We start from the raw sequence: 144,179 nt of genomic DNA, 5'->3' as shown, positions 1-144,179 counted from the left end.
AATAATATTTTATATATAATATTTTAACTAATATTTAATATTTATATTTTATTTAAAAAAATATAAGTATGTATTTTTAGTTATAATATTAAAATTATATATATATATATATATAGATATTGGGTCGGGTTCGGGTCTAGTTAGGTTCGATAACTTTGGGTCCAGTTGGGTTCAAGTAGAGTATCCAGGGTGTCCTGTCCTTACATGCGCACCATCTTACAACATTTAGTAGCTACCCTTCAAACAAAAACTTGATTTTGGCTAGGGGTAGCAATGGACCCAGACCCGACCCAGGGCCCACCAGGTATACCCAACATGTATCCGGGTATGAGTCCAATATTCGAACCCGATGGGTAGGGTCTGGGTTCAAAACCTAGACCCGTACACTATACGGATCTGGATCCAGTTGGACCCGACTTGTACCTTTAAATTGTTGGAGATAAAATACTTTTAAGTCCTATTCGTTTGGATGTATTAAAGATATTATACAATAAGAACTCATGGTAATCTTTAGTTATTAATGGTCGGTGATTGTGACTTTGGTGCCATATATGGGTATATGATGGCAGAAAAAGGGCAAAAAAGAAAAAAAAAGATCACATTGATGGTGGTAGTGGATCCGACCAAACCCGGGACCCAACATGATAGACTCCAGACCCAATAGGTCGGGTCCGGCTCCAAAACTTGGACCCAAGTACTATTCGAGCATGGATCGGGATCCAACCGGAACCCAACCCATTGCCACCCCTAATTTTGACAGAGGCCTCGCAAAAGGACTTTCAGCTCAATCTCATTTGCAATACTCTCACCACAAGGACTAAGAATGTATGCAAAATAATTCCATTGTGGTTTGAAATTTGAATTAAACCAATTATTCCTATAGGCCCAAGATTCCCCAGAGAACACTAATCAAAATTTAGATTTTTTTGGAGTTTCGTGGTGGTTTGACTAGCCCCCTTTTCTAGGCTTTTTCAGGCATAACCAGAGAACATTTTCAAGGTTACATGATATATCATACGTTAGTATCCTACTACACAATCTCACCACCTTAGCCCATTCTGCAACATCAGTCAATGTTTTCTTTGAGAGCTTGCTTGTAGTTAATTGCACCTTTAAGTATTCTCCTATTTCTTTCTTTCTACTTCTACCATAAAACAGATGCTAGTAGTAACCACCACATGTTAATACCAGCCTTTCTAATGGGCAGTGGGAACCATCGTTCTAACACTTGAATAAGTAACTTGGGGGTTCTCATTGAAATTCAACCAACTGAAATGGCCAATATCTAAAATTTTCCATAATCTTAAAGAAATTAGACCACCCAGGGTTCTTATACCCATTTGGAGTAAATAACCTGTCTCAAAAGATGACCCTAACATTGTGATTATCCCCACCTCCATCTTGTCAATAAGACTTGATGCATAGCACTTCCTTTTCCAATACTGAGACTAATAGAAACAAAATTCAAACGAGATAGGAAAGTGCATTGCTCTTTACTTTTGAGAGAAGAAGGTAACCAGATAGAAAAGTGTATATTGAATTTGTTTCCATTAGAGACCCCCTCTATTCTTCTTGTAAAGTTGAGCAGCGGAATATACACACTGTTAACAAGCATAATCTGAGTGAAAATAAAAATTGTATTCCCAAATAAGTTAAAAATACAAACACACATCTTTCAATACTACAACTGACTCTGTTGTTTGATTGGACCTGGTCTAGACCATCCCTTCTTTGCTCCGATCTCTCAATATATTCAATACATGTAATGACATCATTGATTTTCTCTTGGATAGAGCCTACTTCATTTTTCTTCCAATCTGTTATCTTGAATTTTAGATTTTGTAATTTCTTCCATATCAGAGAAGGATTTTTCGTGTAACCATCCATGTTCAAAAAAGAAGGATAATAAAAAAAGTGTTAAGTATCCAAAATATTAGACACAGATGTTGTGCCGTAGTTTGTCGATATGTCGAGAAAAAACCAATGAATGCATTTATAATGCTACTCAGCTTACAACCCACAGTTTTTATTGGGTTTATGTGGCCTTCATCATGCTTTATCATAAAATCCTTTTCAGTTTCCATCAAAAACATAAAGAACATTGCATAGGAAACTACTTTCACCCAGTCAAATATTAAGCGACATTTAAGAAGGGCACCTTATGTTTGTGTGTAAAACTTCTTGGCCTTTTCCACAGGCTTTGCATGAGATGGGGGCTGAGAAAATATTGGTGATTGGACTTCCACCAGTGGGATGCTTGCCAGAGCAAATTACTCTCAATTTTGCAGATGGTTGTGTGGACTATCTGAATGGCGTGGCAGTAGACTACAATTTGAAGCTAGTGAATACACTGAGTAATCTCCAAGCAACATTACTAAGAGGCTCCAAAATCAACTATGGGAACATATATCAGCCCTTACTTGACATGATTGGAAAGCCTGAACAATTTGGTACGTATACGCTTTATTTGTACTTATTTGGCATTCTAGCAACATTCATTTGCAGAATTTAATTTTGGCCCTTTTGCAAGAAAATATAAATGAAGTAAATAACTGATGCCGATAAATCAGACTTCTTTTGTCCAATTGGAGTGATCGCCTGCTTTTTATTTTTCCACTCGAAAAAATAATACCCTTGAAATACTTCATTGTTTATGAGGGCTATGTGGACCGTTTTCTGCGTAGCGCATATGGCTTCTATTGGGGCATACTGTATATTTTCACCCTTAGAGAAATTTTTTGATCAAAGGATCCAACCGAGAATCATCCGATGATTATTTTCGAAAAGAAAACAAATAGAAATTTTGAGTCTTTAAGTACTTATGTTTCTAATAGGAATAGTCAATTACTACACATTCTTTCGCTAAACAAAGAGAAGAGCAGTGTGGCACAAGGACTTCAATCGAAGTCATCCATCGTAGTGTTAATCTTGTACTAACTTTAAATTTATGATAGTATTCGATGCATTAGTGCTAGTATGACCAGGAATCGTGTCTAACATATGTCAAAAAGTGTTAGATTTGACAACCAGAAAGTCAAACAGTGCCAAAAACAAAAGTCACAAAAGTAGTTTCATAAAACCATAGTTATATAGAATATATAAAACTTTTAAAATATAATAAATTAGAAATTTATGAAAACATACATTTATGTTCTTGCCCACTTTTGAAAATTTATTATTTATTACAAGTAGAAGGCAGAGAAATGAGTTTTTGTTGGGCAGGCACCAAAATGGGACAAGACCTCCGACCTACCCTAGTGCTCGGAAAGCGATCAGACATGATGAGTTTAGGTTGGCAACCCCCTCTTAAGACTAGCCATTTGCTGGAAATTAAGTGTTATATTGAACTTCAATCACGACCTCAGCTCTATCCCATTTAAAGCCCACGACAAACGAGGCCGAGAACTTCTTGGTTTGGATTTGAAACTTGAATTTTGGATCCTATTCAGATCTAGGTATGAATCCAAGATTTGCGTCGAACAAGTTGGATCCGGATCTGAAATTTGAATCCAAATAAAGATACGGATTGGATCTAGACACAAGGGGATCCAATCCGGATCCAACCCAATTATTCATACATTATATATTATTTTATATACATGCATATATTATATACTATATAGTATGATATTATATATTATTTTATAAATACAAAATAATATATAAAATAATTGTTTTGGATCCGATCGGGTATAAATCCAGATCCAAATCCTATGTATACTTTTTTAATTTAGATTCGGATCCGAATATTATGGATATGATCGGATCTGGATTTGAATCTAGATCCTATGTATACTTTTCGGATCCAAATTTGGATCCTGGTGGATTAAGATCCAATCCACCCACCCTTCATAACCTTAACAAAAAAGCATCAGTATGTCTCTCGACTCCCATCTTTATGAGTTTAAACCTGCACTAGCAGCCAGGCGTAGTGCAACCCCCAAGTATATGGCCCATGCTCCATACTATCTAGGAAAGTTGACTTCCTATCACTTAGAGGTGTTTTAGGAATTCGAGTATGAGCAAATATAGGGAAAAGGGCAGGAGACGTAGTGGTAGTACCCCTACATCTTAGTCACCAAATTGTGATTTTGATTCCTACTCACATTACCCCACAAACACCTCCAAAAAAGCAAGAAGATTCACATCTATGCCTCATGCCTGTGATTAACCGATCAAAGAGGTCACAACCAAGGATCACGATAAGGAAAGCCCATGGGCTTCTCAATGATTTTGTCAAGGAGACGACTTCCGTGCCAGGGATGTGGGCTCGGTTTACGCCCACCTCTGGCCCTAACCTCTCCAAATGTATACCTCCGTCTCATATTCAACAACAAAAAAGAAAAGAGTATGCCTAGGTGCAAGTCACTGAGAGCCTCAAACTGGATCACTGAGGTTTGGATAAACTTGATACGGGGTGTGTTACGGTTTGATGGAATGGAGAACCATGAACTAAATTGAGAGAGAGAGAGTTACAATTAAGATGAAGTGAAGGCTAAGGCAAAGCTTAAAAACAAATTTTGGCAGCATAGAATTGGTTTTTGAGAATGTACCCAATAACCCTACTTATAGACTTGGATTAGGGTTTAGTAATTGACCTGTTATGGGCTATTGATCATGGAGATTTATGGAGTAAAGACACGCTTAAGTCAATCCATTCAACTTATCTGTCATCAATCAAGGTCTGAGATTTACGATTTATCCTCGATGCATCAAAACCAAATTTCCCTTTAGTTTTAACTTATATGCATACTATAACTTGGTTCAATTTCCAGCTAATCCTTAAAAATATCCCTTCAATTCAAACTGCACGTGTGAGTGAGAAAAGATAAAAGAGAGAATGAGAAAGAGAGAGAGGGGCTTGCCCCTTTTGGCTTTCCCTTGGCCTTAATCTTCACTCTCTCTCCTTTCACATTCTAGAGAGAGGAATCTTCTTCATCTCTTCTCTGTTTTACTTTAAAGAGTGATTTACGTACGAAGTATGAAATTTAGGTAAAATACGAAATGTTCTACTTATTGACAGAAATTAAAAAGAATGTCGATCAACTCGTTTTTTTTATTTTCCAAAATTGTCACTCAGGCAACCCTAATTTTGATTTTTTTTAACTTTTTTTTTAGCTTTTTCGTTAGTAGGGCAGTGCCTTAAAGCTTGGAGCGCTGCCCTACTAACGAAAAAACCAAAAAAAAAAAAAAAAAAATCAAAATTGGGTTGACCGAGAGGCAATTTTAAAAAAAACTAGAAATAAATGGGTTGACTGACCTTCTTTGTAATTTCTCCTTATAAATGAAGCGTTTTGTATTTTACCAAACATTTTAAGGTCCTTACGTAAATCAATCGACTTTAAATAATCATGGTGTGCCCCCTCTCTACTCACCACGCCAACCAAAAAAAAAAGATGATATATTTGGGCAATTGGACAGTCGAACTTTTGAACCGCCCAAAAACTTTCGAATTACCAAAAATATAAAGGACATTATGTGTTTTGGTGGTTCAAAAAATCCAATTTCAAACTACCTCAACTACAAAAAAAGCATAAGAAAAACAAAAACTAAGTGTTGCACAATTCAAATGTTAGACATTCTAAATGTCCAAATATACTAGGGAACATCATAGAAGTTCTATCCTTCCCTTACCATCCCGCCGTCCAATTTTGATCAAGAGAGCCACTCATCATTTGATCTTAGATCCGACATCTCAACGTATTTTATTTTTAGTTTTTTTTTTATACAAATTGTATGAATATGAATTTGGTACGTGTCATCTTCTCATTGGGGCGCATCTATAAAAAAATATTAAAAATAATTTTTTGGTAAAATATAATGACCAAATTACCTCTTGAAACTTTCAGGGATATTTTGGTCATTTTATTTTATTAAAAATATTTTTTTATATTTTTCGCTAGTACGAGTTTAATAGAAGAATGGATATCCAAAATTTGGTCTCAAAATAGTTTATAAAAAAAATTTAAAAATAAAATAGTGTAGTGACATGACATTGTGATTGGGGCAATCTTAGCCCTCCATTCAGAATGGACGGTTGGATAAAAAGGGGGATAAAACTTTTACGTTGTAGAGGAAGCATAGAAAGCTTGCCCAATATACTAAATCCTTTTGCGTTTCGACCGTTCGAAAGACGGACTCTCGAACTTAGGGAAAATCTAAAAGAAAGCTTTCTATTCACCACGGGATATAGGGAATTTATATATACCACTCTCCCAACCATTCAATGGGAATCGATGGCTACGATATCTTTAGTAATAACATCACAAGTGAGACACTTACCGTTTGATCTAGATCTGAGATCTCATAATATTTTAGTTTTAATATTTTTAAAAAATAATATGAACATAGCATTTGATGTGTGTCATCATTTCAATGTGGTGCACTTAAAAAAATATAAAAAATATTTTCTAAAGATAAAATGACCAAACTACCTTTGAATCTTTTAGGGAAACTTGGATCATCTAATTTTATCAGGAATAATTTTTTAAGAAAATTGCAGGTTCAAGTTTATGAGAGGATTGGTCGCTCCAAATTTGCTGTAAATATCATTTCTAAAAAAATTAAAAATTAAATAGTATTTAGAGATAACACTATGATTGGAGTCATCTCAACCATCTATTCAGATTAGATGGTTGGGAAATGAGGGACGCAAGTAAAATACATAAGGATGGGGGCGTATAGTAAGCTTTTCCAAAAATAAAATGCAAAACAAAACAAAAAAAAAAGTGGGAAAAAAATGACCTCAGTGTAATCTGTCCTAAAATATATGGATCATATGATAATATCATATCTTTTTTTCGATCTACACGTAAATATTTCTAATAAGAGACGTCCTTATATCGATACATTTTGAAACAATACCTTCATCATTATTTTGTTCTAATAATACAAAGGAGATTTCTCGTTCAGCACTGTTCAATTAGAAGGTGGAAGTTCGTTGTTCTTTCTATGGAAAATTATAGGTATCTCTCTTGGCCACACTTTCTCAGCATGCCCCTCCCTAACTAAAGAAAAGATTTTTTTAAGGGTTTGTTTGGATAGGAGGAAATTAGGAATTTTAGATATTTGAAATCTAAAAAAATCTATAGACTTTCAATATCAAAGATTTTTGTTATGGATTCTTCAAATCTCTTGTTTGGATAAACTATACAAAATTTATAGATTCCTTGCAATCATTTCCATATCCATTGTTTGGTAACAAAACTTGATACAATTTCTATCTAAAACTCTTAGATATTTGAAATCTAAAAAAATCTATAAACTTTCAATATCAAGGATTTTTATTATGGATTCCTCAAATCTCTTATTTGGATAAACTATACAAAATTTATAGATTCCTTGCAATCACTTCCATATCCATTGTTTGGTAACAAAACTTGATACAATTTCTCTCTCTAAAATTTTTATATATTTTCTATCTCTAAAATTCAAATTTTGGGGTAGTGTATCTATAAAACTTTTGAGATAGTTTCTCTCTCTAAAATTTAATATATTTTCTATCCAAAATTTAAAATTTGAAATTGTCTATCTAAAAAGTTTGAGATAATTTCTCTCTAAAATTTTTAGGTGCTTTACTCTCTCTAAAATTTAATATAGTTTCTCTTTATAAAATTTTAAGATACTCTCTCTCTCTCTAAAAGTTAAAACTTGAGATAGTTCCCCTCTTCAATAATTTTGAGATGGTTTCTCTCTCTAAATGTTTTTAAGTAGTTTCACTTTCTAAAATATGATATAGTTGTTCTTTCAAATTTTAAGATACTTTCTCTTTCTAAAAGCTAAAATTTATGATAATTTCTCTCTAAATTTTTTTGCAAGAGTTTTTTTTTCTAAAAGATTTTATGTGCTTTCTCTTTCTAAAATTTGATATAGTTACTCTCTTAAATTTTAATATGCTTTCTCTCTCTAAAACTTCAAGTTTGAGATAATTTCTCTATCTAAAATTTTGAAATAGTTTCTCTCTTTAAAAGTAGATATAGTGTCTTTCTAAAATTTGATGTACTTTCTCTTTGTAAAGTTTAAAATTTGAGATACTTTCTCTCTCTAATACTTAAATTTTGAGATAGTTTCTCTCTCTAAAAAATTCATGTACTTTCACTATTTAAAATTTGATATATAGTTTATCTCTCCAAAATTTTAAAATACTTTCTGTCTCTAAAACAAAAATTTTGTGATAGTTTCTCTCTACAAAAATTTTGCGATAGTTTCTATTTCTAAAAAATTTTAGCTAGTTTCTCTCCCTAAAATTTGATATAATTTTTGTCTTTAAATTTTAATATATTTTCTCTCTCTAAAATTCCAAATTCGAGATAGTTTCTCTCTCTAAAAAAAGAGATATTTCTCTCTCTAAATTTTTTTAGCAGTTTCTCTTTCTAGAATTATAATAATTTATCTCTAAAAGTTTAATAATACTTTCTCTCTTCGCAATTTTAAGAATACTTTCTCTCTAAAACTTAATATTTGATATAGTTTCTCTCTCGAAAAATTATCATGTACTTTTTTTCTCTAAAATATGATAGCTTCTCTCTAAAACTTAAAATTTGAGATAATTTCTCTCTCTAAAATTTTGAGATAGTTTATCTCTCTAAATAAATTAATACTTTCTCTCTCTAAAATTTTAATATACTTTTTCTCTCTAAAAGTTAAATTTTGAGATAGTTTCTCTCTCTAAATATTTTAGATAAATCATCGCTCTAAAAAATTGGTACTTTTTCTCTCTAAAATTTTAACATATTTTCTCTCTCTAGAAGTTAAAATTTGATATAGGTTCTCCCTCTAAAATTTTGAGATAGTTCATCTCTCTAAAAAAAATTTGGTATTTTCTCTCTCTAAAATTTTAGCATACTTTATCTTTCTAAAATTTTAACATACTTTTTTTCATCTAAAATTTGAACATATTTTCTCTCTCTAAAAGTTAATATTTGAAATAATTTATCTCTCTAAAAATTTTGAGATAGTTTCTCCGTTTAAAAAATTTAGGTAATTTCTCTCTCTAAAATTTTCATACCTATGAATTGCTCCCTATGCTTCGGGTCATGGGAGCCAATGAGTGAAATCCATAGGCATTGAAAATGCAAAAAAACAGGTTTTGGTGGGGAAATGAAATCATGGAAAAATATGTCTTATTTCCATGATTTTGATTTTCCTGATTTTAAGTATTTTAGTCATTAAGCAATCCAAACAGTAGAATTTGGCAAAATCCAAGATATTAGGAATCCATGCCTTAAAATCCATATACCCAAATAGGCCCTAAGGGAAAATTGTTTCATACGGGCTGGACCATATTTCTACATATGCGGTCCAGAGAGTGTAAAGCATCCATCTTAAAGATGAATGCAAGTAGGTGTTCCATCTAAAAACAATGGCCCAAATGTTTTCTTACTAGAATTATTATTTCTACCTTTTAAAACTTATTTATTTTTTCATATTCATGATCTCCATCTTAGAGATTATGTCTTTAAAAATTAAGTCCTTAAATCTATCTCAAAAATATATTTATTAAGAAGCCCGCATTTCTATATATGCGGGCTTGGCTACATAGAAACCCGGGTCCTTCTATGAGAGCGTTTATCATTGAAACAAGGATGTTACAATTAGTTATAATCATCCATGTCACAAAGTTCAAAAAAAATTTCTTTTAAACTTTGAGCATAGGAAATGGAATAAATATAACCACCCAATTGGACATCCAATGGTTAATATTAATTGTGACATACTTGTATCAAAGATAAATAGTCTCATTGTATATTTTTCCTTAAAAAATAGCTCTTTCCGAACAAACATACCCTTGTATTTAAGATAGGTTCTCTCTCTTGAAATTTTGAATTCAAAATTATAGAGAGAAAAACTATGGCAAAATTTTTATTGAGTGAAACTATCACTAATTTCAAATTTTTAGAGTAGTTTCTCAAATTTTAAATTTTTAGAGAGAAAACTGTCTCAAAGTTTTTATAGAGAGAAACTATGTCAATTTTAAACTTTAAAGAGAGAAATCATATCAAATTTCAAGTTATTTATTTATCAGTGTGGTTTGTATAGAGCCTAAGCTCTAAGGAATCAAATTGGAGCTACCTTCAAATAGTAATGAGAAATGTGGTTTCAATACTAGAAATCTTTGTGATAGCCTTAAAATATATTTTCGCCTTTATTTTTAAAGTTTAAAGCTTCAAAAATAGTGTAGATCAACATATCTATGAAATCTTGAAAATTTACAGTCCAAAAATGTATTACAAAATATATCATTTCCAAAACTTGAAATCCATTTTTTTTTTCTTATGTCCACGCATCTTGATGTCAAGATGATCAATTTGAAGATATTTGGCCATCAAAACAACCTCTTCTAGTGAAATTTTTGATGTAGGCTCTAATTTGATTGTTTAGAGCCTCGGCTCTATGTAAACTTTTCTCTTTATTTATTGTCCCTTTAAATAATAGTTTCTCTCTAAAGATTTTGAGATAGTTTCCCTCACCAAAACTTGAAATTTGAGATAATTCCTCTCTCTATGAAACCGGAGATAAATTCTTTACCTAGAAATTCAAAATTTGAAATAGTTTCTCTATCTAAAAATTTTGAGATAGTTTTTCTCTCTAAAATTTCAAATTTTAGCTTTTAAGATTGAGAGAAACCATCTTAAATACATGGTGTATTTTCATCCTGAAAAGGCTATTTTTTTTATTACGGGTTGGATGCAAAAATAAAAGCCAATAGGGTTAGCAACTGGTTGACAAAGTATTGGAGTGAGACATGCCTAAAAAGTACGTTCCTGTGGGTATATCATTGATAACCTAATGGTTCTGATTTTGTCATAAACATTTTACCATGCAGATCAATGACATGTACCTTACATGTACAGATATGTTAATAAATGAAATACTACATTTTCAGGCTTTGAGGAGGTTAGAAGGGGTTGTTGTGGAACGGGGTTCATAGAAGCAAGCTTTTTGTGTAATGCTAAGTCTCCCATGTGCCCCGATGCATCCAAATACGTTTTTTGGGACGCCGTCCACCCAACACAACAGGCCTATCAAATCATTGCGGACTCTTTGGCTCCAGCAGTTTCAAGCATTTTGGATTAGGGATTGTATACGATGAGAGCATTTGTCTTTCTTGCAAGGAGATCCTAATCACCCGATTTGAAATCTCAAAGACATGAATAATTGTGACCCTCTGTGCTAAAATAAATAAAATATCTAAGAAGGCCAGAAGATGTTAGGATCTTTGTTATCTAAGAAGGCCATAAGATGTTGGGATCTTTGTTGATATTCTTCACAAATATGACTTGCATTGTTAGCATTGTGAAATATTGCCCCTATCCAGTGTAATGAAATCTCCTTGAAAGTTCCCAATGTGAACTCTATAAATAAGGAGCCTTTATTATGTTACTTTATTTATGCAAAGGAGCGTCTAAGCATATTGACATGTGACAGCAGAGATCTTCACAAAATTAATAATTTGTTGGGTTTATGTGGCCTTTAAAGGCTTTATGAGTGCTTGTAAAATAAAATGATATAATGAAACATGAACTCAGTGGATGTGTGGTCCCTCGTGGACCATACTAAACAAATGATACCGGACTGTGTTTGACGATCTAGGCCAGTCGGTTGAGAAAAACTCATGTTACCTGGGCATAAAGAACAAACCGAGAAGGGTTCTAATAGGTTAGCCCTTGATGAGGTCGGAGAATATGCCCGGATGAGTGAGCCGAGAGACTGTGTGACCCTTGTGTGTGATGATGGCCTTCAGAGACGGCGGCCAAAGCCTCATCCATGTGCCATTACATGGCATGCATATTGACAGATCGTTCGAGAAAGCCAGAAATCCACCTTTTAGGTTGAAGCGTATGCATGTGCAACAGACACCCTTATGCACCATAGGAGCTGTGGTCGCATCAAGTCTAGGTGACGTTGACTCGTCTCTAGGGGAGAACCTGAAATCCACAAACTGATATTGCGACCCCTTGGCTCATCGGTCGGACTTTAGTGATCTGCTAATGAGCCATTGCTTGGACTGTAAACATTGGTCGGTCTGAGAAAGCAAGTGTGGTCTGTAGTCCACAGTTGAAGGTGGAGTGCCCCATGATTGTTGATTCCTAAACCATATGGATCATTTTCCCATCAAATTAATTTAATTGTGTTTGTTTTATTATGAAAATTATTTTAGGATTATTATTTGAATTTTTATGAATCTCTGGATATTTTATTTATAATTTTTGGATTTATAAAATTAAAGATAGTGATTTTCCAATTGCTTAAATATTCAAATAATATTCTAAAATATTTTTATTAATTTTAAATATATAAAAATATCATGGGGGCCCATTGTGCACATGGGCCCACCATATTTCTAGAAGGTGGGGCCCATGAGTGTCTCCCTAAGGTGGCACACCCCACCCTTATTCTCTTTCTTATTTTTTGGTGATATGGCATGTGGCCATATGGTTGGAAGATATTGTCTTGATATATCTTTGAAAGATTTTGTGGAAGATTGAGTAGACTTGTGTTATTTTATGGTATGCACAACATTTGATTAGATTTAATTTATTTCATTTCTATTGATGGGAAAATGGTTTAGAAAAGGGGGATAATAGTTCATGCACCTTCCATAATATTGATGGCCCATCTATGGAATGGATGGCTCAAATCTCTCACACCACAAGTTATCCAAGATCAATGGTTCATATTCAATCTCACAAGAAGATGCAAGCCAAGGAAAACCCTAAAAAACCCTAATCTTATTTAAAGCTTATAAAAAGGGATTGTCTACCCAAAAATATATCTCTTGTACCTAATTCCCATATTTCTCTCTCTTATCCTACAAAAGAGCACACCCCACTTAGAATTTTTTTCTCTCTCTTAAGAAAAGCTTCTCTCTCTCATGAATGCCAAAAGGGACACGCACAACTCTCTCATCTTTGATCTCTCTCTCCCACATTGTGAAAGAACCAAATGGTTTAGGTTATGGAGTTCTTCTCTCTCTTATCTCTCAACTATGGATTTATGGCTAGGGGTTTTAGGGTTTAGCAAAAAGATAATTCATCTCTCTCAAACTAAGTTGCTAAGAGAATTCAAATAGGGTTTGAGTTTGCGATAAAAAGGGGTTCATGTCTTATTGGTATGGCATGGCCTAAACTTGCTTTCCAGATTGAGATTAAAGGTTAATCATTGATCCTGCGCCATCAGATGCTGGTGACTCGGTGTGAGCCCGGTTGAGGTAATCTCCGACACTTTTCCTTTTGTTTCTTACAATCTTATCTTTTATTCTCAAGCATAGTGCATAGTTGTTTCAATGGCATCAAGTTGTTAAAATTTTGGTTTTATTGTTATGTTGATTTTATTTTGAAATTTATTTTATTGTAATAAAGACCACCTGTAAGTTATCTTTTGTCAAAAGAAAAGAGTGAAGAAAAAAAAGAGAAAAAAGTATCCCCCAGTAAAAGATCCTATAGGTTTTTCTTTCAGTGGTATCAGAGTTATTGATATTTGATGTCATTAATTATCTTTTCTCTTTATTGAGTTTAGATGAAGCTTGAGAATGAGATATAAGAAAGCTAATGACCTTTGTAGTCAAGAAATACACCCATGGTTAAGAATTATTAAAATACTCCAACACCGAAAAAGCACTCTGCATAATGAGTATTCTGGGCTATTTTTGAGTAGTGATATGAATAAGATAATAAAGTATCTTTCTATTACATATTTCAGTGATATTTTGTGTCTTTAAGCGTAAGATCTACCTGAAAAATTTCATTGGGAGATCCTAAGGGAATTGAGAGTTATGGAATCATCAATGAAAGGTATCAGTTTTGACCCTGCAAAATCTAAGAACTATCCATTGAGGTCCGTGATTTTTCCCACCAATTAATGATTTTATTTCTTGCTGAAATTTTACATTAACTCACAAAATTGAGTCTACTTTCAAGCAAAAAATGTTTCATCAAGAAATTCCTTGTGGTTTGAAAGATATGATCAATTTATTGAAAGGATGATCAATTTATTGAAGGGTGGCAAGTGCTGTTTTTTGCAACGAAAACTATTTCCATGCCTTGTGATTTGATTTTGAGTCTAGTTTTCAACACTAAAGATTTCAGGAAGAAATTCTTTGAGAATTGAGAGCAACAATTTTTTATTGAGAGGTGCTCATTCTAATTTTCTACTGAAAAAATTGCATTGTGACCTAAATGTCACTGAAACGAAGACTCACTATATGGTATGATTTAGGGATGGAACTAAGCATTATTTTATATTTTTAAGTCTATTTGAATACTCAAAAGGATACGGAGATAAACTTTTTATGAGTTGACAGCTATCATATTTTTATCATGGAATGCTCATGTTCTATGCTGCAGTAAATTAAAAGATGTGGCATGTTAAGGTACATCCTTGAATTCCCAATTATAGAAACCTTTAAGACACACTTTAAAAGGTTTTATAGTATGCCATGAGTATGATTTATTATAGTACAACTTCAGAGAGATGTAATATAGAGTTGGCAAGATAAAACGCACTATGTGAAGAGTATTTGATCTGGAGAAACCAGAAAGAAGAAGAAACACAATACCTATAAAAGCATCTTGGTTTCTTCGAAATGAATGGATATATAGAGAGACTTGGTGGTAGCATAGAAACACAAAAGATTAGTTGAAGAATTGAAATTATGATATTTGATATAATGGGATGAAGAAGAGATTTTCTTCATGGTGTAAGACAAGAGAATCCAATTGCCGAAGTAATGGACACTTCGTGACATGTGAAACCGATAACCAATATATTCTCCATCAGTTGTGTACACTTTCAAGATCACAAAAGCTTGTCAAACAAGTAAAAGCGATGAATCAAGAAAGCGCAGGTAGTACACTACATGGTTTTGAGGTATGAAATCTATCCCACATTATATGGTAAGGTCATATAGGAAAAAAAGATTCAATAACTTTGTTTAATATGCTTTGGTTATATTTTGGCTAATTGTTTTATGAATATGTATGTAGTGTATGGACATTAAGTGATAAGTACTAACAAATTTGAAAGAGCCGGTTTTGAATACCTTATATTTTTGTGTCTCCTTGTGCTTGAGTATGAACTACTTAAGTTAGTGATACACATGGAGATGTAATTTGATCAAGGGCTTTGAGCCCTAAGGATGAAACACGAGAGATGGGTGTAGCTCATTCAAATATGTAAGTACAAAGGGAGTGTTCTGGTGGAACTCGGTCTTGGTGACCATCCTCTCAATAATGTCTATAATATGATGTGTTGCATGTGATGATGATCCCTTAATAAATTCTCCGTAATTGCCAAAAATAAAGTATTTTGTCAAGGCTTTAATAGACATTATTTAGTCATGCTTTATTTTGGATAAAATTATAAGTTGATATATATAATTTGTTTTTGTGGCTATGAACTTGACTTGGTAGGAAATTAACGGTGAATGCGATAAAATGATTTATGAAGGCTAAGCATGTATTTTAAATTTATATTGACTTGATATATCTTTGAAAGATTTTGTAGAAAGATTGGGTAGACTTGTGCTATTTTATGGTATGTACAATATTTTGATTAGATTTAATTTATTTAATTTCTATTTATGAGAAAATGGTTTAGAAAATGGGGATAATGAATTCATACACCTTCCATAATGTTGATGGCCCATCTATGGAATGGATGGCTCAAATCTCTCACTCCACAAGTCACCCAAGATCAAAGATTCATATTCAATCTCACAAGAAGAGGCAAGCCAAAGAAAACCCTAAGAAACTCTAATCTTATTCAAAGCTTATAAAAAGGGATAGTCTCTACCCAAAAATCTCTACACCTTATCTCTTGTACCGAATTCTCATCTTTTTCTCTCATATCCCACAAAGGGGCATGCCTTACTTAGAATTTCTTTTTCTCTTTTAAAAAAAGCTTCCCTCTCTCATGAAAGCCAAAGGGGGCACGCACCACTCTCTCATCTTTGATCTCTCTCTCCCACATTGTGAAAGAACTTAAGGATTAGGTTATGAAGTTCTTATCTCTCGACTATGGATTTATGGCTAGGGGTTTTAAGATTTAGCAAAAAGATAATTCATCTATCTCAAACTAGGTTGCTAAGATAATTCACTTAGGGTTTGAGTTTGTGATAAAAGTTATTCTATTGATATGGCTAGGCCTAAACTTGTTTTCTCGATTGAGAATGAAGGTTGATCATTGATCCCTTGCCATCGAATGGTGGTGAATTAGTGTGGGGTGTAATAAGCCCAGTTGAGGTAATCTCCGGCACTCTTTCTTTTGTTTCTTGCAATCTTATCTTTTATTCTCAAGCATAGTGCATAGTTGTTTCAATAGCATCAAGTTGTTAAAATCTTGGTTTTATTATTATGTTGATTTTATTTTGAAATTTATCTTATTGTAATAAAGATCACCTGTAAATTATTTTTTGCCAAATAAAAAGGGTGAAGAAAAAAATAAAAAATAATACTCTCCGATAAAAGATCACATAAGTATTTCTTTTATAATTTTGGGATATCCCCTTCATGAGAGACCCTTATGGCAATTTGACATAAGGAGGAGGATTTGGGAGTTATTTCCATGAAGTTATGACCCTACTATCCCAAGAAATTATGAAACAACAATTAAGTGGAACGGGTTAAACTTAACCCTAATTAAACCCATAAATATATGTTATGCCCTCAGTTGACGAGAGATTGTAGAAAAAGAGACCCGATTGTGAGAGCCGCCACATAGAGAGAAGGAAACCAATAGAGGGAAACAAGAGAGAGATGTGATCCAATAGAGAAGGAGAACCTATCGAAGATAGAAACTCTGGAGATTGAATCTCATTAGAAAAGGGTGACTTGTTCCATCAAATCCTTCTAACTTTTATGTTTGGATGAAAATTCTATAAAGCGTAGGCTTTATGAAAACAAAAAGTATTTCACTAACATAAATCCCTGTCCAAAAAGTACTTCACTATCATAAATCTCCATGACGACTCTAAAATCAATTTCTGACGTGGATAAAAAATTTTGACACTAAAAAAATATTCAAATCTTGTGGATCTATAAACTTTTATTTTTAGGGCGAAATAGACGGTATAGATAACTTGTTATAATATACGTTATTTTTTAGAGCTTGAAATCCTAATTTTTTTTCATAACTATAATGTTCAAGCCAAGATGATCGATGTAAAGGTTTTCAACGCTTGAATTACAATTTTATATGGGTTATGAGCATAGTTAGCAAGTCGGGGACTATCAATAATTCGGCTCACCATAAAATCGGAAATAAATCATTTTTATTTTAAAAAGTCTGATGAAAAAATCGAGTAAAAAATACAGATCAGGAAAAATACTTCATGTAAAGATATCGCAAATATATCAGACCAAGCTCAACAAATCGGAGTCAAAAAATCGGTTAAGTTTAAAAATATTAGAAATTTTAAAATACACCTATTTAGTAGGTATAAAAAAAAAATACCCCATATGAATACACCATGATAAATACACTATATGGATACACCATGATATATGGGAAAGGTTTCTATACTTCCACTACAGCCATCTAGCCATCCAATTTTGATCTAGAGAGCCCCTCACCTTTTGATCTTAGATCTGACATCTCAAAATATTTTATTTTTAAATTTTTTATAAAATTGTATGAATATGAAATTTGGTATGTGACATACTCTCATTAAGACGCACCTACAAAAAATATTAAAAATAATTTTTTGATAACATATAATGACCAAAATACCTCTTGAAACTTTTAGGGGTATTTTTGTTATTTTATTTATTGAAAATATTTTTTTTATATTTTTCGCTAGTGCGAGTTTAATAGAGGATTAGACATACAAAATTTGGTATCAAAATAGTTTATAGAAAAAACATTAAAAATAAAATTGTGTAGAGACATGACATTGTGATTGAGACAATCTTAGCCCTCCATTCAGAATGGATGGTTGGATAAGGGGAAGTGTATAAGTCATTTTGTAGGAGAAGCATAGAAAGTTTGCCCAAAAGGTTTCTATACCTCCCCTACAGCATAGAAGATCTATGCTTCCCTCACCATCCAGCCGTCCACTTTTGATCCAGAGAGCCACTCACCATTTGATCTTAGATCCGACGTCTCAAAGTATTTTATTTTTAATTTTTTTATAAAAATTTTATGAATATGAAATTTTTTACTGCCATATTCTCATTAGGGAGCACCTACAAAAAATATTAAAAATAATTTTTTGATAAAATATAATGACCAAAATAACCCTTGAAAATTTTAAGGGTATTTTTGTCATTTTATTTTAATAAAAATATTTTTTTATATATTTTTCGCTAGTGAAAGTTTAATAGAGGATTCGACCTACAAAATTTAGTGTCAAAATATTTATAGAAAAAACATTAAAAATAAAATGGTGTAGAGACGTGACATTGTGATTGAAATAATATTAGCCCTCCATTCAAAATGGATGGTTGGATAAGGGGAAGAAGTACATAAGTTTTGTGTTGTATGGGAAGCATAGAAAGTTTGCCCGAAAGGTTTTTATACTTCCCCTACCATATAGAAGATCTATACTTCCCCTACCATCCGGCCGTCCAATTTTGATTCAGAGACTGTTTGATCATAGATTTGATGTCTCAAAGTATTTAATTTTTAATTTTTATTTATAAAAATATGATGATAAGAAAATTGGTACGTGCCATATTCTCGTTAGGGCGCACCTACAAAAAAATATTAAAAATAAATTTTCGATAAAATATGATGACCAAACTATCGCTTGAAACTTTCAGGGGTATTTTTGTGATTTTATTTTATAGAAAATATTTTTTTTTATATTTTTTGCTAGTACGAGTTTCATAGAGGATTGGTTGTACAAATTTTGGTATTACAATAGTTCATAAAAAAACATTAAAAATAAAATGGTATAGAGACATGACATTGTGATCGGGACCATCTTAGCCTTCCATTCAGAATGGACAGTTGGATAAGGGGAAGTAAATAAGCTTTGTGTTGTAAGGAAAGTATAGAAATCTTGTCTGCTTTTAGGGAAAGGTTTCTTCCCTTACAGCATAGAAGATGTATGCTTCCCCTACCATCCAGCCATCCAATTTCGATCCAGAGAACCACTCACCGTTTGATCTTAGAACGTCTCAAAGTATTCTATTTTTAAATTTTTTTATAAATATTTTATGAATAAGAAATTTGGTGTGTACCATATTCTCATTATGGCGTACCTACAAAAAATATTAAAAATAATTTTTTGATAAAATACAATGATCAAAATACCCCTTGAAATTTTCAGGGGTATTTTTATCATTTTATTTTATTGGAAATATGTTTTTTATATTTTTTGCTAGTGTGAGTTTAATAGAGGATTGGACGTACAAAATTTGGTGTCAAAATAGTTTATAGCAAAAATAGTAAAAATAAAATGGACATTGTGATTAGGACAATCTTAGCCCTCCATTCAGAATGGATGGTTGGATAAAGGGACATGTATAAGTTTTGTGTTGTAGGGGAAGCATAAAAAGCTTGCCCATTTTTAGGGATTCCCCTACAGCATAGAAGATCTATGCTTCCCCTACCATCCAGCCAGCCGTCTAATTTTAATCTAGAGAGCCACTCACCATTTGATCTTAGATCCGACGTCTCAAAGTATTTTATTTTAACTTTATTATAAAAAATGTATGAATATGAAATTTGGTACGTGCCATATTCTCATTAAGGCACACCTACAAAAAATATTAAAAATAATTTTTGATAAAATGTAATGACCAAAATACCCCTTGAAACTTTCAGAGGTATTTTTGTTATTTTATTTTGGTCAAAATATTTTTTATATATTTTTTGCTAGTGTGAGTTTAATAGAGGATTGGACTTACAAAATTTTCAAAATAGTTTATAGAAAAAACATTAAAAATAAAATGGATTAGAGCCGTGACATTGTGATTGGGACAATCTTAACCCTCCATTCAAAATGGACGGTTGGATAAGGGGAAGTATATAAGTTTTGTATTGTAGGAGAAACATAGACCATGATTTTATTAGAATCCTTTCATTGTATCTGTGAAGCCAAATCACAAATGTGGGCTTTAGGTTTCTTTTGTTTATATTTTCTATTGACTTTTCTTCTTTTAGGCCATGGATTAGTTATTTGATCCAAGGGTTGGGGTGTGCTGAGAGAAAAAGGAAGAAGTGAAAGAGAACTCACGATGGGTTTTTCTGCCTTGTTTCTCTTCGCAGATTTTTAGTGAGAGAAAGTGATAGAAGAGGGAGTTTTGTTGGTTGGCCCTATCTCAGAGAGAGAAAGTGCATATTTGGTGTGTATTTGTACCCTATTTGTTGTCATATTTCTACAGAAGTAAAACTGTTGTAACTTGAAGCTTTGGATATCATTCTCTTATAATCTCCATTGAACTAGTAAGTAAAGCCTCACACCATTCTTTTGTAGATGTAGGACACGATTTGTAGATGAACCACATTAAATCTTTGTCTCATATGGTATTATTGTTGTTGTATTTTCAATCTATGTGATTACTTTGATGCCATATTCTTTTTATTACTTGTTTATGTAATATTGGATGCACAATAAATGTTAATGTAACACACCACTATTGTATTTTCACCACCATTGATCACAATATATTTTACCATGTACCTTACTCATTTTCAAGCTTTGAAGAGATTAGAAGAGATTGCTCTAGAACGGGATTGATAGAAACAGCGATTTTATGTAATGCTAAATCTCCCGTATGTGCCGGCGCATCCAAATATGTTTTTTGGGACTCCTTCCACCCAACACAACAGGGATATCAGCTGCTGAAACTATTTGGCACCAATAGTTTCAAGTTTATTGGGCTAGGGACTATACTATGAGACCATTTATCTTTCTTGCAAAGAGCTTGTACCCGACTTAAATTACAAAAGACAGGAGTGATCTGCGAGCCCTTGTGCTAAAGGTACATGGTTGCTTTATATACTTTTTCCTAAATAAAATCTCTAAGTAGAGCAGAAGATTGTGGGTTCTTTGTTGATATTCTTAACAAATTAGCGTGATGAAATAATAAGTGTTTGAATAGTTAGCTTGCTGAAATATTGCCCTTATCCAGTGTAATAAAATATCCTTGAGTGTGAACTCGATAAATGAGGAGCCTTTATGTTACTTTATGCAAAGGAGAATCTAAGCATATTGGCATGCGACACGAGAAATTTTCTCAATACTTAGAATGCTAGGGTATCCCATTCATGAGGAGGGACCTTAATGGCAATTTGGTAAAAGAAGGACTAGCATTATTTCATGTAGGATAAGACCCCAGAAGTTTGCATCCTTTTTCGTCCCTGATACGTCTTTATTAGACAAAAAAGTTGTACCTTTTGGGGGAATAGGCCAAGAAATTTACAAACTCATTTTCACTAACTTTATTCAACCAACCATCACTTATGAGAGTAATGTCTGTTCTTAGCCAACTCTGTTTATATTCTTCAATCTACTTTCTAACTTCCTCCACCTCTACATCCAATATTGGCCCATTGAGCTCATATGCCGTCGGGGGTTCTACCCCAGGCTCAGCTCTCTAGATTGCGTTGAACATAAGTAGAAAATATGGGCTATTGGCTGCATCAAAGGGGATCCCTTTATCGTAGAACTATTTACCAACATATCTGCCCAACATGTTTTTCGTACCTTCGACCATGCCTTTAAGGGTCATCTGTTCTGACTTAGGCTTTGAGAGAAATGGGTCTATATAACCATGACCTGCAATACTGACACTCCTAGATACGCTAGAAATAATTTCTTCAACGTCTGATTCCTCTTGATACATATTGCCACCAACCCCTCCATATATATTTGAGCTGGGCCTGCCATACATGCTCGAGCTAAACCCGCCATGCATGTTTGAGCTAGGCCCACCATGCATGCCCATGTCATAACTACCAGGCATTCTAAACCCATGTTTCCTCTGGTATGTTTTCTGTAAACTCATTCTTATGGTTATCTCGAAGTCATTATTATATTGCTCTTTTGGATCATTCTCACTTGATGGCGTATATAAACTAGCTATCTCCTCATCCATCATCTGCTTTGCAATTTTTTCACCTTTGGTAGCCTTGAGAAATATTGTCATCTGCTTTCTTACATTATTAGATATACTATTGCATGCAAAAACATCTCCCTTAACCCCTATCAAGTGTTGCTTGAAATTATGTACCCCACTACTTATCACTCTTTGGCAATAATTACAAATAATTTTGTCTTTTTTGTTGGGATCAAGTCTGACCCCATGTTATCATGCAGGATCTTCCACAGATCTTGCCATGGTTCAACTTTAATATGTAAAAAGTTAAAAATTAACCTGACAGTTCAACATGAAAAATAATCACCATGTGTAGTGATAATATGTAGGGGTAGTTCATGAAGTTATATTTGTTGTTAATGTAAAATACTTGACAAAAATATTGTAATTCCTACTGGGAAAAATAATTTATTTATGCAACATTATAGAAAAAAATAGCCTATATCAGCCACTACGTATAGAACAAAAAATTTACATTGATATAGTATCAATAAAAAATATATTTACAATGGTATAGTAATTCACAATGCCAATACATATGGATTTGTCACAAATCTTCATTTCAACAAACATGAATTAGTTCCTATTGAGAAAAAAAAAAAATTATGCAACATTATAGATAAAAAAAATCTGCATAAGTCACACTTAGAATCAAGAAATATCCATAATACCACTAAACGTATATTTGACACAAAAAACATTTACAATGATATAGTCATTCACAATGCCACAAATAAAATTTACAATGATATAGTCAAAAAATGCAAGCTCCAAACATGGCTACAACTCAATTATCAAGAACATACATTTTTTGCATTAAAAATTTAATAATAAAATTGAAAAATGCAAGATAATATAATTATCATACATGCCATGATTTTTTTACAATGATATTCACTTTAATTCCTCATGATAATACAGTTTAACAACATGTATTTTTTGCATTAAAAATTTAAAAATTAAAAATACATTTTTAATGCAAAACTGCATTAAAAATAAATTACAGTTTAACAGCATGTATTAGTTAATGTATTTTTTTGCATTAACGTCAAATTAAAAAATACAGTTTTGCATTAAAAATATAATAACATGTATTTTTTTGCATAAATAATCTATCAACATGCAATTTTTTTAACTAGAAATTTAACAATAAAAATTAAAAATATTGTTTAATTCCTCATGATAATAAAAAACTGGTCACAATTTTTCAGAAAATCACGATTTTTCAAAAAAATTGATCATGAATTTAAAAAAAAAAAAAAAAAAAACGCAGTTCTTCACAGACCCACCTGACATCAGTCATTCCAACTAAAAAATCCACCTCAAATCGAATAAATTACATCAAATTGAATACATGTTTTGATAAATAACACCATAAGGAATCAAAGCTCTATAATATTAACACATTATTATCAAAATATTAAATAAAATCGATTGAATTGAGGGGAAAAAAAAAACGCAGTTCTTCACAGACATAAGTTATTCAATCTCAAAAATCAAGCTCAAATTGAATAAATCAAATGAAATTGAATACATGTGATGATAAACAATACTACAACGAATCAAAGCCTTATAAATTTAACAAATTATTTGCAAAATATTTACTGAAATTGAGAGAATGGCAGAAAAAAAAAAAAACTCAGTCCATTTTTTTTCATAGACATAAGCCTTTTTTTCTCAAAAATCCAACTCAAATTGAATAAATATAATCAAATTGAATACATGTGATAATAAACAATATTATAACTAATCAAACGCTTATAAATTTAACATATTATTTGCAAAATATTGAGTAAATTTGATAGAATAGAGGAAACAAAAAAAAAAAATACAGTTCTTACCTGTTTTTCGTGTACCCGTGCCTTCAAATTCAAAATTGATATGTATTCCTCTAAAATAATCACAAATTATGAACAAAAACTTCTGAACAACACTCTTACAATCAATCACCCTGAAAGTTTACAAAAAATGATGCCCTCTTTCGCTTGAAATTAGTGAAATGGTGGAAACCCTAAAACTCACTTTTCGATCCAAATTTTTTTGATCAAAATCAGTGATTTTTACTACCTTTTATTGACTGAAATGACTGAAAAATTTGAATTAAAGCCTGCAAGATTCGATTATAAGGCTGAAAAGGATGAAAAATGATAAGAAAATGACAAAAAATATGAAATTCGTAAAGAACACTGTGCAACCCATGTTCTTAGGCGAGACTCGGCGATTCACTATTGGGAATCGCCCGGTTCTCTCTGGACACGGGCGATTCCCGATTTCATAGTGGAACTGGCACGGTGTCTGCCGATTCTCGAGTCAAACTGAGCGAGTCCAATTCGACTCGGCGAGTTTTCAAACCCTGATTTGATGCTCGCTAGTTTGCTTGTTTCATATTTCTTACTTGACACACATGCACGCAGGCATACCTAAGTGTTCAACCTTTGGTCCAAAAGGTACAAAGCAGAAACATATTCTGTCGCTTTTATCTGCATTATTGTGAGAGAAACTGTTGGCCTAAGCCAAACAAAGTGGTATTAGAGCCATCCAAGCGGGTATCCTCCGAAGCTCAAATTTTTTCAATGGTGGGTACGAGAAGATTATTTGGGTCACAGTATCAATTAGTTAGTGTGCACTGTTGGTGGAAAGATCTCAGACTATCAATGTTCTCCCTATATCACTGGTAGAAAATTTAACTATTGGTGAAGTAAGTTTCTGCCATTGGTGAGTTTCCACAACAGTGATATTTCATTGTCGGTGAGTTTCAACAGCCAATGAGTTGTCATCACTGGTGAGTTTCCACAGTTGCTCCCACCGCCGGTGAGTTTTCACCACATGTGAGTTTCAACAGCCGGTGAGTTTATTGTAAAGCCATACCACGTGTGAGTAGATTAGAATGGAGCATTTTTTTGGTCATGTGCATAGATAAAAAGATGGATTCTAGTACAGCGAGTAGGATGATTTTGCTCAACACTATTGGTATAATCCGAAAATGGCCGGACAATGTTGTTTTCTACCATATGTCAAGTGAGATGTCTGCCAAGTCTCTATATAACAAGCTACAAGATCTGCTCATGAGAAAAACAACTGAGAACAAGACGTTCTTGATCTAAAAGCTGGTGAATTTGAAATTCAAGTACAGAGGTTCCATTGCAGAGCATCTAAATGAGATGTAGGGCATTGTCATCAGCTCACGAATAATTGGGTGGTATTGGTGATCTCCATGAGCTACTTAACAGCAAAGTGCAAAGTGACCCCGAGTCAATCTAAAATTAGTTTATTGAATGAGGAGATGAAAAGAAAAATCATGCAATACATCCACTTCAGAAGCTCTTGTCACAAATCACATAAAGTTTAGGGGCAAATTCCAAAAAGGGATGATGTGTTTTGCACTATTGCAAGATCTTGAAGGATCTAAAGAGAACAGAAAGAGGACAATACCAGGATGGCGGTAGAGACCACCTGCAGTGGCATCGAAGATCATGTTGGTGTAGTCGAAAATTGTGGTGATGATTGCATCATTATTGGATGAATTTCATGCAACTATAATTGGGTTGTAGATACCACAGCATCATTTTCATGTTTCCCCATATAGACACCGTTTTTCGTCATACAGAAGGGGGAGATTTTGCCTCAATGAAGATGGGGAAAAGTGGTCCTTCAAAGGCTGTGGGAAGAGGTGATGTACATATCAAAAGTGAGATTGGGACAATGCTACCGCAAAAGAATGTCTGACATGTACCATATCTTTATCTAAACCTCAGTTCAAGAGGATGCTAAGAAGTGTACAATTTTAGTATTTGATAAGGGACACATGAACTAACAAAGGGATCTCTTATTGTTACTAAAGGAAATAAGTGTTGTTTCCTGAAGAAAACACAGTTGAATACTTCCAATGGTGAGGTTAATGTTGTCGCGTATAAATATTCATCGGACCTAGAGCACAAGCAACTCGGCCACATAAGTGAGAAGGGCATGTAAATCATAAAACTATTATTTTCACTTTTCAAAATTTATTTCTCTTACATATTAATGATCTTCATGTTAGAGATCCTATATTCCTAAAACCTTGGATCCAAAATCCATCGCAAAAATAGAATTTTAAGAGGGAACTGATTTCTACATATGAGTTGTGGAACTCATAAAAACTGTCCATTATATAATTACTAATGGGTGATATTTTACCCATTTTTATGCAACCCCTCCTCTCCGGATAGACCTAAAAATTTTAGGGGTTATAGTCTCGATCAAGGCAATCATGAATATGGAAAGAATCAAATTAAATTAAATTTAAAGCAGTACTTTTTAATTGTCTTTTCTTACATTCATTTTACTGTTTTTCCAAATCATGAGATCTGCAATATTATTGGAGCCCCAAAAGGATGGATATGTGGCCAAAGTGTATTTACAATTATTTAAGATGTATTTGTTATGTTCTAATTTCATCGAAAACCATGATGGACTCACAATAGACTTTTCCATAACTAGTTGGTCAGAATTGTTAGATAATGCAAAAGACTTGTTCATCCATATCTGTGTTAACAATGACAGAGGGTTGTTCCTCCTCTCAATATCGATAATACACCCAAACTGTCCTTTGTTGACATTTTTAAATTCAAATACTAGGTGCATCAGATGTGCTTCAATGGTAGATCAATCCCTTGCGACATTGAAAACCCTACTCTGTGGGCTGCAGCATTTATATGAAGGTCAAGGTATTGAAAATCCTAGTTACACTCCAAAATCATGAGATATATGGACTATAAAGAGGACACAACAATCAAACTCTTTCGTTTTTATTTAACTGGTTCTGTTTCATTGATACTGCACTAAATTTAGCTCAGTAGATCTAACAAAATTAACATAGGGTGCCTGCTTCTTGAACATAAGGTATGTATGCAAGAGATCTTGAAAATTTCAAACCAAGATCTTAACAACATCCCTCGTAACGCCGTAGCTTGCTATGAGATGATACATTCTTTCTGTGGGATGTACAGAATCCCAGAAAACATATTTGGAAGGATCCTTGCAGGTGCCCATGCCTTTGCAAGATTGGCCAAATTCGATCATCCCTGTCCCACAACAACCCTTTGAAGACTCCGTGAAACCTGATATGTTCACAAATTAAAATCCAACAAAACAGAAAGTATAGTCTCAAATTTCCAAAGCACTTACAAGGAAACAAGGAAGGTTCTCTCTTACCATATTTCATGGGATTTTTCACTGCATCTAGTAGGATGCTGTATATGTCAAAATAAACAGCTCTGGCATCAGGACCCAACATTTTTATGAACGAAGTGAGAGTGCTGTTAATCTTGCGGTTGAATGCGACGGCAACTTCATTGAGGTTCGTGACACAATCCACCTCCCCCCACAGTGTCTTAACAAGAGGCAAACATCCTAATGGAGGGACTCCAACCACAGCAAATCGTCTCCCTCCAACTCTATACATTTCCTAGAGAGAAATGTTTTAGCAATAAGTAGGACTGTAATTGGGTTGGGTCCAGGTCGATTCCGATCTGATTGGTCCCAAGTGAGACCTGGTCATGACTCCAAATCAATGGGACCCGGACCAGACCCACCCTGCTATTGTCATTGTCAAGCTAGGTATGGTAGAGACATCAAAAATACTAAAATATTATAATATCTTATAATATCATATGAAATATTCTCACGCATATGTGTGTGTACGAGATCATGTCCATGCATAAATATGGTCCAGGCTAGACCCGGATCTGGACTCAACCCATTCAGTCTAAGACGCAGATCTAAACATGGACACGAATCAACTGTCTGCAGGTTGACTTGATATGTATCCGTCCTTAATGCAAAGTATATAGGATAAAGGAGCATGAGGAAGAGCCAAACTTTACATTGATGTCTTGAAGTAGGTGGTTTGCCAGAAAATCTTGATATTGAGCCACGGTAAATTGCTTAGACCGTTGGGGCTCTATGTAGTAGTCTTGGATGAAATCATTAGTCCCCGCACTAACGATAAAAACGGCATTATTGATCGTTTCTTGTGCTCTCTTTACCCCCAGTAACTTGGCCAGTTTGGCCTTGTAATGCCTCAAATACTCTATTTGCTTCGAAAACGGCATTACATTCTGTCAAACAAATCAAGAAACAGGAAAATAAAACTTTGAAAGAGCAAATTATTATAAAAAATTAAGGGGAACAGGATTGGCTGAAACCTTCATCCATGTATACAAATGAAGTAGGAAATTGGGAGGCATTAAGTCTTTATTTTTTAATTTCAATTGTTTCATTGTTTTCCTATATAGATATGTGTCACTGGTTAAACCACACGCTTACCCTAATAATTATAGAATGAAAAATAATAATACAAATAACATTAATACTAGCAAAAACACATGAAATTAAAGGCATTTGCTTGTACTGTGATATTAGCGGTGAAGTCATCGTAACCGGAGGCGGCAGATGCAAAGCTGACACCATGTACAAGCTCTTCCATCGTCAAACCTCGCTCTAGGAAAGCTGGGACTATGCTTTTCAAACCCAAGAACTCAGCTGAAAAAGAAAAAGAACAAATATTCAATTATTTATCGTTTTGATACTGCCTTGAGAATTGAAAAGAAAACTATACCGCATTGAAACTGTCGTTAAGGTACTCCGGCCTATATGGGTGGCAACGAGCTGGGCCACCCCTGCCCTAGCAACGCCCTATTTGCCATAGTGCCCATCCAGGCCTGGCCCGATCCTAACTGGGCCTGAAAGGCCCGACCCCAACCCCTGCGCGAGTCCAGGTCAAAACAACAAATAAAAAGAGAGCCAAGCTGACCCTGGCCCTGCCCAGCCTGGTGTGCCCTGGCCCGGCCCTTGGATCGCACCCAAGTCCTAGTTTTTTTGAGGGCCAAGCCAACCAGCCCATTGCCGGCCCTATTTGCCAAGGCATCGGTCATCCTTCCCAACAAAAGACGATACGAGATTAACTTTGCTTAGGTGAGTACACATCATTGGTACTCTAACAATTTGTTGAGATTTGAGATTGGGCTTTGATGTTAAAAGCAAAACTACATCCCAATTGGCCAATTTCCAAGTACTAACCTGCCTACAAAATAAAAAAAATAAAAAATTAAAACAATAAAAAATAAAAACATTTGTGGAGATCAAAAAATAAAAAATGAAAACATTTGTGGAAATCGGATAGTGCCTTATTTTCCAAAACATCATTATTATGGTTTTCTTATTATGGTTGTAACATGTAACGGCAAAAAGTATATTCCCTTGTTTTCCACAGATGAAGAATCAACAGCCAAAAATATCTAAAGCCTACTTAACTCACAAACCAGAAGATTAATCCATTAAAAGGATTAGGTTTAGACAAGCTATTTAGTAGTAGTGGCAGTAAGAAGTCATGAAAAAATAAAAACAATTGATCATTATTATGTTTTACCAATGAAATCAGTAGGTAGTTTTCCATTTGTTAGCCTTCCGGTCGGACGATGCCCTGCAAAGTCTCTCCCATAAGGCACAAAATTGCCCTTAAAATCAGTGGAGAGGAAGTTGTTGTTCCCTGGATCCACAGTTGAATCCCCAAAGATGAGCACACAGCTCACATTGTGTCGAGCCGCTAAGGCTCGAACTTCTCGGATGTCGAGCCCCGAGGTGCACCATAGCAGGGTTTGTAAAGCTGCTGCTGCTGCTAAGAACATGTGCACTACTGTGATCTTCATGTTAATCTCATGCATGGATTGATGCAATCATATACACCATGGGCCATCACAGTCTTATATATGTAAAATGGGGTGGGGGGTCTGCTCAATATGGAGTTGTCAAATGTCAAGAATGGTAAATTACTGGTCTGGTTTTATGAGATGCATAGAATTCTCAACGACCTCACTTGGGTTTTAGGAGAAGAGAAAGAGAGAGATGGGGCCTTCAATGCATGCCCAATGAAGAGATGGGGCCTTCAATGCATGCCCAATTACTCCGTTCAATTATCCTTCGTTTTGGCAGGGGAGTTTGGCAGGGGAGATTCGGAAATTACTGCTTTTCATAGAGGTCTGATCGTTATTAAATATTTTCAATAGCTATTATAAAAGGAAAAAGTTTATATAAGAATGTAGAATTAGAGTTGCACCTCAAAAATCCATCATAAAAAATTGTTTGCATGTTGAGAAACCCTCTAATTGATCATCTCGACATCGACATGTATGAATATGAAAAGAAAATAAGATTTTGAGTTTGTAAAATAGTGTATCTTGCAACACATTATCTGGACCGTTCATTTTCAAAAAATTTAATTGTTTATTGATCTACTTGATTTGGACTATTTTTAAAATTTCAAATTTTATAATTAAAGATGAAAATAGATTCTCAAGCCATCCTAAAAATACTTTATATCAAATTTACATTTCTGATAAAATTTAGAGGTGTGGATGGATTAGGGTTGGCAAATCACACCCATTAAAAGCAATACCTTCTTAATATCTATGAAAGAAAAACATAGTGCCCTCTTGCGCTTTGATATGTCCACATTAGTCGGAATATATCTTGGTAAATGCTTGTCTCATTCTTTGGTTTTGTGCTTTAGTAGTGTAAATATGGGAATCAATTTGCTAGCCATGTAAGTTTTCAGTGTTTAAATATTCGCCGGTCAGAACTTGAACTTCGTGTGCCGTGACTCGCCCGAGGCCCACTTGGACTTGGCTGTGTAACTCGGCTATGGACAAGGCCAAGTTTCTCCAAGTTGAGTGTACAACTCGGGAGAAATAAAAAGAATTTCAAAAAAGTTCTCAAAATTTTTAAAAAAGTTGGATTGTTGTATAATTATTTGTATATGATTCGGATGTTTTGAAAAAGAATTATGAGTATTTTTTCCATAATATCTCTATTTGGGAAAATTACAAAAAAAACCCCTAAATTGGACGGTCTATGCAACTTATCCCTCCCCAATCTTTTCTCTCACTTTTTTTCCCCAAACAACCTTTCCTCTCAAATAACCCCCTAACCCAAAAGTAGCATGAGATAAGACTAAACTACCCTTGTTTGTTTTCACATGGCCTTCTCTCTCCTCTTTTCACATGCGCTCCAACAGTACAAACACAATCTCCGACATTCTGAATGTGCGCTCCGGCAATACAGGTCGGAGTTGCAGCGCTCCGACATTCCGCTCCGGCAATGAAGTCTTTGGAGCCACAGCGCTCCGGCAGTATAAACAAGCGTTCCAGCATTCTGAATGTGCACTCCGACAGTGCATATCAGAGCCACAGCGCCCCGGCATTATGAGAACATGCTCCAGTAGTGAAAAGACACCCTAAAATACAAACAACACCTTAAAATGGACTATCTATGCAACTTACCCACCGCAATTTTTTCTCTCACTTTTTTCCCCCAAACAACCTTGCCTCGCAAATAACCCCCCAACCCAAAAGTAGCATGCTAAACTACCCTTGTTTTTTTTCACACGGCCTTATCTCTCCTGTTTTTACACACGCTCCGGCAGTACAAACACGTGCTCTAGCATTCTGAATGTGCGCCTCGACAATGCAGGTCTGAGCCGCAGTGCTCCGGCATTATGAGATCGCTTCGGTAGTGCAAAGACGCATTCCGGCATTATGAGAACTCGCTTCGGTAGTGCAAAGACGCGCTCCAGCATTCTACTCCAGCAATAAAGTCTCTAGAGCCACAATGCTTAGGCAATGGAGGACCGCGCTCCAGCAGTATAAACAAGAGCTCCGGCATTCTGAATGTGCGCTCCGGCAATACAGGTCTGAGCGCCCCGGTATTATGAGAACGCGCTCCAATAGTGTAAAGACGTGCTCCGGCAGTGCAAAGACACGCTCCGGCAATACACTACCTGGGACCTACGAACTGCTTTGGTTTGTACGAGAAGGACATTTCTATCCAAAAATAACAACTTTTTACCTTGGGGGGTTTTTGCGAGAAAAGGTTGTTCTGGGGAAAAAAGTGAGAGAAAAGATTGAGGTGGGGTAAGTTACATAGATAGTCCATTTTAGGGTGTTTTTTGTAATTATCCCTATCTCTTTTATCTTTTTATCTCTTTTTTGGAATGTTTATAATATCCCAAACTCTAATAGTTTTTTCAAAATGTATTTTTTTTTTTACTTTTTTAAATAGGATTTAACTTTTTAAAGTTGTTTTAGGTTTTATAAAGTTTTTTAATATTGAATTAACATACTATTTGAAGGTGCATGGTTAGGCCTCACCATTCAATCAAAGAAAGTTGCATGGTATCTATATCAAAATATGAACCAATCCTTCCTAATTCACATCTTTGTTGAAAATCTCTTTTTTGTAATTTCTCCCTGAGGGACTAAAAAATTGCCTGATCCCAGCTTATGTAAAAAAAAATTGTTGAGAAATAAGATGGATGGATGTAGTAGCCGGAGGCGGCCGCTCAAGGATACCACGTATATTTAATAATAAAATGCGTGTTGTTGAGCTAATCAATGTCGAAAAGCTGGTCTCAATAAGCGGTTCATTAAAGTTTGAAGTAAATGCGGTCGTGCCCAGGGGAGTGAGTGTGGAAATTATCGGCAAGTTGTCTCCAGCATTTAGTGGGTGGCCTTCGCTCTGAAGCAACAACTAAGGCCTAGGTTTTATGAAAATAAAGTATGCCTCATATCAATTTTTTTTATGACCGCTCTAAAATTAATTTCCATCGCCAATTAGAAAATTTTAAGCTTAAAAAATGTATAAATATTACAAATCCGTGAACGCTTAGAGCGAAATGGATGCTCTTAATTTTTTTTTCTCAACCATAATGCTCAAGGCCGATATGTTCAGTTTGAAGGTTTTGAAGTGAGGTTTTACTTGTATTTTTTATTCAGAATTGTGCGATCATTTAACTGTCTAGATTATTATTTTGACAAGGAAAATGCATGAATGCCACAAAATTTAGTTCTCAATAGGGACCACCGTTTATTCAGCTGCTCGTATAACCTTATCAAAACATTTTCTATTTTTTATTCAAAATTTTGCATATTCATTTAACTGTCCTGATGATTATTTTGGCAAGGAAAGTGCATCAAATGCTACCAAATTTGGTGGTGAATAGGGACCACCGTTTTTTCATCTGCACTTCAGTCTTTATTGCCACGGCGCCAATTTTGAGCGCGGGGATGAAAATATTAATTTTTCAGTTGAGATTTGTAAATTCTCAAGGTCCAAGAAACACGAGATAATGCTCTCTCGGCATTAGTGTGCATACGGTGGTCGTCCGAGACGACACTAGCTCCCTTGGCTAAAAAAATCAACTTAAGATGTTATTAAAGTGAAATTTTGGGATCCATGTACAAATTAAGAGATGAGTTCCATACATAAATTTTTTTTGTATTTTCAGTTCTTAAGTATTGACATAATTGAAATTCATCGGCAACCGATACTTGACAAATACAACTGTGTTTTAGAGAGAGAAACAAAAAAATTGATAAGAAATCAGCAAGAAGAAAATATAGGTGTGGGAGTCAAGACCTCCTCGCACACCATCAAGCGTAAACAAGAGACACAACTCTCTTTTTCTCTCTACGTCAAACTATTATCTTTCTATTCAACCAAAATCCATCTATTGCAATTTATATCTTCCCTTTCAAAGGGTTCTCCATAAAAAAAAACGTACTCCTTTCTTCTAAAGATAAATCATAAAATTTCATCTCCATTTTATTTAGGGAAAATTATGTATATGTTTGTTAGAATTTTTGTTATTGCCAAAATACCAAATAGTTTATGTTATTATTGAAATGTCCATTTTTCACTTCATAACAAAAAAAATTTAAAAAGACGTTTTTACTCTTTTTAGGTTTTTGAACAACCGAAATAGGTAGAATTTCAATTGCTCAAAAACCGAAAATTTAAACATTTCGGTTTTTGAATAACTGATAATTTTCTTGTGAAAAAATTTAACACACGAACATAAAGGAGCATTTTTCTTGATATTTAGGGTTACAAAAAATGTGTGTCCCCCGATATTTTTCTTGATATTTTAGGGTCATATGCATAATATGCTCATAAGACCAGCACTGCATTATATCAAGATAGGGTAAGCAATAATTATTTTTGAAAAGTAATCTAAACTATTATACTTATGTCAGATACAAAATTATAATTTACCTGCATAAGAGTGGTTGAACCATTAAAATGTCTTCGCTTGAAAGTACAAGCTTTTCCAAAGAAACGATATAGATATGCGAGGGCTACAGCATCCCAAACATATCTGCTGGCTTCCTCAATATCCTTAAAGAATTATAAATACCTCATTGGCACTGTTGCAAGCAATGAATTTGCGAAAATAGTGACGCTGATGAGGAAGAGCACGTAGGCTAGGGTATATCTAAGAACTTGCAAAAGGGTTGGATCAGATGCAATGTGTGAAAGTCGACCTTCAACCACTAGTGCTTCATGATTGCCAAGTTGCCTCTAGTGGAAACTATACCCAAATTGTTTCTATGAACTCTAAGAGGTCACTAATTGGACGACATGTAACAGGGTCGCCATTCACAGTCAATCCTAATATCTCGTAAACTTCAAATAATGTTAGTGCCATCTCACCAATTTGAATGTTATAATGAAATGAATTAGTTTCTGAACGTCACCTCTGTTGGTATGTGTGTGTGGCCATGGGGCCTTTAAACATGCAATATTTCTCTCTCTTATAATTTAATGCTTTTCACTAAAAAAGGGAGGTTTCTTAGAGAGAGAAAGTGTCGTTATCTAACGGCTAGAAAATAACCACCCACTTCCCAGGATTACAGGGCCACGTTTTTTTAGAGATTTCAGGAGGAAGCCGAACATTGGAGAACGACCTCCTACATCCCTCTTTAAGAAGGTTTCATGGCCATGGATAGGGACACAGAAATTTACAGAGTTCTCACAGTTATGGTAAAAGCCTAATCTTTGTGATCGATGGTCTCAAGGCACTGCCCCTAATCTTATGAGTGGGTCCATCTCTTCCCGCAAATTTTTCAATATTGGTATCAGAGCAGTTGTGGAAGCGTGGTGGCCTCATAACCTACAAGTCCCAAAATTTTTTTTTGGTATTTTATATCTTATTTTTTCCTTAGTTTAATTTACAGTAACTTTGATATTGTGCTTTGTCATTCACATATATCTTGCTGTAAATTTTTTCTAACCTTAAATTTAATAGTCTTATTTTTTTTTTTATGAAATTCTCTCTCTTAATTTAATGCTCCTCATTTGCGATTCAGTGTTTGTTTTTATTCGTATTGTTGGTTATGGAATATTTTCTTTCCGTAAATTCTTTTGCCATATTTTCTCTCTCTAGATTACGTTTGGCGTACGTGATCGTACCGTTTTCGATTAAGTCATCTATTTAATCTTTTGAGGAGAAAAGTTAAAGAGATAAAGACGCTAGAAGAATCATCAAAAGAATAGGAAGAGAGAGAAAATAAGTTTAAGGTTGTTGCAGAAGAGTTATCTTGACTTAATGTACGCCTCAATATTAGGTTCTCTCTTTGTGCCTCAATATTAGGCTCTCTCTCTGAAGTAAGAACAAATTGTGTAGTTATTTTCTCTCTATATAAGATCAAGTTGATGATACAGTACATACTTGAGCCCACGCTAAAGTAACAGAAAATAAGGTATAATTCTTCTCTCTATTTTTTAATAAAATTAATAATAATAGTAATTGTAATTTGTAAAGACTGTCCAAAAATTTTCTTCTACTCTATGCACAGTAGCTGAGCATCTAAATTTGCGTATTGTTATATACTTTTTTACTGACCATAGACTGCTGAAAATAAGGCGGCTGGCATGTTCTTTCTTTTATCTTTGTGTTGCTGAAAATTAGTGCATTTTTTTCTTTATTATTATTGAATCTTATTATGCACGCGTCAATTCTATTGGAGTCAAGGCTTACATATCAATTGCATGTATTTATTTTTATTTTTATTTTTTTTGTGACCTATAATTTTGGGATTTTCAACATATTTTATTTGCATAATAATTGTCACTGCATTGCATAATTATCCTATGCTTTGGTCTCCTTAAGTTAGAAAATTTCATGATCTTGATTTTGTGAATTTTTCTTCTTTTTTTTGTGATTATGCAATGCCATATTTTTTTTTTGTTGAAAAATATCAAATATCATTGTAGACTCTCTATCTTGTCCTAAGGCATATTCACATATTTAATGAAAATTATTCTTATGCAAGATTTGACATAAAAATAGTTGTTGCTTTACTTTATTAATTTTTTGTTGCATCACAGCAGTGCGAATATAAATTGTTCGAGAAAATTTTTCTTTAAAGTTGCAGCTCACTAAGAGTCGGTAAAGTTATTGATTTAGCTAGCAGACTAACTTTTCTTAAACACAATTAAATTTGTTTTTGGACTTTTAGCTATTATCTAAAAATAAAATGGCATCTAGGCTAGTCATGTCAGAATTATCCAAACTTGAAAAACTCAATGGGACCAACTTTTTCGTATGGAAAAGAAAAATTGGATATATTCTTTTTCAAGATAGGGTAGATTATGTCCTAGAAACAGATCCATCAGTTTTAGAGCCTAATGCCAATGGTCAAGCCAGAAGGCGACTTGAAAAATGGTTAGAAGATGACAAAGTAGCTAGGACTATTATGTTGAGCTTTATGGAAGATGATTTAATTAGAGTCTTTGAGGATTACACCACATCTCAAAGTATGATAGGTGCCATATCTGAAAAGTATGGGGCCACTTCTGAGACCCATGTACAATTGTTGTTAGAAAAATACAATTTTTGCAGAATGAAAGAAACAGACTTAGTGACCGAGCATGTCAATAAAATAACAATGCTCGTAAAGGACCTTGCTGCAGTTGCGAATCCAGTCCCCGATCACATGCAAGTGTCTATTGTCCTTAACAGTCTCCCTCCATCTTGGGAGTCTGTTGTAATTGCATTGAATCATTCTGCACAAGGGATAACCATGTTAAATCTTCCCATGTATCTTACTATTGAAGTTGAGAGAAGAATGAGGAAGAAGTCAAATAAGCTCCACTTTACCCAAAGTTCATCTTCTCAGATCTTCAAGAAACCTTTCAATTATCAGAAAAATAATAGGTATAAGGGAATTAGAAGAAATTTTAAAAATCAAAATAATAAGGTTGAGAAGACCTATTTTTATTGTAAGGAAATTGGGCAGATCTAGTTTAATTGACCTAAGCTGAAAAATAAAAATAGGAACCAAAATAACAACCATGTTCGAAATAATCAAAATAAGAAAAATGACTTGATCTGCGTAGTCCTAGCATCAATAATTGCCGATCAAGACCTGAGAAATTGGTGGGTCGACTCAGCCTCCACTCGACATGTCTCGAGGATCAAGGATGAATTCACAGAATTGAAAGAGATTACAGCTGGTAACCAACAGATTTATATGGGAAATGACACCTACTCCGATGTACTAGGTGCTGGTACTTTCAAACTGTGTTTACCAAGATGAACAAATCTCTTATTGACTGATACATTGTATGCACTCAATATGAGGTGCAATTCGATTTATGTCCCAAGGCTAGACGACAAGGGCTATGAAATAAAGTTCAGGTCTGGTCGGGTTACCATTGGGAAGCATTCTAGAACTTTGGTGTATGGTACTAAAGTTGACAATTTGTACCGACTGAATATTAATGAAAGTTCATCATTTTCTGGTTATATTGATGCTTCTTTTGATGCTTTTATATGTATGGATGACCCATATTTATGGTACTTAAGATTATGACATATAAATAAAGACAAAATGAATCAAATGGTTAAAAGATGCTTGCTCCCCAATTTAGGAGAAATTGTGTTCAAAACATGCAAGCCATGTATTTTTAGTAAATTAATTAAGAAGCCTTTCCCTAAAGAAAAAAGGTCTAGTGAACTACTTAGTATTGTTCACTCTGATATATACACATAGAGGTATATAATATTTCATAACATTTATAGACGATTATTCACGTTATGGATATGTATACCTAATAAGTAATAAATCAGATGCATTAGAAACATTTAAAGAATATGAAGCTGATGTCGAAAATCAGTTAAGTAGACATATTAAAATTCTTCAAACAGATAGGGGAGGTGAATATTGCTCTACCTTATTTTCTGAATTTTGTAAGGAATATATTATAATTCACCAAACAACTATGTTATATACACCACAACAAAATGGTATAGCTGAAAGGAGAAATAGAACTCTAATGGACATGGTTAGGTCCATGATGAGCCATTCAAATTTATCACTTCATTTTTTAGGTGAGGCTCTCAACACTGCAATATATATCATTAATCGTGTTCCAACTAAATCTATAGACTTAACCACATATGAATTATGGACTGGTAGAAAACCTGACCTTATTATCTTGAAAGTTTGGGGTTCTTAGGCACATGTGCTTATACTACCACAAAATAGAGATAAATTATAAAATAAAACTATAAAATGTTCTTTTATAGGCTATTCAGAAAATTCTAAAGGATATAGATTCTATAACCGTGATACTAGATCATTAGTAGAGAGTCGTGATGCTTATTTCTTAAAAAAATATAGATGATAAAAATATTTTAAATAAGCATGTTGACTTACATGAAATTGATAAAGATAAGGGTTTGGAAGACCCTGCTTCTCAAACTCCCTCTACATTTGGTGAGAATTATTCAATTGAATCAAGTATACCAGATAGGCTTAAAAAAACTAGAGCCCCACCTACGACTTTAGAAGAATTTTATGTATTTATGAATGAAGATAATTATTATTCAATGAGTGAGGATACAATAAATGAACCTCGTAGCTACAGTGAAGCTATTAGCTCACATGACTCAGCTGAGTGGACTCAAGTCATGGATGATGGACTTAATTTTATTAACTGAAATCAAGTCTAGGAGTTGGTTGACCTCCCTAAAGATAGAAAAGCCATCGGTTGCAAATGGGTCCTAAAGAAAAAGCTTAATGCAAATGGATCCATTGATAAATATAAAGCTAGGTTGGTAGCTAAAAGATTTACCCAAAGGGAATGCATAAACTATGTAGAAACTTATTCTCCAATAACAAAATTTTCATCTATTATGATCATTCTTGTATTAGTTGCAGATTATGATCTAAAATTATTTCAGATGGATGTCAAAACAGCTTTCTTAAATGGAGAATTAAAATAAGATATATACATGAAACAACTAAAAGAATATGTAATTAAAGGCTAAAAAGACAAAGTATATAAACTTAAAAAATCTTTATATAGTCTAAAATAGCCTTCTAGGCAATGATACTTTACTTTTCATAATGCAATCACTGAAATTGGTTATATAACCAATCGGTTAGACCATTGTGTATATGTCTGGAATAGTGGGAGCAATTTTGTTATATTGTCACTATATGTGGATGACATTTTGATTGCCGGTAATGATATTGGCATGATTAACCATACTAAATCATGGCTAAATTCTCATTTTGAGATGAAAGATACGGGAGAAGCCTTATATGTATTGGGCATTAAGATAAAAAGAGATAAAAGTTCAAGACTTCTATTTTTATCTCAAGAAAATTATTTAGAAAGTGTTTTAAAGAGATTTAAGATGGAAAATCGCAAGCTCATAGATACACTTGTTTGTAAAGGCTTGAATACAAAGAAAATGTATCCATTAAATGATAGTAACGAAGCTAAAAAGAAAAGAATTTCATATGCTCAAGCTGTAGGATGCATAAATTATATCATGTTGTGTACAAAACTTGATTTGAGTCATACATATGATCTTGTAAGTAGATTTCAGAGTAATCCTGGGATAGCTCATTGGCAAATTGTAAAAAGGATACTCAGATATATTCAGAAAGCTAAAAATTACAAGTTGTGCTTCCAAGCTGACAACTTAGAGGTTACTGGGTACTCTGACGCAGATTTTGCAGGAGACCCAGATGATAGAAAATCAACCTCAGGAATTGTATTCCTCTTTGGAGGTGGATGCGTTTTTTGGTCTAGTAAGAAACAATGTTGTGTAGCTCGATATAATATGGAAGCCGAGTATATTGCTTGTAGCATTGCTATAACTTATGCCGTCTGGATTAAACGCTTCATAAATGATTTTAAGCTGGATATAGCCGACGGACCTGTTAAAAGTTTTTGTGATAATCAGGCCGTTAATTCATCAATTAGAAATGGAGCTTACAGTTCTAAGGGTAAGCACATTGAAATTGATTATCATTATATTTATGATATTATTGGAAATAATGAAATAACTATAAGTTATTTGCCATCTTCAGATATGATTGCAGACCCTTTAACAAAGGGATAGAGTGTAGAAATATTATCACAACAAGTAGCTTTGATGGCACTTAGAAATATTTAAGTCAGGAACTCCCAAATGTGATACTTTTTTATGCCTTGGTCATGAGAGGAAAAACCTCATTAGCGTGAAAAACCATGACTTGACTTTGGATATTTTTTGTTACGAGATGTATAACCGCACTTGTGTGAAAGCCTCATGACAAAAATATGCACATAATGTTAAATTCATTAAGTGGTAAAGACTTTATGATATTTCAATATATCTGGCCCTCATGGCCAAGTGGGAGATGTTGGTACGTGTGTGGTCATGGGGCATTTAAACGTGTAATATTTCTCTCCCTTATAATTTTATGCTTATCACTAAAATAGGGAGGCTTCTTAGAGAGAGAAAGTATCGTTATCTAACGATTAAAAAGTAATCACCTACTTCCCAAGATTACAGGGCCACGTTTTCTAAGAGATATCAGGAGAACGCCGAACATTGGAGAACGACCTCCTCTATCCTTCTTTAAGAGGGTTTCATGGCCATGGAGAGGGACATAGAAAATTTACAGAATTCTCACAGTTCTGGTAAAAGCCTGATCTTTGCGATCAATAGTCTCAAGACACTGCACCTAATCCAAGGAGTGGGTCCATCTCTTCCCTCATGTTTTTCAACTCTGCATTGGCTGCAACCAAAGGATGATCAATTCGACCTGGCCGGATAATAGATAAAGCACCCAACCCAGACACGTTCACTAATTGAAGTTGCTCATCGATTAGATGCCAATCGTTTAATTGAAAAGTATTTTCATCGATTCTAATTTCTTATTTTTCCTGAAATACAACAAATATACAACATATGAGTCACAATATATATACATGTACTTTTAAACAGACTACAATTTATTGAAAAATAACAAACTAATATAAAGAGCAAATGAATATATACATATAATTGTCCTTCCCATATGAAATAAGATGAATGTTCTGGATGTAGCTGCAGCAAACGAGGGTCTTGATGACCTCTTGGGTATCCCCCATCTGGATGGCCACGATTCATATTCACTGAAACCCCAAGTATTTGCAAAATGTTCAATACATGCATCATAATTCAGATACAAATCTCCATTTTTAAGCTACTCAATCTATCAACAAACAAAATCGGCTCTTTACTAAGATAACACTATATCAAAGTTAACAATAAAATGTAAGATAGTAATTTTTGCACTTCAAAGCATCAAAGCATCATACAATATTTTGCACTTTAAAGCATCATACAATATTTTTCCCTCTCGCAGATATAGATGGTAAGGCCAAATTGGCCAAAAAAAATTTTAGGATAAACCAATACACTTTTGACATTTAAAAACATCAATATAAACTTCAACAATATTCACCACTTCTAGCACATATTCAATGTAGATCTAATATTTAGTGTAGCAAATAGTCACTTATGAGTACATCAAATGAGAATAAGTGAGCAAAAATGACACAAGCTTGGTAGTTAATGACTCTTGCATGGCAAAAGAATCAGTTTTACAAATCTCTTGTGAGAACACTACACCATAAGAGCTCTCAATGGATCCAAACACTCCTCAAGGTGTTATCTATCATGTGTTCTTCATTACGAAGGGGAAAAGTTGAAATGGGCAGTCACTTTTATGCACCCATTGGTATAAACTAAAAACCCCACAACAAACTAAAAGTACCCATCACCAAAATTGGAACACAAGCAAAATCAGATTCTTATTGTCATTTTTTTACCAGAACATAGTGAGAATCACATACAAAAAAACCACATAATTTTCAACAAAAAAATGTAATTTAATCGATCCACATAATTGTTTAGTTCCAAATACTATAAAATTGGCAGCTAAAAAATAAACTTAACTCAAGAACTCATGTATAAATTTCAAGTTCTAAAAAAAAAACCCCAAATTTACAGTTCTTGTAAACCCCAAAATTTTAAACTTCTTAGAAACCCCAAATATCATTCAAACAAATTGTCATACTTACATAACTGTGAAATCCATCAAATAAACCCTAAATCGACCTTTTCTACTCAAGTGTGAAATCCCAAATCATAATCTTATACAAAGTAAACTTCTAAAATCGAACAACAAATCATTATATGCATACCTTCACTACAAATTTGAAATCTATCAAATGCTTTCAAAATCCATCAAATGCAGTTATAATCCGTCAAAAATCTTGTAACAAAATCTAAAGAATAGATTTTCTTGTGAGAGATGTAAGAGGGACAGAGACAAAATCACAGAGAAGAGAAGGTGGAGAACCAAAGTGAAGGTGGTACACCGAAGTGTTGAACCAGAAGTTTTAAACGAGCCCCACTATTTCCAGTTGTTCAAGAACCAAAATTAGCTTATTTTTTATTTTTGAACAACCGAAATTCCAGCCATTTCGATTGTTCAAAAACCGAAAAGGGTAAAAACATCTTTTTTAAAAAAATTTCATTATGAAGTGAAAAAAAATAGACATTTTAGTAATAACAGAAACTATTTGGTATTTTGGTAATAACGGAAAATATAATAGATATATACATAAGTTTTCCTTTTATTTATCCAACTTATTCCTATCCCAAAAAAGAGGACATCAACTTCTTTAAAAAACTGTAATCACCTAGTCCTGATATTTTCTGAAGATTAGGCTTCCAAAATAAAAAGCCTAACCTCCTATTTTTTGAAAAGCTTACTAAAGATTAAAAATTAAATATTGAAACAAATTCCTATCTTGCAACAAACCCTCTAAAACGGACTTTTATATAATAAATCAAATAGAATCTTCACTATAAAAAAAATAAAAAATAAAAGATGCCATAAAAAATAACAAAAGACATTTTTCCTAAAACCAAAATGTAACCCTAACTCCTAAAATAAATATAACTCTTAAAAACTAACTGCAAAAATCTACTCACATCTCTAAAAATAAAATCAACAAGAAAAAATTTAAAAGTTTGTAGCAACCAGAGTTTGATTTGCATCATTCTCCCCTGGTTGGAAAAAACTCGTCATCGTGTTTTGAAATGGGTAAGATGAATTTTTTAGTAGCCTCTCAACCTTCTTCAACTCGAACATTATAAACATGGTCATGAGACTTGTAGGTTATGGCATTAATCATAACACAATGATTTGCATTTAAAATGAGCAGCCCTTGAGGAAAAGGTCGTTGTATGCCAATAGAGTTTGTTCAGTGAAATTGCTTAGGCTTAACCTTAGGGCACACTACATATGCATCTTTGAGATGAGCACTATATTGATGCAGATCAAGATCTGGTTGCTACAAAATTTTAATTTTGTCTTTGTTGATTTTATTTTTAGAGTTGTAGGTAGATTTTTTAGGCTAGTTTTTAAGAATAATATTTATTTTAGGAATTGGGTCTACATTTTATTTTTTGGAGAAAACCATTTTGTTATTTTTTATGGTATCTTTTAATAGTGATGCAGATCAAGATTAAGTACAAAGTATTGCTGCTCTATAGGCATGTAATACGCCCCAATCGTATTTAAATCTTCGATGTGGTACTAAAAGTAGGAGCATAGGACGTTTATTTAGTTATTTGCATTAGGGGGCTTTATGAGCTCCAGAGGGAGCTTTCTTAGTGACCCCACCCACATAATATACGTGATCCCTAGTCTCAGCTGTCAGATCTGAGTAGATGGTTGAGATGGCTTGAGTCACAATGTCAGAAGTTAGCTTTTAACCGTTAGATGTTGATCTGACGGCTCATAGTTTTTTTTTTTATTATTATTCTACAAATAATTTTGAAGCAAAGTTTGGAGCATGCATAGATTTGTCAAGGGCGTACATGATAAAAATAAACAATAAAAAAAAATCCAATGATGAAGAATTATCAGAGTACCCCTAAAAATTATAAGGGCATTTTGGTCATTTATTTTTACATAAAATATATTTTTATTTTTCCTAGGTTCGCCCTAAGTTTATGATGGGACACCCAAAATTTCATCAAAAAATGTTTTGTAGAAAAAAATGAAAAATAAAACAGTATTTTGACATGACATTATGGTATAAACAATAATAACTGTTCGATTCAAATCGAAAGGCTAAGAAGTGGGGTCGCATATAAATTATATATTGTTGGGGTCACATAGAAACATTTCATTTTATAAGATGCAAATGCCATTTAATAAAGGGAAATGTTTCTATGTGACCCCAACAACATATAATTTATATTCAACCCCATTTCTTTGCCGTTCGATTTGAATCGAACCGTTAGGATTATTCAAGGGTCATATTAAACATTGTTTTATAAACATTGTTTTCTCTTTTTTTCATTTTTTTCTACATTGTTTTATTTTTCATTTTTTTTTGTACAAATCAAGGGTCATATGAAACATTGTTTTATTTTTCATTTTTTTTCTACAAAATTTTTTTGGATGAAATTTTGAGCATCCCATCATAAAATTTTGTAAAATTAAGGCAAACATGGGAAACAACATAAAATTTTGTAAAATTAAGGCAAACATGGAAAACAACATAAAATTTGGACGAAACAATACAAAACATGGGAAACAACATAAAATTTTGTAAAATTAAGGCAAACATGGGAAACATCATAAAATATGGAAAAATTTGGATACAATTTTGGGCGTCCCATTATAAAATTTGGAAGAAATTTTGGGCGTCCCATCATAAAATTAAGGCAAAAATGGGAAAAATAAATAAAATATTTTTTGTAAAATAAATAACCAAAATGCCCTTAAATTTTCAGGGGTATTCTGATAAATTTTTTCTCACATGAAATATATTTTTTATTATTTTTATCATGTGCGCCCTCACAGATCTATGCATGTCCCAAATTTTTCTTCAAAACTATTAGTAGACTAAAAATAAAAGATAAAAAACTATGAGCAGTACGGTTAAAAGCTAGTTTGTAACATAGTTACTCAAATCTGACAGTTGAGACATGGGATCACATATACTCTATATGTGGGTGGGATCACATAGAAAGCTCCCTCTCTTATAAATCATCACAATGAAATAAATGGTTTTTGTATGTTATAAAAATAGCATCATATATATTTTTTCCTAAAAGGCCGAAAGTTAATTGTAGGTACTAGATAATTGTGAAAGTTAAAGAGAAATAATGTTTATTCATTTCAAGCTAAAATTTGCGATATAATAACCTGGTATAGTTCTATCTTTATGACAATCCATAGCAATATTGCATTACCATTCCACTAAATCTTTTAGAATAACTTGGGGCATTGGTGGTAGTATTGTCGAGCCCCATGGTGAGATCTCTGACTCCATTCTTATCAAAGAGTAGGGGCCCAAATCTCCACTAACATACCACTTCTTTAAGAATGGCCTAGGGCCTTGGCGATAGTATTACCGAGCCCCATATGAGGTCTCTGACTCCATTCTTACCAAAGGGTAGGGGCCCAAATCCCCACTGACCCACCGTACTTTATTTCCCCTCTGTTATTTTATGATCTAACGCAATTGCCCTATTATAGGGTTGTAAGATAAATGTGTTACTTTTAAAATTTTATTTAATAAATAAAATGGGTAGGGGGCCTTCTCCCACACTAACTTACCCAAAAAAAATTCCACCAAATCTCGCTCAACTTTACACTTTACATCAGTATCATATATTCTATCAATATTCATAATATAGGGACAATAGCTCACATCAAGTTTCTCCCAATTTTAAAAATACAATTACAAATTAAATAAAAAAAATTATGCTCAAAATCAAGGGGACAAAAAAAGACAAAAAAAAGAAGGGAGAGGCTAGATTTTTTGCCACCATATTATTATTTCAAAATTTAAATGACATATACCCCTTTCAAAATATCAATTTTTCTCTCATCACATCACAAACAACCGGATCATAAGAACAAAGAGCTTAGACCCACCCCCAAACTAACTTTTCCTCCCTCATTATCTCTGGAGCGAGAATGAGAGAGAGAAAAGCTCAATTAAATAATGGGCAGAAACACTACCGAATTGTGATCCATGAACATTCAAACAGGAGAAGATATTTCAATATTCACTTATTTTTTAGGATTATGAAAATTTATAATGCATTACCCCTTTTGTTTTTTTGAAAATCCAAATGGTATTACTTATAATAATTTTTAATATTTTTTTGAAAATTTTTTAAGGCCGAATCTAGCCGATTCTTCTCATTTTCGGATCTAGATCACCGATCCACCATTCCAACCCGCTTTTCTGGATGGACGATCTGAGTCACCGATCCATTTTTTCAAACCTTGGCTTTACTTATTTTTAAGATGGCGCAAGCAACCAAGAGTAACTTAGGAAATTTTAAACAAATTTTTTGAAGTGGTATCGCTATGAAATAAAACTTCAAAGGTAGGCATTACAGTAATAAATGTAATCTTTTGAATCCTTTTCCGATTTTGTAAGATAATCTGAATATCTTTTTCCTAAAAGAAACTGTGGTATATTCGTCCTGCCCATTGTAAACCATGGAACATACATGTGAAGCATCCAGGGCGTAGTGTCATAGCAATCAGCCAAAAAGATACTTTACTCTTGCGTGAGTAGAGTAAATGGACATTCCACTCCACTAGGTAAAACCTCACTTAGAATTAATTTTAGGAATCAAAATTTTGGAAAAAAAGATTCTAATTGTACCCTCTATGCACTTAAAAATAATAATGTCTCGAAATTGAATAGTGACTATCTAATTCTTAGATGGCGAGATCTAACTATTAGAAACTCATATTTCAAAAAAAAAATTTAGAGTTATCGTCTAGTAATTCTGAAGTGATTATCAAAATTTTAGATTGAAAAAATCCTCTTAATAAGATCTCTTACCGAGAGAGAGGAAGAAAACTATGCTCCCGATAAAACATAAAATATGTGCTACCAACCAAAATATCTTTTTTTTATTCTATGAGGTTTTTTTTTTTTTTCTTATTCCCCATTCATTTTCGACTTACCTGTTTCTTGGCATTTTGGTTTTGTTTTTTTTTGAGAAAGATTCTTGGCATTTTGACTTTACCCATTTCTTTTCCTTCATGTTAGCATTTTTTGAACCACGAGGAGTTCATTGTTGCTGCAACAAAAGGGTGCGGTTTGTATAGAGCCTAGGCTCTAAACAATCAAATTAGACCCTACTTTCAAATAGTATCAAGAAATGTAGTTTTAATATTGGAAATCTTTGTGATAGCCTTAAAATATATATTAATATTTATTTATAAATTTTAAAGCTTCAAAAATGTATAGATCGACAAATCTATGAAAACTTAAAAATCTTGAAAATTGAGGGTCCAAAAATGTGTTACAAAACGTGAAATCCATTTTTTCCTCATGTCCATGCATATTGATGTCGAGATGATCGATTTGAAGATATTTGGGCATCAAAACAACCTCTTCTAGTGAAATTTTTGATGTAGGCTCAAATTTGATTGTTTAGAGCCTCGGCTCTATATAAACCTTTCCCTATAACTAACGGGCAACCTTTTTATGTTCACAATATAAAACTTATATGCTTCCCCTTGTCCAACCGTCAATGGAGGACTAAGATTGCCCCAATCATAATGTCACTTCTCTATACTAGTTTTTTTTAATTTTTTTATATAAAATATTTTGCCACAAAATTTTGAGTGTCCAATCCTATATTAAACTCACACTTGTAAAAAATATATATATAAAACAAATATTCTCAATAAAATAAAATAACCAAAATACTCCTAAAAGTTTCAAGGGTATTTTGGTTATTATATTTTATCAAAAAATTATTTTTAATATTTTTTATAGGTGCGTCCCAATGAGAAGATGGCACGTACCAAATTTCATACTCATAAAATTTGTATTAAAAAATTAAAAATAAAATACCATGAGGCGTTGGATATAAAATCAAATAATGAGTAGCTCACTTGATCAAAATTGAACGACTGGATGGTAAGGGAAGCATAGATCTTTTATGATGTAGAAAAAATATAGAAAACTTTCCCATAACTAAAAAGCATGGCTAAATTAGGTTTCCATTTCTAATGATTAGGACGAGAGATAAGGTCAAGAGTCCACGTAGTTAAAAGAAAAAATTAGCCGTACGTTGTAAAAGTTATGGCTCGAAAAAATTTGTTCTAAAAAATCCCGCTTAGTCTCAGCATGACTCGGTTTAAGCCGTGAGCCTGGCTCAGGCCATAAAAATTTATCCAAAAAATCCCAAAGTCCTCTGGAACTTTTTATAGATTTATGGGGTGTTCTAAGTTGGTTATTGGACACATTTTGACCAAATAAACCTTAAATATATAGATGAATTTTCTCTAGAAGATGCCTAGGACTCAAATCTATATAAATCCCTCTAATCCCCATAGAAAAATCAACTAAAAATCCTAAAAATTATATATTAAAAAAAAATCCTAAAATCCCCGTTAAGTTAGAAAAAATTCTCAAAATTTTCCAAAAATCTCAAAAGCCCTAGAAATATAAGGAAAAATACTCAAAAAAATTTTTAGGCTCCCGTTACCCTAGAAGAACCCTAGGCTAGTATCCCAGAAGAACACTAAGCCAAATTCCCATAAAAGATTCTGTACAAAATTCTTAAATCAAAATTCTCTACAAAAAGGGAACCCTTTTTCACTAGTTTGGAAAAAGGTCGACTCAGCCCCGAAAGATTGGAGATGAATCTTCTTATATATGCCATTTTCCACTGTAATGAACTTAATTCTTTTAAATTTATCGAAGGGGGCATTTCACGGGTTGCTTTTATTTCGACATGATCAAACTTAATTCCTTTATGTCTAACCATATATCCTATAAATTTTCCTCATTGGACTCCAAAGACACATTTTAGGGGTTCATCTTGAGTTAGATGTTTATGAAGACATTCGAAGACAATTTGGAGGTCAGCAATGTGATTACTTCTTTTTTTGTTAATTATTAAATCATCCACTTAACATTCAACTTGATTATGTAACATTTCATTAAGAATGCTGACCATTGCTCGTTTGTGTCACACCATCGGTTTTAATTCCAATAGGCATGGCCAATGGTTTAAAAAACGGATCGGTGACCCGGATCGGGCACCCAAAAAACCGATTCGGATCGACGAATCGGCGATCCGGATCGGGAATCGGGTGAATCGGTCAGAATAAAGCTTCAAACAAATCCGAAAAAATTATTAAAATTCATTATAAATATTGTTTTTTAGGAATTCAATAAGAAATGAGGGTACTCCATTAAGAATTTTCATGTTTTTGAATGAATATGCAAATATTGATATGTTTTTTCCCTGCATGAACCGCCATTCAGCATTTAATTTACATCACACAAAAGGATAAACATAGAATTATCATGGAATAAGTATATCAACATACATGGACTACAATAAAGCATAAAATTAGTAACATACGATCTAAAAATAAAATGATAGACGACGTTGTTGTTCTTCTTGGTCACGCTGGTGCCATTCATTGAATTCGTTTGACAATTCATTGATTCGACTTAAAAAAGAATCATCGATATTAGCAGGCATCTGACTATTCCTAAATCTCTCAGTGTTAGTGTTTTGTTGTGTTCCCAATCCAAAATCCTCGAAGCTTGTCCATCCTTCATGTTCACCTGCACTGTCGTGCTCATCCCTACACTGTTGCTGTTGGGACTCGATATGTGAATAATATGGCTGGGATAGGGTGGCCTCAGAATCATCATCTCTCTCATTTTCTCTTAGACCCCCTTCCCACTCTCCCTCATTAGGTGCAATATCACCGACATATTGTGGATATGTTGGATGACTGCTTCCTCTTTCATGCTGCTCATCACTTTCTTCAATATCTTCATCACCGATAGCCTCAAGGAACGCTCTCTTGTGCAACACTGGCTCCTCCTCTTCTACTACCCATTGGTCTGCTGTGTCTGTGACAAATATTGTGTCTAAGTCTATCGGCCCATAGTCTTCAAGCTTCTTTCTTATTTGTCGCTCTCTGATATTTAAATTATAATGAACGTAGACTAGTTTATGAAGCTTCTCAGAAGCGAGTCGATTCCTCATAGTAGTGTGCAACCATTGGAACGTACTCCAGTTACGCTCAGAGCCAGTAGCAGAACATGTCTGGGAGAGCACCTTGATTGCTATCCTCTTTAGGTGAGGTGCATCAGCACCTTGATTGCTATCAACTTGTTGCCGCAGAAACACATACACGCGCATTATCCGTAATAAACTGGACTACATGCTTATCTCCCACCTCCTCCACAATCTGATCATATAGCCGTACGTAGAAGTTTGCATCTTTCTTCGTCCTTGATACGTCTTTGTTAGACAAAAAAGCTGTACCTTTTGGGAAATAGGCCAAGAAGTTTAAAAACTCCTTTTTGCTAACTTTATTCAACCAACCATCACTCATGAGAGTAATTCCTGTCCTTGGCCAACTCTGTTTATATTTTTCAATCCACTTTTTAACTTCCTCCACCTCTTCATCTAATATTGGCCCACTGAGCTCATATGCCGTCGGGGGTTTTACCCCGGGCCCGACTCTCTAGATTGCACTGACCATAGGTGAAAAATATGGGCTATTGGCTGCATCAAAGGGAATCCTTTTATCGTAGAACCATTTACCAATATATCTCCCTAACATGTTTCGTGTACCTTTAACCATGCCTTTTAGGGTCATTTGTTGTAACTTAGGCTTTGAAAGAAATGGATCTTTACGACCATGACCTGCAATACTGGCACTCCTAGGTAACCTAGAAACAATTTCTTCAACAACTGATTCTCCTTGATACATATTGCCACCAACCCCTCCATACATATTTGAGCTGGGCTCGCCATACATGCTCGAGCTGGGCCCGCCATACATATCTGAACTAGGCCCACCATGCATATCTGAGCTAGGCCCACCATGCATGTCTGAGCTAGACCCACCGAGCATTCTAAACCCACGTTCCCTCTGATATTGTTCATGTAAACTCAATCTTGTGGCCATGTCCAGCTCATGATTATATTGCTCTTCTAGCTCATTATTATATTGCTCTTCTGTATCATTCCTGCTTGATGGTGTATATAAACTAGCTATCTCCTCATTCATCCTATGTTTGGCAATTTTTTTACCTTTGTTAGCATTAAGAATTGCCGCCATCTGTTTTTTTACATTACTAGGGACACTAGTGCATGAAGAAACTTCTCCCTTAACACCTGCCAAGTGTTGCTTGAACCTATGTACCCCACTACTTATCACTCTTTGACAGTAATTACATATAATTTTGTCTTTCTTGTTGGGATCAAGTCTGACCCCATATTGCCCTGCAGGGTCTTCTGCAGATCTTGACATGATTCAACTGTTTTAATATGTAAAAAGTATAAAATTAACCTGACAGTTCAAGCAGAAAAATAATCACCATGTGTAGTGATAATATGTTGCGGTAGTTCTTGCAGTCATATTTGTTGTTATTTGTTATTGCAAAATACCTTTATTGACAATAATATTTTCGTACATATCAATTACAAACATTCAGGATAATATAATACAAAATGCAAGCTCCAAACATGGCTACAACTCAATTATCAAGAATATACATTTTTTGTATTAAAAAATTAATAATAAAAACAATTTTTCACAGAGCCAGCTAACATCAGTCATTCCAACTAAAAAATCCATAAACAACAGATAAAAAAAATACAGTTTTGCATTAAAAATATAATAACATGCATTTTTTTGCATAAATAATCCATCAACATACAATTTTTTCAACAAAAACTTTAACAATAAAAATTTAAAATATGGTTTAATACCTCATGATAATTAAAACCTTGTCACGATTTTCACATCTTTTCGGAAAATCATCATTTTTCAAAAAATTCAAGCATGGAAAAAAAAAAAAAAAAAATTACAGCAAACTCAAACAATAAAAATTAAAAATTGGGTTTAATACATCGTGATAATCAAAACCTTATCATGATTTTCACATCTTTTCAAAAAATCATCATTTTTCAAAAAATTCGATCATGGATAAAAAGAAATAAAAAAAAAAAGTACAGCAAATTTTCAAAAAACTCGATCATGGATTACAAAAAAAAAATTCGATCATGGATTAAAAAAAAAAATTAACAAATTTTCAAAAATTTCGATCATGGATTAAAAAAAAAAAATCACAAATTTTCAAAAAATTCAATCATGGATTACAAAAAATTCGATCATGGATTACAAAAAATTCGATCATGGATCACATAAAATTCGATCATGGATTACATAAAATTCGATCATGGATTACAAAAAAAAAAAAACATAAAAAAACAAAAAATTCGATCGTGGATTACAAAAACAGAAAAAAACAATTCGATCATGGATTACAAAAAATTCAATCATGGGTTACAAAAAAAAAAAAAAAACAAAAAATTCGATCATGGATTACAAGAAAAAAAAACGAACATTTCGATCATGGATTACAAAAAAGTCGATCATGGATTACAGAAAATTCTATCATGGATTACAAAGAATTCGATCATGAATTACATAAAATTCGATCATGGATTACAAAAACAAAAAACAAAAAAAACAAAAAATTCGATCGTGGATTACAAAAAAAGAAAAAAACAGTTAGATCATGGATTACAAAAAATTCAATCATGGATTACAAAACACTCTATCATGGGTTACATAAAAAACAAAAAACAAAAAATTCGATCATGGATTACAAAAAAAAAAAACAAACATTTCGATCATGGATTACAAAAAAAAAAAACAAACATTTTGATCATGGATAACAAAACATTCGATCATGGATTACAAAAAATTCTATCATGCGTTACAAAAAAAAAAAAAAAATTCAATCATGGATTACAAGAAAAAAAAACAAACATTTCGATCATGGATTACAAAAAATTCGATCATGGATTACAAAAAATTCTATCATGGGTTAAAAAAAAAAAAAAAAACAAAAAATTCGATCATGGATTACAAAAAAAAAAAAAAAACAATTCGATCATGGATTACAAAAAAATCGATCAAGTATTACAAAACATTCGATCATGAATTCCACAAAAAAAAAAAAAAAAAAAAAAAAAAAAAATTGTTCTTCACAAAGTCATTTTACATAAGCCATTTTAACTCAAAAATCCACCTCTAAGTGAATAAATTACACCAATTGAGTACATTTTTTGATAAACAACAATATAAGGAATCAAAACCCTAAATTTTTAACACATTATTTCTAATATATCATGAAAACAAAATCAAAAGGCGGAAAAAAAAAAAAAAAAACAGCGGAATTTTGGTTCCACAGACATCTCCGTGTTCATCTCAAATTTCATGCTGTAATTGATCAAATTACGTAAAATTGAAATTTTTAAATCATACTAGACACAATAAAGATTAAAAACCCTAATTATTGAACTCATTATGTTCAAAATATGTCGTGAAATAAATCATATGGTGGAAAAAAAACAAAACCCAAACTTCTTACCTGATTTTGTGAACCGAAGCCTTCAATCTCCAAAAAAACTTTGTTTTTCTCAACGATTATCACAAATTAGTAACAAAAGGTTTTGATTCACAGCTTTACGATCAAAATGCCTACAAATTTTGAAAGATTCATGCCCTATTTGGCATGAAACTTTCAGAAAAGGCGGAAACCCTAAAAAAGCAAGTTTCGTGATCCAAAAATACCAAATTTTTCAACCATTTAGTCCTTGTAAAAGCTGAATAAAGCTGTTTACAGCCTGCAAATTAGATCACATGCCAAAAAAAATAAGAAAAATGATCAAACAATGACAAATTTCGAAGAATCCTGTGAAGAACACTGTGCAACCCGTGTTCAACAACAATAATGTTCAAGTTGAAATGATCGATGTAAAGGCCGTCCAACGCTTGAATTACACTGTCCTATGAGTTATAAGGTGAGGCTTTACTTATTTTGAGAGGGCTGCAGCCCTATCAAACCATTTTCCTTTACAAGAATGAGGACTCCTTTACAAAAATACTCTCGCTCGAGGCTTTACTTATTTCGATGGGGCTTCAACCCTATCAAACCATTTTGCTTTACGAGGACGAAGACTTCTTTACCAAAAAAAAAAAAAAAAAACTCCCGGTCTCTAAAGGAAAAAGTTTATATAAGGTCTTATATCCTGGAGTGTTAAGGTACACCTAAGAAGCCTATTAATGAAGGTTATTCCTATGCTGGAAAACCCATAAATCAATCATCTCGACCTTGTGATTTGTAGACATAACAAAAAGGGGATCTTTAGTCCTAAAAATAGTTCATCTTCTAATACTCTGGACAATCCATTTTCAAGGTTTTCAAGTGTTTGTAGAATTGCTTGATCGCCACCATTTTTGAAACTTTAAATTTTATAATTGGGAGAAACAATAGATTCTCGTATCATCGCAAAGCTTTGCGGCACCGAAAATACATTTTTGACATAGTTTTGAGGCGCACCTTAGTTCAATAGTGTAGACACCTTGTACAAACCTCACCCCTCTCTAAAATTGTATTCTAAATGGAGGTTATGACCCGCTATTACTCTCACTCTGTCTCGCACACACAGGAGATTAAGGGAGTCAGTCACTTTTGATCAAGTAAATGGCCTCCACTTTTTACTCCTTTCTAATCCTTTGAAATGATCCCCTAAATTCCCAAACCAAAAAGAGTGCCTTATCTAAGCACTCAAGCCTTGAACTCTAAAATCACCTAAAGAAATGAAATTTGTTAAAATTCCTGTTTTTCTCTCTATATCACATGCTCTATCATAATTTTCTCAAACTCTCACATATTGATGAGTGTCTAACTACCTTTTTATTTTATTTTTTGGAAAACACTATGTAACGTCTATAGGCGAAAATGAATCGTGATTTCGCCTATGCTCATCACCGTTCAAAGTTCATCACACGGTCACAGTTATCCGATAGTGTTTCATTTTCATTTTTTTTTTCTACAAATTGGAATAATATGAAATTTGGAGCTTGTCTTCATCAAAAATAGGAAAATATAATAAAAATATATAAAAAAAATTCACAAAATATAAATTGACCAAAATACCCCTAAAAATTTATGGGGGTATTTTTGTCAATTTATATTTCATGAAATATTTTTTTCATTTTTTTATTAAATGCGTCTCACTAATATGTACACACGTTCCAAATTTTAGATCATTCTGATTTATAGAAGAAAAAAAAATAAAAATTAAAACACTACAGGACAATCGTAATCGTACGATGAACTTTGGATGGTGATGAACATAGGTGAAATCACTGTTCATTTTTTCCTATTGACGTTGGAAAGACTTTTCCTTATCTTTCTAATCTAACACATAAGATAGAGAGAAAATAGGAAGAGAAAAAGTCCCTTGAGTTCCTGGTAAAATCCATCAAATTTATGTTACCATAAAATCCTGTTTTTATAAATAATTTTAGGCTTTTGTCCTTTTAACTAAGTGTGTAGTTTCTATAAGACCTTGAACAATTCAATTAAGGTGCACCTCTAAATTTTATCATAATATGTAATTTTGATATAAATTTTTGTTAGGATTATATCAAAATCTATTTTAATATTTAATTATAAAATTTTAAACTCCAAAACTAGTTAAAATCAAGCAAATCTATAAACATATGAAAATCTTGAAATTGGACAGTCTAGATAATGTGTTGCAAGATGTACTATTTCTTACACTCAAAACTTTTTTTTTTTTTTTTTTTTTCATATTTTTATATCTCAATATCGAGATGATCAATTAGAAGGTTTTTCAATATTAAAACAACTTTTTTCGATGGATTTTTTAGATGCATTTGTAATTCTACATTTGAAGGTTGCAACCTTATATAAACTTTTTGCCTCTTTTAGGGAGCCACATGGCAATCGGAGGTTAAAGTGATAATATTTTTGAAAGGCAAGATATACAAAGGGTTAATAAAATAAAAACATCTAAGATATTTGTTTTCTTCAAGGGGTGCGGTCTGTACAGAGCCTAGGCTATAAACAATAAGAGAAAACCGTATATTCAAATAATGTTGAAAAATATTGTTTCAATATTGGAAATCTCCGTCATAGCTATGTTTTCATTTTTAATTATAAAAGTTAAAGCTTCAAAAATAATGTAGATCGAACAAATCTATAAAAATTGAAAATCTTGAAATTTGAAGGTCCAAAAAATGCGTTACAATATGCACTATTTTCAAAACTTAAAATTTTTTTTGTTCCTCATAGACATCTTGATGTCGAGATGATCAATTCGAGGATATGTGGACATGAAAATTTTTTGATGTGGGCTCTAATTTGATTGTTTTGAGCCTCGGCTCTATATGTTTAGGTTTTTTTTTTTGGATGCAGCACTAGGAAAGAAAACGTGGACCTTTGGCAACTCCATTCGTGAAGAACCCTATTTTCTCGTGTGTATGCGGTGCTCTCGCGAGTAAATGTGCTCAGGTCGGCGTCTTCTGCTTCAGCGCCCTTAGCAATGAGGGCGTTGGTTCAAAGGGTTGCCTCTGCCAGCGTCGAGGTACACTACACTGTTGAAAGAAAAAGAGTAGCCAATGTGTGTGAGAGAGTGATGAAGCCTGTTGTATGTAAGTGAGAGGGAGAGCGAGTGTTTGTTAGAGAAGCTCATGAGAAAACTGATTTCAGGTGGAAGGTTGCATGGTTTCGCAGATCGGACCTGGTCTGCTGGTTTTGGTGGGTCTTCACGGCTCCGATATCGATTCAGATGCTGATTACATGTACGCTTGCTCTCTGAGCCTCGTCTTTCATATCAATCATGTGTCCCTGCTTTGAGATTTCTCCCAGATTCTACATGTTTACTCTCTCTCTTGCCTCCTCCTCATAAAGATGGAATTCTTATAGTTGGGCTTTAACTCCCATTTGAACAAACATATTTTGCAACTCAGACCACTAATGCTATACTTATGCATGTTGGGTATTCCATATTCCATTTTTGGTTAACTCCCCTTCATTGGTTCATTTGGTTTCGGAATTTGGAGTGTATTTGAAATATTCTTCAGTACACAATGTGGCAGATATTTTCATTCATATTGTGAATGGGTTCCATCTAAATTTGTATTGTGCACTTCCTATTTAATTGTCTAGACCCTGAGTTTTTTTATTTTGATCGGCGGACACCTAATTGTTTCCATCATTTTTATGGTCAAAGCTTCTCTAGAGTATTGCAATTTAAGTGGTTAATTTCAACCTTGAGGAAATTCTTTTTCTCTACTCTCTACTATCTAAGAATCATTTGAGCTACTGCAAAGAGCACATTTCAGTTGTGTTTTCATTGAATGCAAGGGTTTAGAAGGCTCATGTTGGGCATGTATGATTTTACTGATCACTGGATTTTATATAAGCAGTGTTCCTGATGGGCTCTTTAGAAGCTTTTCTGTTTATTCTTAGAGTTGCAGTGGTTGAGAACTCGTTTATTTTCTTTGACAAATAATAAAGGTTGACATAAATAAATTCTATAAAAGATTCAAGTGCTGAGAGTCCAAAAACTACATGGGCAGAAAATCCCCAAGAACCCATAATGCTTGTTGTTGCACCCACATTTGCTAGTCTAGACTGTCTAGTTACCATCATATTCACTCCAGTATACTATAATTTTCTTTCTATGTAACTATTGGTTAATCTCTTGAAAAGATTCTCTTAGTCACTAAAGATTTGGGGACATCGTATGATATTTAGGAATGCCTTTCCATGCTAGCATGCCGCTCACGTTTCTCTGTTAAAAGGACGCCTTCCACTGCTCCATAAATCTATATGGCAGTTGGAGCTTCAAGCCCAATTTTGTTGCAGGACATGTTTCAGGAGATCTATGACTAGTGTGGTGCTAGTTTATCAATTTCTTAGGGATGCCAATCTGGAGGTGCATGCGTTGGAAAAGAGTACAGTGGCTCTTTGTCATTTTTGAAGAGGGTGCATCACTCAATCTCTTGAAATGCCATCTTGACATCTTTTTGTTTTCTTTTCTCTCTTGTACTCCTTTATGCTGTAAACAAAATTGCTAAAAAAAGAGGCTTTCTAAGTATGACTCATAGAGCATTGTTGATAAACCCTGGCAAGGTCTGCAACCTATAGGGGTCTAGAACATTCCTTTTGGGTAGCATCCAAGAATCACTTATACAACAGCTGGACTTGTTTACATTAGATAGGTTAAAAGAGGGAAGAGTTGATCACTAGCTGTGCCAATGTTTACAAATCTATTAGTAGTGTGTGTCGTAATTATGAGCTAATACCAGTATTAAAATAAGCATATAAGGTCAATGTGGACCTTTTGGTATATCTAGCCAGTCAGATTGGATTATGATGATACCTCTTCCTTGATCGTACTTGGTTTGGCCGCTTGTGTTCCACAGAAAACTTAATGACATACTTTTGTTGAAAGGGAAGCTTGTTAGTAGAGCGGGAGATCTACACCATGCCAAAACCTTTGTGGCTATCATTGATTTTGTAGTTGTTGGAAATGCTTGAGATTCCGGATCATTTCAGGAATCGGAATCGTGGAATCGCGGGTGTCAGATGATTCCTATAGTTACAATCGTCTTTCTTACAATTCAACTCACTTGTTACATAAGTCCCACAATAGTGGAATTTCGATCCAATAAAATTGGAATTGTGTCCCTATCTTGTTGGAATCAATATCCCACTACTTTAGAATCGATTTTCCTGCCTTTTTGGAATTGCACATCAATCCACTCCAATCAATGCCATCCAGAATCGCGATCTGATAAAATATTGTTGGAATTGTTGTCCCATCAATTTGGAGTCGATATTCCTACCTTTCAAGAGTCACACACCAATCCACTCGGGACCATGCTAGAAGTTTTAAGCGAGAAAAGATTTAAAGTTTTATATTATTTATAAGCTTGAATTTTGGACTCCATATAGTGAATATGATTATCGAGGGCTCCCATATTATTCAAATCAATGTTTTTGACAGCCCTCCCCTAACAATGGTCTCAGCGTATTGAGCATTGTTTAAAGTTAGCTCTCTGCAGCTAATAAAGCAAGGCTGAGGTAACAATGTCTTCGACGCTTTATTAAAAAATCCTATCAACATCAGGGTCTATTAGAGGTGAGAAACGATTTCTAATTGTGTGAGAAGGGTGATCAGCTGGTTAAGTACTTATCATTGACACCCGCAAGAGTCAAGTTGAAAGTTGAAGATTCTGTTTCACACTTACCTGCAAAATACATTACTATCATACTTTGCTAATGAATCAATAAATCTAGAAATTTGTGTTTGAATTTTTATTTCATGTTATTGGAACTTCAAGTCCATGTTGATCGAAGCATTGCTCGGTGCTTCTATGAACCCTAGGTTTTGACGATGTGGATATAGCTTCCAGAAAACATCAAAGTGTCATATATAGTTGAATCCAGGTCTTGTGCACCTATAAATCACATACTTTGTGAGATGGGATCTAGATTCCCAACTTCTAGGAATCGATAGTCAAAAAATTATTTGGAATGAGATTTGAGAACTTCGGAATCGTGAATCCTATCTTCCTAGAATCCTTATTCATCTTGGGTAATACTAAATCGTGATTCCAACCGCAATCATGACCTCGGTACACCATTCGGGTAACTATAATGCAGTTCCTTTATCGTTCTCAAGATTCATAAGGCATTCTCTACTACTATTGCCAGGATAGAAAGGACTCTCTCAGCGTGCTAAGGTTGTATCTGTTGACTGATGTATGCTTAAGTAGGCTGATGGGCATGGGCCTAACATAGTTATCGGGATCTCCTCCCTTGCTTGGTGATCCCTTGCAGAACCTTGATTCTCTTGATCCCAGAGCGGATGTCTAAAACTCAATTTAGTGTTTTCGGAATCTCGCTCCATCTTATAAGGAACGAGTTCCTTACAATTTAATTTCACGTTCCTGAACATTATGAGATGTTCCCTAGTCTTATGGTTCGCACTCCAGAATGCATTGGGATCTAGATTCCAAAATAATGGAACACAAGCATCGCCATATATGGCATCCAAATCCCACCAATATGGGATCACTTTAAAGTTCCCTATTTATTTCATAGCAGGACTAAGCCTACATGTTATTAGTTAACAACGTGGGGAGCTACATTTTAAAGCCACGGATCCTCATTACCTACGCGAGGAACTCGTGTTCTAAGTAAACGGAGCTCGCTCCTATAAAAGTTATTCCTCGCTCCATAATATTTTGGATCACTTGAAGTAATGCACTCCCTGAGTTAAGAAACTCAAAAAAATGCCCTTGGGAACTTCGCTTCTTACGTATAGGATCTTGCACCTTTATATAATAATTCTCGATCCTATGTAATAAAGGACCTCGATCCTCAAACCACATGGACTTCGATCCCGACCTTTGAGGTTGTATGGGCATCAATCCCTAACACAGGGGTCTTCAGTATAGCTTTGATCCGCCGATCCCGCCCTCGATTCGGGAACCGTTCCCGTTCCCGTACGCATTAACTTTGGGGCCTAATGTCATGGGCAGTCTTGAAATGATGAATTTCTGGATTTTTCCAAAAGCTATGATGCATGGTAAGGAGTTGGCAGAGTGGAGGACAAGTTTGGACATAAACTATTGCGAACTAGCACGTTAAGGATGATCTCGTATTCTAAATGTCAAATATGAAGAAAAAGTTGGGTTTTCAGGTTGCGGATTGCTCCGTGTCTTTCTTGGTGTGCAATTGTGGGAAGTGGGCTAGATATGATGTTAGAGTCGGGGGAAGGGCAAGAGTTTGGCTTGGTTTGTCATAACAGGAGCAAGTGGATGCGACAACATTTCTAAGAGGCAATGTTTTCAGATCGACTTCACTACGGGCCATTGTTTTAAAATGTGGCTGCAGCATGCGGGATGTGCCAGCAACCGCACTGCAAAACAATGCATATGCACTTTGGTAGGATGCGACCACATATGTGTCGCATCCCACCGCATATGCGACCGCATAGCCGCATCGCTGCATAGCATCGCATAGGCGCCCCATATACGAGACAAAAAATAACCCCTTGAAAAGGGGTATTTGGGTAAATTTTGCCCCTCAAAAAAGGGGGGAAAGGGTTTGATGGGTACCAGCAAAAACAGCCACATCAGTGGCTTTTTTTTCATCAAATCAGTCAAAAAATAAAAGAAGATAAAATTACGTACAGACCATATTGGAGGGGGATCTATTACTATTTGGTGTCCAATATGCCCAATATTACGAGCGCCATCTCCCTTTCTCGTGGCTTTTTTTTTCCCTAAGTTGCCCCCTGTCCAATCATGAAACACCGGACAGGGGGCTATTCTTTCCTAGTTGTCCGGTGTTCCAAATACCAAACAGCAACTTGTTATCCCCAAAATCAGTAGGCCCTCTTTGAATGTAGCAGGCTCATCGTTTGTTCGATTGCTAACCTAGACCATGTTTTCCGACCAAAGATCAGCCATGTTTAGATTAAACTCATTATAATGATCCCCTTCTTTGCTGTCCCGTAAGCCTCACTATTAAATTCCTCTGAATTACATTGATTTAGAGAGAGAAGGGCAAAGTTTATTGTAGTGTTCAGAGTCTGGAGCTTGAGAATTTCAGTGCAAGGATCCATTCTTTGAAAACCCATGTGGGTGGTCACATCTTACATTTGTTTTTGATAGATAAGAGAGAGAAAAACTGGGTGGAGAGAGAAAACGTGAGAAGTCATAATGGGGGAGCAACCCCAGCTTTGGAGATTCTTTATTGAAGAGAGAAAATGTGATAGGAAAGGTGGAGAAGGGGGGCCAACATCAGCTAACAAAATTTCTCTTAGGGTTTCTTGTAAGCGATGGGAACACGGAGATCCTCACTTCTCTCTCCTAGAGAGAGAGAGAGAGAGAGTGAACAAAAAATACAAAAACAGAGAACAAGAAAGAACAAGAGCAGAGGAATCGGGCTTGGGTTAAGACGGTAGCATCTGGGTTTTCATAGCACTACGTCTCAAGATTCATTCCTATGTAACCATGTCAAAAAAAAAGAAGAAGAAAGAACAAGAACAAAAGAAGACTATCATCCCCATTTATTCCAAAGGATCAATGAGTCAACATTAGATGCAAAAAACGAATATATATATATAGAGAGAGAGAGAGGAGATCAACTGAGTAAAAAAACAAAAAGCACGCTCACTCTAATACAAACCCTATGTACTCACTCAATCAAAAACTCCCAATTCAGCCTTGCAAAGGAGGAGGAAGGGGAGGCACCGAATCAAAGGTCATCCATTTTGTGGTCACGACCACGGGCCTATTACATCCAAAGAGGGTTCGCTGGTTTTGGGGATAGCAGATAGTTATTCAGTATTTCGAACACTGGACAACACAAAACTAGGAAAGAATAACCTATGTCCGGTATTTTCATTGCCGGACAACGGAGCAGCTTAGGAAAAAACAAAAGCCCCTGGGGAGGAGGGTGGTGCTCGTAATATTGGGCACATTGGACACCAAATGGTAATTGAGCCCCCCCCCCTTCCAATATGATCCATATGTAATTTTCTCAAAAAAGAATGGCAGAAATTCTTTCAATTTTGTCTTGGTGGATCTTTGCTTGTTGATCGTGATTGTTTTGGGTGTTGATTTGAGGAAGTTTAAGCGAAGATTTGACAATATATAGATGGTTTCACGGGCCAAGAAGTAATCAATGTTTTATTCAATTAATCGGTAAGTTTTTATTTTCTAATACACTAATACTGTTTTGGGGGGCAATGTCTTCTTCACAATCTTCTAGTAACAAGGATCCAGCTTGGAAATAGGCAAAACTCAAAGACTGGTTCTGTCGAAAGTTTCGTCAACCTCCTACTTTCCAGGGGAATCCTACCTCGGTTCTGTCTAAAGTCTGGTCCACCTTAGCTCCACCCAAGCTTCAGACCTTCAACTGGCTCGCCGGCTCTCATAGAGCGCTCACGGTGGACCATCTCCAAAAGAGAGGGGTCCCAATCCTTAATAGGTGCGCTTTATGTCAATGCGACGAGGAATCCAATCCTCATCTCTATTCATTCTATGCGACTTTACCTACAATCTTTGGGGTCAAGTCTTGCAACTATATTTGGCATCAAATGGGTCACCCCTCCCTCGGTCAAGGCCTTGATATCGTGTGATTTCGACTTATGTTGGCCAAAGGCCGGAAGAATCCTTTGGAAGGCAACAATAGCTGCAACCATTTGGACAGTCCGGGCGAAAAGAAATAATAGAATCTTTCGAGGTCAAAAACTCCACACATCGGCTCTCCTTCACAAGTTGACCTTCTTGGTAACCTTTTGGGCCTCTAACCATAAGGTTTTTTCAGGCATTCCTAGAGCTTGTTCCTCACTCAATGGAAAACCATCCTCAATCATCAACCAAGGTTGGAAACTATAAGTTAAATTTTGATGGTTGTTCCCTAGGGAACCCATGCCCGACAGGGGCAGGGGGTCTCTTCAGAGACCACCAAAGCAACACGCTCCTAACATTTTCGGTGCACCTTGGCCTCAAGGATTCCAATCACGTAGAAGCCTTCGCCCTCCTCCTAGGCTTGAAAAACTTTAACAGTTCTTGGGGCTTGCACCTCATAGTGGAAAGAGACTCACAAAATGTCATCTCATGGGCAAGCAAAGCGTCTTCTTCACCATGGCACCTAACCTCTATCTTTTATGAAATTGATCACATTTGTAGGGCTACAAACGTCTCCTGGAAGCATATTTGGAGGACGTTCAACGATTACGCAGATCAACTGGCGAAAGAAGGAGCTAGAAGCCAAAGACAAGCTCAAGCCGGGTCCAACTCCTTTTTTGCTCTAGACTGGCATATAACCTAATACCTTTGTATGCTGCCATTTTTTGGCCCTGCTGCATTGTTTTGGAAGCTCCATGTATATTGATGTAATTGGGAAGTTCTATAAGCCCATTTTGTACATGATAGACTAAACACATTTTTTACCGAGACCCCTTGTGTGGGTGTCCTCAGACTTTCTCATCGATGTAATCTCTCTCCCTAGTAATACAATGTTAACCCCTCTCAAAAACAAAAAATGCAAAACTCAAAGACCGAAATTGTGTTGCTTGTACTCTTTGTGGAAATACTTATATGAGCGATGTTTTTCAACAAAAAAACACTTAGCCAAGGATTTCTGGGAATGTCAGAACATGCCCACAAGCTTGCAAAGAGATTAAAAAGGAGATTAGAAAATATATGGATAGCTTGAAAAAACAACTTAAAAGAAGAAAATGAAGTAAAAAGAATTAATGGATGAAATGCCTCTTTGTTAGGCCTCAGAGGAAAAGTTTGGCACCGTCGTTCCTCCATTTTATATCAAGTCTACTGGAGCGAGAGCTTGATCGCCGCTTCGTCCTCACTTTTCTTTTAGCTCCTTTTTAGTGTCACTGGCACCGATGGAAGGGAAGGAAGATAGGTCAATCAACATTCAATTATTTGACGATGATGAGGATATATCAAAAATTGGTTGGAGTCAAAGGAGTACTCCTAGGGAGAGGGTTATAAATATTGGTTGTAGTGTAATAAAAAAAAAGGAAAACCTCTCCCTAAGGGGCCAATGGATACATTTTGCGCCCCTGACCCTGAAATTGTGGTTCAAGAGAGCAGGAATAAAACAAAACAATCTACAATTGAAAATCGATACAAGAGAGAAGAGAGGAAGACAATATGTGGTACCAATGTTTTAAAATGCCGGATGCGGTCTCGATGCGATCGGGGGGCCGATGCGGTAATGCAGTCCAAATACGGGTGCATCACCCCAATGTAGTCAATAAATATAAAAAATTTCTAAAAAATCTCAAAAAATAGGTTAATGCATAGAAAAAATATGGAGGTGATTTATGTGATAGTAGGTATTTTATATATTCATTAACTCCAAAAGTATCAACTGTCGAAGATTTTGTGTCCACTATCCCTTGATAGATCATAAAAGGCATTAAAAAGTAGAAATTAGAAACTTGAAAGTTGAAACTAACTTCATAAAACATTCAACAACCGCAATCACAAATTTGCAACTACAAACTTTAAAGTTACAAAATATAAACTAAAAGTCTTTGAAGATTAAAGATCTCAAAAGTCAGGACAAATCATCATCATTTCTCAAGTCTTGAGACTCTAAATCTTATATCTAAATCTGACAAGTTATCTAGAGAGTCTTTAGGTGCATCATCATCATCACTATCATCCTCGGCGTCCTCTACATATTGTTCTTCTTCCTCGGTCTCTTCTGAGTCAGTCTCCTCCACCTCCTCGACCTATGGAGTTGATGTGCGACTGGACCCAGCTCTACTCTTTTGTGCTCTAGTGTTAGGCCGTATTTCTTCATTGGCCCCTGTGGCTAGCTTGACATCAAGCCAAGTAAGATCCTCACCCTCAAACACATACTCTACTCATGGATCCATGGTCCACTCACTTGTGCAATCACCATCAGGTTCATATAATCGAATTGGGTTGAGATCCATGCGCTTTTGATACCTTTCCCTAAGCCACTCGTTATAGTGCACATAAACTGAATCATTCAACTTCTTCTGCTCCAACCTATTTCTTTTATTGGTATGGAGCAATGGTACAAAACATGGAAACAAGCAAAAATAACAGATGTTATTTTCTTCTTTCTACTTTTACATTTCTTAGATCAATAAGAATTTAGAAAATTGAAATTTTAAATCCAAGAAATAAGGATTAGGGACTTACATGCTCAAATGCACTCTAATTGCATTCCCAGCCAGATGAACTACATGTGAGGCTCAACAATCAAATAGCGAGATGTGGTAAATTTGGTATCTCGCTTCCTTATAATGCCCACCATGCAGCTGCATAATATACTTCAACAAAATAATTAATTATTTATATAAATGGAACTATACAAATAAAAAACTGTAAAGCAAACAAAATAGAAAGGGCACTTTTTGCCTTTACCTAAATTTGTAGTGTCCCTGTTTCGAGTAGCAATCTCTCTCCCAAAGGTTCTCAATGCTAACTTGAACTTGATCAATTCATGGCTATGAATCTCATCTTGGATATGTCGGTTAGGGGCCAACCTCTCAAGCACATCTAAGAACTCATCATTTATTATACGACCAAACTCAAAGGCAGAGTGCCTGTAGTGAAGAGATGGATTTAGAAAGTAACTGGCTGAATGGAGCTGCATATGAAGTTGGTTATCCCATCTCCTATCAATGATTTCAAGAATAATCTTGCATTTCGTTTCATCATCTTATAGAACATTTTTACCTCTTCTCTTGCCCTTGTAATTGCCTCATATATATAGCCCATGGCGGGCTTCACTTCACCATTAACCAATAGAAGCATTCTCACTAAAGGGCTAGCCACTTCCAATGAATGATATACCTGATCCCAAAAAGATGTATTGTTTGAATAATTTGCTCGCCCTTTCTCCAAATCTTGATGCTTTGACCACTTACTTTTACTCCACTGCTCTGAAGTAAACGTGGCCCTCAAGGCATTTCTTTGCTTGCATAGGCTTTGAAGAGTGAGAAATGATGTGACAAATCTAGTGATACTCTGTCAATAAATGTAAAAAAATTCTAAAAAATCTAAAAAAATAAGTTAATGTATAGAAAAAAATATGAAGGTGATATATGTGATAATATGTATTTTAGTTTAATAATTAACTTCAAAACTATTAGCTGTCGGAGATTCTGTATCCAGTTATCCACCCATATAAGTATTTCCACAGAGCAAGCATATCACACAATTTTTATCTTTGGGATTTTTTAGTTTAGCATATTTTCAAGCCGGATCCTTATTACTAGAAGATTGGGAAGAAGACATTGCCCCAAAAATATGTATAATAGTAATATTGTACAAGAAGGAAAAAAAATTTATCGACTCTGTGAAGCACTGCTCGATTTCTTCACGACCTCTGATTTCTTATCACAATTCACCCCCGATTTCTTGTCGCAAATTCACCCTAACATCTCCAAATCAATAATCAAAGGTATCCAATGAACATCCAAGTATCTAACAACCGCCAAATTGAAGATTTCGATGCAAAACAAAAATTCCGCCTAAATTTTGTTTTACCTCGATTTGATGCAAAAAAAGCCACAAAAGTGGCTGAAAGTCTTCGTTTAGAGCCCCAAATACCCCCCAAAACAGTTTTTCTAACATTTGGATGCTCAAAAAGACCATTTTGCCCCTCCTGGAGGGGCAAAACAGAAAAAAAATTTGGCGGATACTGTCGCAGTGGGATGTGGTGCGATGCGGCCGCATTTTTTAAAAGCGCATATGCCCCTGTTTCTGATACGGATGCGAGCGCATCCCGCATGTTGCGCCCGCATATACGGCGATGCGGCCGCATTTTAAAACACTGATCTCATGTAATGTAGGAAGATTAAATCCTGGGCCAAATGACCCAATTGTGTGGAGCTTACATGCAAAACTAGTGAGGGTTATAGTATTAAAAAGAATGCCAGCCATATGAAACCACTTTGCAATGTTCTCACATACCTTCTTCCTCTCTTCTTTCTTGTATTGATTTTCAATTGTAGTTTCTGTTGTTTTTTTCCTACTCTCCTAAACCACAATTTCGGGGTTAGGGGTGCAAAATGTATCCATTGGCCCTTTAGAGAGGTGTTTTTTTTCCAATACTACCCCACCAATATATATAACCCTCTCTCTTGTCCTTGGAGTACACATTTGCCTCATACCAACTTCTGATATATCCTCATCATCTTCATCATCACCAAATAATTGAATTTCATCCATTAATTCTTTTCGTTCCATTCTCTTCTCTTTTTTTTTTTTTTCAAGCTATCCTTGTATTTTCTAATCTCCTTTTTGGCATCTTCAGTAGCTTGTGGGCATGCTCTTACATTCCTAGAAATACTGGCTAAGTGTTCTTTTGTCGAAAAATACCTCTCATATAAGTATTTTCACAAAGAGTACAAATAAAACAATTTCGATCTTTCGGATTTTTTAGTTTAGCATATTTCCAAATCAGATCCTTGTTACTAGAAGATTATGAAGACGACATTGCCCCAAAATAAAGGTATTAGTGTACTAGGAAATGAAAACTTACCGATTCCTTGAAGAAAATATCGATTTCTTCTCAGCCTTTGGACCTCTCAATTTGTTGTCAAAACTTCGCTGAAACTTCCTCATGTCAACACCCAAAATAAATTAACAACCAAAGATCATCCAAGATGAAAATCCACGATTTAAGAAAAAAAAAAAAAAAGAATTCCGCCACTTTTTTTTTGCTTGGTTTGATGTTCTAAAGGGCGCGAATGTGGCTGATTTTGGCGGTTTGAGGGGTTTAATACCCCCTCAAACCCTTGTAACCCTGTATGGGGGGTTAAAAAGACATAAATACCCCTTTTCAAGTTTTTTTTTTTTTCATTTCGCGTGCAAGACGCACATGTACGGCTATGTGGCCACATATGCGCTATTTAGCGATACGGTTTCCAACGCATTCCGCATGATGCGGCCGCATATGTGGCAATGCAGCTGTATTTTAAAACACTGGTAAGTACATTGCAAAGTGGTTTTATATAGCCAGCATTCCTTTTAATACCATAACCCTCAATAGCTTTGCATGTGTGGTCCAGGCAATTAGGCAATTTGGCCCAAGACTTAATCCTCCTACATTACATGAGGTAAGGGAGCCCCTTTTGAAGGATGTTGTGTCTGATGTTAATAAAATTTTGATTTCTCAAAGAAAACGATGGGAGAAGTATGAGGCAACTATTATGTGTGATAGATGGTCTGATGCAAAGTCAAGGGCATTTATTAAATTTTTGGTTAATGCATCAGACAAGTCACATGATGATGGATGAGATTGTAGAATTTGTTGTAGAGCAACATGTGGTACAAATCATGACTGACAATAGTGCCAATTATGCTACAGCTGGGCATCTTTTGACTTTGAATATGAGGCATATGTTTTGGACTCCTTGTGCAGCTCATTGTGTTAATTTCTTTCTTAAGGAAATGGGTACGATATCTATATTTAGTAGGGTGATTTCAAAAGCAATGTTTGTTGTAGGATTATTTACAAGAACACCACAGTCCTTAGCATGATGAGGAGTTTTACAAAGAAGAGAGATATAATGCGACTGGGTGTCACTAGATTTGCCACATCCTTTCTCACTCTTTGAATCCTATGCAAGCAAAGAACTTCCTTGAGGATCATGTTTGCTTCAGAGCAGTGGAGTAAAAATAAGTGGTCAAAGCATCAAGATAGAAGAAAGGCTGAGCAGATTATTCTCAATACATCTTTTTGGGATCAGGTATATTGTGCATTGGAAGTGGCTAGCCCTTTAGTGAGAGTGCTTCGATTGGTTGATAGTGAAGCAAAGCCCGCCATGAGCTACATACATGAGACAATGACCAGGGAAAAAGAAAAGATAAAAAATGTTCTAAAGGATGATGAAAAGAAATGCAAGGCTACACTTGAAATCATTGATAGGAGATGGGATAACCAGCTTCATATGCACCTCCATTCAACCGGTTACTTTCTAAATCCATCCTTCACTACAAACACCCAGCCATTGAGTCTAGTCGTATAATAAGTGTTGGGTTCTTAGATGAGGTTGGTCCCTGACCGACATATCTAAGATGAAATCCATAGCCATGAATTGATCAAGTTCAAGTTAGCATTGATAAACTTTGGGAGAGATTGTTACTCAAAACAGGGACACTACAGATCTAGGTAAAGGCAAAAAGTGCCTTTTCTATTTTGTTTGTTTTACAGTCTTTTACTTGTATATTTCCATTTATATAGATAATTAAATATTTTTTAAATTATAAAATGTCATGCAGCTGCATGGTGGGCATTATATGGAAGCGAGATAACAAATCTACACGATCTCACTATTCGATTGTTGAGTCTCACATATAGTTCATCTGGTTGCGAACTCAATTGGAGTGCATTTAAGCATCTAAGTCCTTAATCTTTATTTCTTAGGTTTCAATTTTCTAAAATCTAAGAAGAGTAAAAAGTAGAAACCTTTTTGCTTGTTTCCTTGTTTTTTACCACATCTTCATACCAAAAAAAAGAAATAGGTTGGAGCAGAAGAAGTTGAATGATTTGGTTTCTGTGCAATATAATGAGCGGCTTAAGGAGAGGTATCAAAAGCATATGGATCTCAACCCAATTCTAGAGTATAAACCTGATGGTGAGGACACAAGTGAGTGGACCATGGATTGACCAGCAGAGCATGTGTTTGAGGGTGAGAATCTGACTTGGTATGATGTCGAGCTAGCTGCAGTGGTTAATGAAGAAGTACGGCCTAACACTAGAACACAAAAGAGAAAAGCCGAGTCCAGTCGCATATTAGTTCCAAAAATTTAGGAGGAGGCCGACTCATAAGAGACTGAGGAAGAAGAAGAATTTGTGGAGGCCATCGAGGATGATACTGATGATGATGATTCCTCTCACTCAAATGCTAGAGGTGAACATGGAGACTCTCTAGATAACTTATCTGATTGAGCTTAGAAGTTGAGACTTGAGAACTGATGATCATTTGTCTTTGAGTCTTGATTTTTGAACTCTTCATAGACTTTTAGTTTGTAACTTTAAAGTTTGCAATCGCAAAATTTGTGATTATAGTTTTTGAATGTTTATGAACTATGGTAATATGATGTCTTCTAAGTTCTATTGTCTTCTAATAAGTTAGTTTCTAGTTTCTAGTTTCTACTTTATAAGGTTTTCTATGATATATCAGGGGATAGTGGATACAGAATCTCGGACAGCTGATACGTTGGACTTAATGAATGAATTAGATACTCACTATCACATAAATCACCTCTATGTTTTTTTTTTCCATGCATTCACCTATTTTTTGAGATTTTTTAGAATTTTTTGTATTTATTTATCTCATCGCAGTGATGCATCCACATCTGGACTGCATCGAGCTATATTGCCACATCGGCCCCCCGATCGCATCCTGCATTTAGCACCGCTCTGGTCTAAAAGGCCAAAGTCTTTGGCTTCAATCCCTGAGCCAAAGGGCAGCGGATCACTCCCCCCTTTAACATGAAAATATCTGTAAAAATTTTAGAATTTCCGCTGAGGTATTAATTTGGTAAAAGTTACAATTATTTAAACATTTGGAAAATATGCATAATTACTAAGAATTTTAAAAAGGGAAAAGCTTATATAAGGTTGTAACCTTAAAATGTAGAAGTACAGATGCATCTCAAAAATCCATCGGAAAAAGTTGTTTTAATGTTGAAAAAATCTCTAATTGATCATCTTGAGATCGAGATGCATGCATATGAAACAAAAAAAAAAAAATGAGTCCCTTTAATAGCGCATCTTGCAACACATTATCTAGACCATCCATTTTCAAGATTTTCATATCTACTTGATTTTAACTATTTTTGGAGTTTAAATTTATAATTAGATATGAAAATAGATTTTGAGATAATCCTAAGAATTGTTTCACCAAAATTACATGTTAAGATAAGATTTGGAGGCGCGCCTTAATTGGATTGTTTAAGGTTGCAACCTTATAGAAACTACCCTTTTAAAAATATCTTAATTTTTATATTTTTGAAATTATTTATTTTCTGTTTTATAAATACACCTAAATGCTTCCACCAAATCTGCCGATTATTTTAATCAATGAGAGTCATGATCTTGATTGCATTTGTTTTTTTTAACAATTATTTTTTCAGTTTGATTATATATATATATATATATATATATATATCACCCATGATTCAAGAACAATGTCCAAGACCCTTCAAATATGTGATCACTTATACTTGAAGAGTTAATTCATACCATGCATGTGTTACAAAAGATTGATTGATGTTTATGTAATTGCATTGTTGGTTGCTGGGATTGAATGTTTCTCCTCCGCTCATTTTCTCTGATATTATACTCTTTTTGTATCCACTTCTTAAACTTGGGGCATTTGGTAATCATAGTATATTCTTGTAACTCCAGAGAATGTTATTTCTAATATGCTTGGAGATATTTTCTGTTTGATGCAATAGTTGGTCCTAGAGTTAAATGAAATTCGTGAGATCAGAGGATCATCTCTATCTGCTATGAATCGTAATTAGAAACTTAAGCTCTTTCAGTACCATCTGTGAATCCCTATCATTGTTGTTTTGTTGTGTACATAATTATAATATTAGAACTATGATCTTGTTTTACTGTACCATTTGTAAGCGTTTGTTCGTTAATTTGATATTTCAAGGTACACCATTAATTATGAAGATTTTCTGCAGTTGTAGAAAAGTTCTGAACATGAGGCTTTTTCCAAATGAGAAGAATGGAAAGGCATGGGATCAAAATGTAAGCTCTCCACTACTTTGCAATATTCTCAATTATCAAAGCCTGACTCCATCATGTTCGTTTTTTCCCTAAATGCAAGTAAAATTTTCAGAAATATAAAAGAGAAGCGTGTTTTTCATTTTGCACTATATTCTGCTAGATAATAAGCTTCCTGAACATTGTTAACTCAAGATTGTACATCCTAGGCTGGATATTGGTATATGGCGACTGTATTTCATGGACGAATATTGGATTAATTTGACCAAGCCTATATTTTGAGAAAGGGTTGGAATAAATTTTGTGCAGGTTATGCAGAAACACTATGAAGTTCTTTTAGGTATCAGGCTTACCATACTCAATGAGTGATTCTGTTTCGGTATGAAGTGGGGATTAGGAACTAATTGTTTATATGTTCCTATTTCTTGTTTCCTTTGTTTCCTCAGTGAGCCAATTTACTTTGTATGGCATTCTCAAAGGAAATAAGCCAGATTTTCATGTGGCCATGCCCCCTCAAAACGCAAAGATCTTTTATGCTTCTTTAGTGGATAAGTTTCGTAGATCATACAATGTGGATGCTATTAAAGGTGAGTGGTAGTACTATTATGTTATAATCATCATATAATACTGCTTATGTTTAAGTGGTACTACTATGTGTAATCATACTTGCTATTTTTTATGGCAACTAAGCCAATGCCACAGTTTTTGGATTTCTCTTTCTAATTGGAGCTGGATTTGAAAAATATTTACCAAAATTAAGCTAGTTTTGAGAATCCATTTTTGAGAATTCATTGTAGATATACTTCTGTTATGGATGCTACCTTCTAATTATCTTATTATGTGCATGTGCGTTAAGAATTTCAATGCTTAAACCATCTAAATTAGATCATATCTCTCCTTTACTTTTTCCTAATTAGTACCCTTAACCTCTTCCTTTGTAAACCGAATCCCACAGCAAAAGGGATTGATAGTCTCGACTAAATTTGTCTAGGCACTAATCCAAGATCTCTTTCTCTACTCATAATCTCTCCTAAATAATCTCCGATGATATTATCTCTACAGGTAATCTCTCCTAAATAATCTCCTTAAATTCCTAAATTCTACCATGATCTCTCTCTCCTTTGTCCATGCCATGCAAGGGCTGTTTACTTGTTTTTTTATGACATGCTTCTTCATGACTACCTAGTTTGTTGTAAATATTTGACAACTTTGCTCGGCCATGGAACTCGGCCTTCGTCCGGGCCAAGTTACTCGCACAAGTGACCTAAGAAACCCAAAAAAGAAAAAGAAAATAAATAACCCTAAAGAGTCAGAAAAAATAGGAAGAAAATGATAAACAGAAAATCCATATAAAATATGAGTAAAAAAACAAAAATAAAAACTGGTTAAAAATCATATTTTTAGAAAAATGAGAAAAATAAAAAATCATTAAGAACCATAAAAAGGTTAAACACTAAATATGAATCAATTGTAATTGATTTAATCAAAGATTAAATCAATTATAAATGAAATTTAATTAATTATATACTAGGGGAGGGGGTGGGGAAGGCGGGGGGCACATGGTGTTTGGGCGAGTGGGAGTGGACTCACTCATTAGTCAAATACTATTTGTCTTCATCCACTGCCCTCTCCCAACACTTCCATTTTTCTCTTCAAATCTGCACAGTGGAACTCTCTGCTCTCTCTCTCTCTCAGGGTAACTGATGGGCTTGTGACTACAACATAGAATTGCAATCCAAGTTTACGTTAGTTGATGAAAGTTCATGCTTTACTGACAAACTTAATTAGGTAAGTTTGTAATTGCTTGTTTGTTTTTCAATAACTTGCACTGTCTTTTTTTAGCTTTATTGTGGAGGATTAAATTAGTTCATGTATTTTCCACTGGTTTCATGTACCATCTTATATTTTGCACTAGCTCAAATATATACTACTCGTGTTTTCTAATTTAATGGCAGACGGTGTTTTTGGAGCCATGATGAAGGCAAGTGAAGTCCTTACTCTCCCACTGTGCCATACATTTGATTTCTTTGTCACATTGAGCATATTACTGACTGTTCGAATTATTTGAAAGTTAAATTTTATTTCGGACTGCAGGTTCACTTGGTAAACGATGGCCCAGTCACCATGCAACTTGATTCTTCAGGACCATCTGAGTAAGCAAAGGATAACTTTATTTGCAACTTACTTCTTGGTCACTTGTTCTCAGTGTAACACATTGTGACTATTTGCTGATGGTTTCCTAGGAGTCCAAATGAAGCACCCTACGATGAACCATGATTTGAGTTGGCAAAAGTTGTATATGGAAGGCTCAACAAATATCAAATTGTCCACTTGAAATGCTAGCAAAAGTAAACTCCCAAGAAATGCTCAAGAATTCGTAATATGGTTGCAGGTAAGAGCAAAAGCGTTGGTTATATCCTGCAATTGCCTTTTCTTTCTTGGCTAAGTTTGTAATTGTCAAAGTTAGTTGGGTTGTATAAACATGATATATGAGCAACCCAACCCAGTGCTAGGATGTTTGTTTACATTTTGGTAATTTATTTTGTCAGCCCATTTTTCAACAAAATCAATGTCATCAACATTTCTTTTTTCTGAAATGAACATGTTGCGCAAGACAAATGTGTGTTGCACTTGTGAGTCTTTTTTATAGATAATAAAATTCTTGAAAGCCAAAGTAGAGGTGAAAGTGGGTTGAGTTTTGGCCACGGCCAACCCCTGCCAATGTGATGAAGCAATCAATCTTGATCCGTTATAGGCTTAAACCCAGCCCAAGCCTGCCTCCCTCCCCAACTCCACCCCCCGCACCCCCGTCTCCCCCCAACATGGGGGCCTCTCCTCAGGGGGGACCCTCTCTCTACGTGTGTGTATAGCACAAGCACACAAGATACTTGTTCAGACATTAGGCCTAGAGCTAATGAATTTTGCTCGTCTGCCCCTTAATAGTAAGTTGGGGAATGATATCGGCAAACCAAAAACAGGTAATAAATTTCGTTCAAAAATTGGAGGCAAAGTTGGGGCACAAACATGAACCAAAAAAAATTAGGTAACTTGATACCTGATTGCCAATAGGTCCAAACATAGATGTACTTTCTACAATTTTTTATTTACTGTAGTGACTTGCTTTGTACTGATATTCAACCTTCACGCTCATCGATATCCTAATTTCATTCCCAACTTGGGGCAAATCGTGGTGAAATTTCAATCAACGTTTGCCAGTGTGGAGATCCAGGGCCTAAAAGACCTTAACGAAAAAGGACATGATAAAAACATTTTGGTGCAATAATGTTACCACAACATGCCATGCGTTGACCTTAAACATAATGCTAAAAGCCTTGCAGAGAGAAGGGCAAGATTTGGATCGAGCAGAGGATCATTTACTAGTGGAAGCAATAAGGCAGGGGAGTGCAGCAAGCATGAAAGATCATGGTGAGTTGTGATTTGGAGCTTGGCTCTTTTGAAGTATTAGTTAACCTTACAAAAAAAGAAAAAGACAAAAAAAAACAAAGGCATCAGCAATGTTTTTTTTTAAAATCAACGGAAGAGATAAAAATAAAAATAGATAAGAGAAGTAAAGCCTTTTTGTAAGTTCTTGGAGGATATATTAGAGAGAGAAAAATAGAGTTCTTTTTTTTGTTTTTTTAGATAGGAGATATGAAGGTGATGGTAAGACAAAACTACCTTATCAAATCCCTCTTACACAAGTAAATTCCTATGAAGAAGGCAGTTCTCAGATCCCTCCTGCACAAGTAAATTCCTACGAATAGGTGAGAAGAGATTAAATAGGATGCCTAGGCTTATTCAGACTCAGACCGGTTGGGTGTGATGTAGTCTACCCCAATAATTATCATGAGCAGTAGCTTGCGGTAATGAATTCACTCTTATTTGATACGACATTTAAGAATAATATGGTTTCCTAGACTAACGCACCAAGAGAACAATCTCAAGAGAAAACTTTTGTTTCAAATTTCGCTGGTTTTGTTTGAATGCAAATGGTACAATTTATAAGCTTCAAGATGGATCTTTTGTCTCTTTCATGTTATGTCAAAATAAAAAAAAAACATCAAATCAAATCATACTTTACCTCCCATCTCAAAAGAAAAAGAAATTTAATATCATCTCAAGAAAAAGGAAGAGTAATAGCTTTGCATCACCTCAAAAAAGTAAAGAAATAGTAACTTTACATCGCTTCAAGAAAAGTAAATGAATAATAAGAGGAAATAGTAGAGGTCTTTATATCACTCCAAAACTCTATATTTTTGTAATGTCAGCGAGGAATGTTGTCTTCCTTCAATATTTTCATATAGTCTTCTAGATGATTCAAGCAAAATTCTTTGTTTTTCTTTTGGAATGACACACACTTCTGTATTTCTATCTGTAGGGCAATTAATTCATTTAAAGAATACCCATCTTTTCCAAAAAAAAATTCATCATCACAAAGATATTCATCTTAGTATCTTCTGACAATTCCGGCTTCTATGCAAACACATTCTTAAATTTCCTTCCCATTTGTTGCATCCCAATGGTTTATACCTTGCTCTACTCCTTTAGTCCACCTTTGGAAGTTCTTCTCGGACTTGAAGACCGGTGTGCTGAGAGGCATGGAAGTGTGAGGTTAGCTGCAGGCAAATGCGGGGAAAAATAGTGTTGAGGAACGAACAAGAAGCCAGTAGAATATTGAGAAAGAAGTTACATAGGTTTAAAGGTTCTTTAATGTGTTTAGTGTGGGCAGGCCCCTGCCCCAACAGAGAGAGAGGTTGGAGCACCTTGCCCTGACCCACTGGAGAGAGAGAGGTTGGGGCTAGCACATAACCCCAAGAGAGAGTGAGAGGTTGTACTACAACATAAATCTATCGATTATTTTAATAAAATGTCAATTAGTGAACAAATTAGCCGATTCGTGTACAAGTCGGCCCATTAGCATCACTTAGTGTATAAATTGGCTGACTTGTACAATAAATCGGCCGACTAGTGCACTATAGGAGAATGCTGCAAAATATATAGCCTATGAAAAAAGGCTTACTTGAGCTTAGTCAGTGCCCAAGTCCGAATTAGTAGGCCGATTTTTAAAAATCAGCCGACTTTTCAAAACACTGATCCAAACTTATTGGAGCACAATGTGGAAAACTGGTGGAGATTGATGGAAAAACCTCACCTAAATTACGTCGTTGGGATTGAGCAATGAGATGAGGGTAGGCCAGACCAAGCGAAGGGTCGGGGAGATGTTGGTAGCCATGAATGTCACTTTCAATGGCTCTGTGAAAGTGATTGAAAAACCTTGATGGAGGAAGGCAGGTCAAGTCTTAGGAGACGCATAGCAAGAAAAAAAAAGGAAATAAGAAGTTCACAATGCAGTTGGATAACTCCCCACATTCAGTAGACCATTGTGGGATCACCATATGGGGGCTTTTTGTAAACCTAAATGAGAATATTTTGTTGGAATATCAAGGGTTTAGAAGACATGAAAAAAAGAGCGATATTATCCCCACTTGTTAAAAGCTGGAAAACTCAGATCCTTGTCCTCCAAGAAACAAACAATGCATTTCCATGGGAGTGATTAAAGTTAGATTGAGGATGAGATGGGACCTTATAGTTACAAGCTAAATTTTGATGGTAGTTCTTTCGGCAATCTTAGTGTGGTTGGTATTGGAAGAGTGACGAGAGATTGGAATGGGCAAGTCCTTACACGTTTGCTATCACTAACGACGCAGAATTTTCTTCTCTATTGCAGGGCCTTAAGCTCTTTAAGGAGAGATTTTCGGCTTGTATAATATAACGTGTGCCATGGTTGCTTAAGTTTTTGGCTGGAGGTAATCGATTTGGCTAGTTCCTAGATTATTTCTGCATTTATAGTGAAGTTGCCGATCTTTGCCAAAAGATCGACCTTCGTTTTTCAGATATTAAAATTTCAAATATTGTAAATGATTTGTTGTAATCCATCTACTTGAGCAATAAAATGATTTAAACCTTTTGTAAAAATAAAAATAAAAAATGTCTTTTTTCAGCCCTTCTAGTCTTTCTCATGTTGGTGATTCGGGGGCTATGTTGATGGTATGGGATCCTTCTTATATTAAGGGATCGAATTTTGATGTATACACGTTTATTTCTATTCGTTTTGAAGGACCTTATATGAGGGAATCTAAACACAAAAAATTGAATTACACCTTGTATGTGAAGATATACACCAAAATGAATAAATTGATCTCCCAATTGTTCGAACAGCATTCACATAGTCAAACAACTCAGTCCAAAACTTACATATATCTGAGATTGACCGTGTATTGATAACTAACTCCCAGGAGGCAGATTCCATAAGGTGGTGGTAAAAGCAAGCACCGACAAAAGTATCCCCTGACCATCCAATTTGAACAATTAATCGAAATCAACATACATAAACTACTCCAAAATTCTAGGAACTGCTAACAACTACAGTATTATAGAGCAGACTAATGAGAAACTTTTGGCCAAGTTCAATTCTGTTTCATGGAATAGGAGACAAAACCCATCATATTTGTATGGAAAAAACTATTTCCTGAGAACTACATATTTTATGAAAAACAATTCCTATAATAATAGGTTTTTCTTGTTCGGAGGAATCTATATGCACCTTGGAAGATACATTTCTACCTGGAAAAACAGCTAAATTCAATGAATTTCTAGAGATGAAAATATGATTGATAGGAAATGAATTTCTAGAGATGAAAATATGATTGATAAGAAGTGGCTAGAACAAGATAGAAGTATTGATAGGAAGTGGCTAGAACAAGATAGAAGTAGAAAGATATTTCTATGCATAAGGAAGGACAGAGAGAGGCGAGTCAAAGATATAATAATTTTTTAGAATGGGAGAGAGAGAGAGAGAGAGAAAACAAGGATAGAGTGGGTTAGGGGGAGAGAGGAAGAGATTGCCCTTTTTTGTCTATGCCCCAATTAGCTATACACTCATTTTCATTTTTTTGTTAAATTAGATTTTTAGCTTGTGCAGAGAAAAACAACCTCCTTTTTGGCACAAAATAGAGAAAAACATTTTCTAGCAAAAGAAAATTTCCATCCAAAATTTTGAAACCAAACGACAGTAACGGACAATCCCCCTGAAAAACTTTCTAGTAGTCTGTTTCTAGGATCCAAATAGCGCCTCAAGATCCTTAAAATTCCTAGGAATGGGTAATATTTAGGGTTTTATAAAGCACAAACGAAAGATTTCAGGTAGATTTCGTTTGTGTTAAAGTAAAAGAGAGCCCCAAAAACATCATTTCAAGTCCTAAAATATGCAACAGGACCACATATCACAATAAAATCACACTCGGTTCCTGTGCCTCCAACTTTATAGCTTGAGGTAACGCAATTGGGTGCTTGGAAATGTGTTTAAAGAGATAAAAGGAGGGGTATGAGAGTAAGAAAACTGAATTCAGATAATTTTTGTATCGTAAAAATGCGAACCAGCAAATTAGTAATGTTTGGATCCAAAAAATTTCAAGTAAAAAAACAAAAAAGTCATTCTAACAAACCAGAATTCAAACACCTTATCCCTGATCTGAAAACTTATGTTATCAAAGAAGGTAAGAAACTTTCCCAGATTAGGATAATATTTGAAGGGGCAATATCCTAAGGGTGCGGTTAGTATAGAGCCTAGGCTCTAAACAATCAAGTTAGAGCCTACCTTCAAATAATATCGAGAAAGGCTGTTTCAATACTGGAAATCTTTGTGATAGCCTTAAAATATATTTTCATATTTATTTATAAAGTTTAAAGCTTCAAAAATAGTGTACATCGGCAGATCTATGAAAACTAGAAAATTGACGGTCCAAAAATGCGTTAAAAAATACACTATTTCCAAAACTTGAAATCCATTTTTTTCTCATGTCCATACATCTTGATATCGAGATTATCAATTTACAGATATTTAAGCACCAAAACAACTTTTTCTAGTGAAATTTTTTAGGTAAACTTAAATTTGATTGTTTAGAGCTCTATATAAACTTTTTCCATATCCTAAGAGGATCAAGATATATACAGAGCATTATTAAGAATTAATGGTAACTAAAAAAATATACAAAAGAAATCACAGAAGAGAACGTATATAATGAGACAAGAAGGTAAAAACAAGGGATCTGCCATTGAGTCCTAAAAACTAGTGTTCGGACAAATGGCAAACTTGTTCTGCCCATCATTAGGGGGGCAAAATACTATCAAATGTAGCACTGGACCAGCAATACTTCATCTCAAGTTCGATTCCTACTGCTGAACCACCTAAAATATGTGAGACCTTACCGCGAAGAACTAAATAGCTCAATCAATCAAAGAGAGGCATCAGGGCTAATGCAGTCTGGCTCACATAAAATGTTCTCTTTGCCACAAGCATGATGGCATGGTGTCCACTGCATTTACAGTGCCTTAAATCAAATTATGTTCCAAAATATTCTTATTTTCATTCATCGTTTTTTTGAAAATTAAGCAATCTAACAGCTTTCCATTAAGTATTCCCCATCAAGGGTATTCAAGGGTTTCCAAAAAAAAAAGGACTACCAAATTATCAATAAGAGAAAAGAGAATATGTAAAAGGAAAAAGTTTATATAAGGTTGCAACCTTAAAATGTAGAATTACAGGTGCACCTCAAAATTCCTTTATAAAAGGTTGTTTGGATGTTGAAAAACCCTCTAATTGATCATCTCGACATCGAGATGTATGAATGTAAAAAAAAAAAAGATTTCAAATCCGCAAGATAGTGTCTTGCAACACATTATTTGGACCGTCCATTTTCAAGATTTTCATGTGTTTATAAATCTACTTGATTTGAACCATTTTTAGAGTTTAAAATTTAATAATTTGAGATGAAAATAGATTCTCAAACGATCCTAAAACTTTTAAATATCATAAATGTACAAAATTACATTTATGATAAAATTTAGAAGTGCAACTTAATTGGATTGTTTAAGGTTGCAACCTTACACAAACCACACCCTATCTAAAAAGGAGCCAAGGCCTAATGTTAAACCATACGGACAGGACCGTTACGATTCCAAAGGAATGCATGTTGAACGTTCGAACAATGCCGAATTATCTAAGGCATTTCTTACAAATTTGTTTATAGAAAATATTTTTGGCGGCATAGAAATATAATATGTTGAAAAATAAGAATTAAAATTATTAGAAAAATAAATATGTATGTTCAAATAGGAGATACATCATCGAAAAATTCCAAAGATGTGCATAGATATAACGATAGGAAGGGTTGGGTTGGGTTGGGTCCGGGTCACCTGAACCTGACCTCGAACCAGGTTAGGTCCAAGTCAATGGGACCCAGACCTGACCCACCAATTCGGGTCAGGTCTAGGTATATAAATAAAAACATAATATAAAAAAAAAACTTATATATTTTATATTAGGGTGAGGTTTGTATAAGGTTGGAGCCTTAAACAATCAAGGTAAGGCATACCTCCAAATGATATCTAAAGATTTGTGTTTCCAATGCCAAGAATCCCCAAGATAGTCTAGAAATCTACTTTCCTCTCTAATTATAAAATTTAAAGCTTCAAAAATGGTATAGATCTAACACATCTACAACCACCTGAAAATGGACAGTTCAAATAATATATTACAAGCTACAATATTTTCAAGACTTGAAACCATTTTCATAAGGTCAAGATGATCAATTGGAGGCTTTTTGAGCATCAAAACAATATTTTCCAATGAGCTTTTGGGGTGCGTCTTGCTTACATAAGTGGAACTAGAGACGTATCACATATATTCAATTGAAAATAGCTTGATCTTTTTAAGAAAAGAGGGTATTTCGGTATCATATACAAGATTATACTGTGGGATTTCAAAACATTAAAGATGCTTCTAAATTTCCTGTTAAAAAAGACTCTAATGAACTTCAAAATTCTTGCAGCAATGTGATTAACTGAACATGAAAATAAATAAAAAACGGCATACTATAAATGCTCTGCACGCATACCAGAAACACTCCCAATGAGTATGTGTTTGTGTGTGCATGTGTGTGAAAGAGAGACTCTTTTATTCCCATAAAAAAACACAACTCACCCAAATATATAGTAACAATTATCATCGTCATGATATTAATTTCAATAAATTTTATCGGGTTATTATTGGTTGGGTCTTTTTTGTCCAGGATTTATCAGAATTTAATCGAAATGTTAATACATAAACGTTAAAATATATTCTTTGGGATAAATATAAATTCACTTTCAATGGTAATAATGATTACTTCTTTAAATTTTAAATTCTAAGATATAATTAAGGTTTAAAAGTCAAACATAGAATTTTGCTATTTTAAATATAACCGATATGTTACCAATTAGAAAGGGTATCTTTGAGTTGAGTTTTTTGTTTATTCAAAATTGATTGTTCACAATGCTGTTTATTACTATCGTAATAATGCCTGAGAGGCCCATATTACCGTGATAAATTTATCTTATTGTGATAGAATTAGATATATTATTGGCTCTAGATTTCTCGTGAGAAAAACAAGAGATTCAAAATATTGGCGATAATTGTCACTAGGCAAAAGTAAAGAAAAAACCATACCTTTACAAAACTTGGTGAGATCCTATGGATGACATTTGGCATTTAGAGAGATTTCTCAATGTGTACTCCTTCGCAGTTTCTCAGAAATTAGCTGCTATTCTTAGAAAGAATGGCAGCTGCAGTAAACACAGCTTCTTTGGCAAAAGGCATTAGCTCCACATTCCTGCTCGCCATGCATGGCATTTAAGTAATGGCTCACAATGTTCAGTTTCAAAAACAGTAATGGCTTACAGTGCTTATAAAATATATACAAGTCTGCTCCTAGAGAGTATCTAATTAATGGTTTAGCTTAAATGTGCAGTGTTTGGATATAAGCAATCAACCATCTGATGCTTGGTTACCAAGCATTCACCCAACCATGTGATAATTGGGGGAGAATTAGGAAACTGTAGGAAACCCAAATAATAACACAGCATAAGGGCAGAAGGGTGCATGTGGTGTACTCCCCCAATAGTAGATTGTACACACTCCTGCAGGCAAAACACCAACCTGGGCGATTCTTTTTTTCTTCAGAAATTTATAAAACCACACCTACAATATCAACCAACGTTTCACCCATTCTTTTGGTGCAGTTTCAAAAGGCCCATCAAAGGCACGTTGTCATGTGATAAAAACTGGGGAAAGGGCATTTTTCACTTTTCCCGTGCTGTCAAAACCAAAGTGGTTTTCTTAAAGAGAAAGTTAATATAAGGCTGCGGCCTTACCCTAACAATTAAGGCTTCGGCCTTACCCTAACAATTAAGACTGCAGCCTTATCCACTGTCCAAGAATATGGACCATGTAGATTTTTGAAACCAGGGACTAGAAGCCCTAGTTTCCCCTCTCTAACCCCACTATCTCTCTCTAACTCTCTAACCCCTCCCTCTTTTTAATCACTCTCTGTGGCCTTTGCCACTAAATTTCCAGCCATTTTCCTGGCCACTAGAGATCAACTTTTATATATCCAATTGGATCGAAGCCATTATCGTAGTTCCCCTGTTCTCCATCTCCACACTCTTTGCTTCAAACTCAACTCTAACCTTCTCAATGTCTCTGATCACCTTCCTTTCTCTCTGTTCTAACTACATCAAAAAGCCTGAATAACCCAAGTCGCCTTTTTCTTTTCTCAATAGAACCTTATGATTTGGAGGAATATGTTCGGGAACTTCATGACTGGCAGGAATCTTCACTGCTACTCCATATGGCTCAGCCTTACAAGAAGACGAGTCTTTGAAACAAAGGCCATGAAGAAACAGCTCCACTGTTTGACTCGAATATAGAACGCTTCTTCATTGACTCGGTCAAACAGAGAGAGATGGAAAACCAACCCTCAATAAGCAGTTCAATCAATTGCACATTAGCCTTCAAGAATGAAACCGATTAAACCTAGTTTGATCTGGGTTTAATCACACCAAGTCCTTTCTCTCAGTCCTATTGCACAAAACACAGGCTGAAATCAATCAAACCATGTTCAATCTGGGCTTAATATTACCCACTCCTTTATCTCACAGGACTGTTCTCAGTGATTGGGTTTATGAGTCTTGTGATGGTGTTTCTCTCTCTAGCCTTGAGCATCAGGCTCTTTTTCTCTCTTCTTGATGTCCCCACAATTAGAAACCATTTAAATCTGATGGAGGGAAAAAATTGGAAAGTGCCCCACTTAGAAATTCGAATCCATGATTATGTTTCCTTTGATGCATTATGAAATTAAACCCAAAGAAATGGATGAGATGCTAACTACATCATATCTTGGGTATTGTTTGACAAATTTCCCTTCTCTCCTTTGATCTGAAATCTCGCGAATCACCTTTGACTCACTATATAAACAATTTCCTAAGAAAAGACATGATTTTGGAGCTATTGAAAACATAGATTTGAACATCCATCAAATGCATGGTCGAAGTAACTGTCGGAGTGGTTATCGTTTGGACCAATTTTTAGGGTGCGAATTCAACTTTTTTGTTTTTTAAGATTGATCTCTATGATGCATGGAGGCGATCCACAAAATTCTGCTAAACAGGTTTAGCCCACCAGAAAAAAAAGTACAATTTACTCCCATGGAAGCACCAAACCCTCTGCCTCTTTTTCCTGAATGGTGCCCCGGTTACTAGGTGGGAAGGCCCTCCCCCTTTTTGATTAGGAGATCTAGGCTCATAATATAGGCACAAACTCTTTACAGAGACAATATTACAATACATATCTTAATGCATAGTTTTATATTATGACAAATACCATAATGCATAAGTTCATATTTTATCCATTTTATATTCTAAATCTTTCTATTATTTTAGATTTAGAAGTATTTGGTATTAGTATGGGTTTCATATGGAGTCAATAAAATAGCTCTCAATCTTGTCTTCTAAGACCAGATGTAAGGCAACCACAATACTAAGTATGGAATGTTCAAGGACAATATCATGCTAGCATAAACAAGTTTGCAAATCTAACAAGTCCTTCATCAGAATGTGACAGGGAAGTGAATGAAAATCCTTAATGTAGGAATGTCGCCTCAGTTTAAGGTGGGTCTTGAGCCATTTGCTATCATAGTTTATACTTGATTAAGTAGCATATATGTAATTGGGTAATCCATTGTGCATATTAACCTCAAAAAGTATTTGTCATTTGATACAATCTTTGAACCCCCATTGTTGTCATTGAAAATTAGTTTTTCTCGACTTCACAATCTCATAGTACTAGAAATTTCACATTCCACATGCAGGATTTGCATTAATTCTTGGTCATTTGAAAAGTCAATCCTAACAATGAAGAAGATACAATGCACTTCACGGCAACTGCTAAGCAAGGTTCTCCAGAACATACGAGCTATTTAATGCAGCTTGACGTCCATAATGTGCATTGATTTCATATTGGAAAGTTATTTGTTGAATCAGGAGACATAAGAAGGCGGCACTGCTCTAACATAACATATGCTACGGTCTAACAGATAGTGACAACGAACACTCACCCATCAGCAATCTGCAGATTGCGAAAAGCCAAAATCAGACTCTTCGAGATATGTGCCACAGAATTTTCATGATCCTTGTGGTACTTCCAGTCCTGATGTAGAGATAAATAAGCCTGAACAGAAGAAGCCAGTAAAACCATTACAGGAATATTAAGAGAATGAGCTCAATTACCCAAAATCATTTCCATGATGAGGTCCCAAAGGCTCATAAAACAATCATATCTAAGGTTTGTATCCTCGAATAGTTGCAGGGCCAAATCTTTGAAATTTGTGACAACATACAAGTCTCTTGGAAGTATGCATGGCACAAGGCACACAGGGTTGTGTATGCATTGATAATTTTCACATCAACCCATTTCATTCCTGAAAGGACATTTTATCTAGACCATTGTTCAAATTTCATTTGAGGCCATGGGCCAATTTCATGTATACATTTTTAAACAATACAGTGTAAATTTTGTTAATAAATAAATAAAATAAACTGCCATTACATCCAGTTCTGTTCATTACAAAACCATATCCAAAATAGTGTGGTCCTTTTTACATAAAGGCAGGCCATCCTAAAACAGATCCTTATCATCGGACTTCAGACAATTGAATTCTATAAAGTTATACAGTTTCCAATAAAACTGTGGGCCAGAAATCTAGATTAAACTGAAATACTTGTAATAGTATAATGAGAATTTCTTTTTTGTGGTGAAGTGGTAACAGAATGAGAATCCATTATCATCATCAAAATACACATCAAAAAATCAAACAAGGAACAGGAATCCATGACAAGATAGACTGTTTCTGAAAACAGATTGCAGTACTAAATAAATATTTTAAGGACCCAAAATTACAGTTGCCAATAAAAAAAGGGCATGTATAGAAGAAGGGAAAAGTTTATATAGAGCCGAGGCTCTAAACAATCAAATAAGAGCCTACCTCAAAAATTTCACTAGAAGGGGTTGTTTTGATGCACAAATATCCTCAAATTGATCATCTTGACATCAAAATGCATGGACATGAGAAAAAAAATGAATTTCAAGTTTTGGAAATAGTGTATTTTGTAATGCATTTTTGGATCGTCAATTTTCAAGTTTTCATATATCTGTCGATCTACATTATTTTTGAAGCTTTAAACTTTATAAATAAAGATGAAAATATATTTTAAGGCTATCACAAATATTTCCAGTATTAAAACCAAATTTCTCGACACTATTTGAAGGTAGGCACTAATTTGATTGTTTAGAGCCTAGGTTCTATACAAACTGCACCCAGAGAAGAATAATGGTCCAACATGTAGAAATGGTAAGAAAAACAATAAAGCAAAATAAAAGTATTAAACATCAGAAGCAAAGACAGAAACAAATAGAACTAAAAGAAATGAGGGGGAAAAAGAATATAAAGAACAATGTAGAAAAGAAAGATAACAGAAAAAAAAAAAAAAAAAAAGGGTTAAAATAGATAAAAAGTCAGGTAAAGTGTATACTTAAAAGAACAAAAAGAAAACACAAAAAAGGACTCGACATACCAAACCTAACAGCAGGTAAAAATTGCACATTAAATCAAAGAAATGAGATAATAAAAAAATTAACATACTGGAAATTATAAGGACCTTTTAATAATGTAACAGCGGAAACATAAGACTACAAGAGAAAGAAAAAGTGAACACTGTAGCAAATAAATGACAAACGGAATAAAGGTTAAGATAGCCAAATGTTCCAAGGAAATAACAAATACGGAAATTTATCAAAATGCACATAAGAGATGAATTATTTAACATTACACATTTCCTTAAATTTAATTTCAAAATACCCAACCAAATACAAATGATCATCATTCGAAATAGTTGCAAAAGGAAGGTGCATTTCGATAATTTTCCCCAAAAACTAAAATGAAGTATGACAATAGAAACAATAAATAAATAAATAAAATTCAAGAATGTGGTCTGAAATTGACAACAATATTGGGGTTTGTGGCCTTTAAAGCCTGTGAGAGCATATAAAAATAACATATAATAAATCGTACACTTCAGTGGGAATGAATGTCGGTTGCTGACCTATAATTGAGTGGTCCATGGCCCAGATCATGTCCAAAATCCTTTCCCATAGGCATAGGCACTACTATTGAGGGTTTTCTGGAGGGGTCACCCCTTATTGAAACTAGAGAGATGCCCAAGGATGACGTATACAGACCAAGAGAGCTTCGTATCTCCTGTATAAGGTTGTAGGCCTGTAAGAACTAGGGTCAAATTCTCAACAAAATATGTTGCATCACATGCACTTATGACAGCCACCTATTCTGGGAAGCAACCCAACAAAGGGATACATGGACATGTGCGTAGAAATTCTTCCCCTGACACTATCATGAGCCCCTATGTATGACTATAGGTCATGAGTCTTATTGGGTTGGTTCAAAAAGATAATTGTGGATCACATATCCTAGCACATGTAATGTGGACAATCATTTTTATTGACCCATTGGTACCAATCCATTTCTAGAGCTATTTCTAAGTGCTTCAGAATTTTTAAACACTTCAGAAATATGTTTTCAGCTTTATTTATATTTCTGTAATTTTTAAATATTTTTCAGAATTTTAAAAATTATTTTATCAAATCCCTTAAACGGGCAGTGATGATAGTCTAAAACTTAGTAGGGGCAAGGTGGGATCCACGTGGGGGCTAGGGGCCATGGCCCACATGGGGTGTAACGTGGGGCCAAAATGGGCCACATAGGTGGGACACTCCACTAAATTTAAAATATTAATTTTGTTACGACAAAATTTTGATGAAATCTTGTAAGAAAATTTTGTTGAAAAATATTTTCCTATGACCTTGAATTGAATCTTCATCTTAACTTTGACTTCTAAAGTTATTAAAAGTTAATTCTATATGAGTAAAGAGTCCGAATTTTATGAGACTATGGAAGATTTAGTTTTAGTCTAACTAGAAGTGGATGTGGGTCAAAAATTCAGAAGGATAAGGTTCCTAAGATTCCTCCCTAGCATGATGGCTGATTTCAGTGATAGATGGCTCTGATTTGATCTCTCTTACCTCACAGATTACCTAGAAATCCTAATATTGAATCCTAATCCAGGTTGGAAGTTGGAATACCCTAGGCCCATTAGGCTTATATAAGGAGGGGTCATCCCCTCGTTCTCTTCACCCTTCAGTTCAGACCTCTCTCTGTGTCTCCTCTTCTCCACTCCCCTGTCTAGTTGCCTCTCTCCTCTCTCTCTAGGGAAGGTATGCCCAACCTAAAAGGCAGGGTTATAAGGGTGGCACACACCACCCAAGCTAGCCAAGTAGCGGGGTGCTTCCTAGTTCAAAGGATTCAACACGAATCCAGTGTGGGGTGTGCTAAGTCCTAAGGGGGTAACTCTATGCAAAGGTTCAATAAGTCCTCCTAGTTTTTCTTTATTAGTTTATTTTTAGTCCTTGATTCATGTTTGTTTTAAAAATCCTAATTATATTAGGAGTTATAATTAGATTAGGATTCCTACTTGGACTAGAATCCTACTTAGATTAGCATTCCTAATTGTATTAGAATTCATATTGTAAGTTTGAATTTAGTTTTAAATAGAAGTTTTATTGCAAGTAAGAGTTAAAGATCTTAGATTGTAATAGGTCTATTTCTGCATTGTATTTAGCAATTGAAAGTAGAAATTCTAATTATTGCTTGATAAGAGTTAACTGTATTGCTATAAAGTGTAGTTGTACATAAAGTGTTTAAACCGAGAGTCTAGAAATTCTAATTATTAATAAAGAAAAGAGAAAAGTTTTTGAATTTATATTTTCGAATTCTACATAGCCACACCTTTCAAATAAATAACCCATAGAAAATAAAATGACATGTAGAAAATACAAGAATGCATCTTTGTTATTGAAATGGACCCAAAATCAAAAGATTCTACAGTTTGGAAGAACATATTCATGAAGATAATGAAAATTGTTGGGAGAAATTTAGGGAACTCTACAGCAAGATAAGTTGACAATAAAACAGCCATACGCCAAAACAAGTGTATTCAGTGTGCATCCTATCTTAAACAAGCATTAGATGAATGATTTAAATGAATGAATGGCAATTGCTTCTTACATGACTTTTTTCTATTATTTCTGGAATGCATGTATTGTTGTTCCCCCTTGAGATCTTAAAATTTTTAAAAAATAAAAATATAAAAATAAATGTGTGGTGACGGTCGACGAAGCAGCAAAGAATGAAAAGAACTTAAGTGCAAACTCTTTTGCTTAGAAATTTCATAATATTCAAGTATAATTATTAACTTCATCAGAAAACTTACACGAATTGAAATCCAGGATCAGAAGCAAAGCAAATATACTCACACGCATGAGATAGTTTGAACTCTCATACCATCAGTTATTAAATGTTGAGTCAAAGATACAGCACCAAGTGCATAGAGTTTTATGCATCAAAAAGAAAAGCATTTTGAGTTCATGACATCCACCAGCTTAATGGAATAATGTAACCTCACCTGGAAACCATGGGAAAGAAGCATTAGAACAACTTGTATGCTTATTTTTCTAATGGCTTTCTTCGAATTAGCTTCATTTGAAAAGAGCTTCAAGACAGCGCCAAGTGTCCTATCATCCAAGGATTTAGTAGAACTCCTTGTTTGAACAGAAAACTGTAGCAAACAAAAAAGAGCACCAATCAGAGATTTCTTCTCAAAACAAGGCATTAATAATGAGAAGCATTCCTTATGCGCAAAACATGATCAATTGAACCATCCATAAATAGTTTTACACATTCACATATGAAAACGAAGCTTGGAAAAAAAACTGCACAAATGCATAGCATGAGAGGAAAACTGTTCTGTGCCATTATATGTGAACGATAGATGACAAGGCTTTCCTAAAGATAAGGCACGATGAGTGATCATTTCAACAGAAACTCCACATGTAGACATCAAAAATGTAAAGGTTGGATATGACATTCAGTTGTATTTTCCATTTCTAAAAAGTTCTGAAAAGGGGTTTAAGCGACCTAACATATGTCACCACATCAATTGAAGTCAAGAGCACACACCTGATGTGAGAAAGTATGAACTGTTTTCCCATCAATGTAAACTCAGTATTACTTTGATAGATGTTAAAAAAGCTTGAATATTGATTCAAACGGTTGGGCAAATCCAATAAAAAAAACCTTCCAATTATGCCTGTGATCAACTGTATAGTTTGTGTAATGATCACACGTAGATTTGCTATGATCAAAATCAAACCCTATCTTCAAACTTGTAGAACAAATTACATTCATGATCACATCAAAGAAACCATATTTCTGTGTATTTCATTCTTTTACATATATTATAAATTATTCCAATGATCAAAGAGAACTATATCCTTAAGAAAACTATATGTGAATTTGTCCTCACAAAAAGTAATAGGAATGGTTTAGAAAGGTGAAAAAATACCGCTCCACAATACTTCCAAATATACCGTAAGATTATTTCCATCTTCCATTTGGCTTCAGAAAACCCCTGTTAAACATAATCATGAGAACTTCAAAAGGCAGAAAATAAAATACAAAGGAGTATCTCATATCGATGTTGCACATAGGATGAAGAGGAACTGTAAACAGACGTACAATTACCTGCAGAAAAGGAAAAAGCAGCTCTTTGCTGTATGTGAGCTCATCTAGGATTATCTCCAACAGAGGTGTCCTATGTCAGATCCAAGAATTATATTCTTGACCCCCATAATAACAAAGTTTAACGAGAAAGAGAGTTTCCTACGACAAACGTTCTACTATTATAGACAGTAAACATACCTCAAACCATCTGTCCTGGAAGTGCGACTGCTCATGCTGGCTTCATTCTTTAATGTGTCAAGTTCCATGATCTACAAGAAAATATCATGGTCAAACAACAAAACCTTAAGAAACTTTCAACTTGTATTGGTGCTTGATGCATCTGAAAAATCAAAATGAAACATAAATAATGACCTGGGATAGCATACCATTGATATAAATGTCCTGACAGAGGCATAAGTTGCGTTCACTAATTCAGTTACTGCATTGGGCATAAAAACATCATGATCACATATGTCTCTTGGCAAATTTTGCTGTGACTTCTTCTGATCATAATGATTGATATCACCATGATTATTTAACGTCCCAGTTAAAATGCACAAGCAATCCCTGACAAGGGTCTTGAAACTTAATCTTCTTGACCCCTGAACATCACATTCCGCATTAACAATTTCAAATTACTTTTCTGAAAGGAATTTATCAGAGAAGCAGCATTGCAGAAGAAAAACATTTACGTTCTGGTTATAGCAGAAAAAAAGGGGCATATCAAAAATTAAGAATTCACCAGAAGTTGGTTAAGTAAAGACTCCCTAAGAATAGTCCAGTCCTCCGTATCTGCAATACAACGCAGGTGACTGAATGCTTCCCCATCCGAATAGCATCAAAAGGCCAAGCCTAAAGACCAGGGATCATCATCATTATAAAAGTTACTTCTGACCTTTATAAATGGCACATCGAGGCAAGAAATCATCTTCAATAACACGCACAAGATACTGGAACAATAATACAGTACCCAAGCTCTGCAAAGGTAAAATCATGAAGTGGTTAAGTTACAGTCATGCAATGGCTTACATGACACAAACTTTTATGTATTAAAGTCACCATCTTCTAAGTGTAAATGTAAATACTAATTGTTTAATAAGAACAAGGTGTGATTTTGTATTTGATACAGTTTGATCGTTTTCAGCACCTAGTTAGCCTTTAGCAGGAAACATTAGCATAAGAAGGTTTTCTTGCAGCATACTCAGTCCCTGTAAAATCTATCATAAAAAGTCAACGAAACATGACTTGAAAGAAGATTCATGCATACTCTGGTATTTCTAGGAGAATATGAGGTTTATAAACTTGGTTGAGCCCCCCAATAGGGCACGCAGATGGTAGAGAAGCATAAAAGCTCCACATTTGGCACCCATCTCCAAAGAGTTAAGCCTCATTGTTTCTTCCACCTTATAGAAGACCACTTCCATACTTGAAATCAGTCAGATATGCTTTAACCTTAAAGAAAGTATAATAGTATGATAAAAGCTGAAATTTTTATCAATAGTATGGATTAAGGTAACAGAATGTAGTCATTACAATATTTTTTATTCTCGATACTTTTTCCAACAACTGAAACAGCAGAGACTCAGCTGTTCAAATCGAAGAATGGTGCTCAGGGGGCTCATTGCTATCTTTGGCCATTCTAAAGAAAATATAGTAACAAAGATGAGGCAAAGTAGGGGATGGTTTAGCCACAAACTTAGTTGAAAATGAAAGAAGGCAAAAAACCATATATGATATGAGGTTGAATTGAGTGAAAAGACAGAGAACCCAACGAGGTCCACAGCATAATCTCTCACCTGAGAGCAGGATGGCTTTGGGGTAGATTGCCATGTGAAGAGTGAGCTGTTTCATTCTTTTTTTCCTTTTTTTATTTTTTTTTTTCTTTTTTCTTTTTCTGATTACACAAAATCCTTGCATGAGGTCACCGAAGCAACAAGCCATTCTCCCCATTTAGACAAGCACACAACGCCAGTAGTTAGTACACGCATGCATGCACATTTCTTGACGAGTCTCCTACATGGTCTTTTCTATACGTACATCTTACAAACGAAGCATGTATAGACATCAAGTATGCATGAGAGAAAAATTGATCATTCGAACTTAATGTTTGATCAACATAAAACCAGATAATCGTGTTACCCAGATGTATTTACACACTCTAAGCTTGGTTGTTTTTTTGGAGATTCTTCAAGGATCCAACTCTTGACCCCCTCATGCAGTTGCAAACTGGATGTCTACCACAAAACTAAAGCCTAAGGGACATACGATCATGTATCATTCAAGATTATATAATACTAAGAAAATCATGTAAATAATACGGATATAGCACATGTCATTGATCTCGGATAGAAGCACTCTGACAATATCCATCCATGCAGCACAAGAACCAGTGTCTATCAGTTAACAGTTGGCACGTACCCTTAGACCAAAAATAACAGTGACAGTAACGGCATCCCCCACAACCAGTACTTTTAGCATTAGTGACCCATGCTTACTCAGTGGCAACAACAAAGTATGGGTCATTTATTGACCATCATTTACTGACCATACTTATCCTAAAAGAGGGTCACACAGCAATCAATTCCACCGACAAAACAGAAAATCAAAAGATGGATGCTGAATAGAATTGGTATCTGGTTCTGTTCATATATAAAGAAAGGGAAATTTATCAAAGTACACCTAAGATTTGAACTATTTCAAATCTTGCCCATATTTTTTTTTATCTAATTCTAAATAACCCATCGTTCTTTTGATCAAATATCAAGTAGCCATCAAATAACGCATCACAATGGGTTTCGGAAATTATCAAAATACACCTAACGTAAAATGTTAAATAGTTCAAATATTAGGTTTATTTTGATGAATTTCCCATGAAATGGTAGTCACAGAGCTGTATCCTTCACTGAAACTCATATATTCTGTGCTTCTCGTACTTAATAGAACTAAGACTAATATTCCCTCAATTACCCTCATCTCTCTGTTTTTACTTGGCTAAAACAAGCATGGCTTAGTTAAAAGTTAGATGCATTCCAATCCTCTAACAAATGGTACCAAAATCTTCTTCAATAATCAGATACCTTTTTCTAAATTCCGTCATATCTATCAAACCATGTCGCCCACATGGTAACAATCACCATTATTGCCCCTACTTGTCTTATTCTTGGCTTCCACCTTCAACCAAACATCATCTGAATAAAACAAAGCTCACCCCTGCCAAGGCCTCTGGTTCATCTAAAAGTGACTCCAATTTACCCATGCAACAAGAATCAAGATAACCATGCAACCATCTAAGAAATCTTTCAGAGTCAACATGCATAAACGATTTTGAGAAATAACCTGACCTTCGTCTTAATTTAGGTATTATGTATCAGATAAAATATTATCATAGAGAGCACGTCATTCAAAGAAGAAAATAAAATGTTAAACTTTTGAGAATGAAACAAGCTAAATATAAAGGTCATTGGATAAAGTGGTTCCACTTACTTTTATGTCCATGGACTGCAAACTGCTAAGTGCTTCTGCAACATCATGTGTAATCAGAAGAAATTTCTGAAAAAATAACTACTTTTATCAGATTATTCTTTCCCACAATCAATTTTAGATACCGAATTAGTTATGGGTGTACAGGATGTGAGAAAAATATTTTAAAAGAACTGAATTCTGTAATTAAACGTGACAATTTTCACTGAAATAAAAATTCAATGATGCATACACATTTCTAAATTTAACAGTGGAAGCAGACTGACTGTGAAGCACTTAATGATGAGGAATTAACCGATAATTGCATATACACAGAGCAATGGGAAAGACATAAGCATCCCCCCCACAAAATATGAAGAATTCCAATAATAACACAATGAATAAGCACAGAAAATATGATTCAACACATCAGCCCAGTTTAAAGGCCATAATCCATTCATTCGAAGTGCAGAAAATAGGATTAATTGACCTTAAGCCTATGTTGCCCATACATCGAAAAGATATCACTGTCATACATGAATACAAGATATCAGATAACCCATGCCATAGAAAAGATTCAAGGAGATGGTGATGCACACCCACAATTTCACCAAAGGGAATTACATTTTCATTTATCTTTGTACCGAAAGGCATTAGATTATAAATACCAATAAAAATATATATCTCTTTTATATGTCAAATAAAAGCCTTTTTTTTTGCATCAATCTTTCTTTGAATTTGTCAACCAGGCTCCATCAACTTCACAAAATCCAGCATTGCATACATGATTTCTTTTAATATGTTTTTAGTATGAAAAAGAGCTTGTTAAGAGACCATACCTCCATGCCACAAAATTGGGCAAGTTTGAAGCAGTGTTGAAAAACTCGAACTCAATGGTTGAATTGATCAAAGCCAAAACAAAGTCAAAAACACCGCAAGTTTTGCAAAAAGCCATGTGAAGGCAAAAAAAAAGGAGTGTCTGGAATGGAAATCGATTCCAGCATATCACCTATGTCATGATGCAATGCTGCTAAAGATGAACCCAAAATTGGTCAAACTACTATTAAAAAAAAAAAAAAAATTATATATATATATATATATGGAAAAGTCTTCCCAACGCCTATAGACGAAGATGAACTGTGATTTCGTCCACCCTCATCACCGTCCAAAGTTCATCGCACGATCACGATTGTCTGGTAGTGCTTCATTTTTTTTCTACAAATCAGAATGATCTGAAATTTAGAACGTATGTACATCGCAGTGAGGCGCACCTAATAAAAATATAAAAAAATAATTTGCGAAAAACAAATTGATCAAAATACCCCCGAAACATTTTTGGGGTATTTTGGCTAATGTTTTTCATGTAAAATATTTTTTTTATATTTTTCGTAGATTCACCTATTTTTTATAAACACACGCTTCAAATTTCATGTCATTCCGATTTGTAGAAAAAAAATGAAAAATGAAATACTACCGGACAATCATGATCGTGCGGTGAACTTTGGACGGTAATGAGGGTAGGCGAAATCACTATTCATTTTCGCATATACTCGTTTTGTAGTATCTTCCTATATATATATATATATATATATATATATATAAGGAGTGGATTTTGTATGCCCACTAGCAGACCGCTACAGTAAACGCCAATAGCCATATTGAATCTGGGCCGATCTGACAGTCACAACCTCTTTTCGTGTTTGAATTTTAATTTTTTTTTATAAATCCAAATCACTTGAAATTTTAGGTCTATATTCTACTCATCAAAGCACACCTAATAAAAATATAAAAAAATAATCCGCAAAAACAATTGACAAAAATATCCCCGAAACTTTACAGGGGTATTTTTGGTTATTTTTTTCATGTAAAATATTTTTTTTATATTTTTCGAAGATTCACCTATTTATGATGTACACACGTTCCAAATTTTAGATCAATCCAATATGTAGAAAAAAATTAAAATTCAAACACTACCGGACATTCGGGATCGTCAGATCGGCCCAGATTCAATCTGGGCCATTGGCGTTTACTGTAGCAGTATGCCCATGGGCTGACAGGATCTTTTCTCATATATATATATATATATATATATATATATATATATGTATGTGTGTGTATGCGTGTGTGTGTGTGTGTGTACATACACACACATATATATATACACACACATACACACACATATATATATATAGGGAAATGCTGGCATAGGCAAGTGGGCCTACAGTTACATATAAGTCCAACAGCCAAGATTCAATCTGAACTGATCTGACGAACACGACCTTATTTGGTATTTTAATTTTTTTCCACAAATCCAAATCATGTGAAATTTTAAGCATCTATTCTTATAATCAAAGCACATCTAATAAAAATATTAAAAAATAATTCACAATATATATTGACAAAAATACCCCTGAAAAGTTTTGGGGGTATTTTGATCAATTATTTCTAACAAAATATTTTTTTGATATTTTTATTGGATTATCCTATTTTTAAAAAACAAAATATTTTTTTGATATTTTTATTGGATTATTCTATTTTTAAAAAACACACGCTCAAAATTTCAAGTAATTTTGACTTATAAAAAGAAATTAAAATTTAAATACGGAATGCAATAATAATCATCGGATCGGTCCATATTGAATTTGGCCCGTTGGGCTCATATAAGCCTACTGGCCTACGCTAGTATTTCCCCCATATATATATACACACATAGGGTTTGTCTAGAGTTAACAACCCCCCAAAATACAAAGGTTCAAGTTAGAAGGGGTTGTGATGGGTGTATTTATCAAAACAATCATTATTTTTTTTATTAAAAAATGATTTAAATAAGTAACTTTACCATTAAACAAGAGCAAATTTGAAATTTTCACAAATGTACAATGACATTTTGGAAGTTAGTGTCCTGGAACTTTATTTGTAGAGTGCCCTTGTCTTTTAGTTAAAATTTCAATTTTACCCCTTTTGGAGATGACAAAAATACCCTTAGTCTTGTAGTAATATTTAAAAATTTGCCCCACAAAAGTAACTTTTTTAAAAAAATACGCAACAAAATTAATAAATCAAACCTTCACAACTCTCTCTATCTTGAACCTTTGTAATTTGAAGGGTTGTGAAGTTTAGAATATCCCATATATATTCTAGTAAGTGGTTTTATAGCGACTTGAACAAGTCCTATATGCAAATATTTATAATCTCCATTCTTATGGTCTCGTATCATGCGATTAGAAAGGAGTTGGAAACTATTCTGCTCATCTGTGATAGAGATGATTTGTTCTACGGTCTTAATAGAAGAACTAATTTTGAACTCAAATGCCCCTTTTCTATAAACATCAGAAGCTGGGACTTTGGGGATATTCCAGTTTTGGATTTGTTTTTCTATATTGTTTATAATTACTTCTTCTCTATTTCTTACACGCAGTGTACTAGAAGAATAGGTTGTCCTACTGGATAGTGTTTTAAGGAAATTTTCCATTTCGAATAATATTTTGATCACTGAGTCAGTCGAAAACAGTCCCTGTACCTTTCACGGCACTTCCTGGCCTACTGGTAGTTCGGGTCACGACGACTTTTAGTGTCAATCTATTATCTTTGTGGGAAATTTCTTAGTCTTGCTAAGCTTTAGAACAATTCTATTCTACAGTTCACCACTGTAAACGAAACATGGCTCTGAGACCATTACTAATGTGCGCAGTAATAAATAAAAACTTTAATATAAAAAAGGTAATAAATAAAAACTTTAATAGTATTACAATCCAGTCTATATAAATGACATGCCAAGTTCTTATGCAAACAATAAACTTAAACTGCATAAGGAAAGATATAAAAAAGAAACACTTACATGCAACACTTGCAAAAACCAAAAGAAAGCTTCCACCCTCTTAAACAATAGCTGGGTAGATGATCCCAGTGACAGTCACACATATAGTTCACACCACTCAAATACTCGAATCCTTCCAACTCAAACTCATAAGACACTATACTCTCCGACTCTAGATTCCTCTCCCCTTTTCTTCCGATGCCTATGCTGAGGAACCCGCTCCTCCTTTTAAGCTTATGGCGGACTTCAAATTGTTATTTCAAGTCCGTAAAGCAAAAGCAAGTCTTCACGTGCTGAGGTGACTAAAGATGTCGACGGTAAACGCTCCATGTGAAGATGTCGATGAAAAAGGTATAAACAGTGCTTTGAGCTGACCGAAAGGTATGATTAGTAAAAGGTATTAATAGTAAAAGGAAGGTACTGTTTTGTCGGTAAACTATTCTGAGGACTCGTGTGCTATGTAAACTGCAGTCATTCCGTCCTCTATTATGTGTTGTCCTATTGTGAGATTCCATAGTCCATGTCCTCATTTTTCTGTTCATAAGTTTCTTCATTTTGGGTTGATGTTGACATGGCTTTTTCCTCTTCATCGAATATTTGCATCAACTTTTTCTTGAGTTCTTCTTTGGTTGCTTTGGGATATTGCTGACGAATTTTATTTAGGTAATCAGTCATATTCATATCTGTATTGGTAGGTGGAAATGGTACTTTATTCATCTTTATCTTATCAGGATTTAAAGAGTCATTCTCAAAAACATCCCACCATTTTATATATATTTGTTTTCCTAATTCCGGGAGGTATTCCCAATTATTTGTATAATCATCCGATAAATGATATGACCATTTCATGATCCAAGGGATCTGGTATAAGGCCATGAAGTACATATAGAGATCTATCTTTGGACTGTTATTATTATAATCTATGAATTTTCTTTGGGAAGCTTGCATATTGGGTGGTAGCATATCCGTTCCGAAGCCCCATAATTGAAACCAATTTTTGAACCAGTTTGGGAATTCCCCTATTACTGGTATTTTAATTTGTAGAAACCATGTATGAAAATTCATATCATTTTGAAAAGCAAATACCTCATGGCAAGCTTTGATATATTCAAAATATTGGTAGTATTTATTATTGAAACCTTTAGCTTGTAATTTTCTGGGTTTCAGAGGGTCAGAACCTCACTCTTTATATGAAATTATTTTTCATATTTGGATTTTAGAATACGCAATCATATTAGTATTCTTTTTATAGAAATGGACCACAGTTATTGATCCTGTTTCAATAAGAATGGTTTCAAACCATTCTCTATTCTTTTCTCCATTATTAGGATGTAGATAATTTCTCAAGTATATTGCAGCTATTTCACCGGGATCTTTATCCTTGTGGTCATCTTCTATTATGATAATAGTTATGAAGGAAGTTTCTACAAATTTGCTCTTTTCGCCAGGTGTACTTACGGCTAACGGTATTGGTTTAGGAGAAAACGTTATTTCCTGAGCTTGTTTTTTGATTAATTGTTTTGAGGTTATTGGTGATGATGATAATGCCAAGGCTTTACTTGGAACAGGGACTATTTCCATAATTCCCTTTTTTGATAGACTCCTCTTGCCCTCCCTGCAAAAATTCTCGGGTAAAAAAGTCAGGAAGATAATTAGTAGTACCTTTTATATGTTCAATGTCAAATTCAAAGGAGGAGAGAATACCTTGCCATCGAGCAAAGATCCGTTTTGAAACGAGATTTTTTACATCTTTGTGGAGTATATCTTTTGCAACTTTACAGTCAGCCCGAATTAAGAATTTTTTATTGAGTAGATCACTTTGAAATTTTGTCACACAGTAGACAATGGCTAGGATTTCCTTTTGAAAAGTAGAATAATTTTGTTGGGTTGGATTCCAAGCTTTAGAAGTAAAACGAACCAACTGTTCTTTATTTGAAATCTGTTGTTTTAAAATCCCTCCCAATCCTTTTTCTGAAGCATCACATTCAATGAGTTTAAAAGCAGTAGGATCGAAGAGTGTAAGGCAGGGTAATTCTTTTTCCTTTATTTTTATTTTTCAAACGGCTGAAGTGTGCATATCCGTCCATTCAAAAGGATTCTTTTTTAACCTTTGGAATAAGGCTTAGCATCAATGGCCAAGTCTTTATAGAAATCAGCAATATAATTGAGACAGCCAAGAAATCTTTGGAGTTCAATTTTATCCTTGATTATATCGGGGAATTTATTAGCAAAATCAATGGCTCTATCAATGGGGATTATTCTTCCTTGGAAAATGTTATGTCCCAGAAATCTGATTTTTGTTTGGCAAAGGCTAATCTTTCTTGCAAAAACTACTAAGCCAGCCATCTTAATTGCTTTAATAAAAACATTTAGGTGTTTAAATGTTGTTCTAGATTTTCAGAGAAAACTAGGACATCATCAATATATACAATCATGAATTAGTATAGGGATTAAAAATATCATTCATAATATTTTGAAACTCTGAAGGGGCATTTTTTAGACCAAAGGGCATAACATTCCACTCAGATTGCCCAAAAGGAACATTAAAAGCAGTTTTATAACGATCTTTTTCAGCAATCTGGACTTACCAATATACAGACTTTAGATCGAATTTTGAGAAAATACAAACATTAACAAGTCTATCCACAAGATCCCTCTTATTAGGAATGAGATATCTTATCCATCTTAGAGCTTTATTGAGAGGTTTATAATTTATAACCAATCTAAGTGCACCCCGTTCTAATTCAGAGGCTTTTTCAACATAAAATGCTGAACAACTCCAAGAAGAAGAACTTTTCCGAATAAGTTTTCTCTGAAGTAACTCAGCAATCTCTTTTTTACAAATTTCTAAAAGTCTATGATTCATTTGAATAGGCCTAGCTTTTGCAGGAATTTTATCCTCATGAAAATCAGCCTCATAGAGTAAATCAACAATATGTTTTTGTCTGTTCCAAAAAGCATTTGGGAGTTCAGCACATATCCCCTTTTCAATATTATTTCTAAAGCTTTCTATTGTTCGTTTATTTTCAGGAAGCAAGAGCTTGATTTCTATTATTTTATATTTTATTTCTTCCTTGAGGTACTATAAGAATTTTTCTTTATGAGAGATTTCCTCTTTTATATTATTGATTTCTCGAATTTTGGGTTTTTCAATAAAATTGAATTTTACATCATGTCCTTCAATATTAGCTTAAATTCCAGTACTATCAATCTTTATTAGATAAAGCATATTTAAAAATGGAGTTCCTAGGATTACAGATTGGCTTAATCCTTTAACCATAATAAAAGGGAATTCAAAGCAGTTACCATTATTACAGACTGCGGCATCAGAAAGTTTATAGTTTATAATCATTTTACTGTCATCTGCCGTATTTAAGACTTGTGTTGTCTTACTAAAATATTTAGTAGGGACAAGTCCTTCATTTATACAATTTAAATCTGCTCCTGAATCTATTAGAGCAGTTGAAAACTATATTCTTTTTGAATGACTATTTTTATTATGGTAAACCATTTTGAGTGATTACTCTATCAAGAAGGCTAACATAATTACAATCTTGTATTGCATTCATATCAGAAGATTATGGTTCATCAATTACCTTAGGAAGAGTATTCTCTGCCTCGGGGGGCAGAAGATTTTTATAATTTTTTATAATATTATTGAATTCTATTTCATCATCAGTAGGTTCATTAATAGGGTTATCTTCTAAAGGGTTAGAAACTAATTCTATAATATGGACTCTATTTTTTAAACTTATTAGTTCATTACGAACCTCATTTATCTCATGTCTTAGTTCAGAGAGAGAAAGCCCTTTATTATAATCATTTTTGTTTTCTACTCTTCTAAGGATATCAGCAAAACTATAGTCTTCAGTACGTACGAGAGGAGTAGAAGGTTTATTATTTGTCTTAGCTGTATGTATTATCCTAGGCCTACTCCTGTAGATCTCCAATTTGAGGAAGATTTAATTACAAGTTCTATATCCTATTCTGGAATATCTATAGTAAATTGGAATATTGATGGAATGTCAAAAAATCAAATTCTTGATCTTATGAAACATATGACCATGTATGCAACTGCCTGCAAAATAAGCGAAAACCAAGATCAAGAAATAGCTAAATCCATCATCTGTGGATTTACTGGATGGTTAAGAGGATGGTGAGATTTCCACATGGATGAAAATACAAAAAATGAAATATTAGGTCCCACTAAGCAATGGGCAGTCAAATATGAATTTGGTCAAGATATAATAAATAATGAAAGTGATGTTGTTAATACTCTTATATATACAATTACTCTCCACTTCGTGGGAAGTACTGCTTTGCTTGATGCTAGGTCTGAAGACCTACTCTCTAATTTGAGATGCCCAACTTTATCTCATTACAAGTGGTATAAAGACATGTTTTTCTCTAAACTCCATTCTAGAGAAGATAGTAAATCAGATCATTGAAAAGAAAAATTTATTGCCGGTCTACCTCATCTTTTTTGCCGAAAAAGTCAAGACGCGGCTAAAAAATAAACATAGCAGAATTATTCCATATTCTTTATACACTCTAGGGGAATTATATGTAGAAATATGTGCAAAAGGCCTTGCTCTCTGTACATATCTGAAATTAAAAAGACAGTTAGAAAAGCAAAGGATCACTAGAAGAAAAGAATTAGGAGATTTTTGTGAACAATTTGGGTATAATACCCTTCATTCTTTCAAAGATCCTAGTAAGACAAGGTATAAAAATAAAAAATACATCAATAAGACAGGACCTAATAAAACCTCTGTCAAAGAGAAATTTTCTAAAAAAATTTCCCCTAAATATGCCTCTTTTAGAAATTCTGCTTTAACTGTGGCAAAGTAGGACATTATAAAATAAATGTAAGAGTCAAGAGAAAGATAAATTCCCTACAACTAGATAATAATATTAAAGAACAACTGTTTAATATAGGACAAATTGATGAGGAGGCTTCTGAAAGTTCTTCTGATTCTGATATGGAAATGCTAACAGGAGAAATTAGAGATGAAGATTTAATCTTTAGCAGTTCCGACTCTGATCATAATAATATAATCTCGATACTACATGTTTTTGTAATACCCTCACTAAGGAAGAGAATCTAATTATAGACTTGATTGATAAAATAACTGATCTTGAAACTAAGCGAAAAGCTTTAGTCATATATATATATATATATATATATAGCTGAACCAGTTTCCATGAGTATAGCCTCATACCATTCGCGAGTCTTAATACCATAGGATGAATTCATGTGATTGGATAAGTAAAAGGGAGCTATTTTATATGGGTCTAGTTCAGCATGATTATCTGAAATAATGGCTTCTGGTAAAAAGGCGGTATCAATATAAATGGATCTGGGGGAGTTTGAGGTCTGTTTATGTGGGTATGATGCTGGAGAAAATGCTGGGCTTGGAGTGGCTAATGGACTTTGAGGAGGGGTCTGTATTATATATTCTGGTACGTTCGTGGATCTCAGAGGTGACATTGGTGTTAGGTCGAGCAAAGAATGGTTGGGCATAAGAGGCCCATACCTATTGCTTGGGATAAGATCCATTGGCTGTTTTCCTTTGGAATGAGGATTCATAAATTATTCCCAATATACATTAGGAGAATTATCTTCAGAAATATGTGATGAGGGCCTAGCCCTATGCACAGATTTAAAACTCAAAAAGCAACTTGATAAGCAGAATTTAAGTGGCAAAAAGGAATTAGGAGATTTCTGCCAACAATTTGGCTATCATATGGATCAAGGACATATAGAAAAAACTAAACCACATAAAATTCATAAAGTTTATAAAAAGAAGAAACATCGAGATAAACCCGATAAGACATATAAATCCTTTCCAACTAAAATGAAAAAATATAAGAAATTTACAAAACGCTTTGCTTCTAAATCATTTCAAAATAAGAAAAAATTACCTGTTTGTTATAAATGTGGCAAAGTAGGCCATTACAAAAGTCAATGCAAACTAAAACAAAAATTAGATTCTATTACCATAGACGAATCCATCAGAAATAAGATCTATGATATCATTCAATTATATGATTCTTCAGGTAGTTCAGATTCAGATACTACTTCTTCCAGTAGTGATACTTCCTTTATAGGCACAATTCATAATGATGACTTTTATTGGTCAGATACTAGTTCGGATATCGAAAATAATGAAATATGTAAATGTCCTGTTACATCCTCTGATATTCATACATTAACAAAAGAAGACAATCTTATTCTAGATTTAATAGAAAAAATATCCGACCCCAATGAAAAAAGAGAAATAATTACTCAGTTTATCAATTTAACCAAATCAAAAACAGAACATACACCATTGATCAAGCCTCCTGATAATTATAATTTTTCTGACATCATGAAAAGGATCAGTCAACATGAAGCTACCCAAAAAGAGCCTACTATTACTGACCTCAAAACCGAAGTCAATAATGTAAAAATAGAATTATCCCAATTAAAAACAAGAATTCAAACCTTGAACTTCATAACAATAGCTCTGAACTACATACTGAAGAAGATATAGTAGAATTCAATCATTTACTCAAATCATATCATCCCAATGATTATTTAGACCAAATGACTTAAAACCATACTATCATGTTCAGGGATTTTTGTTTTCCCTTTATCATTATCTGGAAGAATAGGAGTAGATATCACTATTGGTGGTTTGGGTTCTTTTATTTCTAATTTAGATAATTTAGAAATTAGTTGTCCCATAAGGGTTGTATTGTCTTCTCCTATAAGAAATTTTTCTTTGTTTAAATCAGGAGGTGGTTTGAAAAATAATTGTTTTTTCTCTTTGTGAATGGGAGGAGGTTGTAGTAAATTTTCTATTCTATTAGATTGTTTTCCAAGTGTATGAAGACAAAGATTGGTATAGTTATTTTGTTCAATTATGTGCGGGAGTAATTCTATACGAGGTATATTAGCATTATTAAGTTTATACGGTGTGGCTACTGTTTCATATACAACTATTTGAGTAGATGGTTCAGTTTGATCTGAAGATTTTGGTATTGTGGTTGCCATTCCTTGTATCTTCAAACTTTGTTCAGGAGGGTGTATGGATTTAATAGTTTTTCCCTCTGTTGTAAAACAATGGCTATGTTTTGAGAACCTGCCATCATATCGAAACCTTGTGTTTTGAGGTTTAAGGACAAAACATTTAAAATATTTGGGTCTGTTAATGATACAGAATAATTCGGAAAGCAATTGAAATATATTGGTCCACTACATAAACTAGTTTCAACCATTCCTAATAACGAATCTGAAAATTTGTTATGTCTAGTATCTCGTAAACAAACTAGAATAGAGTTATTTAATCCTAACCTTGTCAGGGGTTTAACTGCTACTTGTATTAAACCTATATGTAGATATTTATAATTTTTATCTTGGTGAACTTGTAGTATTTTTTTGGATAATAATTGAAAATCTTCTTGATTATTAGTAACAGAGAGAGTTTCTTCTACTGTTTTTATGGCATATCCGATTTTAAGGTCGAATGTACCTTTTTTGTAAATATCCGATATGGGAACTTTGGGTATGTTCCAGTTCTGGATTTGATTTTCAATATCATTAATAATAAGTTCTTCTTTGTTTTTGATCCTTAGAGTTCTATTAGTTTTACTTGTTGTGGTATCTGTTAGATTCTTAATAAATTTTTCCATTATTAGGTTGCGGATAATGACAACTCAGGACGACCAAAAGTCCAGCGTTTTCCCTAAGCGGCTCTTCCTGGCCTTGGCGGTACTTTGCATAAGACTTTTTCGTCTCGTGTCTTAACACTCGGACCAACTTTCTCTAATGGATAAATTTCTTAAGTTTCTTAAGATAGCAAAACTAGTAATACTATGAGATCTCTAAAACAGGGTTGGCTCTGATACCATTTTAGCCCAAAATCTACCCTAATTACTTATACCTAATTTATTATAATAAATACGAAAAGATTGCGGAATTATAAGCTATAAGTTGTTGAAGAACAGAGATATAATAAAGAAACACGAATAAAATGATAATTATTGGCAGTATAGAAATGTCAAATATGATCCATGAAGTATGAGTATAATCACAAATTTTAAATGTAAAGACGAATTTAAATTGCATAACTCACTGGTTACATATACAGAGGCTTGCGAATTTCTTCCACTCAGAAGGATAAAAAGAAGGTAAAGAAGATAAATTACAATCACACATTCTATACTAGAGAAGTCATAGAAGTTACCGACTTTAGTGGAGTACAAATGTCGATGACTACGGTCTAGTTTCAGAGTAAAGAAGAGTGAAGAAGAAGAAGAAGGTAAGGAAAAGAGATTAAGAGAAAGTATTGAGAAACTGAGAGACTATGCTGCTGTTGCTGAAGGAACTCGGTCTGTTACTTGAATGCTATCCTTGATGCTCTGCCTTGCCTTCTGTTGATCATGGGTATTTATAGAGGATTGCTGAGGAAGAGGATGTGGCTGAAAATGGTTGCTTCTTCCTGAAGGAACTTCTTGTGGCTCTCCTTTGTTGCGTAAGAATAATGTTGTCGGTGATATGTCGGTGCTACGTGGCTGCAGTAGGGAAGCTCTGAACGACTGATGGTGAGAGGTATAGAGAATATTTTGGCACGTATGAGTTTTTAACGGAGAAGGAAGGGACACGTCAGTTGATGATGTGACCCCGAATTCGTCAAATCAATGAACAGTGAAGAGGGAATCTTTACTATGCATTTGTCGTGTCTTTGATGAACAGTGAAGAGGGAATCTTTACCATTTGTCGTGTCTTTGTTACTATTGAGAAGAGAATCTTTGTACTATTGTGCTGTCAAGTCAGTTGGATGAAGGGAATCTTTTCTTGTCTTTTTGTGCAAAGGGATTCTGTCGTTTTCTGTAAAGAGATAAAGGGGAATCTTTTGCAGAAGGATTAGACTATATCAGGCCGGGGATGCACTGTTGGGTCGGATTTGTAGAAGGATTGTATCGAGCCGAAGATGAGCCGTTGGGTCGGGCTATTCTGTAGGTCTTTGGCTAAAGTCTTCCAGTAGGGGATTACCAGACTGGACTGTTTCTTCTGAGGTTGCTGGCCTGGTGGTGTCAGGAGCAAAAACATGTAACAATGTTTGCTCTATTGCTTCTATTGTGGCATTGGGGTGTGACTGTTTCACTTTTTTGAGATAGGCTGAAAAGGTAGGGAGACTTATAGTATTATTTGACACTGGTTTGAGAGGTTCAGATTGAGGGGGTATTCTTTTTAATGGTAGTGTGGTTGGATTGGTACTAAAAACATCCCACCATTTGACTTTCACAGTTTTGCCAAGTTGGGGAATATATGTGTAATCAGGTATTATTTTCAGAGATAGAGTATTCCCATTTGAGAATCCAAGGAATTTGGTAAATTGCCATAAAATAGAGATGGTAGTCATCTAGTTCGGTGCAAGTATTATATTCAGCAAATTGGGTTTGGAAGGCTTGAAAAGTATCTGGCATTATTTGGGTTAAAGATCCCCATATTAAAAACCAATGGCGGAACCAACTGGGGAATCTTTCTAGGATGGGAAATTTGAATTGGACATACCAGGAGTGTGTATTATTTGGATTTTGGTAAGCAAAGACTTTATGCCATGCTTCAATGTATTCACTATATTTATAAGATTTGTATTGAAACTCTGGATTGAGCAGCCTTTTTCCCTGGATGGGATTACAGCCCCAATCTTCGTATGAAAGTAATTTTTTGATTTGTAATTTAGAATATGCATATAATTTAGTATTCCCTTGGTAGAAGTGAACTAAAGACACGACAAATGGTAAAGATTCCCTCTTCACTGTTCATCAAAGACACGACAAATGCATAGTAAAGATTCCCTCTTCACTGTTCATTGATTTGACGAATTTGGGGTCACATCATCAACTGACGTGTCCCTTCCTTCTCCGTTAAAAACTCATACGTGCCAAAATATTCTCTATACCTCTCACCATCAGTCGCTCAGAGCTTCCCTACTGCAGCCACGTAGCACCGACATATCACCGACAACATTATTCTTACGCAACAAAGGAGAGCCACAAGAAGTTCCTTCAGGAAGAAGCAACCATTTTCAGCCACATCCTCTTCCTCAGCAATCCTCTATAAATACCCATGATCAACAGAAGGCAAGACAGAGCATCAAGGATAGCATTCAAGTAACAGACCGAGTTCCTTCAGCAACAGCAGCATAGTCTCTCAGTTTCTCAATACTTTCTCTTAATCTCTTTTCCTTACCTTCTTCTTCTTCACTCTTCTTCACTCTGAAACTAGACCGTAGTCATCGACATTTGTACTCCACTAAAGTCGGTAACTTCTATGACTTCTCTAGTATAGAATGTGTGATTGTAATTTATCTTCTTTACCTTCTTTTTATCCTTCTGAGTGGAAGAAATTCGCAAGCCTCTGTATATGTAACCAGTGAGTTATGCAATTTAAATTCGTCTTTACATTTAAAATTTGTGATTATACTCATACTTCATGGATCATATTTGACATTTCTATACTGCCAATAATTATCATTTTATTCGTGTTTCTTTATTATATCTCTGTTCTTCAACAACTTATAGCTTATAATTCCGCAATCTTTTCGTATTTATTATAATAAATTAGGTATAAGTAATTAGGGTAGATTTTGGGCTAAAAATGAATGGAGTAGGGAAGCAATGTCCTTCTGTACATATTTTTGCATTTGAAAGTTTATATTTGATAAAGAGTCTGCTGCCATCAGCTGTATTGAGTATTTGAGTAGTTTTGTCGAAATATTTGGTAGGGACTAACCCCTCATTAAGACAGTTCAAATCAGCACCTGAGTCTATTAATGCTAATGATTGAAACTCGTACTCATCATTTATTACAATAGTTATTAACACAAACCATTTTTGGGTTATTACTCTATTAATCATATTTACCGAATGTTTATTTGATGTTTCTCCATAAGTCATTTGGTCTAAATAATCATTGGGATGATATGATTTGAGTAAATGATTGAATTCTACTATATCTTCTTCAGTATGTAGTTCAGAGCTATTGTTATGAAGTTCAAGGATTTGAATTCTTGTTTTTAATTGGGATAATTCTATTTTTACATTATTGACTTCGGTTTTGAGGTCAGTAATAGTAGGCTCTTTTTGGGTAGCTTCATGTTGACTGATCCTTTTCATGATGTCAGAAAAATTATAATTATCAAGAGGCTTGATCAATGGTATATGTTCTGTTTTTGATTTGGTTAAATTGATAAACTGAGTAATTATTTCTCTTTTTTCATTGGGGTCGGATATTTTTTCTATTAAATCTAGAATAAGATTGTCTTCTTTTGTTAATGTATGAATATCAGAGGATGTAACAGGACATTTACATATTTCATTATTTTCGATATCCGAACTAGTATCTGACCAATAAAAGTCATCATTATGAATTGTGCCTATAAAAGAAGTATCACTACTGGAAGAAGTAGTATCTGAATCTGAACTACCTGAAGAATCATATAATTGAATGATATCATAGATCTTATTTCTGATGGATTCGTCTATGGTAATAGAATCTAATTTTTGTTTTAGTTTGCATTGACTTTTGTAATGGCCTACTTTGCCACATTTATAACAAACAGGTAATTTTTTCTTATTTTGAAATGATTTAGAAGCAAAGCGTTTTGTAAATTTCTTTATATATATATATATATATATATATATATATATAGGAAATATTAGCGTAAGCCAGTGGGCCTTTAGCGGCCCATATTGAATTTGGGCCATTGGGCTCATATATAGCTATAGGCCCACCGGCCTACGTTAGTATTTCCTATATATATATATATATATATATATATATATATCGAAAGACACTACAACACTCCTATAGGCAAAAAAAGTGATTTCGCCTACCCTCATCACTATCCAAATGTCATCGCACGATCACAATTGTCCAGTAGTGTTTTATTTTTCATTTCTTTTTTTACTAATCGGAATGATCTAAATTATGGAGCGTGTGTACAGATTAGTGAGACGCACCTAATAAAAATATAAAAAAAATAGTTCGTAAAATATAAATTGACCAAAATATCCCTGTAAATTACAGGGGTATTTTGGTTAATTTCTATTTTACAAACTATTTTTTCACATTTTTATTAGGTGCGACTCACTAAGATGTACACATGCTCCAAATTTAACGTAATTTGGATTTATAACAAAAAAGTGAAAATTGAAACACTACCAAACAACTGTGACCGTGCGATGAAATTTGGATGGTAATGAGGGTAGGGAAAATCACTGTTCATTTTCACCTATAGGCGTTGGGAAGAGTTTTTCATGTATATATATATAGATAATCTAAAGTTCATAACCTTTTAAATTACAAAGGTTAATGATAGAATGAGTTGTGAAAGGTGGATTTACTAATTTTATGGTCTATTTTTTAACAAAAAGTTACTTTTTATAATATCTTATTTATTAAGCAAGGGTATTTTTGTCATGGGGTACTTTTGTCAAGTCCATAAGGAGTAAAATTGAATTTTTTACTAAAAGACAAGGGCATTCTACAAATAAAGTTCTAAGACATTAACTTCCAAATGCCACTGTACTTTTTCAAAAATTTCAAATTTGCCCTTGCTTAGTGATTGAGTTACCTATTAAAATAATTTTTTAAACAAAAAGTAATGATTTTTTTTATATATACACCCATCACAACCCCTTTTATTATTAACCTTTGTATTTTGAGTGGTTGTTAACTCTAGACAAACCCCTATACATATATCTATATATATATATATATATATATATATAGGTGCGGTTTCTATAAGGTTGCAACTTAAACAATCCAATTAAGGCGCACCTCCAAATTTTATCATAACATGTAATTTTGTTGTCAAATTTTTTTCGGATTATCTTAAAAACTATTTTCATATCTAATTAGAAAATTTTGAACTCCAAAAATGGTTAAAATCAAGTAGATCTATAAACATATGAAATCTTGAAAATGCACGGTCTAGATAATGTGTTGCAAGATGCACTATTTTTGGTACTCAAAAATGTTTTTTTTTTAATATTCATACATCTCGATGTCGAGATGATCAATTAGAGGGTTTTTCAACATTAAAACAGCTTTCGAATAGATTGTTGAGGTGCATCTGTGATTCTACATTTTAAGGTTGCAACCATATATAAACTTTTCCCTATATATATATATATATATATATATATATATATATATATATATATATATATATATATATACACACATATTGAAAAACTAAAAGGAATCTTGAGCTTTTCATTTAAAATCACCCCATTGAATGAATTGAGTTGGCTCGGCATATTTTTTCAAATTCAAACGAGTTTTTGTCACTATTCCGAAGAACCACAAATATTTTGACACATCATAGCAATACCATCCCGACTCCAATCAACTAAAATCAAAGATTATGCAAACGTTTCCATTAAGTGCAAATTTCAGCACAATGCTTCTTTTTTTAATTTCTATATTAATTCGGACAAGGGCTTCATAGATCCTTTGATCATTTACACTACACAAGAGGCAGACAAAAGCCCCAAATGAGGGTATAGAAAAGGAAAAACCTTACATATCAAAGAAACATTGAAATAATAATCAGAAACTAAGCATTTGGTTTTATGATTAGAGTGTTGGCAATTGCAGCACAACATCCTAGGTTCAAATCTCAATGTCGATCCATCCAGAAAACGAAAAGACAGAGACTCAACCCAATCTTCTGGTGAGCAATAACAATCAATTCAAATCTCAAATTCCCAATCACATCCGACATCATACCTCCCCACAGGCAATAAGCAGTCTATAGTGTCCTAATCAGGGCACCATCAGCAACCCCTTCTGGAAGAAAACTGAGGTCCCTCTCTGCAACCCTTCACATAAAACCCAAAAAATCATGGATCCATCTTATGACAATGAGAAAGAAGCCCACCCCTAACCCAATCAACCTGAATTAATAACCAGTTTGACAAATGTTTCCCCCTAACCCCCTTATGTGTAATTTGTTACAACAAAACCTGCTTGTGACTTGGGCAAAAACTGCTGCAGAAAATAAGAATGTAGTTCTCAAGTTGACATGCAATGATTGTGTACTATAGTCTTAACTCGTGCAATGATTTATATTGGTGTCATATCTTTAAAACTATGCACAACCATATTTGTCTAAAGAAAGAGCAAAGGCCTTCCAAGTGTCAGTCAGAGCTGAGGCTACTAGCAATCTTGAGGAGCATCATACAACACGGATGGTTTACAAGGATTCAAAGATCTGACTTAGATTGCTGACTGACTCGCCAAAATCAACTTGAACCGATTCACACGGCGTATGAAAAGCTAACCTTGTCTATTCTTTTTAATTGTTTTTTTCTAAGAGTTAAGCACACCAATCTAGAAGGTTCTAATAATGTTCTTCATGTCTAGCTTTTCTCTTTTACTTCTAATTTCTTGAGCGAATATCCAATTGGATAAGTACATCGCTAAGGCATCTCTTTGATTTAGGCTAGGCTCTAGAGAGCCACCCATTCAAATTTTCAAATTGCTTATGCAATTGGTAGGATGTCCCATTGAACTCCATACCATAAAAACAATGTGTCCTGGAGCAATATGGAATTACATTATTGAGACCAAAGTGATAAGCAGGACTTCCAATTGGACACCCACTCGATAGCAGATGGCCATGGAAAATGATACCCCATTGACCATTTTAGGATCCTTAGAGCTATTCCATCTTATCATACAAAATACCCCTTCATAAAATGCAGCCTCAAGAACAAGGTTTATTTGTATTACTTTCATGAGACCACTCATCGTCAACACAATTACTTTCAGAAAAAACCTGCAGTTTTTTTTCATTAATAGATCTCTTGATGTCATTAATGCATTGAAAGCTACACAGAAGAACAATATGAAAAAGTTTCATACAAGAAAAAAAACATGTTGAATGCTGCAAAATTCATCTCCATAAAGTCTGGTAAATATGCAATGTGCAATCTTAAACTCTTAAAATTGTTAAAAAACAATCAAAGCTAATTTACACAAAGTCTCTCTTAATCTGCATCACCATCCAAGACTTATCCCAACTATTTGGGGTTAGCTACACATATCATGTTCCGTCATTCTGCTCTATCAAAGGGCCATATCCTCAATAAGACCATATGTCACCATATATTTTCTCATTACTTCCATCCAAGTCCTTTTGAGCGTTCTACTTGCCTTTTTAGAGCCTTCCACTTGAACCAAATCACACCTCCTAACCGGTGTTGTATTAGGTCCACGTTGCACATGGCCAGTCACCTAAGTCTACTTTCTCCCATCATATCGCCTATTGAAGCTACACTTACGTTCCCTCAAATGTATTCATTCCGGATTCTATGTTTTCTTGTTTAGCCACTCATCCATCTCAACTTCATCATCTCAACTACACTCATCTTATAGATATGTTGTTTCTTGACCGCCCAACATTCTGTCTCTCTTAAATTTGAAATACAAGACATTAACAGCTGTATAATCGACTATAACTAGGAAGCATTGCAGAAAGAAAATGGAAATCATAAAGTGCAACATGAAGGATCTTACAGAGGAATCAACAAGACCAACTGAATAGGCAGAGGTCGACTCCCTCTCCCAAACAACATTCTCTGGTCCGAACAGAAATGGGGACCAAGCCTGAAAACAAAAACAAGCCAAGATTATACCGCAAAGAAAGGAATCATAAACCAAGCAAGCAAGGAAGAAAGAGGACAATGTTACCTCTGGGACCACAACAAAATCATCAATTGAACTGGTGCAAGGCTCACATTTATCAGAGCGAGTGAGGTATACTCGAGGAAAAATCTATATGGATAGAAAGGACGAACACTATAAGTCAACCAATTAAATTTCACTAACTTCTTTGTGATGCAAAAAGAATGCTAATGACACCCATCCCATGATAGCATAACACCTGTGCAATTCCTATATATGCAGTTTAACCAACATTGAAAGACAAAAAAGAAATAAATATTATAATGACTTTTGTTTCAAAGAATACATTATCATAGTACCATTATGCCCAATTTTAATATAAGAAAGAACATTAATGTGATGCACACCGCTGTTTATAGTGGCCTCAAATACCAACAAGACAGAAATATCTTACCCACCTTTTCTAGATCGCACAAAAGTAGGTAGCTCCCCATGATCAATTCTAGAGACTGCTTATCCGTGAAGATCTTGAATATTGCATCATACATTTTCCTTGATGAGAAGGTGAACATCAAGTATCAGTACACATACATATGTGCAAGCATACACACCATGGAGATATCCATTAATACATGTAATTTGTGCTATCATGTGTATGGCAAAACAACAGTCCACTTATAGAGTTGCACATGTGTTTGTAAGATATGAGTCTCAAGTAATGGATCACATATAGAGAAAGTAACACAAATTAAACACATCGCTCACCATATCATTAGAAAACCCATAGCACAATTATTAGATGTGCAAAAAGATAGAGAACGAAACTAAAGTTACAAAGCTTCTAATCTCTTACAAATCACTGACTTAATTTATTAAAACACAACCTAAAAACCATCCTCTTCGGGAGTATAGACTATGTAAACCACAAATAGTTCCACAAAATATTTAAATATTTATTTTCAATTAGTTATCAATTTCCAGAAGCAAAGTGCATCCTCAATTGGATGGATACAAGTAGATAATCCGCAATTATCTCCATGAAATTACACATGCAAATATTAGAGAAAATAAAGGAATACTTAATTTATTTTAGAAATGCTGCAAATCCCACTTTTTTTAACATGAAAACTTCAGGGTCGCTGACCAACTCTCCCTCAAAAATTTAGAACTCTAGCAATCTCCAAGCCAAAAAACAAATACAAATGTAGAGAATCAGAATTATATTTCAGGTATTGGACTTGGGGTTTGATTGGTTAAGATGTTGATGACTGCAACACAAGGTCCCAAATTAGAATCCTACCACAGCTAACAAAAGAAAAAAAACCTCTGTTTTAATAACTACAGAATCAAATATTAAAGGTCTACATCAATGTGTTTTAACTCGCCTTCGGACCTCGCACTTGGGCATGACCTGAGGCAAGTAACTGGGCCAAGTTGGAGTTGGCTCGGCCAAGTAGAATACAGGGCCCAAAAGGCCCTAAAAAATAAAAAATGACAAATCTTTCAAAATATAAAAACAAATGTACAAGTAAAACAAAACCAAAGGAAACTTAAAAAGGTCCAAAAAAAGCTGAAAGAAAATATCTGAAACATAGATTTAGAAGAAATTGATTTATGGTTCGAGATATTTTAGAAAAATGGAAAAAAAGAGGAAACTACATGCATAATTCGTATACATCCGTTCTACATTTTTATATATTTTTTTACATTTTGATTTTTTTAAGCGGCCCATGATGTACCTGCTCGGTAAGGACTACAGTCTGAATAACTCGGACGAGTCCTCGGTCGATTTCTCAACCAATCTTCATATATTTAAAGAAATGCCAAAAATATATCAATACATTACAATGTTCATACCGAGTAGGAACGGGCCCTTCTTCAGGGACAATGGAAATCGCCCGAACAGATTCGAGGAAGGCCAATTCTGTAGTGATTTTGACAACGAACAAATGGATTCCATTCATTAGGGTTTCAGAAACTGAAGAATAAGAAAAAAGGAATGCGGAGAAGTTCACAGAAACAGAAGAAAATACGAAGAAATAAAGGAAACAATAGCAGAGAGAAGTGGAGAAAAGAAGAGAGAGAGAGAGAGAGAGAGAGAGAGAAAACCATCGTCCGCAACATCTTGTGAATCTTTTAGGCCAGAGGTATCGATAATGGCCATGAGATTCTCTTCCGGGATACCACCGCTCCTTAAGTCACCCATTGATGTTTACTCTTCTTCTAGAGAGTGAAAATTGCAGAGAGAGCTCTTGCTTTTAGTGTACACGGAGGGGTGAGTGTCTCCGATCCGCGCGGTGCGCGCCAAAGAAATGCAGGGTCATGTGCTTTTGAAAGAGAAACCCATAAGAACATCCATGTTTTTTTTTTTTTTTTTTTTTTTTTTTTTTGGTTAAAAAGGAAAATCGTTTCGTGCGGGTTGGGTCCCATTTCTACATATACGGTTCAGAAAGTGTAAAGCATCCAAATGGATGCAAGTAGGTGTTCCATATTAAAACAATAAAAACTAACGATCCAAATATTTTTTATTAGAATAATTTTTTCTAGTTTTTTAAATTTATTTTTTATATATATTCATGATCTCCATATTAAAGATTATTTATTTTTGAAAATTATGTCCATAATTCCATATCAAAAATAGATTTTTAAGTGGTAACTCATTTCTACATGCATGCTTGGCCACATAAAAACTAGATCATGTTAAAAATAACCAAATTACCCCAATTTCGAGAAGCCAAAAGATATTCTACTCCATTCACTCCCTCAGGTAAAATCCGACATAGAATTAATTTTAGGGAAATTTTCGTATAGAACCCTGTCTCTTCATATTATTTCATTGTAGGTTCTTTTTCTGTTAACCCCTAAATATTTCACCACACCCTCATCTTTTATATCTCTCTTTATCGACTTTCATAAAAATTAGCCCCAAAAAATCTTTTTATATCATTTCAACCCAATAACTATTTTAAATATGTGGAAAGGGAAAAAGATGGTTAAAAACATTTTTGAGATGCAATGGTATAAAAAGATTTGTTGGAGTTAATTTTTATCGTCAAAAGTAAATAAAAGAAAGAGATAAGAGATGATGGGTAGAGTGAAATCATTGAGGATTTCCTTAACCCCCTTGAAAAAAAAAACAGAAAGAGGGTCTACTATGAAATAATATAAGGAATTAGGGTTCTATATAAAATTTTCCTTTAATTGTATGATGTTAGATTTTGGGAATGTAGCATCTTTAACCCACATATTTCCTAATTGCACTTTTTATGTGCTTAAAATAAAAAATATTTCCTAATTGCAATAAAAATATTTCAATAAAAAATATTTCCTAATTGCACTTTTTATGTGCTTAAAATGACAATGTATCAAGATCGAATAGAGACCATCCAATTTTTAGATGGTGACATCTATGTGCTAGAAAACTCAAATTTTAATTTTTTTTAGAATAATCATCTATAAATTATAAATTCTTATATGTTTCTCAAAATTTCTGAATGAAAATATTCTTCGAAATAGATTCTCTGATTGACGGAGTAGAAATAAACTATGCTCCTTGTGGAGCATAGTTATGTGCTCAGAAAAATAAAATAAAATAAACAACGGGTTTGTCTCTTTTACTCAACAATATGCTTCTCGCATAGGAGCATTGTGAATCTGCTCCCTTGTGTTAGAGCTTATGCTATCGTTATTCTTTTGGACCCAGGATTTGAGGATGTAACTTCTATAACCTACTAACCAATTTCAAAGGAAAAAAAAAAACAGCTAAATGAAACTGTGTGTCGCAAAGAATTAACCTCCCATAATTGAACAATAGCCGCTCCAAATTTCAGAGGGCAAGACCTAGGAGTTTAGGAACTCAAAAACCGAATTTTTTTTCTATGGAAATAATCATATGATGATATTCATATAGATCCCAAAAATTTAGATTAAAAGTTCTCCCAATAGTTCTACTACCGTAGGGAATAGATGTATAGTATACTCCTATCAAAGCATAGTTTATTTGCTTCTCTTTTTAGGAGTTTTTATTGTGACTTTTTCTCTTTTATAGAAATTAAAATAGGATATCAGACAGAAAAACTCACAAATCTTAGTAAGGTAGCCTTGTCTTCTTTCTTTCTTTCTTTTTTCGAAACATTGGTCCCCTTCCTTTTACCAGTATGCATTTCATTTTCTTTGTTTTATGAGCCGTATCTTAAAGAATTAAGCCCAAAACCTAATGCTGCGTAACGGTTTTTCAATCAAAGCTACGATTGTTCTGACCCAAAAACTAAGCACTAGAAATCATTCTCCCAAGCAAAGGGTTATGGGCTAAGGTCTTATTTGGATGCGCCAATAACACGCCATAAGGTAATCTTTATAAGCATGACAATACAAGTTATTTATGATAAGTCAGTACGCCACTATATGCAGTTACGTCCATCACATGCTGACATATATCCATGTCCTATCTACCACCACCTTGATGAATGTATATAATAAAACCATTTATTTTTGGTAAAATGATATGGTAATCATTACCGACCATTAGATGTGAACTCAGGTAATTAAGACTTGTTAACTTGCCACAATGTTCAAAAAAAAATTTGTGAATTATGTGATACATTTTAAGTTGTCAAATTCACATATGTTAGTTAAGCGTATTTGTTACCTCATTGTACGGAATTGAATAATTTTATAGTACACAATCCTTAAACATATTTCTTCTCATTATCGTTTTTTATCTCGACATTTTTAGTTATTTTTTGGATGGCTCATATATTGCAGTTTGGACCTTAGGCCCACTTGTCACACCCCAAGAATTTACAATACTGTTATTCCTGAGATGTGACAGACAAAACATATATACATCTATTGATAGGACAAATTTACAGTGGCGAGGTCTTACAAAGTAAATAAAGAAAGCTAGCACAACAACAGTATCTTCCAAGGTTGATCTTGACTAGCACTCAAAATGAATCTGCAGCTATCCTGAAAAAATGTTTACCATAGTTTGATGAGTTTGGCTACTCAGTAAGTGATCATCATAATCCTAAAAATAATCATGATTGAAAGATATCAATATTTTCAAAAAGGAGATCTATTAACAGGAATGCATTAACAGTTTCACTTTAAAAAATGCATAATTAAGTATAATCCAAATAATTGAAATGCATATCACATTTTAACATCGATGCATAATTCAAAAGATTTCACAAAATACCCTACTGGCGTCCCAAGTAGGTCACCTATATACCCCATCAGCGTCTTGATGGATCCACTTAATCCCTATCGGCGTCCCAGATAGGTCCACTTAATCCCTGCAGGTCCACTTATACCTCACCGGCGTACCGGATGAGTCCACTTAATCCCTATCAGCGTCCCAGATAGGTCCACTTATACCTCACCGGCGAACCGGATGAGTCCACTTGCATACTTAAATTATTTCTAAATCTCTTTAAACATTCGAAAGCAGCAATATCATGTACTCAACATATCACTGAAATCATTAATATGAATTTCACTTAAACCATTAATAACAGTCACTCTCTATAACATTTCAAAAATAACCAATCAAATATTTTGGGCTCAAATTTAGAAAGGTAGCAGTTTGTAAAGGCATTCTAGAATAATTGCCAATTTAATATGTATAGAAAAACTCTTATAGAAATTCAAGAATACGGAATTATCACAATTTATGGGATATCAATCCACAAATAAACATTTCACGACAATACTATAATCAATTGCAAAAATGTCAATTTTTAAATAATAAGGCAGTCATTTGCACATGAATTTTACAATGTCTAAATATTCAAAACAGTAGAAAGAAATATCACAATTTTACTAAAAGCAGAAATATCACATTTATTTCTAATAATTTGATAGTATCTAAAATTTTCTAACAATAGCCAAGAAAAATAAATAACTTTATTTTTCTAAGAATTTACAGCATTTAAAATTTCTAACATAGATAAAATATCACAATTTTTATTAAAAAGATTATTTTTCAAGATAATGAGGTCGTGTGCGCATAAAATTTATCACACCTAAAATTCATGATAATAAGCAGAAATAATTATTTCATTTTATTTTTAAAAAGAATGGATTATTTTTCAAGACAATGAGGTCACTTACACATAAAACTGATAAAATAAAGATCCTGGACGAAAATATCACTATTTATTAAAAACAGACTATTTTTCAGGAAGACGATGTCACTTACTTATAATCACTCACGAAATTGATGCTTTTTGTATATGTTGGTTGGGGCACTAAAAGGCCGCCCGTTTACAGTAGATCTTATGGAATCAGTATGCACAAGAGCTCAATGATAAAAGTTTCAGTTAAAAAGACGCATCTCATGGTTATACCATAGGAAGATAGCACATTTAATTTACTTACACGTCATAGTGGATTGTCAAGGGCCAACACATAAGAGAAACTACAAGCCACGTTATAAGATAAGAAAAGCTTAAGTCAAAAGCTTTTGAAAATAGTGATGGTCCCTAAGGATATTTGGATATTTGGATTTTATCCAAAGCTTAAGTCAAAAGCTTTTGGATATTTGGATTTTATCCAGATCCGAATAGTATACATCGGATCTGTATTTGAATCCAAATACATCATATTTGAATTATATATACTATTTTTTTTAAATATTTATGTATAAAATAAAAATTTACTATTTTAAAAGAACTGAGTTGGATCTGGATTTGGGTAAAATTCGGGTCGAATCCACCCGCACCCAGATTTGATCCGGATTTTGATTCGGACCAGACTTTTGGATCCAAATAAAGATTTCATATCCAAACTTGGGGTCCATACCTGGATCCAAATAGGGTCCAAAATCTGGATTTCGGATCCGAATCGGGTCAATTCTCACCCCTACCCTCAACCATGTTCCCTTCCCTTCCCTTGTATTGATGTCTTGTTCTTTTTGTTTGGGTTGACAAGTAGTGAAAATCAAGCTTGCTCCAAATCAATATTATCAGAACCAGGCTAGTTCAAACCCCAACTGGTTGGTCCAAGAAAAAACTGGATATTCAAATATTCTTTAGCTAACGCATATTTGGAAATTGTTTTTCGGATATTGTTGGGTATTGATTGGTTTTATTCAATCCAACCAGTTTCATGGCCGTTCAAACCACTAATAGACCCAACTCAACACTTTCCCAGTTTGGTGTCGGATATGATTCAAATATTGCAGACAATAATGATCCAAACCATAATCACATTCTTTATTGATAATAACTATGTTGTTGCATCTGTGATTATCTTTGATCTACAAGGTTAATGCATTGTTGATCCAGTTAGGGGTCAAACGATTCTGTGCTTGTGGGAGAGCATACTTTTCTTCACCGGGTATAACCCAGTCTAGATAATTACTAACCTGGATGATTTTTTATCCACCAAATCGCTCTCCGTAAGTGCCCGAAAGATTTAACATCATGAGATTAAATAGAGACCGTCAATTTTTGGAGGGTGAGATTGAAGTGTTAAAGCACTCAAATTTTTTTTTTTTTTGGTAAAATAACAATCTATTGATTCTTAGGTGGATCCCAAAGTTCAAATTAACAAAATTCTCTCAATTAGTTGTTTCATTTTTGCAATCAACTATATATTATGCTCGTGTGGGATCATAGTATACACACTCGCAATTAGGATCATACTTTGGAACATTGATGGCAACACTCATAAGAGATTAACCGTTGAGGTTGCTTAACACTTTGTTAAACAAGTTAAATATGTTTTAACTGTGCTTAATCGATCAAGCATTTAAAAGTATGATTTGAGCCCGCTAAAAATAAAATATTGAACACGGTTTGGAATTGGTTCAGGGTAACTAAGGAAGCATTTGGGGTTTTTAAAGTTGATGTTTTCCTAAATTTGAGAAATTTAATATCTTATCGCTTCCTAATGATTCGATAGATGTTTAGATGGGTTCCACCGATACAAGGCAGTTTTAATATCAATTTCGATGGATCATCACTTGGAAACCCAATAACTGCGGGTGTAGGTGGTGTGTTAGGGGTAGTGCAGGGTCTATCTTATTTTGTTGTGCTGGCCTGTGTAGTACTGACAACAAACCGAGTTTTGATTTGGAAAGATCGATGTTGGAATGCCTTGGTTCTTAAAGGAGACTTTCTATTAATTGGTGTTCCTATGTTTTTAAACCTCTTTGGCGACTAAGATATTTGTGGTTATAAGCCATGGGTTCCTTACTTTAATGGTGGTTTCATTCCAACATGTTTATAGGGAGATGAATTGACCAAGAAAGGGGTGTCTCTAGACTCTTTAGTCATTTTTTCAGTTTTATTATAACCAATGTACTACGATTTACCTTCTATCAAAATGATTGAAATACCCCTAAAAATGATGGGGGTAATTTGGTCATTTTAAATTATTGGAAATATTTTTTTTATATTTTTTATGGTGCGCAATAGTGTTAGGTATATACATCCAAAAATTTCATCTTAATAAGATTTATAGAAAAAAAAAATCAAAATTTATATGGTGATATGAATTCTGAACCACATAATGAAGATCTGAATGCTGAGATTCCACCTATATAACTATTCATTATAGTTGCCCAGTTATGGTAATGTTTATATATATATATATATATATATATATATATATATATATATATATATATAAAAGATATTACAAAATTCCTATAAGCGAAAATGAACAATGATTTCGCCTATCTTCAACACCGTCCAAAGTTCATCGCACGATCACGATTATCCAATAATGTTTCATTTTTCATTTTTTTTCTACAAGTATGAATGATCTAAAATTTGGAGAATGCGTTCATAAAAAATAGGCGAATTTACTAAAAATATCAAAAAAATGTTTTACATGAAATAAATTGACCAAAATACCCCTAAAAAGTTTCATGAGAATTTTGGTGAATTTGTTTTGGCGAATTATTGTTTTTATACTTTTATTAGGTGCATTTTGCTAAGATGTCACATGTTCCAAATTTCATATCATTCCAATGTGTAGAAAAAAAATAAAAAATGAAATACTACTAGACAATCGTGACCGTACGATGAACTTTAGACGGTGACGAGGGATAGGCGAAATCACTGTTCATTTTCTCCTATAGGCATTGGGAAGAATTTTCATATATATATATGGAAAAAGATAATATTACCCCACTAGCTCATATGAACATATGAGCCCAATGTCCCAGATTGATTATGGGCTGATTTGACGATCACGAATGTCCGACAGTGTTTGAATTTTAGTTTTTTTTTTTTTTTACAAATCCAAAATCACTTGAAATTTTAGACGTGTGTTCATAAAAAATAAGTGAATCTTCCAAAAATATCAAAACAATATTTTACACGAAATAAATTGACCAAAATGTCCCTAAAATATTTTGGGGGGTATTTTGGTCATTTTATTTTTATAATAAATTTTTTATATTTTTATTAGGTGAGCCTTGATGAGAAGAACATATAGCTAAAATTTCAAGTGATTTGGATTTGTAGAAAATAAATAAAATTCAAGTACTACAGAACATTCATGATCGTCAGATCGGCCCATATTCAATCTGAGCCGTTGGTCTCATATGTTCGTATGAGCTAGTGGGTTAATCCCATATTTTTCATATATATATATATATATATATATATATATATAGGGATAATCTAAACTTCACAACCCTTCAAATTAGAAAGGTTAAAGATAGAGAGAGTTGTGAATAGTGGATTTACTAATTTTGTAGTCTATTTTTTAATAAAGTTACTTTTTGTGATATATTAATCACTAAGTAAGAACAACTTTGTAAATATTACTACAAAATAAGGAGTACTTTTGTTATCTCCATAAAGGGTAAAGTTGAAATTTTTACCAAAAGACAAGAGTACACTACAGATAAAACTCCACGACACTAACTTCTAAAATGCCATTGTACTATTGTAAAAATTTCAAATTTGATATTACTTAATGGTTAAGTTACCTATTAAAATAATTTTTTAAACAAAAAGTAATGATCTTTCGATAAATACATCCATCGCAACCCCTTAAAACTTTAACCTTTGTAATTTGAGGGGTTGTTAACTATAGACAAACCCATATATGTGTATATATATATATATATTCAAAAATCATGTTAAAGATATTTGTTTGACACGAATATTTAAATGTACACTTTTTTCATTCTAAAGAACTATCACAAAAAAGAAAATTTTGAAAAAATACTCTAGAAAGTTTTATTCTAGTCCAATTAATATAAGTCGTCTATTTTATTGAGATGGTTAGATATAGGCCTCATAAGCATTTTTTTTGTTCGCAAAATTTTTATATCCCGTTATCATCATTAGATTAATAATGCTAAAAAAGCAAAAAAAGTGATTTTGAATTTTTTAAGGCTTAGATCTTGAAATTCACCAAATAGATGGTCGAGATTCATTGTTGGATGGGTACTAATTTTGACTATATATAGAGTACAAATTGATTTTTTTTTCGAATAATTGATTATGAGGATAAAGAGAATGTGTGTACAAAATTTGGGGTCCTACAAATGTCAAAAATATGATTTTCTAGATATGTGGTTGCATCCCTATATATATATATATATATATATGGTAATGATCTCATGCAACAGTTGTATAGTAGTATAATGTAACTACATTAAAATATCACATTAGAAACATTTGTTTGACATGAATATTTAAATGTACCCTCTTTTCATTCTAAAGAATAATCACAAACAAAGAAAATTTGAAAAAACGCCCTAGAAATAGTTTTTCCAGGCCAATTAATATAAGCCGTTCATTTTAGTGAGATGGTTAGATATATCTTCAAAAGAATTTTTTTATTCCCAAAATTTGTATATAGCATTATCATCATTAGATTAATAATGTTAAAAAAGAAAAAAATGATTTTGAATTTTTCAAGGTCTAGATCTTGAAATTCACTATATGGACGGTCAATATTTATTGTTGGAGGGTACTAATTTTGACCATATCTAAGGTGCAAATTGAATTTTCTTTTTGTAAGATTGATTATGAGGATGAAGCGCATGTGTGAATAATTTTAAGGTCATAGAAATTCCAAAAACATGCTTATCTAGAAGTGTGGTTACATTATACTATGATACTACCATTGCATGATACCACCATTGCATGCCCATATATATATATATGTATATATATATATATATATAGAAAAGGAATACCAAACCCTATCTTATTCATATCACAAAGGAATAAGAGAAAAGAAAAAGGCCAAAAACTCGTACAACGAGTCATTTTCATATGAAGGTATAAACCAATAAAGACAACTCAAGACCAAAACTCTACAAAATGGTTCCAAACAAGAAATTCCGTAACAATTAAATTCAAATGGCAAAGACTTGCTAGATGTTCTTGTTATGCTTTGTGCAGTCCCTCCTTATCTCCCCTTGCGCCCCCATCTTCACCCCAATGGACCCCATTTTATCCATCCCTAGAGCAAAAGCCTTAAAGAAGGCACCTATATCCTTTCCCAAAGCTTGGACAATGGGCTTGGTCCTAGGGTCCAAGAAGAGTGCTTGATCAGTGGCTAGCAAGCCCAAATTGGTTTGAAGGTTGGCATAGTACATGTGATCAAAAGCAAATGGTGTCTTCACATCAAAGGGAGCCACCACATCCGTGTTTCCCCCGAAACGAGGGCACGACATCCTTAGGGCCTTAAGAAGCCTCGGATCGAGGACCGGGTCCGGGTGACCTGTGCCCCTATAGTCATAGAGGCGCCCTACAAATTGATCACAATGAGAGAAACCAATTGTATGAGCACCTGATAGAGCCACTAAGTCTGGTATACTTAGCCCTTTGGACCCGAAAAGGCGAATCAGTTGGTCCACTGTTGCATTGGACCTAGGAACGTTGCCTTTTACATTGGCAATTGTCGATGCCTTCCCATCTCTCCGGCCCTTCTTCACCAGATAGTTGGGACCTCCAGCCTGCACCATGAATAGATTCATTCACGTCAGTTCCAAGAAGAATAACGTTCACTGGTTTCATGGTATAGGGTACACCTTTTAAGCATCTGCCATTTTCTGTTGATATGGGCAATGGCAATTAATCATAATCATGGAAAACCCATTCTAGTAGTATTTTTAAGATTGAACATAGATAGCTCGGTTTCTTTTTTGGTAGTTCATAGCTAGGAGTGGAACTTGGAATGTAGTGTTGCTTGATGTCAACTACTAACTATTTAAGCGCAAGCGAATAGCTCAATTTTTGAATCATCAGAACTAAGTGCTTAAGAACTCAAAATCTCTTTCTTTTTAAATAATTTAAATAATTATCGGTTGTTCTTGAGGGATCCCAAAATTCTAGATCAAAGCATCCTCTTGAGTTGTTCTTTTACCCGAGGGAGTAAATACACATATGCTCCTGCAGGAGCACGTTGGCATCCAGCAAATTTACCAATATATTGTCAACTTTAAGCGCAATTTCAAACAATCGGAGATAATGTTGATGAAAGACGATCTTAAGGAAAAATAATCACTTTGTTATTTCCAAAAGTCAGAAGGAAGCACTAAAGGGACTTCATCCTAAGAAGAAATAAACAAGAAAAAGAAAATGAAAAAAACCATATGGATGTCAATTTTACAATAAAAAGGAAATAAACGTAGAAATGCATCTAGCAGCCACATCAAATATCGAGGTGGGAGAACATGCGGTTTCATGCCAAAAGTGATGATCATTAGAGAGAAAAAGAACAGTAGGCGTGGTGGGTCATGGCAATGGTTATGAGGAGACAAATAAAGAATAAGTGTGGGAACTCAGTGTTGAAAGCACTACCAGGCCCCGCAACCGGGGCCAGGGCCGGGGTGAGTAACTCGAGCCCAGTTTGAGTAATATTTAAAAAATAAAAAATATAAAGAAAACTCAAAAAATATGAAAAACATGTTTAAAGTAAAATTAAATAAAATATATTTAAATGAGGTTAAAAAAAGAGCCAAAATGGATTTTTAAAACTCAATAATTTCGAAATAATCTAAAAAAAAGGAAAATATAAAAATAAGCACTTACGGTCAAAACACTTTCCGATCTTCATCAAAATGATAAGAAATATATAAAAAATGTATCATAAATAATATTTTTTAGATATTTAATCTCTTTATTTTTGTAACATCTCGAGCTTGACCACCAAACTCGATATACTTGGACTTGTCAAGGTGGCGAGCCTAAGTTAGGCTCGCTCCCTCATGGCAATGGTTACGATGGGAGAAATAAAAAGTAGTGAGTATTGAACTTGGTGATTTTTTCTGTTGACTGTTGAGTAATTGAGTAGGTCGTAATACAATCCTATCATTTTAAATGTTAAATGGTTTTGAATGTGTCAGCAAAAATGAAAACCTAAGTACAATGTGCAAAGGAGGTACAAGCGTGCGACCGCAACGGCAGGATACCCACGAAAGAAAAAGTAAAAGTAGGGAGTGGGAATATTATTGTCTTACGAGATGGATGAAGTCCCTTGCTGCAATGGCGAGAATGTCAGCACAGGAGACGAGTCCAGGGCACTTGCTCTCGACCAGAGCCTTGGCTTTGTTCACGCTCTCGAACCCCTCTGCTGCCAAATCCTTGTTATCGTAAGCCTCTCTCTCTACTTCCACACCACTTCCGCCCCTCGTAGTAATCAGAACCGAAGCATCACACCCCTACACACAAGCTCAATTTCAGAGAGAGACCCCTGCACGCAAGAAAATAGCATTCAATTTGAGAGAGATAGATAGTACTTGGACGAAGCAGTCATGGAAGAAGAGGCGAATGGTGGCTGGGGCAGAAGAGGGAGCCTGCTTGAACTGCTGGGTGGTGACTGAGAGAACCAATTGCTCTAACTGTGGGCATGATTTAGAGTAAAAATCCACAGAAAGCTCAGGTTTTGTACTGTTTGATGACCCTTGGACACTTCTCACCAGAACAAGTAACAGCATGTAAATGGCGGCCATTTTTGTTTGGTACAAGTTGTTGATCTGATTTATCGGATGGGTCGCTGCAAAAAGTGAAAAGTGAAGAGAGAGGAGGAGGTTTCAGGGGAATTATAAAGAAAAGGGAGAATGAATGCATTCAAGTAAATGGATAGGAGCTTTTGCGGTTGTGAAGATTGGGAGCAGAGGGGGTCCATGTAAACAGTTCCCGACCCGTGAAGACTAGTAAAATAGAAGAAAGAACCAAGTGGGTACTGCTTACAGCTCTGTTCAGGTAAATGCCATCCGAAGTATGGAAAATATCCAAGTTGGCCTCAACGGTTTTCCACATTGCTAATTTTAGGTAAAACTCAAGTCAATCTTGAGACTCGTCCTTTCCTGGTATCTAACCTAACAATGGGAACTGAAAACACTTTATTTTTTTCTAGTTTATGTCTCTATTTTACTGAAGTATGCCATCTAGAAAAGCACTCACAATTAGGGGGTGGCAAGAGGTTGGGTTGGGTCTGGTCTGGGTGACCTCGACTTAGACCTGACCCAGACCCAACTTGGGTCCAGGGTTTTAGACCTGGACTTGACCTAACATGTCCAAAACTTGGATCCTCGGTTCGGTTTAGGGTCTAGAACCTAATAAAAGTTTTTTTGAAAGTATTCAAACCATATATTTTGAATACACACATCATACATATATGCGCAAATTTATTAAAATATTATATATTTTCAAAAAGTATTATATATATATATATATATATATTTTTAAAATGAAATTTTTTATATAAGGTTGTTGTTTCGATTGTGAAAACCCCTCTAATCGATTATCTCGACTTTGAGATAATAGAGGTAAAAAAATAAAAAATGATTTTAAACACAAAAAATGGTACATAATTTAATACATTATCTACACCATTTTTAGTATTTTCATGTGTTTGTAGATCCGGTTAATCTTTACCATTTTTTTGAGTTTTAAATTTCATAATTAACTTTGAAGTAGTTTTTCGGATCATAATTGAAATTTCCTAAACCAAAATCATATCTTTTAATGATATTTGGAGGTGGTGCTTGAATTATTGAAAGTTGAGACCTTATACATATATCGACCCGACCCAATTGCCACCCTATTTACAAATTGCTTGCCACCCTGCCTCCAGGGTACCAATGATATTTCGAGAAAAATCAGCGGCACATCGGGTACCCCATTAGCCTGCTCGTGCACACGCTGCTAATCTGAGACAAAACAGCATTGGATGGAGTGCTCGGTAGCACGTGCAATGCATTGCCTAATAAAATCTATAGCCTTTAATGTAATCGGACGGTCAAGATAAACTCGTGACCTGACGAGAAGCGTAAATAAATGTATTTTAATTCCACTCGTATTTTATTGTTTTCTCAGTTGTTTTTTGGTGTTTGTTGCTTGTTGTTCGCAATAAAGCGATGGGATGAGGGTGGGACAGCGGGTCCACCCTTCATTCTCGTGTATGGGAAGGAGGAAATTCAATGAGTGCTGCTGGTTTTCAATGTGCGGCTTTTACTTGTTCCTTTTGGCTAACAGAAAAAGCGTGGTCGTGGAGGCCCACTTGCTTTTAGTTTTGGGGCCTGACTTTCTCTCTCTACCTATCTCTATTTAGTTTTAGGGCCTGCCTTTCTCTCTCTATCTCTCGTTTCTTCATTGTTTAAGGGTAGGATGTCAGGTCCACTCAGCAACCCTTTCCGCAAAGGTGGAAAATTATGCCCCATCTCTCTCTCTCTCTCCTTTCTCTCTCCTGATTTCTTTTAAAATTAATGAACTCCTTCTCCCAAAGAAAGAGATGGTGTGGTTTGGATAAGGCTGAGCACTAGCGGATTAAGTTTAAATAATCTTTAAAATTAACGGTGTAGATAATATGTTACGAAATACATTGTTTCTAAGACAAAAATATCATGTTCATACGTCTTAAGGTGGAGATAGCTGTAAATGTTATATACATTTTTCAAGTTACGTTAAGAGGCCAAAAAAAAAGTTATATTGATATTTGTGCCCGGTTTTACCCTTAAACACCTGATTTTACATATAATAGTGATCAACAGTAAATATGACCTCTTTAACCAAAAGTAAATAGTCACGAGAAATGTTTCTATATTTTCCCTATAACATAAAATATCCATGCTTCTCCTACCATCCAGCTATCTAATTCTCCTACCATCCAGCTATCTAATTTTGATCAAGAGAGTTATTCACCATTTAATCTTAGATCTGATATTTGAAAGTATTTTATTTTTAGTTTTTTTTTATAAAAATTGTATGAATATAAAATTAGGTACATGTCATCTTCTCATTGGGGCTCACCTATTAAAAATATTAAAAATTATTTTTTGATAAAATATATTGACCAAAATATCCTTGAAACTTTTAGGGATATTTTGGTCATTTTATTTTATTGGAAACGTTTTTTTTTATTTTTTTCGTTAGATCGAGCTTAACAGAGGATTGGACGTACAAATTTTGGTATCAAAATAGTTATAGAAAAAAATTAAAAATAAAATAGTGTTGAGACATAGCATTGTGATTGGAGCAATCTTAGCCCTCCATTCAGAATGGACGGTTGGATAAGGGGAAGCATATAAGTTTTAGGAAAAATTACGTAGAAATCTGTTGTAGTTTACGTTATTACGATTACTCCAAATAGTTTTCATTATTACATAACTGTCCATTTTTTATCTTCCCTAACGCTATTTTTAAAAAAAGACAACTTTGCCCATGTTCGGATGTTTAACATCTGAATTTCTCATATTTTCGGATGTTAAATATCCGAATTTAGCCGCAGGTCAAACGATGCTTTTTCCCATTTTTGGATGTTCAAAATCCCAAAATATCAGAAATTCGGATGTTGAACATCCGAAAATGACTGATAGTTGAACAAAAAAAAAAAACCTCGCTACTGTTAGCGAGGTTTTCCAAAAAACCCTAGCTGCACATCCGAAAACCCTCGTTGCTACTGTAAACCTCGCATCATCTTCAAAATCTGTCGTCGCTACTATTTCGAAGTCTTCAACCTCCTTCATCTTATTCAACAAGGTAAGTTTTTTATTTTTTTGCTTGTTTTTCATTATTTTTTTTATTTCAAATAAATCATTGTGCTCTACTCTGCATCTAATGGTCCTAATGATTCTATGCATCTAATGGTCCAAAAATACATCAGTATAGAAGTTACATTTTGGTGGTTTTATTTTTACTATTCTATGCATCATTTTGGTGGTTTTATTTTTACTATTGGTTTTTTTATTTTTTACTAGGTTTTGTTGTGTATATGATGAATCCCTAAAAATACATCAGTATAGAAGTTACATTTTGGTGATTTTATTTTGACGATTATCTACATCATTTTGGTGTTATTTTTACTATTGGTTATCTTATTTTTTACTAGGTTTTGTTGTGTATATGATGCATCCCTAAAAATACATTAGAATAGAAGTTATTCAATTTCTTACTGTTGGAAGTGAATTTCTTACTCAATCCCTAAAAATACATAAGTACATATGTTACTCAGTATATGATGCATCCCTAAAAATACATCAGTTTGACTATTCTCTACATCATTTTTATTGTTGGGTGTGAATTTCTTAATAGTTTATTCACTTTTTTTGCATAATATTAGTCTCTTTTAGTTGCATTTGATCAATTTATCAATTATATCAATTTTGTGAAATGTATGGTTGCCCAATTAGTGAAGATTTGTGTTGGTGAAATTTGTGTGTTTTTTTAATGCTTATTGTTCTTCTTGTGAAATTTGTGTATTCTATTGAATGCTTATTGCTCCTTTTTTGAATATATGAAATTGAACGGTTAAAAATGGCTAACCTGATATATGCAATTTGTAGTGTTGTAAATAGGTATTAATTCAGATTCTGAGTGATAGTTTACCAATGGGTGGTTGGATATAATGAATTTTGGACAGAACAAATCTTTAATTACCAATAATAAGAAAACCACTGGGCCAACTAGAGACTTTCCCAAGTTGGCCGTTCATTTGTTATCCAGGTAATTTATGTATATGTAACCTTATGATTAACATGGTGACTATATGGGATTTCCGTGAATATGAATAGTTTACATCCCAATGGAGGATATCCAGGAGGTCCTCAGGACCCTAGTTTGCTGCAACTTCATCCTGGACATGCATCATATTTTATATGGGAAGGACAGGTATATGCATATATTCATCTGCCCTTTCTATTAATTTTTTATTTTTCAATAAATTGTACTCAGGTTCAAACATTCTATGAGAAGTACATCTATATGTGTTGAGACTAATATGTTGTCTAGTTGTTGATTTCAGGAGAAAGAAGAAATTAGAATTGATGAGAAGAGTTTTCAATTAAACGAATGGAAATTAACAGAAAAGCAAGTTGAGTTAGTTAATGCGTCTAGGTTGGGTCCCTTGTCTATCATTTGGCCAGGCCGAATTGATCATCATTTGGTCTCAGCTAATGTAGAGAGGTGGCGTTCTAAGACCAACACATTTCATTTCAACATTCATATTGGTGAGATGACACCAATGCTATTTGACGTATACGAGATATTAGGATTGGCTGTGGATGGCGAACCAGTTATATGTCGTCCTATCAGTGACCTACAACAGTATATAGAAGACAATTTGGGTATAGTCCCTGAGGACAAACTAACAAAGCCTGAGGCATACATGGTTGAAGGCGAATTTTAGGGAATTGCCACCTGATGCAACCCCTATTCAAGTTTATATATATACTCGAGCATATATGCTCTTCTTCATCAGTGTCACCATATTCGCTGATGCATTAGTTTTAACAGTGCCAACAAGATACTTACAGTTTTTTGAAGATATTGAGGGAGCCAGCAAATTTGCTTGGGGTGCTGCAACCCTTGCATTCCTCTATCGCTCATTGGGAAAAGCTTGTACCTTGAAGCAAAGACATAGTGGTTCAGGCACTCTCATGCAAGTAACCTTTTTTTTTGGTATATGATATAAGCGTTGCTGAATTTATTAAATATTAAATAATTGTCGTTGCTGAATTTATTAAATATTAAATAATTATCGTTACTGAATTTATTGCAGTGTTGGTCATATGAGCATATTATGCATATGAGGCCCATGTCACATAATATCTCTCCAAATTTGCCTAGGGCCAAAAGATGGGAGCCCTCGAAGAAATATCATAGCAATCTACATAACCTAATGCCTCCCATCAAACAAGAATTTGATAACCTCCAACCTAATGAGGTTAGTGTATAATTTGATATTTATTACTTTCAACTATATTTAATCATTTGCAATAATTTTTATTGACTGATTGCATATCATATAACTTGTAATATGGAATCCCTATTTCAAGCCCGATGAGGTCATTTCAGCTGACAGGCAGGACGCATTTGAAACTGTAATGTGCCTAACAACCCTTATATTTGACGATATTGCCGAGCCGTACATGCCAGATCGAGTACGCCGGTAATTTGGAGCTAAACTGGGCATTCTTAGAAATCCTTTGGTTGTTGGTAAGAGGGATAGCAGACATGTGGACATCGAGATTGGCAAAATATGAATGCAGATAAAATCCACCACTGGTTGTCTCGCCATGAGCGCATGATGCCTGATATTCAAGTAGATACTGACAATGGGTTGCCCTTAGAGGAGTACAAGGCTTTGTACAACCTAGTGCCCCATCCTCTAATACATAATGTTGCTAACCTACCCAAAGACATATTGCAACCTCATAACCAAGAAGAAGAAGTAGAAGATGTGGTTCCTGCTCATAAACCATAGTATATGATGAGACCTCGAGGTTATGAGGACCAGTTGGTATGTTTATATTGACCTACAAATTCTTATAGTCTTGTATTTACCTATTTGTTCCATGAAATTGTTTAAATATATTAATTATGTAATCTTGTTTGTATAGATTAGTGCAGTTCCGCCATCTACAGTCATGTTAGCAGAGACACTTACACTTAGACAGAAGTGGTATCCAGAAGTGTATAATCACGTTAACAACGCGTTTGAAACATTGTCTAAGTTTGTGCCTGTTGATATGGATGACATAGAAGCCAGGATGATAAGTTTACAGTGTGAATATCAGGACGAAGGTGTACTTGACAAGGCCGGACATGATAGAGTGGGTGAAAGTAGTCTGGTTGTAGAAGACTTAACTCCATCCACGCAACTAGCAGTTGAGGAGACCAGAAGATATAACACAAGAAAGAAACAGTATCAGCCTAAGAGAAGGTGATCAGTGTAATGGGGTCTTGACCCTTGTAATTTTGTTCATATCTTCATTTTGAATGTTTTGGAACAATTGATTTGTTCATTTTGAGTGATGTAATGTATTGATCTTTTTGACCCACCCTATTTGTTCAATGGATTTTGTTAAGTACAATTTGGTCTTTCTACTTTGTTAAGTCTGTATTTTTTTGAAGAACTCGTTGCTAGTCTTTGAGCCTTGGCATGTGTGTGTGTGTGTATATATATATATATATATATATATCGTTGATGTCTTTGAGCACCATTATCAACCGGGACGAATCAAGAGCCATTAACCTTGAATTTCATACCAAAAGCGTGAAAGAATCAAGTGTAGTGTGATTACAGAAATGGAGCGAGAAGCGGATCGTGTCGAGAAGGGAGATCCAGTCGATATATATATATATATATATATATATATATATATATATATATATATATATATACATTCAATTGATGAATGCTGTTTAATGTATATAGCAACTTAAAACATTTTCGGATGTTCAACATCCGAAAATGTCACATTTTTTTATTTTGAACATCTGAAAATGACATATTTTCGGATGTTACATTGATTGTCAAAATCCAGGAAGTTCTGGATTTTGGCAGTCAGTTTTCGGATGACATTTTCCGATGTTCAACATCCGAAAACTGATTGCCAAAATCCTGAACTTTCGATGTTCAACATCCGAAAACTGACTGCCAAATCCAGAACTTTCGATGTTCAACATTCGAAAACTGACTGCCAAAATCCAGAACTTCCTGGATTTTGACAGTGCCATTTTCGAATGTTGAGCGGTCGAAAATATGACATTTCAGATGTTCAACATTTGAAAAAAATTTCCCTAACAAAATGTGATATTTTCAGATGTTGAACATTCGAAAACTGACTACCAAAATCCAGAACTTCTTGGATTTTGACAGTGCCATTTTCGGATGTTGAACATCTGGAAAAATTTCCCTATAAAAATGTGACAGTTTCGGATATTCAACCTTTACATTTTCGAATGTTCAACACCTGAAAGTTGTTTAGACATCAAATTGATCATATGGACATCATCAAGGTGCATTGACATGATAAAAAAATGGACTTCAAGGTTTGATGCATGGACATGACAATGATGATTGTCAAACTCATAATACTTTCAGAAGGGACTCTAAATTCTCCATTATAAGATTTATGACAACAACGAATTCTAATCGCACTGACACAATTTTGACACTCAATTCATTAATTCATAAAAATCATAATTCCATTCAAGAATACAATATTAACATCAAGTTCAGTCTATCATCTCCATAGCAATCTCTTTTTCTTGCTAAGCTTGCATGTAGGAAAGCCTGACCCCGTGATCACGTTGAACATCCTTTTTAATGTCTTTTATTTTAATTTTTGGTTGGTCAAGAAGGTGACCTTTAATCTTTTTTGCCACCCAATCACTATGAGCTATTAGCTGATGGATCCTTCCCATTGGACTACTACATGTGTACGCCTTAACTATAGACTTTACTTTAAAGTATGCGGTGCTGCCAACTAGTAAGCACCGCACTTGCCATGTGCATATATCTGCCTTGCAACTTACCCACACTAGTTCTAATTCACTTTTGTCAAACTTAAAAACAAAATTGTTGTGGATTGCAAAATTAACTAGATGATGTCGACATTCATTAACATTTTCAAAAATTGCCCAACATTCAATTGAACCTTGTTACCAACTCCTCTACATGGACTGTCTAGTGGTTCAATGTCCTCCATATTACACTCTGGTACGAGCTCAGGGTTGGGCACCAATCTAATGTTTTGATCTAGCTCAGGTAAAGCGTTACGCCGATTGTTGACAAAAGATAGAGTGTAAGATGAAGCAACAATTTCTGCACATATAAGATTAAAATAAAGCAATTTAAGATAAAAAAATAAATTGTAGATATGCCAATTCCTTGAAGATGGGCCCTTAGCAACATATTCTTGTTGTGCCTCGGCAATATATACTACAATTCTCGAAAGATTCCCCTCCCAACATAAAAGATATATCTATATCATCACTAATATCAATGAAATCAAGCCCACTAGATAGACTTGTGTTGTGGTACATAATAGCTAATTTGCTTGGATTACATTTGTTTAAATTTGTAAAATGACTTTTTAGTTTATCCAAGGAACTATTTCCATTATATTTGGTGCCCTTCAATTTTCCTCCTTTATAAATAACACGTCCGTCATTTGTATTCGTCTCAAATGACCCCTTATATCGGAATACCAACTGCACTCCCTCAGTGGTTATCGTTAATACTATTGTATTAAATGAATAACAAATTTAGTGTTACAAAAAATCAATACAAAAAAATTATCAAAAATTGATATATTTCTAACTAATTTAGGGTTCATAAAATATGAGTATTGCATAATAGATTGAAATAGTGTACTACTAAAATTGTTAGTAGCCATCGTCAATGCTCAGGTATTAAATGAAAAACAAAATTAGTGTTACAAAAAATCAATACTAAAAATTTTAGCAAGAATTGGGATATTTCTAACTACTTTAGGGTTCATAAAATCTAAGTATTACATAATAGATTGAAATAATGTACTATTAAAATTTTGAGTAATAAACATTACACAAAAGAAAACAAAAAATACTCACATAAACACAAAATAAACAACAAATTTTAATACAAACAAACAAGTTTAACAATTAATTATCCAAAACAAGGAATACAATGTATCAACATGATATAAACAACAAATAATTATATAAAAAAGCAACTTCATCAATATTAAACAAATTCTATTTATTAATCAAAAAATACACAACAAATGTTATTCACAAAATAATAAATAAACTTTAATTAATCAACCGTATAAAGAAAGAGTAAGAACGGTACCAATCACGTCCAAATAGTGAGTCAATCTATTCAACTTTGTGGGTTACTGTATTAAGGGACAGTAAAGGGAGTACGATGCTTCAATGATCGGTTTTTCCCAACTTTATAAAAATAAAAATATATAAATTTCAGCCTGTGCGCTGGAAATGTTGGTGGGCAATATTTCAGATGTTTAACATCTGAAATTCTTAGAAGTTCGAATGTTCAACATCCGAATTTGTGAAAATTTTGGATGTTCGACATCTGAAATTGAGAAAAGTCACTGTTATAGCCGCGGTTGTTTTCGGATGTTGAACATCCGAAATTTTTACAAATTCAGATGTTGAACATCCGAAAAAAGGTAAAAGTGTCTTTTTTTTTTAAAAAGACGTTATGGAAGATAAAAAATAGACAGTAATAACGGAAACTATTAGATATAATCGTAATAACTAAAAATATAATATATATATAATTTTTCCTAAATTTTATATTGTAGGGTAAACATAGAAGCTTGCTCAATAGTCACAACTTTACTTTTCCTATATGAAAATTATAAATCCATGGGGCACCGATGAGACATTATGAGTATGCATGATAGTGTACTTTCCCAACCTTGCATCAATATCCAAACTATTGATTAGATGGTGATGACTCCTTCATATGACAGTGTACTTTCCCAACCTTGCAGCCTCAATGCCATGGGAGTGGGGTAATTTATAGAAGGTTACGAATATAAATGAAAGCAATTGTTTTTTTCGGGAATTATTCATAAAAAAAAAATTGTTTTTTCGGGAACGTGCAAAGTTTTAAAAGAGGAACTACAATCACCGGTTGCTACTATTAATGGCAAAGTTGATAGACTTAAAGTTCTCATCCATTTGTATGATACAAGGTTTTAGAAAACGGATCGGTCACCCGGACCCTTTGTCTGGAAAACAGATCGAATCGGTAGTTCGAATAAGAGAATCAGCTGGATCCAGTCTTAAATTTTTTTTCAAAAATAACTAAAATTTCTATAAAATCTCATTTTGTTTTTTGGTTTTTTCAAATAATAATAAGGGTATTGCATTATGGTTTTTATTATTTTACAAAAATATATAAATACCGAGAACATGTTCCATGTCTGAGCCTTTGTTGTCTATTAAATTCATTTCCCAATCAACAATTCTTCCTTGTCTCAATTACCTAAATAGATAAATAAATATGTGCGAATAAAAACCTAATTCGATATTAAAATTATTTATCGTGCCATCTAAATCAATTCAAAATTTTCAAAAATATAAAGAATACATTTCTCTGACATTTTGAATTTAAAACTGAAACGAAAAGAAAAATATGAACTCTAGAACATGAGTGGAGTCTTTGTGCCCTAAATAAGTGCACAATTTTGTAAAAGTTTCTAAAATGAAATATGTAATATCACAATTCAACTACGACTTTCTTCATTATATAATTAACTTACAAAAGCCTTGGAGAGAATGACATGTGTAAGTTGAGTTAAATGTGCAGACTTGTTTATTATGAGAGAGGGGGAGAGAGGGAAAGAGAAAACATGGTATATCTTAGCAAAAAAATAATATTGATTTGGGGTTAGAATGACTATCAAGGGCAAAATTCTAAGTGAACCATGGAACATAGATAACACTATATATCATAACATTATGCCCTCTTTTCTTTTTATCTAATAATTAATTTCTTTTTTATAGAATTCCTCTCTCTCTCTCTCTCTTATATTGCGCTAGGCATTTTTCTTACCTATGCATATCAGCGCACGTGGCTGATAGTTCCTCAATCGTAAGAGCGGTGTGGGTCGTCCCTATTATAAGGAGGCATTTAAATTATAAAATATAAATTAAATGATGCGAAAAAAATAAAAACAAATAAATTAAAGGGGGTGAGCCCCATGCCACCCCTCTTTAAATGAAAAAAATTACCAAATAAATAATAGAAATAAAAAATAAAGAAAAACATTTAAAATAAAGGTGGGGCTGTCAGTTCACTAATAGAATTGTGCCGCCTCATTGAGGGAATCGGGCGGTTCTCGATATATATTGGGATCTGGATCGGCCAATACTTGTAAATCAATCCTTTTTCATTTTCAATAATATAGGTTGACCTCAATCAAACAATTCAAATAGGAGGCTGCTAGTTTTTCGTATGCCGGGTGCTGAGGCGTATTTGTGCTGCGTTAGTCTACTTTTTTAGCAATTACCCCCAAGTAAAAAAAAGTACACTTTTTTTTACGAAAATATCTTTTTTTGTACATAAAAATTTAATTTTGGCCAGACATTCATATGGGCTTACATGAGCTGTCGGACTGCTCATTGACATTTTAAACTAAAAAAAGTGGTGGATTGCTCTTTGACATTGCCGAACTGCACTTTGGGCCTGTTGAGTCTGCATGGGCCAATTGCCGGACCACTCTTTGGTAGTGCCGGACCGTATGGGCCTATTGTCAGACCGTCATTTGTTAGTGCCGGACCACCACTTATACTGCCAAACTGTCACTGTTATTACTGAACTGACATTACACTGTTGGACCACCCTAAGAATATGTCGGACTGCCTCTTTGTGGGAAAGAGGAGAGAGAGGCGTAGGTAAAAGTAGGGGAGGGTAGTTTAGATTTTATTTATTTATTTTTGGGTTGGAGGGTATTTATTAAGAAAGTATATTTTGGGATAAAATATAGAAAAAATAGATTAGCGCATAGAAAGTATAGTCTTAGGTTATTTGTAATTTTTCCAAAACTTTAAGTTAGCAAATAGGATGAGGAGTACTGGCATACACGGAGAGATTGATTGACAAATGCAGCGATAGAAATAATGTCCTTCTCAATCGATCGCCATAAATGAGCTAAAGATATTGTTTTTGGGATTTTTTCAATCATTATCATTATTATCATCATCAGAGCCTAATCCTAACTGATTCCCTCAATAATATTTATATATTCACATGGGACTTTTGCAATGGAACCCATCCTTGTATAATGTGGTGCTAAGCACTTCGTAGTTTCAAGAGAAATTGCAATTTCAGTTGTCAAACAAACGCCCTGAGTGATAATGGCAAGTTTCTATTGCTTTGTGTTCTTGTTTGTCTGGGGGTTTTATTTCCCGTGTTAGTTGCTTCGCACCTGCTAGAGGAAACCCGCATGCCCTTTAAGGTTTGTACAATGGATGAGTGATAATGTTCGTGTCCTTTAGGCCATTTTCAGCAGTGGCATGAATATGGCGGCCTCATGGATGATGCCTTGGAATTCATCATCAAGGATCACGGGCTAACCACTGTTGCCAATTACCCCTACCAAGCAATCGATGGCACTTGCAACATTTAGAAGGCATCATCTCACGCTGCAAACAAGGAGAAGGCACTCCTCAAGGCTGTCGCGAAACAACCAGTCTGTCGCTCTAGCCACTAGTAGTATGAATTTCCAGTTATATTATTCCGGTGTCGTCAAGGGTGAATGTGGCACTGAAATGGATCATGGAGACACTGTTGTTGGTTATGGAACTACCAGTGATGGAACCAAATACTGGCTGGTTGAGAACTCCTGAGGTACACAATGGGGGAGAGGAAGGGTACATACGGATCGTGTGCAATGTTGCTGTGAAGGAAGGTCTCTGTGGCATGGCGATGATTGCTTCCTAACCCACACCATAGTGATCACCTTGATCTCCTATCTGTATATACTCTTATGTTGTATCATGCTCACTGCATACGAGTTGTGCTTGTAAAAAACTATATTGTATAAAATAAATTGCTACAATTGTGAATTGTTCATATTGCCATCTCTCATCGTTATCATGAGTGCTCTAAAATTTGGTAACAAGGGCCTAAATGTCACGAATCGTCTCTTACAACATCATGCAACCATTTATTTCCAATTTGTTTCTACAGTAATTACCAAAATATTAGAAAGATCAATAGTCCATCTTGCTGGTGATATTGGAAGTGTAATAATTGCAACAACAGTTAACATGCCATTGTAAATTCGTACAATTTATTTTTTGCGTGATTTGTGAAGCGGCCGTATAATGGCAAGGATTCCAATCCCACGACATGCTGAAGCAAAAAGATAAAATAAAATAAAAATAAAAAGCCGCTGCATGGTTGGAGTTTTCACCCAGGGACTGGTCGATAGTTGGCTTGAAGGTACTTATTAGGAATATCCAGTAAACAGATTCATCTCAATGGTTTCTCTTTTAGTTAGAGGATGGTTTCGAGCAAAATTACTAAGTGGATCTTGGACATTCTGTTAACTGTGAATTTGTAAAAATGTCGACTGCGTGACTGTCATTCTTAACAATGAAAGAAACATTTACCTTCGAAATGCTAATGAACTCATTCAATTTTTTTTTTGGGTGAATGACTCGTTCGATTCACCATATGTGCTAGATAGTGAGTTTTAAATTAATTAGTTGTCAAGAGCAATGGCAGACATTTGATGCTGCCAATTGGATTGCAATGGTAAAATGATTCTAGCCTATTCACAGGGATTGGTGAAGGTTCAAGATTTGAAGCTGAATTTCAAAATGATCCTGTTCTTTTGTTTTTGCAAGTCAATGAAATTCTTTGAAAAGAAAGAATTTTACATGCACAATGAGGAAGAGTTGAAGCCCAATACAGCTAAGAGAAATGACAGGATCAAAGATCAGCTATAGCTGCCTAAACCAGCCACCAGACACTCGATGCGAAGTTAGGAATCCCAAACTTGCCCAAGGTTTGTTTGGGAGGGCTTGAATCCCAAAACAGAGGCAGCACTCCAAAAGCAACAATTATTAAGGAAACTAAGGTGAATTATTGGGGATCAAGCATTGGGGTATGACGCCATCATCGCAATTCCACAAAGTCCTTCAGCCGCATGGACATCACGCTGCATCTTTATGTACCCTTCCTCCCCCCAACTCTGGCCCCACGAGTTCTTCACCAGCCAGTAGTTGGTGCCATCACCTTCTTTTCCATAGCCAACAGCTGTGACCCCATGATTTAAGTTGGTTCCACAATCACCTGTAAAGACACCACCAGAGTAGAACTGGAATGCAGCACTTGCTTCTATACCTACGGAGACAGGCTGCTGAGCAACGGCCTGTTGTAGTGCCTTCTCGTTGTTTGCCGGAACGTCCTTATAACCTTTGATGGTGGCCACATGGTACGCCAACGCGTTGCTGTTACAGGTACCATCAGCAGCTTGGTAGGGGTATTTTTTCTCAGTGGTGAGGCCATGGTGCTCTATGAATTGGAATGCGTTATCCATGGTGCCTCCACTACAGCCCTGGTCATCGTCATCGATGTCGCAGTCCACCAACTCTTGCTCAGAGAGAGATAACAAATTTCCAGTCTTGAGCTTGGTTATGCCTTCTATGGCTGCCACAGCTGAAAATGCCCAACAGCATCCTGCATTGATAAGAAATGGGTGTTAGTTTGTGGTGGGGGAAGGGGATTTTCATATGAATAAAAATTTAATCCAGAAGGATTACATTGCTCTGCTAAACCAAATTCTTCATTTGGTACCATTAGTTGAATAACTTGTTTGTGGAATTTGATGGACCCAAATCCAAGATAAAAAAGGAAAAATGAAAGGAAAAAGACTATATGGAGCTAAAAAGGAGTGCTATGAATCAAAATAAAAATATGCTCCAAAACTGCATCTAGTCAGTCTATTTTGTTGAGCATTACACACATACATAGACACACATATATTATCATCATTATCTAAGCCTTATTTCAACTATTTACGGATAAACATACATATATATTAGGGTTTGCATTCCCCATTTGCCATATGAAATCAATCAATGGATACAATAAAAGACATTTTGAAAAAATTTTATATCACAAAAGTTCTCCTAACTAGGTGTTCTGGTCTTGGGACAAAATGCACGATTTTGTCTCACAGCACCACCATACATGAGCTCTCACTAAACTGTCATGAATTTTTAGAGTTTGTACCACATTGTCCCTGGTCCTTGACAGGAGTCACCGCACCTTTCAGTCTCCAATCCACGGCAGATGGCACCGATCCATTTTCATACCTGAACAGTGTCGCCTCAGCGACCCTGTCGGCCCTAGCATTAGCATTAAGACCCAGGTACATGGCCTTGAATTCTTCATAAGTTAGGTCCGCAAACTTATTGGCACTCAGAGTGTAGGGACGATTCTCTCTGTTCACAGAGTCTATAAACCTAATATTCTCTTTGAAGATTTCCAAGCGCTGAGCTTTCTCCTCGTCATCATGGTACACACGACCATGGTCCACCATCCATTGCTCGAACCTTAAGGACAAGTTGGGCGGGTTGAGAGCGCGACTCGAGGCTGAAGGGAACCTAAACCCCACATGAAACAAGGCCAAACACAGGAAACAGAATAATGGGGGAATAAACCTTGCCATTAGTAGTAGTTAGTGAGTTATATACAGAGAGAATGTTTTCAACTAGCTAAAGAGAAGAGTGAGAGAATGTATGATGTCCTCAAGCTTGAACTCAGTGACTAAGTACCAGTTAACTGGGTTCTTGAGGTGGTAGCAACAGTCTAAAAGGAAGGCTTTTATAGCAAATATTTGGACTGTCACTTGCACTTATTTCTCTACTGCTGTCACTACATCTACGTTGGTCTTGGAGACCTGATCAATTAACTAATTCCTATATCACTGCCATCTCCCATTGACTTGAACACTTCAACAACACCTCTCTCTCTCTCATGTTCTAAGCAACCGTCGTCGATTTCCACGTAGC

General features: G+C 34.4%; 6 protein-coding genes and 1 long non-coding RNA gene across 34 annotated transcripts in view; 3 read left to right on the top strand and 4 right to left on the bottom strand.

The window, feature by feature from the left end:
* LOC18442250 (GDSL-like Lipase/Acylhydrolase superfamily protein) overlaps positions 1-20,979 on the top strand; it is a 27,032-nt gene extending 6,053 nt beyond the window's left edge. The window contains exons 4-6 of one of the 7 annotated variants that reach the window (XR_016056372.1): positions 2,198-2,450; positions 13,141-13,210; positions 20,643-20,979. Coding sequence is in view for 5 of the 7 variants with exons in the window: in XM_011627979.3 (XP_011626281.1) it covers positions 2,198-2,450; positions 10,886-11,076 (444 nt within the window). In the remaining 2 variants the exon portion in view is untranslated. Of the gene's footprint in view, positions 1-2,197; positions 2,451-10,825; positions 11,398-13,140; positions 19,371-20,211 lie in introns of those variants that run through there. The other 6 variants (XR_002282246.2, XM_088868044.1, XM_020672118.2 and 3 more) reach the window with 6 other exon arrangements.
* A 5,824-nt stretch (positions 20,980-26,803) lies between these two features.
* Positions 26,804-30,073, bottom strand: LOC18442249 (GDSL esterase/lipase At5g45950). Its single transcript, XM_006852472.4, has 5 exons — positions 29,452-30,073; positions 28,435-28,565; positions 27,908-28,141; positions 27,237-27,489; positions 26,804-27,142 (listed from the first exon to the last, which is right to left on the bottom strand). The coding sequence occupies exons 1-5, from the start codon at positions 29,744-29,746 to the stop codon at positions 26,952-26,954; spliced, it is 1,104 nt and encodes a 367-aa protein (XP_006852534.3). The 5' UTR covers positions 29,747-30,073; the 3' UTR covers positions 26,804-26,951.
* A 26,342-nt stretch (positions 30,074-56,415) lies between these two features.
* Positions 56,416-75,020, top strand: LOC18442248 (D-Tyr-tRNA(Tyr) deacylase family protein). Of its 9 annotated transcripts, none has more exons than XR_016056352.1 (9): positions 56,416-56,700; positions 56,826-56,917; positions 72,359-72,425; positions 72,711-72,741; positions 72,848-72,988; positions 74,097-74,189; positions 74,357-74,382; positions 74,496-74,554; positions 74,645-75,020. XR_016056352.1 is itself a non-coding variant. In XM_006852471.4 (8 exons), exons 1-8 carry the CDS (start codon positions 56,659-56,661, stop codon positions 74,676-74,678), a joined length of 492 nt encoding a protein of 163 aa, XP_006852533.1. In that variant the 5' UTR covers positions 56,416-56,658; the 3' UTR covers positions 74,679-75,020. The 9 variants fall into 9 exon arrangements, 5 of the variants coding, with proteins under 5 accessions (XP_006852533.1, XP_011626280.1, XP_088724107.1 ...); XR_016056349.1 differs by having other exon boundaries at positions 74,317-74,382; XR_016056345.1 differs by lacking the exon at positions 74,097-74,189 and having other exon boundaries at positions 74,317-74,382.
* Positions 75,021-76,611: 1,591 nt separating this feature from the next.
* SNI1 (negative regulator of systemic acquired resistance (SNI1)) lies at positions 76,612-116,819 on the bottom strand. Of its 14 annotated transcripts, XR_016056313.1 has the most exons (19): positions 116,539-116,788; positions 116,287-116,353; positions 114,888-114,981; positions 114,496-114,579; positions 114,322-114,411; positions 94,949-95,014; positions 92,361-92,442; positions 92,208-92,257; positions 91,852-92,067; positions 91,664-91,734; positions 91,487-91,556; positions 91,308-91,373; positions 90,369-90,521; positions 87,936-88,108; positions 85,892-86,004; positions 82,948-83,110; positions 80,670-80,776; positions 78,657-78,749; positions 76,612-76,990 (listed from the first exon to the last, which is right to left on the bottom strand). XR_016056313.1 is itself a non-coding variant. In XM_088867950.1 (16 exons), the coding sequence occupies exons 1-16, from the start codon at positions 116,633-116,635 to the stop codon at positions 77,014-77,016; spliced, it is 1,416 nt and encodes a 471-aa protein (XP_088724076.1). In that variant the 5' UTR covers positions 116,636-116,819; the 3' UTR covers positions 76,612-77,013. The 14 variants fall into 14 exon arrangements, 4 of the variants coding, with proteins under 4 accessions (XP_088724076.1, XP_088724059.1, XP_088724070.1 ...); XR_016056334.1 differs by lacking the exon at positions 87,936-88,108 and having other exon boundaries at positions 116,539-116,819; XR_016056303.1 differs by lacking the exon at positions 80,670-80,776 and having other exon boundaries at positions 76,612-77,017.
* Positions 116,820-125,646: 8,827 nt separating this feature from the next.
* Positions 125,647-128,538, bottom strand: LOC18442246 (Peroxidase superfamily protein). Its single transcript, XM_006852469.3, has 3 exons — positions 128,150-128,538; positions 127,871-128,071; positions 125,647-126,364 (listed from the first exon to the last, which is right to left on the bottom strand). The coding sequence occupies exons 1-3, from the start codon at positions 128,360-128,362 to the stop codon at positions 125,780-125,782; spliced, it is 999 nt and encodes a 332-aa protein (XP_006852531.1). The 5' UTR covers positions 128,363-128,538; the 3' UTR covers positions 125,647-125,779.
* A 4,878-nt stretch (positions 128,539-133,416) lies between these two features.
* LOC148783873 (uncharacterized) lies at positions 133,417-134,680 on the top strand. Its single transcript, XR_016044577.1, has 3 exons — positions 133,417-133,575; positions 133,688-134,151; positions 134,252-134,680. It is a non-coding gene; the product is annotated as an uncharacterized LOC148783873 (long non-coding RNA).
* A 7,312-nt stretch (positions 134,681-141,992) lies between these two features.
* LOC18442242 (senescence-specific cysteine protease SAG39) lies at positions 141,993-143,964 on the bottom strand. The gene is made up of 2 exons (XM_006852465.4): positions 143,398-143,964; positions 141,993-142,842 (listed from the first exon to the last, which is right to left on the bottom strand). The coding sequence occupies exons 1-2, from the start codon at positions 143,834-143,836 to the stop codon at positions 142,256-142,258; spliced, it is 1,026 nt and encodes a 341-aa protein (XP_006852527.1). The 5' UTR covers positions 143,837-143,964; the 3' UTR covers positions 141,993-142,255.
* Positions 143,965-144,179: the final 215 nt, after the last annotated feature.

This window comes from Amborella trichopoda, chromosome 1 (genome assembly GCF_054954075.1).
Source record: "Amborella trichopoda isolate Santa Cruz 75 chromosome 1, AtrichopodaSantaCruz75HAP2 v2.0, whole genome shotgun sequence".
Lineage (NCBI taxonomy): Eukaryota > Viridiplantae > Streptophyta > Magnoliopsida > Amborellales > Amborellaceae > Amborella > Amborella trichopoda.
The sequence above is the reverse complement of the archived record's forward strand: the minus strand, read 5'-3'. Positions and strand labels throughout refer to the sequence as shown.

What these genes read in the sequence shown, in the direction of transcription:
- LOC18442248 (XM_006852471.4), top strand. Translation starts at nt 56,659, where the DNA reads ATGAGGGCGTTGGTTCAAAGGGTTGCCTCTGCCAGCGTCGAG. An exon ending in GATTCAGATGCTGATTACAT is followed by an intron (nt 56,918 to 72,358) that starts GTACGCTTGCTC and finishes GATTTTCTGCAG; the next exon opens with TTGTAGAAAAGTTCTGAACA. An exon ending in GATTCTTCAGGACCATCTGA is followed by an intron (nt 74,555 to 74,644) that starts GTAAGCAAAGGA and finishes ATGGTTTCCTAG; the next exon opens with GAGTCCAAATGAAGCACCCT.
- LOC18442246 (XM_006852469.3), bottom strand. Translation starts at nt 128,362, where the DNA reads ATGGCCGCCATTTACATGCTGTTACTTGTTCTGGTGAGAAGTGTCCAA. An exon ending in TCCATGACTGCTTCGTCCAA is followed by an intron (nt 128,072 to 128,149) that starts GTACTATCTATC and finishes GCTTGTGTGTAG; the next exon opens with GGGTGTGATGCTTCGGTTCT. An exon ending in CAAGGGACTTCATCCATCTC is followed by an intron (nt 126,365 to 127,870) that starts GTAAGACAATAA and finishes TTCATGGTGCAG; the next exon opens with GCTGGAGGTCCCAACTATCT.
- LOC18442242 (XM_006852465.4), bottom strand. Translation starts at nt 143,836, where the DNA reads ATGGCAAGGTTTATTCCCCCATTATTCTGTTTCCTGTGTTTGGCCTTG. An exon ending in CAAGGACCAGGGACAATGTG is followed by an intron (nt 142,843 to 143,397) that starts GTACAAACTCTA and finishes TTATCAATGCAG; the next exon opens with GATGCTGTTGGGCATTTTCA.
- SNI1 (XM_088867933.1), bottom strand. Translation starts at nt 116,635, where the DNA reads ATGGGTGACTTAAGGAGCGGTGGTATCCCGGAAGAGAATCTCATGGCC. An exon ending in AATCTGCAGATTGCTGATGG is followed by an intron (nt 78,750 to 85,891) that starts GTGAGTGTTCGT and finishes TTGGATGGTCAG; the next exon opens with GGGATACTTTTGTCGGTGCT. An exon ending in ACGGTCAATCTCAGATATAT is followed by an intron (nt 76,991 to 78,656) that starts GTAAGTTTTGGA and finishes CATGCCTCTCAG; the next exon opens with CACACCGGTCTTCAAGTCCG.
- LOC18442249 (XM_006852472.4), bottom strand. Translation starts at nt 29,746, where the DNA reads ATGCATGAGATTAACATGAAGATCACAGTAGTGCACATGTTCTTAGCA. An exon ending in ACTTCACCGCTAATATCACA is followed by an intron (nt 28,142 to 28,434) that starts GTACAAGCAAAT and finishes TTTGTTTGACAG; the next exon opens with AATGTAATGCCGTTTTCGAA. An exon ending in ACCTACTTCAAGACATCAAT is followed by an intron (nt 27,490 to 27,907) that starts GTAAAGTTTGGC and finishes ATTTCTCTCTAG; the next exon opens with GAAATGTATAGAGTTGGAGG.